The sequence below is a fragment of the Macrosteles quadrilineatus genome, unplaced genomic scaffold (assembly GCF_028750875.1).
Source record: "Macrosteles quadrilineatus isolate MER2022 unplaced genomic scaffold, UCM_ALF_1.0 Scaffold_10__1_contigs__length_6754688, whole genome shotgun sequence".
In the NCBI taxonomy this organism is placed as follows: Eukaryota; Metazoa; Arthropoda; class Insecta; order Hemiptera; family Cicadellidae; genus Macrosteles; species Macrosteles quadrilineatus.
The window spans coordinates 3216297-3357582 of record NW_026542603.1 but is presented as its reverse complement, the minus strand read 5'-3'; the positions used below and the strand labels follow the sequence as shown (position 1 = coordinate 3357582).

The 141286-nt window shown below is 35.3% G+C and overlaps 6 protein-coding genes across 9 annotated transcripts; 3 read left to right on the top strand and 3 right to left on the bottom strand.

The window, feature by feature from the left end:
* Positions 1-2683: 2683 nt before the first annotated feature.
* Positions 2684-16915, top strand: LOC129004628 (WD repeat-containing protein 74-like). The gene is made up of 7 exons (XM_054433175.1): positions 2684-2912; positions 5949-6189; positions 8623-8818; positions 9758-9859; positions 10392-10492; positions 13843-14044; positions 14549-16915. The coding sequence occupies exons 1-7, from the start codon at positions 2861-2863 to the stop codon at positions 14939-14941; spliced, it is 1287 nt and encodes a 428-aa protein (XP_054289150.1). The 5' UTR covers positions 2684-2860; the 3' UTR covers positions 14942-16915.
* Positions 16916-21205: 4290 nt separating this feature from the next.
* LOC129004632 (folate receptor beta-like) lies at positions 21206-32893 on the top strand. The gene is made up of 5 exons (XM_054433179.1): positions 21206-21259; positions 25958-26115; positions 28373-28564; positions 29377-29595; positions 32367-32893. The coding sequence occupies exons 2-5, from the start codon at positions 25966-25968 to the stop codon at positions 32553-32555; spliced, it is 750 nt and encodes a 249-aa protein (XP_054289154.1). The 5' UTR covers positions 21206-21259; positions 25958-25965; the 3' UTR covers positions 32556-32893.
* Positions 32894-53823: 20930 nt separating this feature from the next.
* On the bottom strand, positions 53824-70258 carry LOC129004626 (transmembrane protein 201-like). Its single transcript, XM_054433173.1, has 7 exons — positions 70001-70258; positions 66952-67069; positions 63364-63569; positions 62431-62560; positions 60235-60558; positions 56629-56741; positions 53824-55075 (listed from the first exon to the last, which is right to left on the bottom strand). The coding sequence occupies exons 1-7, from the start codon at positions 70138-70140 to the stop codon at positions 54361-54363; spliced, it is 1746 nt and encodes a 581-aa protein (XP_054289148.1). The 5' UTR covers positions 70141-70258; the 3' UTR covers positions 53824-54360.
* A 4380-nt stretch (positions 70259-74638) lies between these two features.
* On the top strand, positions 74639-116354 carry LOC129004617 (endoplasmic reticulum-Golgi intermediate compartment protein 3-like). Its single transcript, XM_054433150.1, has 11 exons — positions 74639-74846; positions 76101-76262; positions 81006-81125; positions 81560-81582; positions 83736-83806; positions 85077-85242; positions 87029-87086; positions 87365-87493; positions 105297-105403; positions 109660-109754; positions 113946-116354. The coding sequence occupies exons 1-11, from the start codon at positions 74738-74740 to the stop codon at positions 114076-114078; spliced, it is 1173 nt and encodes a 390-aa protein (XP_054289125.1). The 5' UTR covers positions 74639-74737; the 3' UTR covers positions 114079-116354.
* Positions 87511-98607, bottom strand: LOC129004618 (reactive oxygen species modulator 1-like). 3 transcript variants are annotated; one of them, XM_054433151.1, is made up of 3 exons: positions 98501-98607; positions 90712-90868; positions 87511-87755 (listed from the first exon to the last, which is right to left on the bottom strand). In XM_054433151.1, the coding sequence occupies exons 2-3, from the start codon at positions 90840-90842 to the stop codon at positions 87647-87649; spliced, it is 240 nt and encodes a 79-aa protein (XP_054289126.1). In that variant the 5' UTR covers positions 90843-90868; positions 98501-98607; the 3' UTR covers positions 87511-87646. The 3 variants fall into 3 exon arrangements, with proteins under 3 accessions (XP_054289126.1, XP_054289127.1, XP_054289128.1); XM_054433152.1 differs by having other exon boundaries at positions 90712-90864; positions 98501-98600; XM_054433153.1 differs by lacking the exon at positions 98501-98607 and adding an exon at positions 98341-98422.
* Positions 116355-116653: 299 nt separating the features above from the next.
* Positions 116654-139936, bottom strand: LOC129004616 (transcription termination factor 3, mitochondrial-like). Of its 2 annotated transcripts, none has more exons than XM_054433147.1 (5): positions 139133-139936; positions 135080-135262; positions 127484-127607; positions 119386-119476; positions 116654-117332 (listed from the first exon to the last, which is right to left on the bottom strand). In XM_054433147.1, exons 1-5 carry the CDS (start codon positions 139639-139641, stop codon positions 117055-117057), a joined length of 1185 nt encoding a protein of 394 aa, XP_054289122.1. In that variant the 5' UTR covers positions 139642-139936; the 3' UTR covers positions 116654-117054. The 2 variants fall into 2 exon arrangements, with proteins under 2 accessions (XP_054289122.1, XP_054289123.1); XM_054433148.1 differs by having other exon boundaries at positions 116803-117332; positions 139746-139932.
* Between the last annotated feature and the right edge of the window lie 1350 nt (positions 139937-141286).

Here is a 141286-nt window from a genome sequence, read left to right as displayed (position 1 = left end):
TGTTTTTCCGCCAAAGATGCTGTATTAATAAAAAACACAACAAAAAAAAGTAGGGACGCCATTCAAGATTCTTGTCATTCGCCCTTTGGGTCTGATGATGATTGGAGTGTCCAATTGAAATTGATCACCACTTACCATCTTTTTTGTATATTTACCAGTATACGCGTATAAACCAATACTCCTTCCCTTAGTCAGTACCTAACTAGACTACAAGATCAGATCGCGCCATTCATCATACACTCATCTCCATTCATATTTGGCTTAAAATACCTACAAACCTACCTACAACAGTACGGTACCTTTATTTAGTCAGTCGCCATTTCTATTAAAAGAATAGTATGTATAATAAAAAAAACATGTTTAACGTCTTATTTTTTTTCCTACAGTCACCCGACAAAGTTGGCTTCCTTGTACTGTTTATTGTACAGAAAGCTGCTAATTGCTGCATATTTATACTTTGCCGTACGGTTTATACTTTGCCGCACATCAGGATTCCAACGAAACAACACAAAACAGCGTGGTTCCATTATGCACGTAATCCGTGTACGCTTGGAAATAGGTTGGCAACACTTAAAGGTAATTATACAGGGTGAGGCAGTGAAACGGCATGATTCCTATACCAGCTGACAAGGAATTGGGGGCTATCAGAGTACGGGGGAAATGGCCACAGCCGTCTAGAAAAGTGGAAATTTCAGTAGCCATGAAGCGTTGGACGAGTGCACAACACACGTTTGCTGGAAAGGCATATTTATAAAAACGTGTATAATGGTTTGTGCTCAGCGCGCTTTTTGTTGTAAGTTCAGTCTATCGCAGCGGGCTCCCGTGCCATCAAGGAAAGCTACCCTCCTTTGGGTGAATAACTTTGGAGCCACTGCTAGCACAATAAAGCGCTATAAAACGATTGCAGACTTTATGGAAACGCTAAAAACCGTCATGGGGTCATTTCAATTCATAATTCAAAAATGTGTGCAAAACCTAATACGCCATTTTACTGACACTGTATTAAACAATATTTTTATTTTTAAGGTGAAACATTAATTTCCACTCATGTACTTAGGATTTATGTTATAACAACTATCTTTTTCTTCTAAATAAATTATTCATGATTTTTTTAAATCGTGCCGTTCCACTGCCTCACTCTGTACTATGAACAGCTGATTGACTATTATAACTACGATTTAACCTGTCATTTCGTGTTTATCGTTTCGGTATTTCTGAACTTTCTGGACTTTTCTTTTAAACGTTTTTAAAACCTTCCTACAATCTTAATAAACAAGAAAATACCTTTTAAGCATTTTTTAAAGCGCGGAAACCACTTCAAATTACAAAAACATACGGAACTATATTCTCAAAACGCGGAGCACATTTATTCTTGCCGAGGAAAAATAGCGGAGTGATATAGACCGCGGGTACTACTTTCTCTAGGGCACCAATTTGTGTTGCCAGCTGAACCTAAAAACGTGTTGCATAGTGTTTGAAAGACTAATTATTTATATGCTTTATAGTGACTGTAGGAAAAATATAATGTGTAACACGAGTGAAAAAGGCCTTTGCTGCACTCGAGATCATTCCACACTCGCCTGCGGCTCGTGCGTAAACATTGCTCTCGTGTGCAGCAAAAGTGCCACCATAGATAAAACATACTCCCTTAGTAGATTTCCCATCCTTATGGAACAGCTGAAGCCAATTTTATTGTTAGTTTTGTCCGGTTTTCTGTAGAGGTCGTGTTTTGTTTACAATTTGTTTCCCGTTATTACAGCCATTTAAAACCTCGTTTAACCAAATAATACGATCTAATCATAAACAATAACTTGTCCTTTAGTTTTATAACCAAAACAGTAAAGCACAAATCAAGAAATTAACCCTAAAATAATAGAAACAAAATTTCGTTGACACTAGCGCCCAGTGTCACCGTACATGAACTAGACACGAAAAACGTGCTTCAAAATTTACAATGGGATGAGAAGTCTACTTGTGTTGGTTAGTCTATGGTGCCACTTTCACCACTAGTTACACAAATAACTATTTCCGTAGAGTTGTCATGCCTATTGTTATTACATTTGCTTATTAATTGTTCAACAGTTTGTAAATTAGTAAAAAACAAACGGTATCAGCATTCTGACACATACTTTCTCCCATAAGTTTGTCAACAACCTTTATCATGTGTAAGCGGTGAGAGTAAATATACGGAAATGGGATTTGTACAATTTTGTTCAGAATTTAAAGGACTACATACTAAATTTTTATCAAAATCGTTCGGGCTATTTTTCTGAAAATCTGATTTTTCCGTACCAAATTTCATCGAAATCGGACCACAGGTGTAGTCCCTATAGCTCTGTACACATCCAGACACACACACAGACATCACTTCGGAAACCACTTTTTTGGGTCCAGGGGGACCCAAAACGAATGTATCCACTCAAACTCGAAAATTTTTACGAAAACAATACTTTCTCCATATACTATGGTATAGGGGGAGGAGAAAGTAACAAAGTTGTCATGCCTGTGCTAACTCACGGCCGCCCTAGGAGGATTAAACATTACGGCCGCCTTTAACTTTAACTCCAGTTCCAGTCCAGTACATTTGTATTTCTAGCTCACTCCAAGTTTACGTTCTCTCTCATACAATCACTTCCACTTCCACCTCTCTTCTCACATGTTACACTAATTCCAAAGATTGTTTTGGTTTTTGGTTAGGTCATTAGGTTTAGGTTAGGTGACTTGTTTGTTAGGTTATGTGTAAAAGTATGCAGTATTAGAACTATAACTAGGTTAGCTTTTGCTTGATTATTTCACTTTTGACTAAGATTCCAATTGTTTGTGATGCCATAGTAGGTAGCCTATCTTTTGAACTTAAATCATGGAAGATTATCACAACGTGTTTATTGGTGGAGTTTCTGGTGTTTTTAAAGGTAAGTTACAGTATTTCAACTTGGCATTTAGCAGGTAGCCTATTTGTTTACTTTAGGAGCTTCTAACGAATTTTGAAAAAAATGTTTTTCTCATTAGGCCTATTTTAAACACTACTTTTGAAACTTTTGGGGCAAACGCCTATTTCACCCTAAAAATGAAGAAAAGTGCTAAAAATGTTTTATTTTACTCTTTAGGCTATGTGTTTTTACTATTATTTGGGACATTACGGTAAATCATTCAGTGAACTTTGTGGATCCAAATACCGGTGCCCACACGAACACCATAGAAAGACAGTGGAAGGAAGTCCGCCATTCCACCCCACGGTTTGGCATAAAAAAGGACATTTTGAAGGATACTTAGCGGAGTACCTATTTATATCAAAATACAAATATAGCGATCAAATCCAGCCAGTTCTTTTTGGTTGCTGTTAGGTTGTACCCGCCAATGCAGTAAAGTTGTCTTTCCCGTCTGTAGGGTAAGATAGGTATATAACTTAAGTTAAAGTTATTAGGCCTATATCGTTTGTGGACCGGTACACTGACTGACTGAGTGTACCGTACAGTCAGTACCGTACATGTACAGTCGTCAGTGTACCGGTCCGCTTACAATGATAGGCTATAATCACTTTTGTTTATACCGGCCAAAAGTATAAATTCTCAATATTACTTGTGTCAGTGTATGTATATAATGTGAACTTCAACGATAACCAATGCTATTAACTGTAATTTAACAAGACAGAAAATTTGACAATGGGGCTGAGGGCCCCGAAACTATAGTCATTATAAAAAGACAGACTTGGATTGAGGACGTAAACAAGGTATTTAGCCTAACCTATTATTATTATTACCCTGTGAAGTAGTTTTTTTTCCGTTCCTTTCCGGTTTCTGTGAGCTTGTTGTCATCGTCAGATTTCAGTAGACCTTCCTCCTCCATTGGGGTCAGGTCGTCTGCGTTCCACGAATACTGAGTAGGCCTATCTAAGGTCCACCTCCCCAGTGACCCGATTAGAGAGGTAAGGGGTGCATACGACTGGGTTCCCCCTGGTTCCCAGAAGGCTCCGTTAAGACACTGAATATTCGGCCCCCAGTGCCACAAGACTCTCGGCACGGATCGAATTACACCTTAGTCTAGGGCCCCCCTCACTTGGTTCTGTAGGTGGACCAACACCCAGGGGCAGAAGGTAGCTCTCCGCAGCTAACAAGTGAGAGTTGGGGTTTAGGTGTGGCTAATCTGCCGAACCAACCCCGCATGCAAGGTTTGGCCGGAACGGCGCGAAAGTTTCTCCCACTCACTAAACCCCCATACCCCTCCCTAAAGTTAAAGTTAGGTTGGATTATATTAAGTTTTATGGTAGGTCCTAAGTGATAAGTTAGAAAGGTAAAAGCACATTAATTGTCTGTCTTGAAAAAAAATTAATAAAAAAAACACAATTTTTAGCACTTTTTGCGATTTTTAAACACGATAAAATCAGCCTTTTTCAGGGTGAAATAGGCGTTGCCCCAAAAGTGCCAAATGTAAAACGTGTTCAAAATAGGCCAAATAATGAGAAAAAAAAACAGTTTTTTAAAAATTCGTTAGAAGCCCTTTTAAAGTATACAAATACCGTAACTTAGGTTAGGATTATTCTAAGTTGATTTTATTTGAGTTAGTTATGATTGCTCTACACTTAATAGTTGTAAATATGCCAAATATGTTCACAAACACTTGTAAGTTAGTTATAGATGTTATTGGCAATTAGTTGTTTTGCCTTTGATCATTGAGACTCGGCTAGTTTCAGTGGCCGTTGCTGGCGCGCTCGGTGCTCGCCTTTGCCCTAGCATGTCAACAGCTAACTAGTGTAAAAATTGGATGATGCATACAACTTTCCATAGCGGAATATTGTTTTATTCGTCGTGCTATTGCCCCACAAAGTTGACTATGTGGAACTTAATACTACTCCTGCCATCACTTATTTAGTTTAATAAATACTACATTGATGTCTGTTTTATGACATTGCGTGTTTTAAGGACGAAATATATGTTTAAATTTATTTTCCAGGGTCCAGGGGGGGGGGGGGCTTTAGCCCTGTAGCCTCTTCCCCTTGGAACCGCCGGTTTATAGTTGGGCAGTCAATACATTTTATGATATTTATTTGGATAGGCTATAGCATACAGAAACATTAGGTTACCCAAAACATTAAAAGTTAAAAATAAACCCCCGTTCCCTTGGTTAGATCATGCTGGTTCGCGAACTCATTCGAATTAATGTAGGTTTACAGGTTTATACCAAATTTCATCAAAATCGGATAATTTTTGCTCGAGTTAAACGGACACATAACTTACGTTATACATAAGTTATATGAATTTAAAGGGATGGCGGTTTTGGACTCTGGGGACCTCAAAACAAAATAAGTAAATCGGTCCCGGGTCCAGTTCTTACCATGAGACCTACGGTATAATAGCTAATTCCCTATTCGCTAAAAAAAAAAGTTCTGAGTGACCATAGGCATAGGCCTACTGTAAGTTTTCAAAGTTATGAAATGGATTGACCCTCTTAAAAACAAGGGTTCTTCATAGAATAAGTTAAAGTCTCCATCAAGATTCCGTCTCAGTCATACTAGTTTTTTTAGCTTAAATCTAAGACCTGCCTTGTAAGGTAGGCTACCGTAACTAAGTTATACTTCATACCGTAGTTCATACCCTATAGTTCCTAGAAGTTCTATACATCATCTATTAATTTACCCAGTAGGTCCATTCTAGCCGGCTCCCATACATATGGGACAACATACAATTCATCTTTCAATAGTATTTGAAATTAATCTTTGAGTGAAAATTCACACTCTCCTAAGTGTCAATCTAATTATTTGTCTGTTTTAATAACATAAACTTAACGGGACTTTGCCAGCAGGTCACGGAAAAATCACTGATTTAGGGATTCTTTTTATAGGCTAGAAAAAAAAAAATGTTATCAAATATTTGTCCTGTGCTTCCTTTACAAAGCACAGGTCCAGCAGGTAGAGTAGAAATAGACTGTAACTAAATGTGTTGTGATTGCAGGCCTCAAAGCATCTCATAACAAAGGTGTTCATAACGTAAAAAATCTTCAAAAGCTTAAAGAGATCACACAAAGAAATGAAGTAACCTTTTTAAACTGGGCTGATAAACTTGAAAATGAAATACTCATAGGGTATAGCAACCAGTTGGTCAAAATATTTGATTTAACATCAAATGCCTTCATACTGAATGAACACAAAACCATTGGAGAGGGACCAATTCGAGGGATCTTCAAGGTAAACAGGTAAGCTGATTTTAGCGAATTTCCCTATAGGGAAGTAGCTATTACCGTAGGTGGCACGGTAAGACCTAGACCCGGGACCGATTTACTTTTTCATTTTGATGTCCCCGGAGGCCAAAAACACCATTCGTTCAAATTTTTATATATGTATATATATATATATATATATACTAGCTGACCCGGCGAATTTCGTATCGCCTAAGTTATAGGTTTCCCCTAAGACAGACCGATGGAAAGAAAGTACCGTTACGTTTAATTTTCAAGATGATCTCGTTCGCATCGCTCAATCACGTCCTGGTTGAAGTTCGTTCGCTACGCTCACTCCCCTTTGGGTTGGAGCTCGTTCGCTACGCTCACTCACCTTTAGGTTGGAGCTCGTTCGCTGCGCTCACTTGCCTTCAGGTTAGCTCGTTCGCTACGCTCACTCGCCTCCAGGTTGAAGTTCGTTCGCTACGCTCACTCACCTTAAGGCTGGAGCTCGTTCGCTGTGGTCACTTGCCTTCAGGTTAGCTCGTTCGCTACGCTCACTCGCCTCCAGGTTGAAGTTCGTCCGCTACGCTCACTCACTTTTTGGTTGCAAATTAGCTGTTGTCATAAATGTAAAAGAAATAATAGTGCTGCACCCTGTTGGTAATCCTTGTACCTTTAATGCTATTGAACATCATAGAACAGAACCAACTTGTTTAATTGAAACAGCTGTTAAGATTCATTAATTCCATTTCTCATAAGGTTAACATGGGAAACTCCAGAGCCACTGGGGCGGAGCCCTTTTAAGAATTTCGAAACGGGAAATAGTTTACGTCCGATTCGCATACCTACAGAATTTACACACCAAATTTCATAACGATCGGTGAAGTCGTTCCGGAGGAGTTTGCAGACAAACACTGTGACACGAGAATTTTATATATTAGATATAGACTTATATATATATATATATACGTCCGTGAACGCGATAACTTGAGTAATTTTTGTCCAATTTTGATGAAATTTGGTTTAAAGGGGTAAAGCGGGATAAACTTGAATGAGTTCGCGAACCAGCATGATGGGACCATGGGAACGGGGCTTTACGGAGGGTTTTATGGGGTAAAAATTGGTTTTTCTCACTTTTGACCCTCAAAACACAAAATTTCCCAATTTCTCTTTAGACCTTTTTAAAGAGCTTAAAAAAACAAATAATTTAGTATATAAAAGTATTATTGGTAACGGAGAAAATTAAAAAAATTGTAAATTTAAAATTCCCATGTTATTCTTAAGGAGAATAGGCTATTGTCAAATGTTGTAGTTTGCTTGTTTATGGATATATTTTGTATTTTGATCAAATTTATTTATTTTGTACTAAGCTATCAATATTTTACAAAAAAAACACACTTTATTAGTTTCCTTGTATCAGCAAACCTAGGTACTCGTTAAACCTAATGTTATTAAAATATATTTAATTAAAAATCAATTAAGACAAATGGAAATTCGCTTAGTCGGCAGGTTTGCTGCGGCGGGGGTATTTTTCAAACTTTCATTAATAACTTTTGGATCGGATGACTTACCAGTAGGTCAAGTCCGTGATGTACAGTATCACGGCTGACGTACTGGTACGTCAGCCTTGAAATTAGAAAATTAGATTTTTACATACATATTTTATATTATTTTCAGCTATAAAATACTATTAAAACAACATAAAAAATAGTCTAATATTTTTTTCAGGCAGGTATATGCACCTATTTTTTTAGAAATATATAAAACAGTGTAAACATATCCTAAATACATAATTATATATAGGCTATACATATAAACAGTGCTCGATTTGTAAAAAATTAGGTGCCGGAACTGTAACCTATTTAATGTGATTTTTACCTATTTATGCCAATATTTTTATCTTTCCAAAAGAGAGGTGCCGGTACACCGTTCCGCCGTGCTCCCCCTCAAATTGAGCACTGCATATAAATTTTATTATCATTTCCAGCTATAAAATACTATAAAACATTATAAAAAATAGTGAAATTTATTTTTCTTTATTTTTTATGTTTCAGTGATATTGTAAATAAGTAACAAATGGGTTGACAATTAAAAAACACTTGAATGCTTTGTATTGCCATGGGAATAACACTTAACTTCCTAGATCTTTAATTGATGTATTTTGTAGATTTTTAATATAGGCTGTAGAACCTACTTAACACATACCTATTAATTCCTAGCCTAGTTGTTGAAATCAATTTGTCCAACCAATCTTAGCAATATTTACGGTTGGTCAGTAATCATCAGAATTTGATTTTAATTACAAATTCCTGCATAATATTATACATTTTACAATTTTTCTTTAATCGTATGGCTAGGTATATGAATAGCTTTGTCTCATTTTGTACTCGTTGTATACATCCAGTGAAATAAATAGCCTACAGCAGTTATAAATAGAACATGTTTGAAATTTAGATTTTTTTCTAGTTCGCTGGTAACTGCAGTCGAGTCAGGAATAGTGAAGGTTTGGGGTGAAACAGACTCACTTGTGGAAACTGGAGGGCCCATCAGTCGTATGAGACATAGTCCCAATGAAGACAATGTTTTTGCCACAGGCGGTAAAGAGAATGACCTCAAGCTCTGGGATGTTGAAACTGGCAAAAACACTTTTACAGCAAAAAACGTAAGTATACCTATAGGCATAATTTTATGGTTTAGGCGTAAGTAAGAGCAATTGGCTGTAACTCTGCTTGAATAAATAAATACATTTTCATTACAAAACATGGACCTCACATAACGTGGAAACTTCACTAACAACCCTCTCATAAAAAACCCTATTAGGTATGTGTATTACAACTACGGTATCATTAAAATCTATTTCAAAAGTTATTAACTGAACCTACTTATTTTATCATATAATAACTAGAGGACCCATGCTGCTCCGCAGCGTTAAAAAAAATATCATATCCGAGAAATAATCAAATTTATGTTTTTTGATTGAGTAATACAGTATCTTAAACTTAACTGATTCAAACAATAAATAGCTCAAATTTACTGATTATTTTGAGTCTAAAACATATTAAAAAAACATAAACAATACTGGAGCAATTGATTTTCAATCATAGAAAAACCTTATTCAAAATAATTTATATGTTAATTGTTCACCTTGCGTTTCCTTGAAACTCGTCCGATTTGAATAAATAATAGCTTAAATGAAAGCTGATATTTAACTGAAGGTTCTTAGACCAAAATAAATAGGATTATATAATTATAACTGGTGAAATATATCTTAAATTGAAGTAAGAATTTGAAAATAAATCTAATTTATATTTTTGGTCGAGTAATATAGTAGACAAATACCGTATATGACGATGCTTAATTTAACTCACATAAGAAATACATGAGGAACAAATTTTGTTTACGGATAAGCCGAATGGGACTGTAGATAAATATATTCCAATGCTTGTTGTGGAATCTGAGCATGCATACCTTCAATTTGAGACCTCAATCATGAAAATCGGCCGGGTAGAAAAGCCAAACGAACTCGGAAAAGAAAAACAAAATTTTTGATAGGTAGGCCTATATAAGATATACAAAGTTCATGATACTTGTTATTTTGAAGGTGCGTCACGACTGGTTGGAACTTCGAGTGCCAGTGTGGGTCATGGATTTAGCGTTCGTGCCAGAATCCAAGCAAGTTGCTGTAGCCACTAGATACGGTCATGTAAGTCATTAATATTTTCTATCTGAGAAGTACAGTATTTGTTTGTATCTTCTTTTTTTTCTAGTAAGCCTTTTTTGCAAAAGGAAATTTTCCATTAAAGCCTACCTGGATGGAAAAGAGTTCAATATGGATTAAGAAACATAAAACTTATACACAAAAAATCTGAATACTTTTTGCACAACAAATATTTTTATATACCCCATAATGTAAAGTTTTGTACTTTTGTGCTATTTTGTACTCTTTCCCATTCAGGTAAGCCTGCTATCCACAACAAAAACCCTAAAAATGAAATTGAACTAATTTTTGCTGTAGGACTATAGGTAAGTACTGCCAAACGGTCATAATGATCTAGCCCAGATGGATTTGTGTCTTTTTATTTCAAAATTTACAACCAGGTATTTTTATTTATAATTTGGTTAAATCCCTTCAACTTTATTTATTGTGTGTTGGTTTCGATCTTCAGCTATGCTATGTCTATATTAAATTTTACGATTATGTTTAACACAATGAGTGACATTGTTTTGATTGTCAGGTGCGACTGTATGACCCCTCCACTCCTACTCGCCGACCTGTTTGTCAAGTTGAGGAGAAAGACGTCAGTTTCACCTGTATAGCTCCTGCACCCCGGCCCAAGTAAGAATAGACAATATCACAATCATTTTTATCATTTTCATTATCATTTATTAGATGGAGACACCACCTAGGTAATCTTGATAGGTATAATGAATCCCAAGGGACCAAAGAAAAAATTGGTTGCATGGAGGATTTTATTAGATTTGTTACATTGAGGACTTTTGAGGTTGGTTGTGAGTTGAAAATATGGCTATATCGAGGTTCACAGAACAACTCGGTTTTGTTCAACCTGTTTAAATCGTATAAGTCAAATCAAATCAGTTTTATTTCCACAATATATACAAAATTTAAAATAAAAAAAAAAAATAAAAAAAACAAGTTACTGCATGTCAAAGTCAATTGACAATATTTATTTGATTTTTAAATATAGAACATTCAGTGAATCCTGCCAATAATTCATAGATATGAATATCACAGTCTATAAACTAAAATCCTATGTAAACCTATATATAATAAAATGGATTTTCTAACAAGGTAACCTTGATATTTTGAGTGTTTTGTTGGTAGCCACAATATTTACGTGCGGCATTGCAAATTACGTGAACTGCAGTGATTGCAATACAGGATTTTTTTGCCAGCGTTAATTTCTGGGAAACATATACTATAGTTATGTCAAAAATGCAGAATTTTTAATTTTGATGTAATAAAGTATTATGCTATTATCAATCTATATTATTAAAAGAATTTGTTTGATTTTGTGTGCAACAAATCGACCCCTAAATATTTATTTTTATAGGCATATTGGGTGTCAATTTAAAGCTCTTATCCTCTAGATGTGCCTTTGCGGGTTTGGATGATATATAGTGAAAGCCCTTCGTCCTACAGGCTTTAAAAATTCAGAGTTTGTGCTGAATTCTGTTGTCAATCATCTGAACTGTTTCAATTTTACATTTCTTTTCATTAAAACAGATGGCCATAGTAAAATTTTGTTTACATTAACACGAAAATGGGGTTATTTGTAGTTGGTGATGTTTCAGTGAATTCAAGTAAAATATTGTAATGCTATTTGTATAAAATGTAAAGAAGATAATGACCTACGTTGGATTTTGTGTTGTGATAGGATTATGTTGCGACACACTTTTCTCGCACTGGAAAAAAATATTAAAAGTGCAGTCGCACAGGTTTGCCGGGGATAGCTCAGCCTACAATGGCTGGGTAAAGTTCCAGGGTCTGCTACTAGGAAAACCACTAGGCCAAAAGCCGGGTCTAACTGGTATAGGACTGGCTCATATACGGGCACTGTGAACAAGTCAAAAACAAGTCACCAAAACAAACGTGCAATAATCAACACCAGGCCTACACCGATTCTCCACTCTCCTAGGGGGTCGTTGCTGACTATGCAACTCGGGCTTCGTCCTAACTATCCAATAGTCAAGCCCAGAGTGCCTTAAACGATGTGAGTTACACAACGACTTGTCAGTAAAAACCACAACGCGGGTTTATCACCAGGCAGGATCCACTCGGCCACTATAATCCAATACACAACTCTAATGCCCAATCTAACAATCAAACAGTTCACTCAGTAATAATACCATATAATAATACAAGTATACTATAGGCAGAGTGACTAAACCTCTAGTAGCTGGTCTCAATAAATACCAAGCCAAACAAGCAAAACTAAATGACAATTGCACTACTATTAAAATATTGAGCTACTTAGTAGCAGTGAAATATAAAATACTTTCCAAACACTAGATAAATATATCTGATAGCCGATACTACGCTATCCAAGCTACTAAGATAACATGTTGGATTAACAAACAAGCTGTTCGGGTTGAATTAAAATCGTTAAATGATTAACCAATAAAAACCCTACTGCTACTACTACTGCTGCTACTATCAATGCTATATTAGTTAGCTGGGCTTCTGTTAATAGGCTAATAAAATTAGCTATCAGCCTACTGGCCGCGTTCTTCCAACTACGCACCCCAACTTGTGTAGCCTAGGTTTGTTGGGCCTCAGAGGTATTAGTAAAGGAACTAACTCTTGGTACAACACAAGATAATATATACCACAGTCAATAAAATATATTATTTGCACTTGAGCGCCTGCCCAGAACCGTCAGGAATATAGGCTACTGTAGCATTATTCCTAACACCTGTAAATCCTAGCTACTGTAACAGGATTAAACCAGCAAGGCTATAACTCTAACTCTTGCAATAAAATCAGAGATTAATATTATCAAAATATCAAATATCAACTCTTAAACCAAAATGTAAGGAACGTCGTCCACTCACCACTAGCGGGTCTCTACCCAACTCAAACTCCACTGTTCACCAGTATCACCACACTGTATATGGTTACCACCAAACACCAATTTCAACTGTCCACTCACACTCCACGACGTCTCCACCAGACACAAGCTTACTGCTCCAAATCCACGACTCGAATGTCCATCCTAGGCTATCCTGTAGTTCCAGGATACCCAAGCTTATCCGAACTGATAAGCCCGGTCAAAGGGCGCTTGCTAGCTTCGCCGCCGCCGCCTCAACATCTCAACCTCAACAATCGCGCAGCCAAATAACAAAATTTACCCCCCTAGGAAAAATAACTTGTTACATTGTGCTTTGCCAGTCTTCCTACAACTTACTCCGTGTCATGATAACGCTATTGTGTTGTTTCGTGTATGTAAATGTCTTAACTGTGTGTTTCTTAAAAACGTTTCTGATTACTGTGTGTGTGTGTGCCTGTCTGTATGCATGGATGTGTACAGAGGTGCACACCAAACCTCTAGTTCGATTTTGATGAAATTTGTGTTGTAGGTTAATCTATTATATCTCCAGGCGGTTTTTTTTCATTTTTTTGAAATTTTGATTTTTTATTGTGATTTCCCTATAAAAAACCATAAAATAACGGAAAAATTGAATTTTGATAAAAGTTTAGTATGTTATAGCCCTTTAAATTGATGAAAAAAATTATATAACTCCCATTGCTGTATAAATTATGGTTCTAAAAGTTATTGTAATTAATGTTATTTTCCCATAAAAACTATACAAAAAACTGAAAATCGGATTTTTGAAAAAAGTGTGTCTTGATTGAAATTAGCATGTTATGGTTCTTATAATTCTAAACAAAATAGTGCAATGACATAACAATTGTTGTTCAAAAGTTATTGCAACTTTTGTTATTTTCCCTATAAAATATCATAGTTACTCCCACTGCTTATCCATGATACAGTTGGTTGAAAATCTCAGATTGCTAATACTGTTTATTACTGATACTGTATACTAATTGTGTATACTTTAGCCCCTTGAGTTATCAGGTAAGCTTGTTTAACAATGCTTCTCTAAAAGTATGATAACTAGATGATAACTAGTATGATAGCTTATCTAGATTTATCTACATTGCAGCCATGTAGTAGTCGGGTGTGCGGCCGGCAACATGTACCTGGTGGATCTGAGGGGTAAGGGGGTTCTGCTCAACAAGTTCAGAGGCTTCATGGGAGGAGTGCGTGCCGTCGCTTGTCCCACTGTTGAACCTTACGTACTCAGCGTTAGTCTGGACAGGCACTTCAGAATACATCATCTCAACACAAAGAAACTGCTTTTTAAGGTACAGTTTTACAGCTCATTTCATTACTGTGTATTCGGGTGGAAAAATTGTGGTTTTACCCTTTTATCTAGCTTTGCAACAGTGTTGACAACAGGATATAAAAATATTAGCTTTTTGCTGCTGAGTACAAATATGTACACCATGGCGTAATTTACATAATTATTGTCTTGTCTAACAGAGGATCAAAGTGTTGTCAAGTTCGGTTTAAGAAATATTTGTATATGACTGTTTCAGTTCAACAATTTTTATCCATTGATGGACACAATCTTAAATTTAGTTCACTTACCATATATTAAACTGTGGTAAAGTGGTGTAACTATGAAAATAGTCAAATAAAAATTGTAACACATGTTTAGACCTCATTAAATTAAAGAAATCAGACAACATAACCCCAACTCTCATTGAAAAATGTTCATGCAGTCTTCTATAGTTTGCTTCAAAAGGCCAAAATGCTTGAAATAGATAGTTTAATCAATGGAGTCATTAATACCCTAAACCTTTCAGGAATACATGCAGTCAAGGTTGTCAGCTCTTCTGATCAAGTCTAGTTTTACAATGGAAGACATCAAAGAAGAAGCTCCAGAGATAAAAGAAGAAGATGCGGAAGCTTTTGAGGCAGACGAAGAATATGAACAGATGTTCAATGAGATGGAAGTTATAACGGACAAAGTGGAACCAGTTATAAAGAAAACAAAGAAAGGAAAAAAGAAAGTTAAAGAAAATAATGCAATTGATAGTATAATAGAAGGTGAAATAAAAGAAAAATTGACCTCTCTTCATAAAGACGAAATTTTAGAACAAGAAAATCCAACTAGTAAAAGATCGAAATCAGGAAAAGTAAAATCAAAAAAATTGAAAAGGTTAAAAGAAGAAGATGATGTTATTGTTTTAGAATAGTATATAGTTATAATAAATATTTTAACGATGGATTACAACTAATTTTTTACTAGAAGTTTAATCTTCAAGTTTCTAACAACTTTGGCCCACCATTTGCTTACCAAATTACTTTATCGTCTGGCCACATGACTATCTTTTTAAATTGAATTGATTTATATGGGAACCCACTTTGTCAACAAGTAATTTCCTCTTAAACTGTGCTGGTCATCATGTAAAATTTAATAAATAACTAGAATCTACTTGCTTGTAAAGTAGTACCATAGATAAATCATACTCCCTTAGTAGATTTGTCATCCTTATGGAACAGCTGAAGCCAGTTTTATTGTTAGTTCTGTACGTCCAACTGTAGAGGTTATGTTTTGTTTACAATTTGTTTCTTGTTATTTCAGTAATTTAAAACCTCATTTAACCAAATAAAACGATTTAAACCATAAACAATAACTGGTCTCCTAGTTATATGACCAAATAGTAAAGCACAAATCATGAAAATAATCCTAAAATAATAGAAACAAAATGTTGTCTACCCCAGCGATCGGTGTGGGCGTACATCAAAAAACAAGCTTCAATATTTACAATGAGATGAGGAGTCTTGTGTTGCTTAGTCTATGGTAGTACGCTGTAGGGTGAAGTATGAGGTGATTATTTTATTTCCTCAACTTTGTTGAGTCCAAATGAACAACTGGAGGTTTTTATTCCTCTGATTTTTAATTGACACAATGCAGTATGCAAATGAAGCACGGCCAACTTTAACTCCAGGCCACGGCCTTCGAAGTGGCAATGTCGCAAGTAGTGTTGTTACAGCTGTTTTGTTTGGAGGCAGTTGATGGAATTTGTGTGTTTTTTAAGAAGACGAAAGCTTGATGACTGGGCCATGAAAATATTGCCTCCATTCTAAATGTACAAAAATAGATTTTCAATTTATATTGTTTTGGTTTTCAATTCTATATGTTTATTTCTAATCTTTTAATATATTTAAGTTCATAAATTTAAATGAATAATACAAAAATGAATGAGCTGGTGTCACCTGTCTGTCATGTTCGATCGTAAAGTCAGTAGCTTTTTGATGGTTCAAAACCGGACACAAGCTGTTCCTGATCATTGGGCTTTAAATAAATGATCCTGACTAATGAAATCGAATCGCTGATCTTAGTCAGTAACAAAGCTACACAGGTCATCACACACCATTCTACACTCATCCTTCACTCATATTTGGGTTAAAATATGCACCTAGGTGGCGTCCCCATCTCAATGATTGATTGATTGATTGATTGATGTTATTAATTATGAGACGTCTGGCGTTCAACAAGACTACCTGCGACGTTGCCAAATCTACCAGGCCGCGGCCTGGAGTTAAAGGTGGCCGTGAGTGAAGAGTGCTCCTTATGTATATGTAAATTAAGCAAGAAATAAGAAATATGAGGGATGAAAAATAAGTATTTTGTTGCATCAATGTACAATAGTACCTATTGTTGTAAATAAGATGTAATACCAACGGCTGCACTTTACTTAAGGTCCTACACTCATTCGAAGGAAAATATCGATTGGTTAGTTACGTTAGGTTAACCTTACCTAACTAACCAAACGATATATCGAATTAATCTATATATCGATCGATATTTTCATTGGAATGAGTGTAGGGCCTACTAAGTAGTAAAGTAAAGTGCAGCCATACCAACAATTATTATTGTTTGTAAACAACAAATAATGTAAATATTTCAGTGACAGATTTAAAAAATCATTCTTAAAACAGCTGATTTTTATGTAGCTAATGGTAGGCCTCGTTGATGAAGGGGCCCTCAATTGTTGTTTCCAAAATTTAATCCTTCACAACATTACCTGACATGATAACTCTATCTATACTATAGTACCAAATAATTGTACTGACTCAAATAACTGTAGCCCTATCAGGACAACATCCTAGGTTAGGGATCCATAACACTGTAAACCTCCCTTGTTCAATAATATTACATTACTACAAACACAATGTTTTTGAACAGTTTCTTACACCTGTGGCAAAAGTAAGTTTTAATTTTAGTGAATTTCCCATATAGGGAATAAGAAAAAGCCATTACTGTAGGTCTAATCGTAAGACCTGGACCCTGGACCGATTTACTTTTTTTGTGTCGAGGCTCCGGAGGCCAAAACACCATTTGTTCAAGTTAATTTTTGTATGTGTCCGTTAGCATGATAACTCAAGCAAAAATGATCTGATTTTTGTGAAATTTGGTATAAAATTTAAACCTACGTTTATTCTAACGAGTTCGCAAACCAGCATGATCGGACTATGGGAACCGGGGTTTATGGGGGTAAAAATGGGATTTTCTCATTTTTGATCCTCAATTCATAGTTTAAAATTTTTTCCAAACCATTGGTTAAGGAAAAAGTTTAGAACTCCCATGTTATTTTAATAAAGAATAAGTACACTTTTTGTTTGCTTGTTTATGAACGTATTTTTATTAAATTTGGAACATTTATTTGTTTTATACTAAGCTATTAAAATTTAACAAAAAAAAATCACTATTGCCTTCCCTGTAGCAGCAAACACGTTGAATGATTTTTTTAATTGGGAATAAATATGACATTTTTAAGTAGATAGACATTTTAGAGAAAATCCAATCAGACAAATGGAAATTTGCTTAGTCTGCAAGTTAGCTGTGGCAGAGGTAATTTTTTAGTTTTTCAAATCAAATCATCTTTATTTCCAGCAGAAACTCGGTATACCAGTGTTTTACAGTAATTTGTTTTAGGAACAGTTCACATACAGCACCTCAATACCAATGATAAATCCTGCTTAAACTGGGCTCTCTCAAGTCAACTAAAGCTGTTTCATAAAAAATAAATCTAAGACATTTAAACAAAATAAGTTTTGAAGAAGAAGGAAGTGTGAGCTTGCTGCTGCAAAAGCAATTGCTGATAAAAACAATATTCTATATAAATTCAAATTTATTTTAAAAATATAGCTGACTGTAAACCCCTTCTATTTAGTCATGACTTAATTGTTTATAGAGCTCGGTATGTGTTTTGCTGATTTTGAAAAATTTATGTCAGAACTATCTCAAGGCAACAAACAAGACTGAATTTGAAGGCCAGCCCTTCGGTCCTACTCTTCCTCATCTTTGAAAATGATCTTCCATCATTTAGTCCAGTCAATGAATGATCCAAAAGGGGGTGTAGAGTGTGTGAGCAGGTAACTAAATGATTCCTTCAGAGACTTGTTCAGGGGCTTAGGGTGTTAACATACTTAAAGTCCTGACTCCTAGGTGGTGAGCCAGGGGCGAAGGGGGGGTAAAGGTACGCATTTTGGGTTTTTTTTTATTTTATCTCGAAAACTATCAACTTTTTGTATACTATACTAAATTATAAAATTGAAGAAGATAAAATTTTCTACAAGAAAAGTATATACCTACCTAATGTGTTTATTTTGGTTAAACAGATTTACGAGTTATTACCTATTTAATTAATATCTTATTAAAATACTCCTTCCATAAGAAATACATGTAAATTATTATGCGAAATGGGGCGAATCCTATCCGCCCAAAGGAAATATAACCGATAGTCTGGAAATCTTGACAAAATATCCAGTAATTTGACACTTTAATCATAAAATTTTGTCAAAAATTAAGGCAAGGGCGAGGTAATAAAAATGTCCTGTTTTGGTGTTTTTTATTAAGAATTATAAAAAAACCTCAAACCATCCCGTTTTTAATTTTTAGTCCAGTCAAGGAATGAGGTGTAGAGTGTGTGAGCAGGTAACTAAGCGATTCCTTCAGAAACTTGTTCAGGGGGCCTAGGGTGTTAACATACCAAAAGTCCTGACTCCTAGGTGGTGAGCCAGAGGGTGGTGGGGGAAAAGGGGGGGGGGGGTTAAAGGTACGCATTTTGGGGTTTTCGATTGAAAACTATTCACTTTTTGATAGTTTTACATCAAAACAGTTTTATTTAGTTTACAGTTTTCTTTTTGAGAATTATTGTGATATCTGGATACACAAAAGCGATTTTTTTTATTCTGGTCGAATAAACGTTATTGAGTAAACAAAAAACATCCATAGAAGGAAGATAAATCTATAAAAGAGTAAGTTTTATCATAGATAAACATGGTTATATCTAAAACGGTATGGGAATTGGGACTATTTGAGTGTAAACTTTTTGGGATATCAACGCTATGAGACTCATCAACTCATCCAAAATAGGTGCACTAAGTTCCAAAAGAGGGTGAGGGAGTTTCTATTGGCTAACCCACTTTACTCAATCCATGAGTTTTTTGAACTTCCTGACAACTTGTAAGTATGTTTTACGAGTTCTGCAAGTGTGTTTTTATTTTATTTTCCATGCATGGAGTGTTGCAGGAACAAACAAATCATATAATTGTTGCAATTTGAAGTACTCTTAGGTACTTAGTATTAGTTTATTTGACTTTTTCCATACATGTGTCAATGTCATGTTCACGGAAATAAAGTATTAATTTCATTCATCCCCACTACTAAGTCAAGTCAATATCATTGATTTAAGTAGACTAGTGCTCTTGTTGCTCGAATTCGAGCAATTAATTGCAAAGTATTACAATTTCAAAGCGAATAACAGTCATAATTTCAAGGGCCCATTTCATAATAAACTACAAGTTACAAGTTACAACTTGTAACTTTTGCATTGGGCGATCAGCTGATTTACTAATAATATTAGTTTGTACTTTATTATGAAATGGGCCCCAGATGACAACTTAAGGAAAATGAAATGAATCACTCCACTCACTCCAGTTATCAGAACTGAAAACGAACTCACTCTAAAAACGAAGGCTCATGTGTTTATTATGAACAGCAGAACAGCTGTAATTAATACAACATTTTCGTCTTATTAATTAAACAAAATCTTTTCTTCATAAGAAATACATTGGAATTTTGATGACCTGTGGGGCGAAGCCTTTTATTACAGGAATTGGTGAAAGGGGGCGTCTACACAAAAAATACTTTATTTTTACACATAGTTTGTAAAAATCCGTCCATTATCGGAGGAGTAGTTTTTCGTAGAAATCGCCTTCACGCATTATATATAAGGTTGTAGGCCAAGCAACAACACTAAGGTAAAACCATTGTAAAACCAACATAAAAAAATAAAATAACACTTATAACAATAAGGTAAAACACATTGATTTTTAACACGTAGATATATAATCATTGGCTCGGCCTATATGGGAAAAATGTTGAACTGCGAGCTCAATGGTCAATGTCTCAAATTTGCCTATGTGGCAAACTAAATCTTCTAATTTAAAAACATAACATGTGACGCAAGGCAAGACTGCAAGAGAAGAAACAAGATACTCAACACAACAATAACAATACAATAACAAATCAAAATAAACAAATAACAAACAACAGTTTCTTATTTTCAACGGAGATAGTTTTAGTTTTTTTTAATTTGAGTTAATGAAGTAGGCACATGATCACATTACTTTCTTCGTGGCTTTTGGCTAACATTTCCAATAAATTATTGCCTAGCTAGGCCCGAGATTACAGTTTCAAGAAGCAGTGCCGGGCTGTGTTGTTATTAGGCATAGCCTAGGTTCTTCACTGGGTAAGTCGATGTATGAAACAATAATTATAACGTGAAATTTCATTGAAATTATGTTACAACTACCATTTTTTGGTATTATAACCAGCCTATAACCAGACCTAGCCTACAGTATGTTTACAATACTTAGGGCCTTCTTCCCTAATCTACCCTCGGGTAAACTTCTGTATCTGTTGTCAAAAACAACTGAATGAAAAATTATTCGATATATCGATTATTTTATTTGATATTAATGTGGTTAGGTTAACCTAACCTATAACCAAACAATATCAAATGAAACAATTGATACCCTATATCGATCAATATTTTCATTCTGTCTTTTTTGACAACATATACTGTAGTCTACCCCTACCCTCTATCATAGGTCTATATAGACCCAGTACAATTTTTCAAAAACTTAAAACTCCAAGAGATAATTAGGCCTATATATTACATTATTTTGGGCCTGTGCTTGCTGGATTTTTGAAACGAACAAATGAAGAAAAAGAGGTAACATATTCCTGTCACAGAAAACTAAGCGAATTTCTGTTTGTCTCATTGGATTTGCACTAACTTAAAACATCTAAGATTTATTCATGTCAACAAGTTTATTTATTTTCAACATTCAGTGTAAAGTTACCAGCAAAATTTTAACCAGATGTATGGAACTTAGGCCTATGTCAAGGGAAACAGGTAGCTTAAGCCTACTGTAAACAGAGGTGTCACATGATTTGGGCGCACAACCAGAACACCATCCTATTGGGAGGTCTGCAGGTAAGTTAACTGATGGAAAACCTCCATAACACTAATAAATAACTTGTAAGTAACTTAAAACCACTTTAGAAAGTAGAAGAAATGTATTTTTATTTGGATTTTTACTGTGTTGGTCGGCTAAAAAATGTGAACTATATTTTGTGTTGGTAGGCTCCCCCAGTGTGACGCCTATGGCTGTAAAGTAATGCATCATAATAGGGAAGTTCATAGGTAGTGGCAGCTTCTGCCAATTGAGAGTGGTGGAGTGTTTACCCAAGCACCCAACACTAAGCCAGCAATCCACGAGCTGCAACTTATATCATTGTATTTAACTAGGTTTCACGTTAGTTTACGTCCTACATTTACTATTATACATTATACAGGGTGAGTTTTAAATGAGTTCCCCCCCTACTTTTTTCTATATTTCTCCTGACCATGTCAGATCATTGTAAAGTAGTAAGTACTTTATTTTGACTGGGTATAGGTACATTTTTGACCGCCATCTCGGATACAAAGTTTTTTTTTCAAATGTAAAGGTAGTGCTGTGACCCATCGTTTAAAACTAAATTTTTACGCTGAATAGGATGCTGCAATCCGTTTAAGAAAATCTTGATCGGTTCTAAAGTTATGAGAACTTTTTATAACTTTATTTTTAGCCCAATAACATTGTGCATTTACAAACAAAGACCATAATCTCAAAATAGTGCTAGATAAAGATAAGTAGGCCTATACACCACCATTCATTGTAGACCTATTTTCACTTGGTTAGATGGATTTATTTTTTCCGGCCGCCATCTTGGATCCGCTATTTTAATATGTGATAAATTATTTTAAATATGAAAGTGATGTGGTGACCCATAATTTTGAACTCCTTTTTTATGATGAACTCAATGCCGCAATCCGTTTTTTATTTTCATATTTGGTTTTTGAAATATTGACATTAAAAAAAAAATGATTGTAATATTTCATCTAGAAAGCTTGATAACGAAAAACGGATTGTGGCATTGAGTTCAACATAAAAAAGTAGTTCAAAATAATGGGTCACAACACCACCTTCATATTTAAAATAATTTATCGCATTTCAAAATGGTGGATCGAAGATGGCAGCTAAAACAAATACATCCTTCATAACCAAGTGAAAATTGGTCGACAATGAATGGTGGTGTACACAGTATACTTATCTTTATCTAGCACTATTTTGAGATTATGGTCTTCGTTTGTAAATGTCTTATTGGGACGGGTGGCGTCGTCCTGTAATCCAGCTACTAGGAGGTCACGAATTGTGGATAATTATAGGAAAGCACTGTGCTGGATGCGATGCTCCCTGGTGTGGATTAACGTCCGCACTAGTGAGTACTATGACTATCCGCAGTGCTATCCTAATAATTAGACCAATTCGTTAATTACGAGGAAAAAATGTGGTTCGGATTCCACAATAAACTGTAGGTCCCTTAGTTGCCATTAGCTGTATGGGCTATTAATTAACAGCTGTGTCTAAGAAACATGTCGGCCTTAGTCACTAACAAGACTACAAGATCGCGCCACTCATCCTACACTCATCCTTCACTCATATTTGGGTTAAAATACGCACATAGTGGCGTCCCCATCTTAAATAATTGATAATTGATGATTTTGAGATTATGGTCTTAGTTTGTAAATGCACAAAATGTTAAAATGGGCTATAAATAATGTTATAAAAAGGTCTCATAACTTTAGAACGGATCAAGATTTTTTTTAACAAATTGCAGCATCGTATTCAGCGTAAAAATCTAGTTTGAAACAATGGGTCACAACCCTACCTATACATTTGAAAAAAAATTTTGTATCCAATATAGCGGATCTAAGATGGCGGCCAAAAATTTATACTCAGTCAAAATGAAGTACTTACTACTCTACAATGATCTGACGTAGTCTGGAGTTGATATCTTAAGAAACGTAGAAAAATTTAGGGGGGGGGGGAACTCATTTAAAACTCACCCTGTATATTAACTACCAGCTGATTATAAAATGAATCTGTTCTAAACTAAACCTAACTTTAACCAAACTGCAGTATGCGAGTAAATGTAGGACTTAAACTAAAGTTCAGTCTTTATTTAAATAAACAGATAGGTTTAACTAAACTGATTATTTTGTTAGTTTAACCATCAAATGAACTTAAAAATCGTATAAAGCCTAGGGCATTTTTATAGGTTAATAATCCTATACTCTAATATGAGAAATGTTTGCTTGTATGTATGTATGCTTGCTTGCACAAAGATCTCGAAAACGGCTCCGACGATTTTCTTCAAATGTTGTAAATAGTTTATTTCTGGCCTAAAAACGAATTTACTGGAGTTAGAACTGCCAACAAAAATCTAATTACGTAGAAAGATGAAACTGAAAATCACATTTTTTTAACATTAGTCTTATGGGTTGCTAGGTAACCATGTTGGCTGAATTAAATAACAAGGAAAAAGTAAACAAAAGACTTGAAGTTGTAGCATGTGTTCATAATAAGCCAACTACCCTCAGTATATTAGCAAATTACAAATACAGTACAAAAGGAAAAACATCCCTTGTTAATATTTAGCAAAGATTATACACTGAAGATTACTCGATACATTGTAGTCAAGGGTAGCAGCGCGAAGTCTGGGATCTGTTGATGACGATTAGATTAAGGTATCTGCAATCCTAAAATGCTATGGGAAGGGAAGGAAACAGGTCCGCGACGTAGGAAGTGGTGAAGGAAGGAGTAAAGGCAATCATAAAATGCTATGGGAATAGAGAGAAACAGGTCCGTGACGTAGAAAGTGATGAAGGAAGTAGTAAAGGCGAGCAGTCCGGAGTATGGGGATTGTTTATGACGATAAGATTAGGGTATCTGCAATCCTAAAATGCTATGGGAAGGGAGGGAAACAGGTCCGCGACGTAGGAAGTGGTGAAGGAAGTAGTCAAGGCGAGTAGTCCGGAGTGTGGGAACTGTTTATGACGATTAGATTAAGGCATCTGCAATCCTAAAATGCTATGGGAAGGAAGGAAAACAGGTCCGCGACAGAGGAAGTGGCGAAGGAAGCAGTCAAGGCGAGCTTTCCGGAGTGTAAGAACTGTTTATGACGATTAGATTAAGGGTATGGGCAATCCTAAAATACTATGGAAAGGGAGGGAAACAGGTCCGTGACGTAGGAAGTGGTGAAGGAAGTAGTCAAGGTGAGCTGTCCGGAGTGTGGGAACTGTTTATGACGATTAGATAAGGGTATGGGCAATCCTAAAATGCCCTGGGAAGGGAGGGAAACAGGTCCGTGACGTAGGAAGTGGTGAAGGAAGTAGTCAATACGAGTAGTCCGGAGTGTGGGAACTGTTTATGATGATTAGATTAAGGTATCTGCAATCCTAAAAAGCTATGGGAAGGGAGAAAAACAGGTCCGCGACGTAAGAAATGGTAAAGGAAGTAGTCAAGACGAGCTGTCCTGAGTGTGGGAACTTTTTATGACGATTACATTAAGGTATTTGCAATCCAAAATAACTAATATAATGGTTTTAAATACCTTCAGTCACCAGTTCAAAATAGTCGGCTATTGCGACCTAGGTTTCGGCACGAAGTTGTACCATCATCAGGCGGGCAAGTTTTGAGTGAAGGTGACTGAAGGTATTTAAAACCATTATATTAGTTATTATAACTAGTTCAGGGGCAATCCCACATCTTATGATGTCGAAATTAGAAAATAAAAAAAAATTAATCCAAAAATGCTATGGGAAGGGAGGGAAACAGGTCTGCGACGTAGGAAGTGGTGAAGGAAGTAGTCAAGGCGAGTAGTCCGGAGTGTAGGAACTGTTTATGACGATTAGATTAAGGTATCTGCAATCTTTAAATGCAATGGGAAGGGAGGGAAACAGGTTTGCAACACAGGAAGTGGTGAAGGAAGTAGTAAAGGCGAGTAGTATGGAGCGTGGGAACTGTTTATGACGATTAGATTAAGGTGTCTGCAATTCTGAAATGCTATGGGAATGGAGGGAAACAGGTCAATGACGTAGGAAATGGTGTAGGACGTAGTAAAGGCGAGCCGTGTGGAGTTTGGGAATGGATTTATGTATCTCCAATACTAAGACTGCTTTCAGAGTGAACTAATGATTTTCTCCGAGCAAAGCTCGGTCCCCAGGTACTATGTTATTAAAGTTATTAAAATAATCTTTACAAGTTATTTTGAATTAATTAACCAACCAAATCAGCCCAAAGGTGCCCTATATTATTACGACTAAGCAAAAATGGAACGTTGATAGGCGTTAGTTATCTCTTAAACTAATTATGATCGAAAATGGATTGAAACAATGTACGCCTAGCCTAGATATTATTATTAAAAAAATACATTGAACAATGTGAATTATAGTCGGGACCACGTAAGTTTGCAGTTGAGGGAGGAGCCTATTTACCATAGGCCTATGGTTTTGAATGAACCATTGAGAACCGTGCGGTGTTGCCAAATCTGTTAAATACCAGCTGATTTTAATATATTGCTTAGTATATTTTAATTAGTGTTGTCAACGGGCGATGTGGCAACGTCGCACTAGCCTTGTCTTGTGATTGGCTGTCACCAACTGCAAACTTACGTGGTCCCGACAATAAACAACTCTTTAACCCTAGAACTGGCAATCGATCATTTTAACTTATGGCCGATTGGGGACCTCTGTGACAAATGAATCTGGAATCAAACTCAATCAGTAGAACACATTATTTGGTTTCAGATGCAAACATGTGGGCAGTGTCAGCACAAATAGCACTGACTCTTATGGCTTGTTGTATGGCCAAAAAACTTGGCGATCCTGAGGAACTGCTCAACTGGTGCTTAGACGGGAAAAATCACAAAGAAAAACCTGGACCAGAGGGAGAACTATTTTCTCAGGTCTTCATTTTAAAGTTACAACAAAACCTAAAAGCTCACTAAGTATTAAAGTTAGCATTAGCCCAATAATTAATTTATACTCTGGGAACACATATGTTGCTTTACTTAGGGCCTTTTCACATGAGGCCACTGGATTGCCACAGCTTTAACATTATTTTAAATAGGAGCCTTCACACCCAGCCACTGCAGTTGCCAGCCAGCAGTGTCTCTTCGCGCAACTGCTAGTCGGCAACCGCAGTGGCGGCAACTCGTCACGGGGCATTGAATTAAATGGGAGCTTTCACAAGTGGCTGCCACCGTGGGTGCGCGCACAGCTACTATTTTGGTTCAGTTTACGTGCACAGACAATGCTCTATGGTAGTTCTTGAGTGTTTTCGTGTTGAATTGTTTGTTTGTGAAAATGAGTGATCGGAAGAAAAATAAAGAGGACATTGCTGAAAAAGAAGAAGACAAAGAAAGAAGAATAGAATAAGAGACTAAACAAAATAATAGAAGACAAAGTGAATACTGGAGATCTAATTTGCGAAATTGAAAAGTACCCGGCAATTTTGGATAGTACGCCTGTGTCTTCGCTTTCTTTTCCTTATTATCAACGTGAGAAGAAGGAGATGTTCATTGTTCGACAGCGTTTTCGCAACTACCATTGTACAGTGGCTGTAGTGGAGTGGCTTGTCAGTTGCCTGTACCATCCACTGCAGTTGCCCGGGCGCACACTGGTGGCCGCCACCAGTGGCCTCGTGTGAAAGGGCCCGTATGCCTCTTAGGGTAAAAAAACAGAGAAAAATAATGTTATCAATCCACCGTAAAAATAGTTTCGGCTGGTACTGGAAAAAACACCCACCACCGAATATAGAAACAAAACTGAACTGTCTTTACTTAATACAATAAGGGTTCTGAAACGTCCCTTTTTCACCTGTCCTACTAAAGCCATTGTTATGATTGGTGTGTCATTTTAAAGCTTATGATCTAGTGGAGGGATAAACAGCAATTAAAAAGGTTGTTTCCTTGAGAGCTTCGCCCCCCTAGCCTTTGATGTAAGTTACCTATTTCAATAATGCACTGCCAAAGTTTGAGTATTACCGACCAACTTTCTTTATTACGGTTTAAAATGTTGGTTGTAATTTAACAGCTAACCTTCAGTTTATTTTTTAACCACAGTCAGATTGTTAATCAGATATGAAACAGTTTATGAAAATGAATTATAAATAGACCTTGGCTACTTTTATTGAATTTATTTTAGGCTGATTGAAGCAGGTAAAGTACAATTAATGGTTTGGATGCACAATCTAAATTATTCTAAATTCTAAATTTATTTAAAACTAGCAGAGTACCCGTCCTTCGTACGGGGTTGTCATATAAGTATCAAATGCTTATAGCAGTTATGAGTGAGGACATGGTTTAAGAAATTTCGGTTCTTTTTGTAGTTCGTTCGCTACGCTCACTCACCTTTAGGTTGGAGCTCGTTCGCTGCGCTCACTTTCCTTCAGGTTAGCTCGTTCGCTACGCTCACTTGCCTTCAGGTTAGCTCGTTCGCTACGCTCACTCGCCTCCAGGTTGAAGTTCGTTCGCTACGCTCACTCACCTTTTGCTGTTGTCATAAATGTAAAAGAAATAATAGTGCTAGTGCTGCACCCTGTTGGTAATCCTTGTAACTTTAATGCTATTCAACATCACAGAACAGAACCAACTTGTTTAATTGAAACAGCTGTTAAGATTCAATAATTTCATTTCTCATAAGGTTAACATGGGAAACTCCAGAGCCACTGGGGCGGAGCCCGAAAGGATTTTTGGGATAAAAATATGCCTATATGTTAATCGGGAATGTGAGCTATCATCATGCCAAATTTCAGCCCGATCCGACCAGTAGTTTTCGCGTTTACTTTTCCCATATACACACACAGACACCACCTCTTTTTTATAATAGTATAGATAACCTAGAGCCTATTGTAAATTATTATAGTCCTAAACAAATATTAATATTTTATTTTTATACATTGATAGGGCTTACCTGTACAGTGGGTGCCTTCTCAATAGGAATACATTTATATTATCAATTATCAAATATATAAAAAATATTGAATTATTTCTAGGCCACTGACTGACCACTGATAAGCCTGCTCTTCATATCAAAAACAAAATCAAACCTATCTGACCTACAGCCCTTTGCAAATACTTAATATTTTACTAATATTTTTTAGCTCTAGATCAATTGTTTCCTGTGTTGTTATTATGACCAAGCATTCTTTTCCCTGACCAGTGTACACCGTGGAAGAACAGATCTTGCTGCACCTACAATACTACAAAAAATATTCATGAGTCAAGGATGTACAACTTCAACTACAACCATTGCAATCAGATCAGGAACATGTCAGAGAATTGTAAGAGGCATTTCACACAAGATCATTGCTTCTATGAGTGCTCACCCAACATCGGCCCGTGGGTCGTCAAGGTATGCAACTTGATTTGATAAACAACTGATTGTAACCAAAATTGCAGGCTATATATAGGTAGTGGTTTATTTAACTTAGCCTATATTTTGCCCCAGTCCAAAACTAGTTTTGATACACTACAATATTATATTGGTTTTGACACTGATTGCGCCATGATTTGTCACTGTCAAGAATACAAAATTTCAACCAAAGTCGGTTGCTCAGACGTCGTCAAGAAGGTTCTGTACACCAAAACACACGAACACACACATCGTACATGAATTACTAGTTGAAGTAAGATGGAAATAGGCCTGTATTATTTCATTTTACCATCACAGGATCCGGCTCAAGAATGAACGATTAGGTAGCCTTTTGTAGACAAGGACTTGTCCTCCGGGGGTCATTAGTGGAAGACAAACACGTCCGTCGAACCTGGGATGTCTGAATTATTTGATAGAATATTAGGTCTATCATTGACTTTCTTTTTCAATAGGCCTAAAACATCGCTTTCCTATTTTGGGGGCCTTGTAAATTTATGTAAAAATTCCTCATGGGTCAAGTGTAAAATCTTTGCCGCAAACTTCTATTATCTCTAAATTATTTTTAATAATATCAGTGATGATGTAAATCTATAATGTTCTGTGCTTAACTTGATTTATGGGGATTGATTCTGATGCTGTGTTTATGTTATTTAACTCTTTTAGCAAAGGACCTTTTGATTTGCCGTATGTAAAATTCAATCATTACACTTTAGTTTTAGTTTAGGCCTTTAGACAATGTTTTTAATAGCTAATGCTTTAATTTATATATTGATGCTCTCTTTTGTGTGCAGGTAAATATGAAAATGAGAAAAGAGCGCTACTACCAGGTGCCTTTATGTGCCAGTGACTGTGAAACGTGGTTCTTAGCCTGTCAGGACGACTTCACCTGCACCGACAACTGGATAAGAAACTTCATCTGGGTTAAAGGAGAGGGGAATAGTTGTCTACGTCAGGCAGAATGTCGCACTTTCCGCCAAATATTTGGTACCCCAAATAACTTCTGTCAGAAGGTAAATGAAATTCAAATCCTTTATTTCTCACCAGACTAAGTTAAGGTCATTAGCTCTTTCTTACACTCAACTTGTATACATCTAAATAAATATACCAGTAATATTATAAAAATAAATATAATAACATAAAATATTATTAATTTACAAAAACAAAAGTCAAATAACAAAAATGACTCACACATTCAGTCAAGCACCAAAACAGTTCAAGGACGCCCTCTTTGTTGAGTGCCGCTACAATCCGAAGACGACCTTCAAGCATTTTTATGGAGGGAGGTAGATAGTTCCAAACATGGTAGGCAGTTACGACAAAGGCTCTGTCATATGCTCTACTCCTATGATTGAAGTATGCACAATGTATCAAATGCAATGCGTGAGCTTCACAAACCACATTTATTTACCAAGGTAAAGCCACTTAAAAATACTTTGGCAAACTTTTTGTAAAATCAAAAATGCTAACAATTTAATTTGTATCGACCTCGAAAAATTCAATCATATTTTTGATTTAATATAATAAGGTGTAATCTGCTCAAAGCATCTTGAATCATAAGCAATAATTCTGTGAGCCTTGCAGCATAAAACCAAGATTTACAGTCATGTAATTGATCACAGAGTTGAAGTAAGTAAAGTGGAGAAGGGGAAGTCTAGTGATTTAACAAGACGAAGGTACCGAGATATTCAAAGTGCTTTTACACAATCTATAGCCTATCTATAAAAGAGGAACTATGTATGTATATATATATATATATATATATATATATATATATATATATATGTACCTTATGGACTCAGAAACCGCCTGACAGATTGTAATGAAACTTGCAGACATTATTAAGCATTATTCAAGGATGGTTTGTGTGAAGTTTGGTGCAGATCCGTCAAAAGGGCTCCGCCCCAGAGGGTTTTAAGTGGGCCAATGTCAGACTTTTTGAACTACAATGTTTACGAATAAATATAACTAGCTGTTACCCGGCAACTATTTTGTAGGTTTGAATAATCACAACATGCTGTATCACACCAAAATCATGAAATTATTTGATCCAGTCATGATTTGACATAGAGCCACAATGTTTTGTACAGAGTGCAGCACAGAAAACTATTTTACTTTTGAATAAGTACAAATATATTAAACCCAAATCACAGCACACCTGTGCACTCAACAACGTTTAAATTTTCCAATGTTAAATATGTAAACATAAAAACCTTTATCAAAGTATTATAAACAATAAAAGGGATGACAATGCCTTAATATTTTTATCTTTTGTTCTACACCCATACAATCTAACATAAATTATTAAGTGAATAATAATCTTGTGTGCTACTGCTATCTCAGGTATTCAAATGCCTCTCAATTTGTCATTAACCCCCCACATTACTGTCATTAAAAGAAAGAACTCCAATAATACTAATGCGAAACTTAAATCCACCAAATCTGTGCAACGTTACCAGACTGACAATTAATTAAAAAAATACACCAAAATTGATTGAAATAAAAATTATCAGTGGTAAGTTTAAAAGAAAAATAGTCTTAATCCCAAGAATACTGATGATTTCATCCAAATTACCCTCTGAATTTAAGCAACTAAAATTTCCTTTGTGTCTTGCTTTTGCAATCACCATTATAAGGCACTAGGGCAATCCCTGACTATCGTCGGTTTACATTTAGAAAATGCATGCTTTTCACACGGACAGCTGTATATTGTGTGCTCACGTGGTGGTAGGTACGCCTAAAAATTTATATATTTATACATCTAATGAAAAATCAAAAAACATTTTATATCCACTGGCAATTAAGTAAAATATTCTATTTTTATTTTTGGTATACACTTTTATTATTCATCTTAAAGAGCAAATTAACATTTAGTGCTAGTATGTTATAATCATGCATAATCACTGTCCGATATCTGTACATAGACACACTGTCAAACAACTAAAAGTAGAACTTATAGAAAAAATCATCTTACTAATATTATAAATGTGAAAGTTTGTGTGTTTGTTTGTTTGTTTGAAGTTCAATCACGCATTAACTGCTGGGTGGATTGGGTTGAAATTTGGCATGATGATAGCTCACATTCCCGATTAACATATATGCATATTCTTATCTCAAAAATCCTTTCGGGCTCCGTTTCAACTAAAAAAGTTGATTCTATGATATGCAAAAGCATTAAAAAGTTATAAGATTTACCAACAGGGTGCAGCACTATTATTTTTTTTGCATTTATGAACAGCTAATTTGAACTAGGCAACAACAAAAGTGCAGTGAGAACTGTCAAAGTAGGATTGTTTACAGTTATGTTTATGTTTTTAATTTCATGAATAATTTGTGATGTTTTGCGAATTTTTAATAATTAATTTTTCTTTATTGTTTAGGTGAAGTGGTAGAACATTATGACTATGGTAGATGTGTAATACTATAGTATACTGTAAATTTAAAGAAACAAATTTGATCAAACTGTGTCCTCCCCCATTGTCAAACGCAAAGCTTTAGTACAACTTAAGCATTTTATACTTATATTATATGTCAACCCCGTACGAAGGACGGGTACTCTGCTAGTACTTTATAAATCTTATTAAGATAATTAACTATACTAAACTTTTCTTAGTATGCCTGTTTGGTGTTTTTGTCATGTAAATTGTGTGTGGGGAAGGGCTTTTTCCTAAAACCCCAGAAAGATACTGGTTTGCCTGCCTGGTAACATTCCTATGATACTCTTGAAATACACACTGGCTTATAAAATTATTTGGTAAAATCCAGTTGTTGATGGTTTGTCAAGGTTTGGGACGACTCGTGGAAGGTTGTTCCTGACTCTGAAGCGTGTATGAGGCTGTGGTTCGATGGCAGTGATGGCAACCCCAATGACAACATCGCCAGAGACAAAGTACGACAGATGATGGCTCACAGTGCAGCCAGCCTCTACAACTCACATGCTCTTTTAAGTTTAGTTCTGCTGGTTGTCAGTTAGTGCCATGACAAACTACTTGAAGCTTTATTGTAAGATCTAAAAGAACTTATTTTATCTTACTAAACTTATTTTTTAAACAGGAGAATTAGGCCTAGATCAAGTCAAAAAAATATCCTAACTGTCGGCAGCTTCGATAATATGCTCTTTTAACTCTAATCTGTGAAAATAATGTTAAAAATATATTTTTTTGCAACGAGTAACTTATTACCATCATGACTACTAAGTAGATGGTAATCTTATTTATAGAAAAAAATTACTTAATTAATTAGTGCTGATATCTTTATACATGACATAGTTTTTTAATTTCATTGTGTGCATTAAATGATTGCAAATTAAAATTATAGTTAATTTTGTTCGGACTTATTAGTGCTAACTTCCCAGATCTGATGATTTAATTACAACATTTTCAAAACTATATTTGTACAATGTACGTATTAAAAGTTAATCACATCTGCTTAAATAATATTACTCACAGATTATTCACAAATTAGTTATAGATTTAAGCGTATCTTAACCCTCCATCGGTAACACCATGGAGTTTTCCTCCGGGCGCTTTTGTTTTTATAGAAAAATATTTGATATTGCCTGTCGGCAGCCTTAGGAGTAACGGTACCTCACGTGCATCTTTCTAGAAACCGATTGATCATATTAGCGAATTTCGCTATGGAAATAGCTATTACCGTAGGTGGCACAATAAGACCTAGGCCCGAGACCGATTTACTTTTTTTATTTTGATGTCCCCAGAGGCCAAAAAAACCATTTGTTTGCAATTATTATTTATATGTATACATATAGATTTATATACGTCCGTGAATGCGATAACTTAAGTAATTTTTGTCCGATTTTGATGAAATTTGGTTTAAAGGTGTATGGTGGGATAAACTTAAATGAGTTCGCGAACCAGCCTGATCAGACCATGGGAACAGGGTTCTACGGAGGGATTTATGGGGTAAAATTGGTTTTTCTCATTTTTGACCCTCAAAACAAACAAACAAATAAATTTACACAACAGATAAATTTAATGTTTATTGAATAACTGAAAACCCCTACTACATTGGTTATTTTATAACTTTGTAACATCAAGAAGTTTAACAACTCTAACTGAAATTTGGTTTGAAGGTGTAAGGCGGGATAAACTTGAATGATGAACTTGAACGAATGAACAATAAAGAATATTGTATTGTATTGAATGAGTTCGTGAACAACATGATCGGACCATGGGAACGGGGTTTTACAGTGGTATTTATGGGGTAATAATGGGTTTTTCTCATTTGTGACCTCAAAACAAACACATTCCCAATTTTTCTCTAGACGTTTTTAAAGAGTTTAAATAAAACAAATAATTCAGTATATCAGTGTTTTTGTATGGTTATTGGTTACAGAGAAAATTCAAAAACTTGTAATTTTAAAATGTCTATGTTATTCTTATGGAGAATATTGTAAAATGTCGTAGTTTGCTTGTTTATGTATATATTTTGATCAAACTTGGTTAATTTATTTATTTTATACTAAGCTATTAATATAAAAAAAATACACTTTATTAGTTTCCTTGTAGCAGCAAACCTAGGTATTCTAAATAGATTTAATTGAAAATCCATTCAGACAAATAGAAATTAGCTTAGAGTCGACAGGTTTGCTGCAGCAGGGGTATTTTGATCTTACACCTCCCCCGCAAAACCCCATTAACCCATTGGGGAAGGAATTAATGCGATACCTGCAGCACCCTCTGGCGGCAATTAATTTTACCGAATTTGTAGACTTTTACTCTAACTGCTATATAAAGAAAACCTTAGGTAATAAATTAATAATTCTTTCACCATTTTTTTCACAGTAAAATTGTCTACAGAAAAGTGGTAATTGGATAGTCAAAGTTCTAAACTAAAAATTTATATATAAAGATTATAAAAATAAAAATTTAAAAAACAATATTTTGAAAGTAAACTTGATATACAAATTCCAAGATTAATCCAGACACCAAATAACACTACTTTTATAAAGTTCAATCGATTCCCTACGTAGAAAAACCAAAAGTTGTGTACTTTTATAAGTAATAACATTTTTTTTTTTATTGTTTGTTTACCTTACCGCAGCTGATTTTTGGTGATGTGGTTTCCATGGCAACACAAAATTGTTTGTTATTCACTAAAATAAATCAGTAAATACGCAAATCAAGAAGCAAGATATTTATAAACATTATAATAGTAAGAAGAAACAAAAAGGGCGAAAAATAATAATAACTAAATAACAAATGGCGGTGACACGAGCGGCACTCGTAAGTCGGCCGCCGGGCCTGCAGCGGCCGTACGAGTAACGCTCGTAAGTTGGCGCCAATGGGTTAACCAGTGGAAGCCCAAAGTATCATGTAGTATGGAGCCCCGCTCCGTGAGTCACCAATGGTGTTGTTGTTTTTATTTGCTACCTATATATTTTTATAAATAAGAGTTTTTGTTGATTTCATAATTTCATGTACAATTTTATTGATTAATTATTGATTAGTTTAATACGTTTTTGTATTGATATATGTATTAAAATAATTGTTGTCTAATTTTTCAACACCCGAAAAAAAAGAAAAAAAATTCGGACACCGATTGTGTTGTTTTTTGTTTACTATATATTTCATAAATATGTAAAGTAAGTGTTTTTTTTTAATTTCATGTACAAGTTTATTGATTAAACATGGTGTTAATAAGTTTTTATATTAATTTATGTAACATTGTTTGTCTAAAATGTTTTAACACCCAGGAAAAAAACTCGGTTGTGTCACTGATAGTGTTATAAAATTAAAGGCACCGATGAAGCTAAGCACTCAACTCTTGATTAACTGTAATCACATTAACCACCTTGAGGCTTAACTGTGATACCAGCGGTGTTGCAAAAATATTCACATTGGGGTCGGAGAAGTAGCAGATGCACAGCGATCTTCAAGCTATCAATGCAGTAGTTCTGTAGGCATTGCGCTAATATTGAAACATAGTAGTGTGTTCATAAAGTCTCCTAGACTGGCTCAGAATGTCGAGTTTTCCATGCCTCATTCGATGGTAGTGACACCAAACTGTTCACAAACAAGGCTATTGGTTATAGCACGTGCCTAACCTGCCACCTGCAGCTTTTTCAATTCAAGATAAGTAGGATAGTGTGCGAAATATAAAACAAGGTTCTACAGTAAATTAAATGTTTTTCAAATATAACCTTTGTGAGCTATAGTATCAGGCCTGTGTTGAATATATCTTTCAGCCTGAACTCTTATCTTACTTCCAAACAGGAACGTTGCGCACCAGGTTATAAATTGTTTAAAGAAAGGATGACAATTTAATGGCCTACGCAAACGCAAAAGTTATAGTCAGACCAGCCTAAGGAGGCTTGCCTGGTATGGGCGAGCTAGATCATGGTGAAAAATACATTAGAACCTCGATAACAAGACTCTAATAAACCAAATAAGACTTGGTCTTTGGACTTGGATTGGACTTTGGGGATTAAATAAGACTTGTTATCAAGGTTGACTTCTTATTGAGGTCTGCAATAACATGTGATTGGGGGTAAAATAAATTCAAGGGGATTTGACAATTACACTTGTTAACAAAGGTCTTCTTATAGAAATTCCACTGTAACACACTTTTATAAATATTAACATTGCCTCCGAATCCAGCTACCTGAGGCCCTTATCGTGACTAAAGACGATCTAACATGGTAGCGTTTTCATTCGATCTGTGAAGTGCCTTCTTAGGCCTGTCTTACTACACACATGTTACTTAAGTTGCCATAAATAATCAATAGTTGAGTGTAATTTGAAACCCACAAACTGATGTAGAAATGCATACTCATTGAATGTACATTGTATCAAACAGGGCAATGTAGAAGGTGATGTGATACATAACTATAGTAAAAAATGTGACATTTAGTAAGTTGTACAATATTGCTGTTCAGAATTGAGCATTACCTTAGGGTATACCTTTTCACAGTTGAAACTTTCATGTAATTATGGATATTTCATTTGAGTAGTGTAATTGAATTTCCAGCAAAAGTATTTGACTCATACGATATAGTATATTTTTTTTAACATTTTGTAACACTGAGGGAAGTTCATTGCATTTACTGATGGTTAAAATCCACTGATTTTTCTAGATGTACTATCAAATCTATTAAATTAATGTAGCCTAAATTTATGTTGAAAACTATTGTTATAACAAAACCCCTAGTCGTCTAAAAATTGTTATAAGTAGTATTATTAATTTATTTTTTAATAAACTGTATTTTATGAGTGAAAATGAAAATAAACTCTTGTTATTATTTTTACCCCTTTTAGCGAATTTCCCATATAGGCAATAAGCTATTACCGTAGTACTCATGATAAGACCTGGACCCGGGACCAATTTACTTTCTCATTTGAGGTCCCTAGAGGCCAAAAGCAATAAACCAATCAAATTCATATATATATATATATATATATATAGGTACTAGAAGAGTACCCGTCCTTCGTACGGGGTTGGCATATCAGTATATAATGCTTATTGCAGTTATACTCAAGCTTTGCGTTTGCAATGGGGGAGGACACATTTTGATAAAATTTGTTTCTTTAAATTTACGGTATATTTTAGTATTACACATCTACCATTGCCATAATGTTCTACCATTCCATCTGAAAAAATTGGTTTTTCTCATTTTTGATCCTAAAAACATAAAATTTAACAATTTCTTTCCAAACCATTTTGTAGAGCTTAATAAAAAAAAATAATTTAGTATATTGAAGCGTTTTATGCGCCTAATGGTTACAGAAAAAATTCCAAAAAATGTTTAATTTGAAATTTCCATGTTATTTTTTTATGGAGAATAAAGTAAATGGTTTTTTTGCTTTTTTATGAGTATATTTTGATCACATTTGGAAAATGTATTTATTTCATACTAAACTAAGTTATTAATACTTTACAAATAAAATATTGTTTACCCTCCCTGTTGCAGCAATCCTAGAGTACTCGTTAAACTAATGCTATTTAAATAGGGAATAAATGTGAGTCGGTCAGATTGGCACCACGACAGATTGGCACCATGGTGTTTTAGCACCTAGCGTCACATTGGAACCTCGTTGAAATGAAGCCCTGAAATATCACCTCCCGTCAGCTTGGCACCACGACAGATTGGCACCACCCCTTTCTAGAGGTTCCAATCTGTCGTGTACTGTTACGACTGATTGGCACCTCTGCGGCCGCCGTCAGCTTGGCACCACGACAGATTGGCACCACTCATTTCTCGAGGTTCCAATCTGTCGTGTACTGTTACGACTGATTGGCACCTCTGCGGCCGCCGTCAGCTTGTCACCACGACAGATTGGCACCACCATTTTCTAAAAATACAAGGTGTACAGTGCAGTTTTCTGCTTGCAATATTGAGTAGAGCTGGCATATTAATCTAATCCTTTTCGTAATGCTACATCTGTTCCTCGTGAATGAGATTAACTACTTGCAGTATTCAAGTAGAGACGGTAAATATACAATAAATTATTTTGTAAAAAAAATACAACCTACTTCAAACGCTCTAAAAAGAATCAAATAATTTCAATAAAGTAAACTTTTGTATTAGTCAAGCTGACGTATTTTAAGTTGGCGCGGCTCTATGATGATTTTTGATACAAAATGTATAGAGGATGTCCACGTTACAGGTGACTATCTATAACTGAAGGTGTTAATCTACATGTCTTTTTCATAGTTATGCATTGGGTGTTATTTTATTACTTTAACCAAAGATAGGCAGATAACATCATATATTTTTTTATAAATAAGATAATAAGTGTTAATCTGATAGGGTTATTAACGAGTATCTTTAAAAACATTATACTGTAACGCATTTAAATGTTTCTAACTTGTAAAAGTAACGTTTTAATATTAAACTAGCTTCTTTTCCCTATCATAGGCTAAAAGAAATAGTTATTTGTGCAACTACTGAGCAAAGTGAGCAATTGCCTCACTCGAGAGAATACTTACTCACAATGGTTTCTCGAGTGAGGCAATTACACTTTGCACTCGAGCTGCACATTATATTTTTCCTACAGTTACCATAAAACAAATAAATTGGTAAAGAAACGTAACATATTTACACAGAAGTGAACTTTTAATGTGACATTTAATGTGAACAGTACTAGTACAACAGCTGATCAGCTGATTTACAGCCAGTGCTGCCAACTATTTCGCGCGCATACGACCTTGTCTGCATCTTTCTCAAATCAGTAAGAGAACATGTACATTGTTAGGTAACTGTAGAAAAAATAAATTTATTATTTTCTTATCCATATAGAACATATTTGTGTGTGTTATTTTCATAATGTATTCATTCTGAAAGAAACATAACATAGAAGAAAATACTTCCTTTGATATATAAATAAAACATTTCAGTATTTTTTTTATGTTATCCAGCTACAATTTATTGATTTTCAAAATACACTCTTAATCTTTTATTTTATTCATATTTGCAGTTAGAGCCGACTTGACATACGTGAGCTTGACTAAAACAAATGTTTACTTTATTGAAATTATTTCATTCTTTTTAGAGCGTTTGAAGTCGGTTGTATTTTTTTTACAAAAATAAATTATTTCATGATTTTTAGTGGCTGTATAAATTACTTAAGGTTTTTTGATAAGCAAAACAGTTTGAAACAATCTAAAGTGCCACAGAACAATCATTATTTTAAAACTGCTTGAGTACCTGTTCTGGTTACATAATCAATGGTTATAAAAATTAACATTTTTAGATTTTCCTAAAAAAAAGAGCTGTCCATTACATCAGGCCTAATAAAAAACTAAATGTCTTTCCTAGAGACTTTGAAATGCCAGACATCATCGTTTCCTGCAATCGGTGTACTTCAACATTATAAAAAGAAATACAGTACCGTCTCAAATCTTTTGGAACAATATGAAAGTTATTCCTCAGCCACCAGCCCTAAAAATCCCTCTAAAGTATAAAATTGGTTGTTATCACGTAAGTTATAGTAACTTTGGAAAATATGTATATGAAAAATTGGTTCAGCTAAAAGTGGTGTAAGGGGTAGGTGGTTTTGTTTACTCAAGATGTAGTCAAAATTGCAATTAAGCTTCCTCTGAGACTTTCCCAAGCAGGCATAATAGTATTGACATGATATAGTACATGGGTGGAGAATATTAATTAACATTACACATCTGCAAATGCATGTTTATTAATTAAAATATTTTACACTTTTAAGACGATTGATGATTATGCACTCTCACACTTCTTAGGTCGTGTAGGGAATAATTGCTTTCAATTTATATTTGGACCTCTTTTACGAATGATTTGGATTTAACAATACACCTTTACCAGGGGAAACCCGTCGAAATCGACGGTTACTCTTGAGGTTTTATGTAACTTTAGCTAACTGTGATGATAGAGTGAAAATCATAGTTAAATTATGGGAGGATAAGCATTAATAATGAATATGAGATTGTGTAACTACCTTCAAAAACATGGTTGGCTTTAGGTTGCCCAAAAGGTTTTTTAGAAGTCTTATAATTGTTTCTTGTCCATAAGTTTTGTTCATGTCAAAGCCACTCTTACTATATGGGAAAAGGATTTCATATAATTGGTCTGTCATCTTTCGGAAAGAGTCTATATTACTAATAACTCATATTATTAGATTAACTAATATGTGAATCACCATCTTTGGTCATAAAATGCAGGATTTCATCAGCGTATTAAATCAGTTTTTTGTATTTGATAAAAATATCTGATTCTCCAGAAGGCATAAACATTCCTTACTTCGATCCAAGCAATTTTAATTCCTTCTCCTGCCACATCGACCAAAGATGATCTTTTTATGACCAAAGATGGTGATTCACTTATGCAATCCAAATACGGTCTGAATGATTTTCCTAAAGCAGATGTAACCAGTTATTAGTAATATAGACTCTTTCCGATAGATGACAGACCAATTATATGAAATCCTTTTCCCATATAGTAAAAGTGGCTTTAACATAAACAAAACTTATGAACAAGAAACAATTATAAGACTCCTAAAAAACCTTTCGGGTAACCTAAAGCCAACCAAGTTTTTGAAGGTAGTTACACAATCTCATATTCATTATTAATGCTTATCCTCCCTTAATTTAACTATGGTTTTCACTCTATCATCGTAGTTAGGTAAAGTTACATAAAACCTCAAGAGTAACCGTCGATTTCGACGGGTTTCCCCTAGTCTATATATTAATAGGCAAGCATGTTTCTTTAAAACCTTTTTTCTCAGCTCGTGTGCATAGTTGGGAAAATCTACGTGTACTGTTTGAATTATATTTTCCTGTAGATGTGCAGAATCCCTTTAAAAGTTAAAATAGGCTCAAATACAAGCACAAAAAATGCAAAAATGTAATAAGGTAATAAATTGAAATAACAACAAAAAATAAGTACAGCTGAGGTATTTTAAACTTTATGTACAAGGAAAGTTCACTTTAGAGAGGAAATACGACCGTAAAGGGCAATTTATGAAATAATGGATAGTTTTGCGTAAGGTTTCTTGTCATGACGAACTTTTTAAGTATATGGTTTATGGGGGTGTGACTTGTAGTTTTCTCAAAAGTTCATGGGTACTTTGGGCTTTATATATGGACTAGCTGAACCCGGCAGACGTTGTCTTGCCTTTGACTATTTATAATCCCGCGGGCTTTGCCCCGTTTTAACTTCTTAATTTTCAAGATGATCTCGTTCGCATGGGGCTCAATGGGAACGCGCCAAGGCGCCACCACGTCAACCCGCCATCAAGTCAACCCGCCATCAAAAAGAAGAAGAAGTTTGAGGTGGCGGGTTGACGTGGTGGCTCGTTGTCGGGGTGGCACGTTGACTCTAGCGTGCACGACAACCCGCCACCTTGGAAAAATGTGTGGTGGCGGGTTGTCGTGGTGGCACGTTGTCCTGGTGGTGCTTAGACATGTTCATACACGTCAACCAGCCACCTCTTTAGTGTGGTGGCGGGTTGACGTGGTGGCTGGTTGACGTCTACGTGCGAGGTGGCGGGTTGACGACACCGAACATTGAGCGTACACGACAACCCGCCACCTCATAAAATAGTGATGGCGGGTTGACGTGGTGGCACGTTGTCGCTTACATGCGAGGTGGCGGGTTGACGAGAGTTAACATGGGGCGTACACGACAACCCGCCATCTTTGTTGGCAAAAGCCGCTGTTGTCTGTGTATTATAAAATGCATCACTTTTTGCAGTTTACCTGGACTTGTGTTATCTAGTTTACTGTTAAGTTAACTAGACATTAGTTATTGTAAATTCATTAGTTTTCGACTCGTTTTCCTAAAAAGATCTGCCATAGAAATAAAGTACACGCGCATCCACGCAATACAATTTTTCCTTTTAATCAACGGTTATTGTTTTAAAAAAAAAACTTTTGTAAGATAAACTCACTACAAATTAACGACTTAGGGTCATTCTAGAATTAAAATAACAATATTTCTTATGTTTTCGCATATTTTTATTAAAGACAAAATCATGAAACTTTAATAATTTTGAAAACTAAGTTATTAGTTTCATATGATTTTTTGTAGGTGTATACCTGGTATAATACCCATACTTATTTTCTTTTTCAGCATTATGAAAATGAGTTACAAAATAAGTTACCTAACAACTTCATCAATTAATTGTAATTCACGTGTGTATGGCCTAAACAAAAATTATGAAACTGTATTGTTCGGTTATAATTTCTCTTAAAACCGTATTGTGGTGAAAATAATAATACATTCAACCAAAAACATAAAACAAAATATACATCGTTGATACAGAGTACAACAGACTAAAATGTACCTTGTGTGGACTAGCGCGCACCTGTTTTTCTATTTAGAAGAATTTGAGAAAGGATACAGAACTAGACTCGACCCAACCGGTAACGTACTTTGACCTCTTGAGTCAATGAGTCAAGGGTATTGCCCAGAGAAGTTCATACTAGATAGATACGGTATATTCCAAAAATCTCATTAGGAGGTATCTTAAACCAAGATTTCTATTGAATTTATCATGCTCTGCTTGAAATTCCATTTCATGCTTCAGGAAATACCGTACCGTTAAGACAAAAAAAAACACATGATTAGAAAGAACATACTTAAATTAACTTAATGTCCAAATATGAAATGATTGCAATTGCAATTAGCGGTTTTTGAGTTCTGCCTCCCAGAAAGCAAGATTGAGTTGAATACGTCACCGCCCCTAGCTGCCACACGATCTCCGCCGAGTAGATACTGAGTAAATACTGCGCGCTGTAGCGGTTATGTTAGGTTGGGTTTCCTCGTTTCATTATGAATCTAACAATACAACATGAGTGACGATACCTGAGATACAGCCTGGGGTGACAGGTGATGCGCGTGCTCCGGCCATTGGTCAACGACCTGACCTTGGCCTACTTGGAGGGGATTTGGCGATGGTATGACTCATCTGGTTGGTATCATTCCATCCATAACGAAACTAAGAAAGTTCTACAAACATATGTATGATAACCCAACCTAACATAACCGCCGCAGCACGCTGTATAAGGGTGGCCTCCGGATAATATCAAAGTAGCATTAATACCGTACTTTTACTCTTGGCACAATGGGTTCGGGGCATTCCACTAATGTACTGTTGAAAATTGTATGAAATAATTGATTCATATTTAAAAGTATCTTTACTAACTAAACTAAATCTGTGTACAGCTTGTAAACAAATCAAATATAAACAATAACAATAATCACATAAAAATGACATCTATCTATCCATCTATCATCTACTAAATCTATCTATACTATTATAAAGAAGAGGTGGTGTTTGTGTGTTTGTATGAGATAAACTATAAGCTACTGACTGAACCGATTGGACTCAAATTGGACAAAAATCAAGCTACCGCTCCGAGGATTAGAACTATCCCCCCCCCTTCGATATTGAACTAGACTAGTATCTGCTCCACGGGCTTTCAAAATTCTGAGGTGAGGGATTTTTAACTTATTTAATACGCAAGCAGGTTTTTCTGTGACATTTACTCCTCCGAAACTACTAAACCGATTGGCATGTTTTTGGTGTCATTTGGAAAGAGCGTAACGTGAAGTTGTGCAGGAAACTTTATTTTTAGGGAAATAATTAGGGTGACGCCCTTGGGCCCTTTACAGGTTCATATTTCCCCATAAGATTCATGGGAAACAGACATTGTTATGTAACTCCAGCTGTTGTCAAAAATTAAAAATGAGAAGAAGAACATATGTCAATTGTAAACATTATTTAATTTACACAACTATGTGGTAGGTTTATTTATGCAATTGATTATTGAAATGAAGAAAAATTCTATAACCATAAGTTATAAAAATTATGTTATTGACTAGGGGCCTGTAGGGCCTATAGCCCCTAATTTAGACACAATTGTCCAAATGTAGGCAACTCCCCATTTCGCGGTAGTAAGTCAGAAATATATCTATGAATTAGTCCATGATTTTTAAAACAGTAAGGCCCATTTCCCGGAATCTCTTTTTGTGTAACGGAAAGCGACGCAAAAGCCATTGCACTGTTTGTTGTATTACCTTAAGCTTTTGATGAAGTTAGAGTCATGTAAAAACATTTCTTTTATTTCGTCAATACAGAGAACATACACAACTTATAGGATGACAGTCTAGTCCTAAAAAGGTCAGCAACTTATGCATTAACAGGCAATGAGTGTGAAGTGCCAACTTTAATTCCAAAAGAAACACGTCAGCCTTTGACATCCAGTTTTGCTCAAAGTACCCTTTTAACTGTGGTTGTGGTATGTTAATGAGTCCATTGAGGCAACATTCGTTGAAATGCCCATTTGTGACCTCCTATCTGCGAAGTGAAATGCGCCACAATGCATGCAAGTACTTTAAGAGGACCTAGATTGTGAGAAACAACACTCAACTCATTTTCCAGCGTTCTTCTAAAGACAGGTTGTAAAACAGCTTCTGGATTTCTTTCACAGTTAAGCCCTACATGACGTTCTCTTTTGCATTTCTTAAGTCTGTTGAATTCCTGGACACTCTTCCACGTCTTGCAGGTCTTCCCCTATCCTGTCTAGTTACTTCACCCATAAAAACGGAAAACAAAAAAATTAAACACAATTCATTTTGAAACATTATTTACCAATTTTTTTTTTTTTTTACAGCATCATTTATTTCTGGTTCAATGTAGACATTATACACAGAAGTGTTAACAAAATTAATAAGAAATTAACTATAATAACATCGTGGGTTCGCCCAAACCTGAGTCACCCTGTAACATAATTAATTTAGAGAATAATTTAATCTTCTTTAGGCTTCATACCTCCAATAGATCTTAAGGGAGCCTTCGACGTAGCCTCCTGTTCTCAGTTGCTTCACCAAGATGAAAAGTTAATGCACCAGGAACATCGTTTAAAGATTTTAGAAATTTTGAGGTGGTTTTTTTTCAATAAAGGCCGAGATAGACTTCACTCCTAGTTCTTCATGTATATGCCTGTTTCTAACAAACCAGGGAGCATTCACCGCTATTCTTAGAATTTTGTTTTGAATCACTTGAATTTTGAAGAGTTTGTTTTTTGATATAGCTAATCCCCAGATAGGAGATGCATATGTAATCAAGGGCCGAATTATTGATTTATAGATTAGAACTGTACAAGCTGGTTTCAGAGTAGATTTCCTATTGATTAAAGGGAAAAGCTTTGCAAGGCGTGCATAACCTTGGGACAGTTTTTGATTAACGTGGTAGTTCCAATTAAGTTTTTTGTCCAGCCATACTCCAAGATATTTTATGGCCTGGTCATCAGGGTTTACCAACATTGACTTTCAGAATAAATGTAAACATTGCAAATAAATAAGTAACAGCTGATAGAATGCAGACGTTTTTCAGTCCCCGTGCATTTCTTATGGTGGATATTTAACGTTTTATCTCGTTTTCTGGTAACTTTAGGGGAATTCTGCTATTTTTCCCGAGTCCCTGGGGTCAAGACCTTTAATTTAAGACTCCTCCCACTTTTCTGCGACTTCAGACGTCCACAATTTTCTGGTAAAAATTTGGTCTTACAGAATTATATATATATAGATATATTTTAATGTAAACAGTAGGGTAATTACAATGTAGGGCATACATTTTTGTAAAAATTTGATTGCTATTTGTTTAAAAATTCAATCTACTTAACAAGTGTTTGGATTAGGCAGTATGGACTTTTGGTACATCTTCCCGTTGCGAATCACGGTCATAGCAGCTAGTTCCGTTTATTCACTAATTGTAAATAAATTATAACCTAAAGATATAATTAACAGTTGGTAGGAAGATGATTACACTAAACAGATCACCATTGATCACCAATTGTTTTCAGATAACGTATTATCTCGTCACATTATGGTATTTGGTAAGTGACGTTTTAGTACAATTTTAAAGAAACGTGTCCAATATCATTCAAAACAGTGATTTGGAATCACCTAAAAATCTTTCAAAAAGTATAATTCGACGACTAAATAAAATAAATTAATACAAGAAATAGAATAGTTTTATCAACAGCAGAATATTAGTTTGGTTCTCTTTTGTGATTACTAGGCTACGTGAAATGAAAACAGTATTTAGGTTGGAAATTAAAGGACAATCGCGATCTCGCAACTACGGGAAAGTGAACTGACCTGAGGGACCCGACACCTCAATAGGAATGGCCTGTTGATGTGAAAGAATAATCTAAGAAATGCCAGATTAAGTCCATTCGTAGAAACGTGCGAGGGGATTAACGGGACACCCTCCTGTATTCTGTTCTCTAGTATTTCCTTTAAAGTTCCCAGTACTGACTGTTATGGGTTTGTTTATATTAAACAATCAGCCAAATACTTTGCACCAGGTGTCCACGTCTACTTTTTACAACATGCATTTCGTTTGCCTTTCCCAGTAATAATTCGTGGTTCGTTCCTGATTTTTTTTAATAATAAGGCATATTGTGCTATTGTTCTAAATACATACGAGAGATATTCAAAAAGGCGAAAAGAAAGAAAAAAGTTTTGAGGTAATAACAAGCCTATATTTTAATCAGGAAAGTGTTATCATCATGCCAAGTTTCAGCCTAATCCCGATGTGCCCAATGAATTGTTATTGAGTGATTGAACCCCAAACAAACACACAAACATTCATTTGTAATATTAGTAAAGTAGCACTGTACTTCAACGTATGAATCAGGCCGTAACTTAGCGTTGATCAGTTATCAAACGGAGGCAAATGGTACCAAAAGTCATTATCTTGCGAAAAAAAACATTTTTTTCAAACAAAAATCAGGTTTACAAAAATAAAGGACTTTGGCTTTGACTTTTTTCAGGTTATAATCATAAGTCAAATTTGTATCTAATCGTATAATGAAACTGCTTGATGCATAATTAAGGTTCAAATGAATCAGTAATATTATTTTAACCTATGGAGATACGATATACTGCACATTGTGAAAATTGTTTAGTCGAGGATACATTTACACATAAACATCATCATTATTTAAATATTTAATTGGCCAACACAATAATGTTGTGATTATTGTTCTGAAACTGCTACACACCCGATCATCAAGTTTAAGGTGTCGTTGGATAGGTCGTGACATGTAAATTTGCCATAAAACAAAACACGTTTGAAATTCCATCAGGGCTCTGCCCCAGTGGCCTTCAGCCAATTGAAAGCGTCAATATACTTGATTCAATTTATTTCATATCACGGACGATTACTTAATATCAAACATTAGAAATGACAAAATAAATGTAAAAATAAACGGTATCGGCATTCTGAAACATACTTTCTCCCATAAGCTTGTTAACATCCTATATCATGGGAAAGCGGTGATAGTATATAGTTCAACATCACAAAAGCTGAAATAACTTTTGGACCATAATTGTTACAGCAATGGGGTGTTGTACTATTTTTTTAAAACATCATTTGTTTATGTTTATAATCCATACCGGGTCTCTTCTAGTATTCGTAATCTAATCACAGAATACCGATAATTTCACCCGAATTACCTTTTGAATTCAAGTTAATACAATTTTCTTTGCGTCTTGCTTTCGCAATCACCATTATAAAATGGCACAAGACTATCCCTGACTATCGCCGGTTTAAATGTATAAAATGCATGCTTTTCACACGTATGTTGCGTGCGCACGTGGTGGTAGGTGCGCATAAAAACTTATATATATATATATATATTTATACGCCTAATGAAAAAAATTGTTTATTCACTGGCAATTAAGTAAAATAACTATTCTATTTTTGTTTTTGGTGTATGTTTTATATCATCTCATATTAATACGCGAGGACTGTGTTTTGTGAACACTACTCCTCCCTTTTAGCTGTGGACAAATTTCAACGTTTAAGGTGTTGGTGTTAAAGGATTCGGACCAATTCGTAGTTTTGCATTAAGGTTTTAGAATTTAAAAGTTCCTACCCTTAAGGGCGTGAGACCCTTTCAAATGTCGGGTTTTCACCATGTTAATAATTGTATTACCTATCAATCTTTCTTCCGAAAATAAACTAAAATGTCCAGGAACGCTATTTAAGAGTTATATAACATTAACTTTCTCTAAATTACCTGAATCAAAGTACAATATATTTAATGCTACAGAATATAAATCCAACCGATTTATTTATTGATAAATCCAACCACGAGGTGGTGGGTTGTCTAGGTGGCACGTTGTCGCCTATTAGCGAGATGGCGCTAATACGCTATTCCGCTATTCGGTATTCGGTATTCGGTTGACGGCACCGAACACTAAGCGTACACGTCAACCCGCCACCTCGTAAAAGAGTGGTGGCGGGTTGACGGGGTGGCACGTTGTCGCCTACGTACGAGGTGGCGGGTTGCCAACATCGAACATGGAGCTTCACGACAACCCGCCACCTCTGATAAAAACTGGTGTTGGCGGGTTGTCGTGGTGGCATGTTGTCGTGGTGGCTCATTGACTTGAGTGTGTACGACAACCCGCCACCTCGGAAAATTGTGTGGTGGTGGGTTGTCGTGGTGGCCTGTTGTCGAGGTGGCGGGATGACCTGTACGTACACGTCAACCCACCACCTCGGTTTTTTTGTGGTGGCGGGTTGACGCCTCTGACCAAAACACCGAGGTGGCGGTTTGACGTGGTGGCGCATTGACAGCGACCCGGCTCAATCACGTCCTGGTAGAAGTTCGTTCGCTACGCTCACTCACCTTTAGGTTGGAGCTCGTTTGCTGCGCTCACTTGCCTTCAGGTTAGCTCGTTCGCTACGCTAACTCGCCTCCAGGTTGAAGTTCGTTCGCTACGCTCACTCACCTTTTGGTTGCAAATTAGCTGTTGTCATAAATGTAAAAGAAATAATAGTGCTGCACCCTGTTGGTAATCCTTGTAACTTTAATGCTATTGAACATCATAGAACAGAACCAACTTGTTTAATTGAAACAGCTGTTAAGATTCATTAATTCCATTTCTCATGGGAAACTCCAGAGCCACTGGGGCGGAGCCGATTGGACGGATCACGAAATTGATGGTGTATAAACCTATTCCATGACATTCTACACGTATGTACCAAGTTTCGTGGCAATCGGTTCAGCGGTTTCTGAGTTTATCACTGCCAAACAAACAAACAAATATATATACAAACATCCTCTTTTATACTTATAGATGAAGCAACTGTTTCTTGAAGAACTGTCTGTAGCTTCATATAAATGGTTTAAACTAACAGCTGTAGGATTATTATTATTATTATTATTATTTATTGCCTTCTCTGCACAAATATAAACAAAACAAATAATGGCCCTTTAAGAGTGAGTTTAGAATTTGCTTTTAAACACCGGCAACGCAGTTTATTTGGTCATTACGCTTTTGATACCAGATAGCACGTTTATAGAATGTTTTTTTAACTAATTAAGCTTTGTACTTTGAATCAGATGTCCATGTGGCATTAGTGAATAAGGATTCTTTCATTTCGTGCTTCGTGGAATATACAAAATATCACAGTCAGGGCCCACAGTAAAATATGTAACAATTGCTACTAAAGATTTTTGCGTAAGACGAACGTACTATTTGTGGTAATCAACAGCTTGAGCGAACAACTACTGTTAGTAAGAAAAATGCTGCTACCTGGTTGCTACTTACTACTGCACTGAAAGAAACTTCACTTTTCACGTTAATTTTCGCGGTTTTAATAGCTTTATTCTTATTGTTATTATACTTTTCCGATGAGCTCGGTTATCTACGGAGGCTTGATCAATTGGGGCTCAAATAATCGTGAGTCTGCATATGCTGTATTGGGGAAACCTAACCTCATGTTCAAATGTTAGAAAAGTCATTATAACATGTACCATACCATATTTACTCATATTAACTCAGTGTGTTACTTACGAAAAAAAAATATTTCCATATTAAAGTTAATTAAAATCATTGAAACCCCTTTATTGACAGTACAGTACACTAATACGAGTCCCGTATATCAATTCACTACTGACAAAATGTGTGCGGCACATTTAATCTAAATCTGGCCTATCTATACCGTAGCTATTATTTCCCTCGCGGTTCAATAACCTGGCTTTAAAGTCAGGGCGTCCTCCCCCCATGACAGGTAGACGGGCAATCCTAATCCCTTGTTTACAAACAATAACAGTGTCTTTGTGAAGGGCGACCACCAGGGACTGCTGGCATCCTCACGCTATTCAAATTACGGGGATTTCTATATTTGAGTCTGCAAGTTATGTGGCATTTCCAACTGTCAATTTGGTCTTCAACATCAACGTTGACATTGACAAACGAGCGGACGTACAGAGAATTTGAGGAAGCCGGAAAACTCCACGCTGGGAGGGTTTCGAATATTTTTTCAAGCACCTTTTATAAGATGATCCTTTTTTGAAATAGGACAAGGCCATAAATAAAAACTAGCGTCAGTGCTGTGACCCTTGAGACATTTAGGGGTCGTTTGTTATTAATGACAGTTCAGTTAACTACACCACACCACCTGTTTCTCAATCCTAATATTTGTAAAGTAGGCCTACTGTTAGTTAGGACCAAGCCTTGCTCAGTAGTATTTTGATTTCGAGTAGTTTTTGTTGTTACTGTTGATCAAGATTCCCTAAATAAAGCGTAGGCCTACTAGGAAAACACATGCGAATTGTTAATGTTAACACGAAAAACAATTAATATAAAACGTATTTTATTGTTTCTTATGTTTACAGAAACTTTGAGCGAACTGTACATTACAAACTAGATGACCCGGCGAACTTTGTACCCCATAAAAGTAAAAAAAACCAAATCAACCGGCCACCTTTATAAGCCTTTTCAAAACAATCACAGACAACATAAAACAGCTGAAAATGACTTTCAATTACATTACCTGTCAAATGTTTAATCAGCTGTTTCGAAAATATTTAAATTAATGTATGCATATGGTCAAAATCCATCATATTTTTCTTCATACGCATAACATACATATGTGGGGCTTAGCCCTAGATTTAAATACTGAACTGAAGATACATGTGTTCGGGTTAAAGACGAATCCAACAAATCATAAATCATTAAAAAAATCCAGCCGGTCTCGAGTTACAAACTGCTTAACTAACACGACATCATGGCATGTAGCCTATATCTAGATGCATACTAAGAAAGTGTTTAAAAAACATAAAAAAACACAAAATAATAAAGATTTTGTATGCAAAGCATAATTATGAGTTGAGTAAATTGATTAAATAGTTAATAAAAACTTATTTTGAAAATAAAACAAATTAAATTTTTCTTGGCCGGGACGGGTCTCGAACCCGGTACCATGGACATGTGAGCCTCACGGCTTACCTCTGAGCTAACTGTGCTTGTTGATTGAGAGTGTTTTCAAGTGGTGAAAGAGTAGCCGACAGGTGCAATGGTCACAATTAATACTTTAAATATTTTTGATGCTACAGTATAATATGATTCTGTTAATCTGTTTAGGCCTCAAGTAGTTGAATTGTTTTGCTGGTAGTTGGAGAGGATACTAGTATTTGAATATAGATTATTTAATTACCATTAGATTAGTAGGCTACTGTTATTATTGATTGTTATATAATTAATTAATCTTTTCTCTATAACTATTAAAAACTTGCTTAAATAAGTTAAAGAATATTAAAAAAAAAAATTAATTATAATAATTATTATATGTCAAGCAGGTGTTCCCCACTGTATCTAGTATCACAACATCATCTGACTACATTCATTATTGATCCAAATTTTTACAATATTTGTCTTATATTCTGCTGCCATAACATTTATGTACTTTTAAATAAATCAATTTGTTAAAACTCGTTTTAGAATGTTTTATACTTAAACCCAACGAATGCCCAACGATTCTTTCCTTTGTAGGGCCAACGAATACCAGTTTCCGTTGGGCCAACGTTGGCAAATCGTTTAAAATTTCTGCCAACCATTTCCCAACCGTGCCGACCATTTCCCAACGTTGGGCCAACGATGTGTGCTACTTGGGATGAGGCAGAAAATCCATCATTGCGACCACTTTCAATTTCCATAGCTTTATATATTTTAATCCACGTAAATTTCACGCCTTAATAACCCCATTTCAGAAGATTTGCATATTCAGTGTAACCATACCTCAATTATATATATATAACTAGCTGTAACCCGCGGGCTTTGCCCCGATTAACTTCTTAATTTTCAATATTATCTCGTTCGCATGGCTCAATCACGTCCTGGTTAAAGTTTGTTCGCTACGCTCACTCACCTTTAGGTTGGAGCTCGTTCGCTGCGCTCACTTGCCTTAAGGTTAGCTCGTTCGCTACGCTAACTCGCCTCCAGGTTAAAGTTCATTCGCTACGCTCACTCACCTTTTGGTTGCAAATTAGCGGTTGTCAAAAATGTAAAAGAAATAATAGTGCTGCACCCTGTTGGTAATCCTTGTAACTTTAATGCTGTTGAACATCATAGAACAGAACCAACTTGTTTAGTTGAAACAGCTGTTAAGATTCAATAATTCCATTTCTCATAAGGTTAACATGGGAAACTCCAGAGCCACTGGGGCGGAGCCCGAAAGGATTTTTGAAATAAGAATATGCCTATATGTTAATCGGGAATGTGAGCTATCATCATGCCAAATTTCAGCCCAATCCGACCAGTATTTTTCGCGTTCACTTGTCACAAACATACATCCATACATCCATACATCTAAACTTTCTCATTTATAATATTAGTAGGATTGACGTATTCTAGTTATACATTATTACCTGATTTTAGAGGTTTGGTCCAAGAAGGAAGTACCGGTAATTATTTTATAGGGCAAGCCTACTTGCGTGCAACCGCATCTTGTTTACAAAAAGGTAAATTAAGAAATAAATTACAGCATCTCAAATATATCATAATTTATCACTCTATAATGCATAAAAATATCATTTCATTGAAATAATATTAGTTAACTGAATGATAAATTGTCATATCTTTGACAAGGTGTAACTTCTGAGAGAAAAAACCTTTTTTAACCAGGTTAACGCACACCCCCTTCCGAAAAATGACTGCAAGGTTTCTTTCAATTGTGCCAAATACTTTAGTAGGTATCAGACGTTTTCCGAATTATAAACTTGAGTTTAATGGCATAATATTATAGCCTTGAGGAACTGTAACTTTGATTAGATGGACCATTTACGAAGCGGTTTGTGCTGTTAAAGTTAATGTTATTATCAATGTGTATGCATTAATGACATGCATCAAGTATTGACACATTTCTGTTTTCAAACGTCAGACTAGTAAGTAAAACGAAAAGGTGGGCCTATTGAGGGCAGCGGTGCCAATCTGTCGTATACTGTTACGACTGATTGGCACCTCTGCGGCCGCCGTCAGCTTGTCACCACGACAGATTGGCACCACTCATTTCTCGAGGTTCCAATCTGTCGTGTACTGTTACGACTGATTGGCACCTCTGCGGCAGCCGTCAGCTTGGCACCACGACAGATTGGAACCACCCTTTTCTCCAGGTTCCAATCTGTCGTGTACTGTTACGACTGATTGGCAACTCTAGGAGCGGTGCCAATCTGTCGCGGTGCCAATCTGACGCGGTGCCAATTAGACGCGTATCCATAAATGTGATATATTTAAGGAGAAATTTTAGTGTAAATCCAATTAGGCAAATGGAAATTCGCTTAGTAAATTTACGTTTGGATGGATTTTGTTGTCAGTTGTCACAAGCGCGAGAGAGAGAGAGAGCAAAACCACTTGAAAAATAATCGTGCAACAGCAAGTGAAAGAAGTTTATTTACATTTACACCAAAAGAATGTCATTTTTTACAATAAATATTGTGTATATTAGTAAAGAGATGTACATACAGAAAATATAAGACATAAAAAAAAACACTGTTATTCTTAACAACTTACTTGTTTAAAATCTATACAAATTATTATTATTTATACCCCATTCAATGAGATTCTATGATACAACATTTATGTTTAAAGTTTTTTATACAACTTTCTTAAATATTTTACCTAAGAAAAAAATAAAACATTCAAACAAATGTCACCAAATCAAAATCATAAATTAAACAATAATAAAACTTAACAAAATACATTGCTAACTTAACTGTCTGTGTCCTTACATTTTATAAAAATATTATAATTTCTTCACAAATACAGTAAAGGGCAGTGAAAAGTCACTAAATTACAAAGTTTTCCTTAGACTATATACAATAGTTGTAAGTGTTCTTGTATTAATAGTCAAAGGTAATACTAACACTTAACAATTTTTTGTTACACAACTGGACAATAGTCCAATAACATGTTTTACAAATTACATTTTCAAAACTAATGGTAATTGTACATGTACATTCTCAAACGTCACTAACTACTAGATTCACGTAACTTTAAAATACTCTTCTCCAAACACTTTCCATAAAATAACTATGTGACTCGTGATTAAAAACACGCATAATAAGGGAAAAAGGGAATTAATCCCCGCCTGAAACCAACTAGGTTGTATTGATCTTTGCGATGTCAATGTCGATGATGATAAATTCAATGAGGGCTCGTAAAACGGCATGTTGGCGTAAGAATAGACTTTGTCAAAAGGTGGAGGTGTGAAGTGCATAACCGCATAGGGAGGGAACTGTGAAAATGGACTGAACTGGTAAGGAACGGGGGAATGGAACTGTGAGCGATACATTGACATTGCACCAGCTCCACATTGAGACACACTCTCTAAGTTTTCATTAATAGAAGCCTGTTCGTCATCAAAGTCTTTCTGGTGAGACAAAGAGACAAACCCTGAGCTCTGACTGGAGCATCGAGTCACCGGAATTTGGAATTCAAAAGATTTGTCCAACTGTAGTTTCGGAGGTGTCAAATTGACAGGTTTCGGTCTAAACATCTCATTCTGTTTGGCAGTGTAGTTCTTCATCTGAAAAGGTTTCGACTGGCTTCTAGTAACTCGACGAGGACTGACGTTCAATTTTCCAAAGCCAAGATCCTCCGGTGTGGACTCTTTGGTGGGCAACGGTTCAACACGAGAAGTAGGCTGTGAAACAGCAGATGGAACCTTCGTGGGGAGTGGTTCACTTAGTTTAGGATTCCTGAAAATATAAGTTAAAATGGTGTACATTGATTGGAAAATTAACAATACATAGTAAAGTGATTTACGGAATGAATTATCTTTTAAAAAGTCATCACAAATACAAAATGTTTATGATGTTCTATTTTAAATTGTATTCTGTTAAAAATGTACATTATGCAATGATGATAAAATAATTAACAGTAAGTTTTGAGAACGAATCATTACACACATACTCCTGGAAGCAAATATGATTGGAAATATGGTTTGATTGATAACTCAATTGATCAACTAACTGGTTTTACTCTGTTGATATCCTCAATTTAAAAAATAACACTTCAATGACAAAGATATCTACTCGATCCTTGTACAGTCGGAGTTCTGCTACTTTGAACCCCGCTATCCTGAAAATCTGACTTTTCCAAACTAAAGTTCGTAAATTTATTATTTTATTATTTTTTAAACATTCGTATGAAGCTAACTATGTCACCGCAAATGACGTACAAGCTAGGGATGTCACCACAAATGTCATCCACTGCAAATTTTGAGAAAACTCGCAATGTCATCTAGAACTTTGAAGGAGCAAGAACTTTGCCAAAGCTGATACATTATTAGGGTAGTTAGCGATATCAATGTTCTGAGTGAAGATTCTAGCGATTGAAAGTTGACATAACCAGCAATATATCCAAGAACGGTGGCTTTAATGTCAGCAAAATTTAAGATGTTTCCGCGAGAGGCTGAAGAATCAGGCAATCATACTACAAAAGTCAAAGTAGGTAGTAAAATATAATAGTGAAAGTTGGCGTCCTTTTATGTCTCCATGACAATAGAGAAGCTGAATTTGCATCAAATAAACAAATATTATCATTAATTGATTCGAGCTTTAGAAACATTAAAATGTTGTGAATTTGGCAACATTGTAATTATCTTCTGCATACACTGAAATATTTTCATTATCTCTAGTGATAGCGGCAATAACACAAACATCTTTCGCAATCTCAGCTAACAGCCGTAAACCGTGGTCAAGACTATTTCACCGTAGACATTATCAAAGAATTTCCGGCTAATCTACACAGGGTTTGGTCCCAGATAGTTTGGAACAGCACTGTGAAATAACATAATGTATAATAATTGCTGAAGTCAAGCAATTAATGGCTTTTGTATCTAAATTGTATGAATTTGTAAATTAGTATTTTTTGGAAATAAATAAAAAAATAAAATTAGCATGACTCTTGACTGTAGTGTCAAGAAGTTAATGAGATCATAGCAATAGGCCTAGATAAAACAGGTCTGATATTTCTATAAACAATCCAAAATCTCAGCTTAGGCTTCAAAGATTCAGATCAAAGTAATCTTTTTTATTTCCTTTCTCACTCCCAAACAAAAACTGAGAATCACTATGTAGTCCCACATTTTTCATTTTACCTTTAACGGATAAACTCATATGTTACCAAATCAAGCTAAATATCAACTTTTATTTCTACTTTTTCACTAAAAACACTTTCGTGTGAAACGACAAGTATCTAGCATTTATTAGTATAGCACTTATAATCAAACTATACAATATACACTTACTTTGGCTTGTCAACCTTTTCATTAAGTTTTTGAAACTGAGCTGGTTTTTTGGGAGTAGCTTCAGGTCTGCTTTCAATGAGCGATGTGATCAAGAAAACTATGCTGGCTAGTGTCTGAAATAAAAATTTAACGTTATCGTTGGTGACATAATATCTACAGTAGACGAACCCAAAATGTAATAAAACCAAAACCTCATACAAGAGTTGTTGGAATATTAGTTTAGGACAACACGGTAGCATCAAAACATGAACTCTAGCAATCAATGCCAAATTGCTTGGATCTGTTACTAACTACACTTAGAAAAGTTTGTAGTAGAGTCTTTATTGACTTTGGGTCCGTCTTGGAGGGGTTGGCTCCAGTAGTTGAAGTTTTTCTAGTTATGAATTTCACTAAATATCTCTAGTGCCATGATAATATTTTACTTTATATCACATCACAATTTCCCTGCTATGACAGGTGATTAAGTCTTCAAAACTTGCTTTTTGAGTCAATGGTAAGTTAATTATGTCAACCTCCAGTCAACCTTAAACTATTTTTAATTTTTTTTTTAATCTGTTCATTTTTAGCGTTGATTCCAAAAATGATAATATTTTTTGCAGAAAAGCACCGCTATCGCGAAAAAAAAAAAAATCTTTGTTGTTGGTACTCAAACTTTGCGAAATTTCATGACGAATTCATTGGTGTATTTTTCATTACGATACAACATCTAATAAAGACCGCCAACTGTTTATAACGCTGAAAACGGAAAAACACTATTTTGTCCAAAAGTCATGTTGTGAGTACTCAAATTGTGCGGAATTTCATGATGAATTCAACAGTGTATTTTCCATTACGATCCAATAACCATCCAAGATTGATGTTGTAAAGAAAATGAAGTGCAATTTTTTTTATATAAACTTGGCTTAACTTAAAGAATTAACTGTAATAATTTATAAATAAAAATACTTTTTAAAAATGCTACGTTTTTAAACGTAAGATTTAAAAAGAAAAACGTGGGGCGCATGCTAATTTACAATTAACTTGACCTATTGAACTATTATGATCTATTGCATGCGCCCCACGTTTTTCCTTTTAAATCTAACTAGTATTTATTCTCTCAACATATTTATAAATTACTAGTGGCTTGTAGGGACATAAGTCCCTAAAAAGTTTAAATGTAAAACAACTTTTTGCAATACCGGTATTTAAACAAACTCAGAATAACATTATCTATGTGTCAGAATAGGCATCCCTACACCATATCTTTTGTGTAAAAACCAGTTTGTTGTTCTTCTTTGTTTGCTTTTGTTGATGTCATTTTCAATAAATAATTTGAATCACTCCAGTGGTTTAACATGAAAAGGCAGCAAACATATCATTGTTTGTGAATAAATACTGGTTTACTAAGGTAGCTTTGGTCTTGCAGTTAATGAGGATAAATAAAAGCTTCCCTGTTTGGAATTTTAAAAATTCATTGGAGGTTCGCCTTCAGATGAATTGAAGACGCCTGCAATTTCATCTGCAGTAGGCTTATTATACCTACGACGATCCATATTTATCCTGTCTACAAAACTAAGTTCTAATTCACTGTCACCTTGTACATCCATTTCTTCCGAAGCTCTTTTGTAAATTTGTGCAAATGGATTTTCTAATAGAATTTCAGCTAGTTTTGACAATATTTCAGGTTTTAAGTCACTATTTTCTCGACGCCTTTGACGACAACATGTTGGTTGATGTGTCAATAATGTACAATTGGCCATACACGGGGTCTTCATCATGTTGAGGCAGCAAATCTGAGATTGAACGATAAATCTGTCCTTGAATTTTGAAACAGTATGGTCCTTTTCCTGGAATATCTTTCTTACTGGCTGAAAAATAAGCAAAAGCCATCGTACTGTTGCATTGTCGAATGAATTTATACAGTTGTGGGCTCTCTTCAAACAAACTTTTAAGTTCTACATTAGTTTTTGACTGAGGAAGGTTAGGTTAATAAGTCCGTTGTGGCAACATGTCATAAAATGATTATTCGTTAGTTCTTCTCTAAAATGAAGAGCACTACATTGAATGCACTCTTGGTCCAATAATCCTGCATCATGGATCTTACATTTCTCTCGTCTACCATGGGTCTCCTAAAAAGGGGTTATAACATATCTTGATTAAGTTCGTCATTATCTACTCTTGCTCTCCTACGCGCACTGTCATTCCCATGAACAGTTCCCCGCCTTTGTGGTATTCCCCTGGCGTTCATATTAATTACAGTACTTATAATGAAAAGAATATATATCCAGCAGCCTACATACCAAAACATCTTGAATCTCTGGTGATTTTATAAAAGTATGATGGAATATGATTACTCTACGTTGTATATTCACTGCACTAAAAAAATTTACTTACAAAGGAATGCAAATACACCATTTTAGAACCAATAACATTTATAGGTTATTTTAGTTGTATATATTTACACAACCTTGACCTTAAAAATGTGTAGAAATATAAAGAAAACAACATCATTTAAAATAAACTTGAACATATGATTTAAAAATAAAAACAAAACAGAAGTTAGATTTAATTTCGACTCTTTGATTATTTATACAGAATATTTATTCTATGTCGTTTATTCCTTTAACACGACAATAACGTAAAAGCATGAAAAAATTAAACTTGAGTATATGATTTAAATATAAACAAAGAATGCAGACGTTTTTCCGACTAATCTTCAATATTTCAGTTTTATTATAGTTTATACATTTCATAGTTGACTGGCTAAAAGTAAACCAAATGCGTGTATTGATCACTAAAAAAAATAAGAAAAATGAATAGTTTTCCCTCAAAATTCACGTCAAGACCTTTAAAATAAGACCCCTCCCATCCTTCTACGGCCATCCAGTCACTCACAATTTCTTTACAAAAATTTGACTTACGGAATTATATATATAGATTTTATACTTTTTAGTGCGTTTAAAAACGTACCATTTTTAAAAAGTATTTTTATTTACAAATTATTTTCAAATGTTTAGTCTTTAATGTGTAAATATGTTAAATCTATTTTATATGGACTGTTACATTACCAAAACCTTATTATCAGATGTTTTATCTTTAAATTGAAATGCTTGTTTTATATTTTTAGAATATCTCGGGAGCAGAACCTGTACCTCTTAACCTCTGCTCTTCTAACTGTCAAATTTAAGTATTTACAGCTGACTTAAATTAATTGATATATTTACATTCTTTCAAAATTGGAACATAGAATATTTGGAAGCACATGGGGCGTAGCCCAAGGGAAATATGAAAATTAAATTATATAATATTGCATTGTCATCCATTTGTGAGCTATGTTTCAAGTTTCAAGTCTCTAGCTCATTGGGAAGTTAGTATTAAATTGATTGCAAAATTTGTACCGGACAAGAAAGCGAGCGAATAAAAACGTTTTAAAAAGTGAGTTTCGGCTGAAGCTGAAATGATACAAATTTATTACTGTTCTTTTGACTGTTTCAGAACCATCACTTCGTTTAAACTTAAGTTATTTAAAAGCACATTTCATGTTATCCCTACAAAAGTTATAGCTACACAATTAAAAATTACACAAAAACTTTCTATTATTTTTATAGAAACCATTTACTAACTAACCTGCACAACAGAAACAAGGTGGTCGATTTTCAAAGGTGAGTATGGCAACATGAGAAGAATAATCCACAGGAACAAGTTAACCACAGAATTAGCATCCCTCATAAAAACACAGTCTAAAACCTGGACCCCTACTCCCAGCATGGGTAGTAGGTAAGGTGGAACAGCTGTATGGAGATGTTTGATCAGCTGACTTGTGTAATCAGCTGTTGGGTAAGTGTTGACCAGCTGATCCAGCCAGCTGTGAGGTAACGTTGACAATAATAAACACACAGCCAAAGTAGCAATGGCTACCGAGTGCAGGGGATGGCGATGTTTAGCATTTATCTGTAACAAACAATAACTGTCAGCAATTTGGATAGTAAGACACACTTACTGAGACAACTTAAGGTTCTTTGTCACCCCAGGTACACCCCAGGTGTCCATAATAATAGTTTTATTTTCTTATTAATTTTTGTTTTGGTAATGGTATTAATGTTGGCCCATTTATTACGCAATTGCAGGGTTTTATTAAAACGTATCTTAGAAACTTAAAAACACTCTAAAGTATACTGCTTTATATATAATTTTGTTTTGAAAATTATGGGCTTCAATGTAATATATAAAACATTACAAAAAAAAAAGGTCAACAATTTTCGTGGGGTTAACATTTCTCAAAAATTATAAAATAAACGAAGAAAAATTATGTTTGTGATCAATAATTTTTACAATTTTAGGTCTAAAAAAATATTTTAAAATCGCCACTTTGTTCTAAATTTTATGAGAATTGCAAAAATATATTAATATAAGGAAGTAGGTTATGCAAATAAATAAGTTATGGGTGAAAAACAGATTTCGTACATTTAACGTTAGCTAAGAATGCATAGCCTAACCATAGCTAGGAATCTGGACGATAATTTACATCAATATCACTACCTACTTCTTCAGGATCATCAACCAGCCCTTCGAAATCACTTAAATCTTCTTGTAATGCACCATGTATATCACTACTATTTATTTTTAACACTAAAACAATGATAAACGTAATAAAACACATAAGTCACCAATGTGAGGTTAACCAAGTTGTTTACAAATACGCACGTCATCTGTCTGCTACAATATGATCGGAACTAAAATGAAAAGCGTCTAGAAACAGACATCAGGAGAAAGCTTAGAATCTGCCGAAAACAACGATACCAATCTCGATCCAGTTCAATCTAATTCAGTCAGCCCCAGAACCTTCGCCGTAAACTATGTTTGTGAGTCGCAAAAGCAACGCATAACACCACAGCGGGTGTGTTGTGCGTCGCTTTTGCGACGCTTAACACTCGGAGGGTTAAAGCTCATAATCTAGTGGAGGGAAGATTGGTAATTATAAAGGTATTGGTAATACCTTTAGAGATTCACCCCTTAGTATTTAATTTGTTTCAAAAGTTTGCTTACAAGGATCCAGTGCTAATGGCCAACTTTCTTTTAACGGGTTTTAATGTGGATTATAAATTAACAGCTGATTCTTTAGTTTAATGTTTAACCACAGTAACACTATAAACTAGATACAAAACGGTTTATGAAAATACATTTTAAATAGACAACTTTGATTGATGATTTGAACTTGGTTAAAGTAGGTAAATAAACTCTACATGTTATAGATTACGATAAAAAATTTAATTTATTGTAAATTCATAGTTTTATTCACCTAATTAACTGCCAAACAAACTTAATCTGTGAGGTAAAAGGATAATGCATTATTTGTTTCAGCTCCGAAACAAGTTTTGAACCCTATTAAAATGTGAAATTGTGCGCGGGTCCCCCTGTATCCTCTTTAATTAAGGGCTTCTGTTTAAGAGCACTGTAGCTAAATTTTCTTATAGACTAAGCTTACTACACAACAACGTTTATCATTACTTTTGAGACAGAAACAACCTAGGTGCGTAATTTAGTTGAATATTATTAATGCACATTGAGTGCAGAGTAGAATGAGACGATCCGTCTTGCTGTATTTAGACTAATATTAGCTGTTTCTTTAGCCAGGGTCATTTAGTAAAAGCCAAATATTCAAGAATAGCTGCACCGAAGAGCGAACTGGCAATCTCATAATAATGCAATACATTTTGGTTACATCAAATTTAACTATGAGAGAACTATCTGTATGATGAGAACATCAAAATAATCCAATACTTTTGAAACTCTGTGTTCAGGACCATGAAAGATGAAAGATACCTGAGGCTGGTCCAATGGTTTGAATGGCTGCTGTAGATTACTCATATAGAGTTCTTGTTTCTTCATCAGAGTTTTGTCTAAAACTCCCTGGCATCGGGTACAAAGCCTATAAACCCTCTCTAACTGGTCACTGTAAACATGTTTAGGCTTTTCTACAATTTGCATTATAGTGCAGTTATAAATCTTACTTGTTAAATGGTTTAAAAAATTCAAATATATCTAAAAAAAAAAATACTAATACTCTTCAAACTGATGTGGCACATGAATAAACTGGACGGATAATAGATTAGCAATGGTGGAATTTGTAATAAAATAATGAGTCCGCGCTAAAGCAAACTTAGTTGGGTGTTAACAACCAACAAACAAACTTCCCTCACTAAAGTGGGTTGGTTTAAATAACCAGCTGCAGTGAGGTTGGGTTTGGTATATGCTCAGGATTTTTCCAACATTAGAGTTCAAATTTGCGACCACATAGGTTAAATGTTCACGGTTTGTATTTGGGGGGATTTTAGCCAGTATGGGAAAATATTACTGAAAATTTGTGTGAAATATAAAGAAAAAATGTTTCATATAGGCCTACAAAGGTAACAAACCATGCACACTAATGTCTGCAGTAATTGGCCACGGGATGTCATAATCCACCTTCAAATATAAAATATTCACCTCATTATTTTATTATTACATTTGAGAAAGTTTTCAATGAGACGATTAACGTTTTAACTTTTACTAAATACTGTGAAAGCATAGTTCAACCTAGTTTAGGCATACTAGTTGGTGAAACGTAACAAATTTATTAATATAGGCTAACAGAAGTGGGAAGGATTTATTTATTAGGCCTCGCGCTTATAGAATAGGCTAAGACTGGTTATGGATACATACATCAAAACTGTGTTAAAATGTTATAACTATTTTAACTCAAGAAAGAAACATTACCTGTACAAAGTAATTTCCTCGTCATAATTTGCTTGGTTTATGGGGACAAACTGTGCAAGTTGTCTAACCTTTAACTCAAGGTTTAAGTTGCAAAATCTACACAAACTATTAACATTAGGAATCTTCTGAGTTGATTTTGTGCACCATAATCCAGAATTAAACTTCTCGTTGAACTGTTCAGTCAAAACTCTATTATAGCTACCATCCTGAAAATCATGAAACACTCACAAGTTATTCATTATATAAAAGAGTAGGCCTATCGAGCTAAATCATCATAACTTAAACTCAATTTAAGTCAAGCATTCCTTATTTAAAACAGACAAAAAATATGCAATTGTTTACAGAAATCGCCAACAGAGGGTTCCATAGAACCTACTACCAACATTAGTGATTGGTGGGGTTAAAATACGGAACTTCAAGACAGAAGAAATCTATATACCTAATTTAACAACAAGTGTTCAATTTTTAAGTAGCCTAATTAAATGGATCAAAGTTGTAATTTAGGCTATTTGATTTTTTAAACACCTAATAGATAGACATATAGACTTTCAGATAACTTGGGATACACAACTTACATTCCTATCTAGTATTTAAGGTTAGGTTTTTTACTCTTGTATACAGTAAGCACAAGCAGTCTGGACTCGCGGTTCCGTCTCTACTAGCCGTCCTGTGTACATTTCACCCACCCCCTCCACCACGCCTAGCCATGAAGGCAGCTGAACAACCCCAAAGCCGTGTGGGTAAGATGATTTTGGAAATGAGCAATAAACACCCCCCCCCCCTACACCCCGGGCCCTAGCGAGGCCACACGCCCAGACTAAATGTGACTACTGTACATTGGTTACTCTATCCTACTATAATATTACTAGCTGTACCCGCGGGCCTTGCCCCGTTTAACTTCTTAATTTTCAAGATGAGCTCGTTCGCATGGCTCAATCACGTCCTGGTTGAAGTTCGTTCGCTACGCTCACTCACCTTTATGTTGGAGCTCGTTCGCTGCGCTCACTTGCCTTCAGGTAAGCTCGTTCGCTACGCTAACTCGCCTTCAGGTTGAAGTTCGTTCGCTACGCTCACTCACCTTTTGGTTGCAAATTAGCTGTTGTCATAAATTAAAAAAAAAATAATAGTGCTGCACCCTGTTGGTAATCCTTGTAACTTTAATGCTATTGAACATCATAGAACAGAACCATCTTGTTTGATTGAAACAGCTGATAAGATTCATTAATTCCTTTTAAATATGAAAATTCATAAGGTTAACATGGGAAAATCCAGAGCCACTGGGGCGGAGTCCGGGAGTCCGATCAGAATAAAAAGTAAAAACAACTTAGTTTTCCTATTTAATGCCTAAAGAATCGGTGTACCAAATTTCAGCCTCCTAGGTAAATGGGAAGTGGGGGAATTAGTGATGAGTGTGTCAGTGAGGGCTTTGCCTTTTATAAGTATAGAAGATAAATGAGAAAGTTTGGATGTATGTTTGTGACAAGTGAACGCGAAAAATACTGGTCGGATTGGGCTGAAATTTGGCATGATGATAGCTCACATTCCCGATTAACATATAGGCATATTTCTAGTGGTTAACCATGGCTCATTAGCGTCTCGGACATCAGTGAGGGAGGAATGAGTTTAATTTCTGGCATATCCACAAAAACTTTCTTTTCTCGTGTTGACCTCTTGTGAAATGCCACTGGCAAAGGAAAAAATACCCCCGCCGCAGCAAACCTGCAGACTAAGCAAATCAAATTTCCATTTGATTTTCTCTATCTTAGGCTAACTTAATGACATTAGGTTTGATTAGTGTCTAGGTTTGCTGCTACAGGGAGGGTAATAACGTGTTTAGATAAATATCAATAAGTTTCCTTATCTTGGTATGAAATGATTTTTTTTATCATGCTCTGTTCAACGAACAACAATTTGGTTTCAGGGCTGGACGCTCTACTAAGGGGGCCATCGATGGCATGGTCCGCACAGTCTTCAATTGTTTTTAGAGTCGAGAGGCTGCTTGTCCACTTTTATTGACTTAAGCAAGGCCTTTGATTGTGTTGACCATGACATCCTCCTCCAAAAGCTGGAATATTATGGTATGCGTGGTGGGGACCTCAGCCTTTTCAGAACATACCTTGCTGACCGAAGACAGGCAGTCCTATCCTCTAACTGTGGAGTACCTTAGGGCTCAGTTTTGGGCCCTCTCCTGTTTCTCATTGCCATCAATGACCTACCCTTCAGCCTCAACTGTGATGCATATTTGTATGCAGACGATACCACCATTCTAAGTAAGGGTGTAGATGTAACGCAGCTTGCAGCTGCAGTGGAAGGTAGCCCAAGTTTGACCTCTGAATGGTTTTCAGCAAATAAATTCCTTGTCAACGAAGACAAGACACAGTCTATGCTATTTAGCTTGCGGCCTACACCTCAAATGGGAGGAAGCTAGCAAAAACAATTCAAATGTGATGTTTCATGGAGTAATTGTTGATCCCCAACTGACTTGGAACTGCCAGGTACAACATATACAAAACTAAAGTAGGCTTACTTTTTTATTCAAAAAAAATCAAGGAACCTTCTGCCTCTAAATCATCTCAAAAATGTTTATTTTGCACTTGTCCAGTCAATTCTAAGCTAAGGGATAATTCTTTGGGAAATAGCTCCCACATCAATGATGTTCTTGTTGCCCAAAAAGAGATTATTAGAATTAACTTATATTCAACAAAGATCAAAATGAACATTGTAAACCATTATTTGTTAACTTTAACGCTTTGACTGTGATAAACCTTTAAATTTATAATGTATTGTTATATAGTTTTAAGTTGCATGAAACCTTTGCTCTAAAGGGTGATTTTCATTGCTTTGACACTAGGAAAAGAGAAAAACATTGACATTCCTTTTACAAGACTTGAAAAGAAGCCATATTATTATGGGTAAAAAGTTGTGGAACAAACTATCGCCAAGAATAATTCAACTCCCTTACAACAGTTTTAAGAATGCAATTTATGAATGGCTTGTCAGAAACCCCCTGTATAAGATTGATGATTTTTTGCTTTACAACCAATGACATAACCACATATGATTATCTAATTCCAGCCTTGAATGTCTTTTTCAGCCTGTCTATGCTTATTTGCTTTTGTACCATTATTTATTTGCATGATGTGTAACTTTAGACGTGTGTATATATACACAATTATTTATTATTTTTTTAGGCTCTTCAAAATTGTTTAGAGAGAAATTGAAAAATTTCATGTTTTGAGCCGTCAAAAATAAGAAAAAAAATTTTACCTCCACATAACTTATAACCACATTCCCATGGTCAGATTATGCTGGTTCACAAACTCATTTAAGTTTGTCCCACCCTCATCTTATAGCCAAATTTCATCAAAAACGGACAAAAATTAGGCACTCAAGTTATCGTGTTTAGGGATGTATTACATAGGCCTATTATTGATTTGCATATCACAATTTTGCAGGTACTTAATTCTTGAGCATCTACTTCCTTCTTAGCTTAGAACTTGACAAACACCATAGTTTAAACACTGTTGTCCATCGGCTATATTTAGGTTATTTTAATATAGTATTAAAATGGGCCTATAACAAACTTACCGAACAAAATCCATTATATTGATCACAATGTGGACAATACCAAGAGTTAGCACTGTTGTAGGGGACACTGGTGTATGAGTTGCAAAACCAGCAATTAACTTTGATAGGAAACCTTGTCCTGAAAAGAAATAGAGTTGTAAATTGTAAACAGAGATATGAATAAAAATTGGGCGAAACTCTTATATCTTACTCCATTGGATTAGGCCTAGGCTATAAAACAATAAAAGTAGGCTATCAATTCAATTTAAAACCTAACTTTTACCAACGTAAACCAAAACGAAAACTTTCTCCCAAAACCCAAAGTCGGATAGGATCAAAGTTTAAAAACTGTAAAATATATTGTTGTGGGCCTAACATAACCCTAAGGGGGCCTAACATATGCCCACATTCCAGATTCTCTTAAGTTATAAGCCTAAAGTGTAAGGCCTTGCTTAGTGGGTAAAAAAGGAAAGATTAATTACATATTTAATTTTGAGATTAGGTTTCCTTAAGGGGATTCACCACTGAAAAAATACTTTTTTTGAAATACCTACGCAATAAAAATGTCTTAACTATTTTTCCTAGTGTGTAAGCCTAAGCTAGAACCAAAAAATAAAAAATGTGAAACGGCCAAAAAGTTGTCACATACAGGCTACAGCGAATAAAAACTGTTTTTTTCACGTTTTAAGTTACCATGTTTCACTGCTCACGGTCTAATTTTGAAAATAATTATGTAATCTAAATATTTAGGTAGATTTATCATGGTAGCATTAGGGAGTGGTTTATAAAAATCGTAGAGTAAACATTAGACTTTTTTTAAATAATGCATAGGCCTATATACTTATAAAATTATATTTTTAACCTTCCGAGTGTCTCTAGTTTTGGCCTTAATGTCTGCCTATTTTTTGCGCATTTGCAAGGTTTTATTAAAACTGATCTGAGAAGCTTAAAAACAATGTTAATTATACTGTTCTATATACCATTTTGTTTGGAAAATCATGGGCTTCAATATTATACATAAAACATAAGGAAAATTTGTTTCAAAAAAATTTTTTAGGTAAAAAAAATATATTTTGGGAAAAAAAAAAAAGTTTGCGCTCAATGAAATTGTATAAATTATAGGCCTATAAATATTTGAAAATAGCCACTTTGTTCTAAATTTAAGAGGATTACAAATATATAATAATGTAAGGAAGTAGATTTGCAAATAAATAAGTTATGGGCAAAAAACAGATTTCAGTACCGTACATAGCGTTTAGCTAAGAATGCATAGCCTAACCATAGCTAGGAATCTGGCTGATAATTTACATCAATATCACTACCTACTTCTTCAGGATCATCAACCAGCCCTTCAAAATCACTTAAATCTTCTTATAATGCACCACATATATCACTACTTTTGATTTTTAACACTAAAACAATGATAAACGTTGGACAATATCACAAAACATAATTTAACAAGTTTTAAACGAACCTGAACACAGTGCAAACTTTTTCCTGACTTATTCTTATCCCTGTCCTCTCATTGGTCAATTTTAATGTTAGTGGAGAGGGAAAGACGCCACTTGGTCAGTTCCACTTGTATCGTCGTACCGGCAACTCCCGTGTTTCACGGTCACAAACTATCAAACCGCAATTACCGCAAAAATATATAATTTTACCATTCAAATACAGTAATACTTCGTAAAAGTTGTTTTTTAGTTCTTTTATAAACTTTTTAGACAGTGATTTTATTTGATTTTACCTTTCACTTGAACACGTGCTCGAGATCGTGCACAGACTTCGAAAAAGCGTGGTTTCTTTTAGTTTTTACGTACAATCTGGTTTGGTTTACAAGTGCAAGTTTATTTTGATATTTTGGAGAAAAGTGTATATGTGTCATCTTGTGCCATTTTTGACTGTACCATCGTCATCGCCCCCCCCCCCCCCAGAACGTCACTTCAGTTCCCAAAGAAGGCGCCTTCTCCCCCCTACTGAGTCGACTCTCCTCGCTGATCCCTGGACCACGTTGCTGAGAGGCCCTGTACCAGCAGCCACAACCTCCCAAGGACCAAAAGTGCAGTAGTATTATCAGGTACTGTGCTCCAATCAGAATATTACTTGCACTAATTCATTTATTAAGCAAAAGTTATTGTGAACTTTTACGGTGTTGTTTCTTGACAAACTTATTGACATTTGTAAATTCTGAGAAAAACCGGCGCATTGCTGTAACCGAGTATTTCGTTGCAGTTAACATTTGCTTTCTAGTTGTCCGAGAATTTACTCAATAATTATAATTAACGAGCGACTAAACTCACGTTCGGAAGTATATTACGGGCACATTAATCAAACGTAATAAAACACATCAGTCATCGGTGCGAGGTTAACCAAGCTGTTCACAAATACGCACGTCAGCTGTCTGCTACAATTATGATCGGCTCGAGAAAAAAAAGCGCTTAGAGACAGACCTCCGGAGAAAGCTTAGAATCTGACAAATAAAACGATACCTAACTCGATCCAGTTCAATCCGATTTTGTCATAGAGCCTTCGCCGTAAACAGTGTTTGTGAGTCGAAGCATTGACACAAAACAATACACAACGTGTGTTATGTGTCGAAGCTTCGACAAATAACACTCGGAGGGCTAAGCAACATAACTTATTTACCTCAATTCTAACTGAATATTTAGTAAAAGATTAACTTAATATGTGGTGAATATATGAACTCTCTATATCAATTGGTTCTCAAGATAGGCTATAGGCCTAAGTTATCGGTTTTTGTCAGAAAATTTGTTGAAATTCAAACTTTCGGAAAACCACGTTTGAAAGTAGCCTAATAATAATGTGAAATTTCGGACATTGACGTGTATGCCAAAAATGTTATTTTATTCATACTTATGGTTAAGATATTAGGTCTTAGGGTACTAGCCTATACTTATTCTTGTTCAGTAACTTAGGTTCCAAACGACATAGGCCTAATCAGACCATAATCATAAGAGACCTTTTTTGACAATTTTATGATTCTTCACTAGTATTTTCAATGGTGAATCCCCTTAAATGGATTTATTAAAAAGAGTGTAGAATTCAGTCTTACCTTATTTTGTAGTAAACTTTTCCTATTAACAGCATTACAACGGAAAAGACAGCAAGTGCCGGTAAAATAAAATTAGAATTTTCAGATGCAACGCTGATGAATTCTTTGTAATAAGTTGAAAGTACTTGGGTCTCAATCATTTTTGTGTGTTTTTAAAAATCCAGTCACCTATAAGATAAGAACTAAAACTTAAAAATGATTTAACAAAAATATTTGTTGTTAATACAATGATCAACACTAGCCTAGCGGCAACATAACCTCCGAATCGCCGCGAGCCGCAAGAAGAAGACCGCAACGTCCGCAACTGCAAAGTGCAAAGTGCAAACTGCAACCAACTGACCAACCAGACCAGTGTTGAACCAGACAGAACAGAACAAGAAGAACAATAATACAAAACAACGGCAGCCGCAGCGGGCAGCGCAGGAGGAGCAACACTCAACAGGAGGAGCTCAGCCATAGCCAAGGCCCCCCTAGTTTAAAAAGACCCCACTAGAATAAAAAGTGGAAAATAATTTATGAATAAAAAACTTTTTTTAAAACAAAACGTTTTTAAACGCACTAAAAACAAATTGAGAACCTCCTCCTTTTGTTGGTAGTGGGGAAGTCGGTTAAAAAGTAGAAAATAATTTATAAATATGTGGAGAGTATAAATACTTGTAAAATTTAAAACGAAAAACGTGGGGTGCATGCAATAGATAATTTACAATTACCTTCACCTATTGAACTAATGTATTATTATCCATTGCATGCACCCCACGTTTTTCCTTTTAAATTTTACAAGTATTTAAACTCTCCATATATTTATAAATTATTTTATACTTTTAAGTGCGTTTAAAAACGTTTCGTTTTAAAAAAGTTTTTTATTCATAAATTATTTTCCACTTTTTAGTTTTAAATGTGTGTGTCTGTGTATGTTAAGTCCATTTCAAGCATCTATATCCGATTAAGACAGAGGCATGTGGGAAATCTAAGGTTTATTTGATTTTCTTTTCATATAATTATATATTAGATTGAATTTATGGCCTACCTACTAACTATAAAATTATCAATATATTAAATTTATTGTTTACTTTATAGAATACTAAATAAATAACAATTGAAACTATTAACAAACACCTTTATATCTGCAATTAGATTGTTTATCGTTATTTTGAAATGTTTGTTTATATATATATATATATATATATATATATATATATATATATATATATACTAGCTGTACCCGCGGGCTTTGCCCCGTTTAACTTCACATGTGAGCTCGTTCGCATGGCTCAATCACGTCCTGGTTGAAGTTCGTTCGCTCCGCTCACTCACCTTTACGGTTGGAGCTCGTTCGCTGCGCTCACTTGCCTTCAGGTTAGCTCGTTCGCTACGCTACCTCGCCTCCGGGTTGAAGTTCGTTCGCTACGCTCACTCACCTTCCAGTTTCAAATTAGCTGTTGTCATAGATAAAAACATACTCCCTTAGCTGTTGTCAAATATAAAAAAAAATAATAATAGTGCTGCACTCTGTTGGTAATCCTTGTAACTTTAATGCTATTGAACATCATAGAACAGAACCAACTTGTTTAATTGAAACAGCTGTTATGATTCATTAATTCCATTTAAATATGGGTACTCATTAGGTTTACATGGGAAACTCCAGAGCCACTGGGGCGGAGCCCGAGAGTCCGATTAGAATAAAAACCACTTAGTTCTCCTATTTAATGCCTAAAGAATCAGTGTACCAAATTTCAGCCTCCTAGGTAAGTGGGAAGTGGGAGAATTAGTGATGAGTGAGTGAGTCAGTCAGTCAGTCAGTGAGGGCTTTGCCTTTTATATATATATTTGTATATATATATATATATATACCTCTTAACCTCTGCTCTTTGAACTGTCAAATTTAAGTATTCACAGCTGACTTAAATTAATTGATATACAGTATTTACATTCTTTTAAAATGTAAACAAGGAAAATTTGGAAGCCGATGGGGCGTAGCCCAAGGGAAATATTACAATTAAATTGTATAATATTGAATTGTCATTCATTTGTGAGCTATGTTTCAAATTTCAAGTCTCTAGCTCATCGGGAACTTTGTTTAAAATTTACATCAAAATTGGTAGGAAAGCGAGCTAATGAAATCAAGCCCATGAGGCGTAGCCCAAGAGAAATATGAAAATTAAATGATATAGTATTGCATTGTCATCCATTTGTGAGCTATGTTTCAAATTTCAAGTCCCTAGCTCATTGGGAAGTATCAAAATTTGCAAGAAAGCGAGTTAATAAAAACAAGCCCATGGGGCGTAGCCCAAGGGAAATATGAAAATTAAATGATATAATATTGCATTGTCTTCCATTTGTGAGCTATATTTCAAGTTTCAAGTCTCTAGCTCATCGGGAAGTTAGTATAAAATTGATTGCAAAATTTGTACCGGACAAGAAAGCGAGCTAATAAAAATGTTTTAAAAAACAGGCCATGCTGCAGCACGGGCAGCGCAACACTACGTCACAGTGGTGGATTTACCATTAAAATCTTACAAACAACCAGCTTGTTTATTTACCTAAAACATATGGAAATGGTGATGGCAATGAATTTATCAATGAAATCCATCCATGATTGCAGTCCACGGGAGATATTTTTAACACGACTTTGCCGCAATCGCAAGTGTCGATGATGATGTCCCCGTAATTGCTGCTTCGCGGGAGATGTTTACGATTTTGCCACGGTCGCGAGTGTTGATGATGATGTCCCCGTGATTGCGGACCGCGGGAGATGTTCACGATTTTACTGCGGTTGCGGGTGACGGTGATGATGTCCTCAAGGTCACAGCTCACAGGATATATCCACGATTTTGCCACGGTCACGAATGTCGAGAATGATGTTCCTTTGTTGCAACCCGCGGGGGATGTTTACGAATTTGCCGCGGTCCCGGATACCTATGATGGCTTTGACTTGGTTTAGGAGAGATGTCCACGATTTCATCCACTATCATGGGTGTCGATGATGATGTCCTCTTGATGCATAGGAGATATTCACGGACACTATTACTTCCGCGATTGCAAGGAATTTCCACCACAGGCTCAAGTAATTTGGCCTAGGGCCGCAAGTACCCTAAATCCGGCACTGATCACTGAATACCTTGTCTCTTGTTTGTCAATGTCTCAGTACCGAAGACGTGTGATTATTAAAATTCATTGTTAAGCCCATAAGCTGTAGATGATTATTGTAAGAACAAATTACTTACGTCAATGGCTCAATACTGAATGGTGAATTTCAGTCAAGTCAAAACAGGTTTCGACACGTTGTGTCATCATCAGCTGAGTACTTTTACTTATGAAGTGTTGTATTCCACCAGATGTCTTCATCATAGTTCAATAAATTAACACATAAAACACGTAATTGACACCACACGTAAACATTTAAAACACGTATAGAGACGTTGCAAGCGTGTTTGGACGAACATACAGTCACGCCGCGGGTCGGGGACAGACTGAAAAATATATTCGTGTGATTATATATGACTTATAAAAAAAAAAATGGAAAAAACGGATTAAGAACAATCACACAAACATGGTTAACCTGTGTATCCTCCATTAATTTTATTATATAACATTTAAGCACTGAAATCCAATTTATAACTGAAACCATAAAATATAAGTTTATATTGAAAAAATCGCATATAGCATAAGCACCGTATGAAAATATTGGAGGAAAGATCCACTTTATTAGATATGGGGAGTGGGCTGGTCTAGTGGTTAGAGCGTGGGACTTCAGTTCCTTAAGCAGTGGCGGTCCCAGGATTTCATTTTGGGGGGAGAAGTCCCGGGCTCAAATCAGTCAAATCCCACCAAATCACCAATGGATTTTATCTAAAAGTGATATGCCGCACCCCTAGGTCTAGCTTGGGGGTCTCGTGTCTAGCGTCTTAGGAAAAAACCTCATTAGATATAGTACGTGATCAATGAACGCAGTTTTACTCGTTGTCTAATGTACTGTCAATCAACAAATTAAATTGGTCTGTATGTTTTACAAAAAGCAGATTGTCAAAGTGTCAAACCGGGTTCACTGTGTATCGCCCGGTGGGGCACACGGGAGGGACTAAGGCTAACATATCTTGTAGTGTCAGCGTTCGCCGCTAGAACTGCTAAGTTGAAAAAATTTAATTTTTTTTAAATTTTAGTTATAAAATTAACTTTTTAACTATAAAATATTGTTTTAAAATTATTAAATTAATTTTTAATTTTTAGAATTAAACTGTCATAACATAACCTAACCAACCAGACTTGCTGATAATAACAAAAACGATATAAGATACAAATCTAATTAATGATTACAGTACTTTTAATTTTTAATTAATTATAAAACTAATTTTAAAATTTAGTATTATAAAATTAAACTGTTATAACCTAACCTAACCAACCAAACTTGCTGATATGAAAAATTTGTTGACAAAAAGTTTGTGTTGCCAGCGGGATTCGAACCCGGGACCTCTTGAACATCAATCCGAAACGCTACCAACTACGCCACGAACGCCGCTGAAATCAAACCGTTTCGTTACGGTAATCGTGTTGCCTCAAGAGAAGACATTAGCCACTAGAGAAATGACGTCACTACACCTTAGCCTTAGTCCCTCCCGTGTGCCCATTCCGTGTACCGCCTGCTTCAATAATTTTTGTTTACGTGTATGTTATTAGGTTAAAATTTTAAATCAATTATTTATTTAAAGGCTAATTTAAGTTTTATAGTGGAAAAATATAATGAATTTTCTAAAAAAGTTCCAGCCTAGTATAGAAACACTCAAACAGTTAGATGCATATTCAAAGCCCATTGAGGATTTTAGGGTTAAAACTGTTTCTGGAGGGACAGGTAAGAATTTCATTCTGATAGTCTATTATTTGTATGAGTAATATGCCTCTAGGGAAGAAAAGATCAGTTAAAACACAAACTTGGCCATCCCAACTGAGTATATTGCAGGGGGCTTTTTGTAATTCAGTCTTCTAAAAATAAACTTGTAGTCAACACTCCAACTCCAGGTTAAAATCCAGGATACCCTAGTGACCCATGCACTAATATACTTTCTTATAATGTCCCCACCCCTATGTAACGATTAGACTTCCTAGGCTATTTTTAAATGTCATTATTGGTGATAAAGAAATATTGGTATTCAAGAGATTACTGCAATAATTTTCCATTAAAATTAGTTTAGGGAACCAAGTTTTCACAACGTTTCAGGATCTAGAATCTAATTTCATCCTCCGGTGAGAAAGTACCTAAAGCATACAGCGATTACATTTCAAACAAACCCGGCCAAAGCTGTGAAATAATAACTCAGAGAATCAAATACAATTTGCAATAAAATTGGGGTTGACTTCCGTGTCTGTTGTCAAAAACGACCGAATGAAAATATCGATCAATATATCGATTATTCCAAGATCAATTATTATTTACAAAAAGAGTCAACAAAAATTAATCCTCACAAAAAGAGTGTGGGGGAAAACCGACACTCACTCCAAGTATAAATCACACTGTGTAGGTATTTGGTCATCCCCAGTTGACGGTTGTGTTTACAGAAAATTGTTTAGAAGTACAAAATGAGCTAAAGTGGCTTTAAAGGAGTTGAAGAAAGCCTTGGACGTTTGCACAACAAGACAAGAGGATAGTGTTCATTGATATCCATCGAGATACCATTTAAGTGATGGAAGCTTTGCTAGCTGATCGACAAGTTCTAGACTACCAGGATTTACTGCTGTGCTTGGCAGCCTTATCTTATAGCCATGCAGTTAGGCCAATCTCTCATTCAGTCAAACCCCAATACGGATGAAATATATCTCTAACTGTACTCATTGCCTCAAACGAGACGATGGCAGTGGTTGAAGTAAAGCTCGCAGTACTGTTGGCAGATTTGACCAAAATTGGTTTGCCGCCACAGCATCTTGTTGAAGGCTTTAATTAGGCCTATGTTAATCTATGGACAGCCCTCGTAGATCAATTGCAAATATAAGTTGCAAGATATACCGTAATTTGTTTCCAACTTTAAATGTTTTTTTTATAAATAGGTACTCCTTTTATGATTCCCCTACTTTTTTCATATAGGTTTTATCTATCATGGTCTTGTTTCAGCCTCGATTCTTTGTTGGCTGGTGATTGCAATATTGCTGAGTAAGCGTGTCTATGAATTTGCATTCAACACAGAAACAGTGGAGATGATAGTAGTTGATACTTCTAGTGGAAGCAAACTGCAGATTAACATAGATATTGTGGTACCAGCTGTGTCGTGTGATTGTAAGTATATAAACTAGCTGTGTACCCGTTCTACGGACGGGGAACTTGTAGTCAGTTGAAACCTTCTTAGAACAGCAATTGGTTTGCATATTTAGTGTACGAATTGTTCCAGATATGCAGGCAAAACTATTATAGGATACACATAAACCTTCGCATATACAATACCTGACAGTTTCAAGCCAGAACAAATGCTTAGCAATTAAATGTCACCCGGATATAAATCTTGTTAGGCCTAGTATATTTTATATCCAATGATTAATCAAACAAAAAACCGCTTTATAGATTTATGATGCATAGCTCTAAAGTAAAATTAAAAGCTACTTCCCACTCTGGATAAAGTAGTTAAAATACTACCTCACAACTGCACACTTCATTCAGGTTGACATTTTCATGAACAATTAATTGTGCTGTTGTCTTTTCTGCGATACACTGAGAAATAAGCACTCTGATGCGTTAACAACAGACATACATACAAGACAGAACTTAATTTTACTATGCTTTAACCAAAGTTATAGCATAGTAAAATGCTATAACTATAGTTGATAATCCAAACTTCGGTAATCCGAAAGTCCGCTTAATCCGAAACCAAAAAACATTTTTTTTAAATTAAATTTTTTTTTTAATTTTCTTAAAATTTTTTTTATCAAACTTTTACACAGTTAGCTGTACTTCTTCAAAGTATTCTGTAGCGGCCGGGCGAGATAGACTTTTTTTATAGAGTTTTTTAGTAAATATTTCGCCATTTTTTTTATTAACATTTTTCATTTTTGTCCTGGGTTCCAATCCCGCCAAATCACAAATGGATTTTATTTCGGACTAACGGGACTCTACTGTACAGGTAAAAGGTACTGTATTTGCAATCTTTGTTAGTGTCATGAAATGTTATCATATCGTATTTACTTATCGTGCAGTGATAATGCCGTCAGAAATAACTATTTATTTTTTAATACCAAGATATGTCGAAATGACTGCATACTATATGAAATGAAGTACTAAAAACTATTTAAATTGGTAATTTACAGTAAACCGGACAAGATCTATTGATAGGCTACGTAATCAACGTAAAGCGTAAATAATTTATAATGGTTTGCTCAAAAATGTTTTACTCAAATGTGTTAAAATTTTCATAGCATGGAATAACATTTTGGAATCCAGACAGGAAACGGAATACAGGAAGATATAAATTAATTTTAATATGACTGTAAGAAATAAGATGCAACAACAACAATAACTAAGTTGTAAATAGTGATGTGTTGCTACCTAAAAGTGTGCTACTATGTGTAATTAGGTAGGGCTACGCACCAATAGGAGTTGGCCCATAAGCCTGTTTGCGGTATGGTCTAATGATGGCATCGCAATAGCGGTGAGTTGAAACTGAAAGTGACATATTGGAAAAGTGAGTTTAGCAGAAAAACACCGTAACAATCACAACAAAATCGTAAAGGTCTTCTGGGATCGCAGCAACACCCGCGATCACCCACTGCAGTTGTGATTATTTACTTGATACAACAGCCATCAAAACACCGTTAATGAGTGGAATCCTCGATTGTAGGCTATTGGTGACGATTATCCCTTCACGGACGGGTGACGAATATAACCGCCTAAGTCTTTGGCGATAAAGGACTTGTGGCGGATATATCCGTTGCTATTCTACTCATCCGCGGACGAGAGCGGATATATCCGCATAGTTGAAAACGAGTAAAAAATTATTTTGACTGTATGAAGTGTTCCATTGTGTTTATTTTATGTATACTTGTATAACAAAACACAAACAAGAAAATTTTTATTTTTTCCTCTAATTTTTTCCCGTTCTATGTCACGATTTCGCCTGTCCGGGAAGGGTTAAAAATGTAACTTTCCCAGTTCTATAAAATACTGATTTACAGTATTTTTACCGGTTATCAAAACTCAAGTAGAATTTGATAGACATAGAATCTCCAGGTTCATGACCTGGACGATAATTATTTTAATTTTACAGTTACACATTGTTGTACTTCCGATCAATTAAATCCATTATTTTAGTCAAAAGGTCACTTGAGATATCTCACTTGATTCAATGAATGGTTTTTGATTTGCTTGGACAAAATGTGATTGGAAATATTGCAGTAGGCCTATTTGTAAACAACATTCAATGTAAAGAAGTAACGGAACCTTTACTCCATATAATCAACACCTCACTCAACGAAAATCAAATACCTAAAAACTTAAAAATCTCAAAGATTCACCCAAAATTTAAAAAAGGAGACAAAGAAAATCCTGGAAATTATAGGCCCATATCTAACCTACCAACAATATCCAAACTATTAGAAAGAGAAATATACGACCAAATCATTAATCACCTAGAAACAAACAACCTACTCACAAACTGTCAACATGGCTTCCGGAAGAAACGAGGAACAAATACCGCAATTGCAGAACTCTGTGAAGACATAACAAGTATCTGGGAAGACAGAAAAAATGCATCGGGACTTTTCTTAGACCTTCAAAAAGCGTGTGACTCATTGGACTGGGATATACTTCTACAAAAGCTAAAAAAATTACATATTGAAGGAGAAGCATTGGCACTAATAAAAAACTATCTTGACCATAGGTACCAATATGTTGAAACCGATCAGCAAGTGAACAACATAATAATAGCATCCAAATCACCACTTAAACAAAATACAAAAGGCATTCCTCAAGGCTCCATACTTGGCCCACTTTTCTTCCTGATATACATAAATGATGTACCGGAAAAATTATCAAAAGAATTCAAATGTATTTTATTTGCAGACGATACCACCATAATAATACCTACAGATAGAAATAAAAATAACCAACAACTCATAACCACAGCAGTAGAACAAGCAACAACAATATACAATAACCTAAATCTAAAACTTAATACCAGTAAAACTACACACATCAATTTCAAACCAAGCAACAACCTAGAAGATCAAAGCGACTGGACCAACATCAGTATCACAACGCAAGACACCACTAAATTCCTGGGAATAATTGTTGATAAAAATTTATCCTGGCAGCAGCACATCGAACATCTGTGTAAAAAACTGGCCTCTGCACACTATGGCATCAAACGAATTCGCACCATAACCGACGAAGAAACCTCCAGAATGGCCTACTTCTGGCTTTTTGCTTCTCACCTGAGTTACGGAATTGCAACATGGGGATCATCATCTGCAAACAATATGGACAAGCTACTTATCCTACAAAAGAAAGTACTACGGACGATATGCAGGACACACTATCTGGAACATTGTAGACCCCTATTCATCCAGCTCAAAATTCCCACCGTTTTCTCACAATACATCCTAGAAACCATAATCCTAGCAAAAAAATCCAATCCAACACTCCGGTCACATTATCACAATCACAACACCAGACACAAAAACAATATAAACCTGCCACAACACAGACTAAAAAAATTCAGCAACACCCCAATATACACAGGATCTAAATACATAAATCTTCTGCCAGAAAAAATTAAAAATATTTCAAATCATACCACATTTGTAAAGACACTAAAAAACTACCTTATAAACAAACCATATTACTCAACAAAGGAATACATACAAGAACACACTTATACACACACTGGGCTAGCTGAAAGGCTGCCAAGAAGATGAAGAAGGAGAAATTTTGACGACTCCCCGATCTGAGGATTGTGGCGAAGAAAAAAAAGAAAAAAAAAACATATTAGTGACAGCTAGAAGTGAGAATCTTAATCCAGACAGCTGTTCATTATTTCATAAAAAATGACATGTAGTAAACATTGGGATAAAACTATATTTAAGAAATATATTTGATGTAATTTCCAAAGTAATAAGGCCATATTTTACTCGTAATAGCCAAAGACACTCTCACCAATCCAGTGAATACAGAAAAATGATTTGAACCTGGATCGGTTTTCTAGTTTTCTCAGAGTAGGCCATGTGAATTGACATTTGGTGTTACAGACAGACAGACGGACAGACAGACAGACGGACAGAAATTTAAATAAAACTCATTTCGTCTTTCTTAGGCTATGAAACGTAAAAATAACCTAAAACTACATTATTCTACGCAATGTACAGACAAAACTGTAATTTTATTCATATAGGTTGTAATCAAATGGTAATTTTGTATGCATAAAATAAATACATAATAGGTTACGTACTTTTGTCCGTCTTCAGTCATAAAACGGTAGATTGGGTATTACTATTTTCAGTTAAAAGACCCATTTTCAAATCCAAAATATCAAGTTTTATGAAATCTGACAGATGTCTTCATAAGCAAATAAATACACATTGATACTTAAAGTTCATATTTAAAACATAAAAAGACATTTTAATACACGGTAGGATTAAAACACAGGACAAATGGATACAGGTTGCACGGTGGACATTACAGAACTAAGTTTTATGTTATTTTAGATTGTTGCAGACATTTCCCACCATGATTAAGCAAAGACAAAGTTTTCAAACTTCAAGTTAGTTTTTTTACCAATCGTGATGGGAAATGTCACAATAATCTTAATTGTGACAAAAAATTCCTTTTGCTCTCTCCATCATGCTGAGCGGAGTACTGTATGGATCAGCTTTACTATGAAAGCTAGTAAAAACTATGAAACATGGGATGAGTAATGGGTATGACAGTGATTAAAATGGAAAATTAAAATTACCCTGCAGCAATAATCTTGGTAAAGTTTATCTATCGCTTTAATAATAGTAATTTGTAATTTATAAGATTATATTTGTTTTACAGACCTTGCCCTTGATGCAATGGACTCTTCTGGCGAACAGCATTTACATATTGAACATAGTATATTCAAACGACGTTTAGATCTTGCTGGAAACCCCATTGAAGATCCCAAGAAGGAAGAGAGTAAGATATAACAAATAAAAATTATAATTACCGTGTTTACAATGTATAAGACAAATTCGTTAACAAGATAAATATATTGTTCATCATTTTATCATTGTTTACTGTAACAAAATTGTTTTTCTTCAAAGTTTTTTGGTCTTAAGGCATTTGTAATGTTACCAATCTGACTATAAAAAGTGATTGGGAAAATAGTTATACCTGGAAACCAAATATTAATTTTGGATCTTTTTTTATTGAAAAGATTGCCTATCAGTCTAATTGCTACCAATCAGCCAAACAGTTGCCTGTTAATCAGAAGATGCTTGATAATAGAAGGCTGTGAAATTTTGTAACTTGTTTTCATAAAGACAAATGTTTTTGTAAAGATAATATATATAGGTATACGGTTGACTTTTTTCAGTTTAAGTTTTTAACAATACTGGTTTTTGTTTCAGAACTTGGGACGCATAAATCACAGGTAGGGCCTAATTTAATTTAAGTTTCTTTTATTTTAAACTCCATCTTACAAACCTTTTCCTTTTTGGTATTGCCTTGCAACAGGGTCAATATGCAAAAGAGACAATGTTGGTTCACTGAAAATGCCTTAAAATGGATGCACTCCTACCAGGGGTGCCCAGAGGGGGGTACTGTGGTGTGTTTTCGCCACAGGAATTTTGGGGGGGGGGATGTTGTTTTGCTAGCTGTCATAATGAATGTGTAATTTTGTATAAGAAGCCCGAAAAAGTGTTTCAACACACATTAACACCAACAACATTTTGCCATTTGTAATTAAGATTGCTTCTAAGAATGGTAAAAACACACCTTGTCAGACAATCCTTAACATGTATGGTAGTGTCGAATTTTACTTGCTACATAATATGTTTTGGCGGTTCTTTAACTCCACCATCGTCAGGCTTACAAAAATATCCACTTCTCCGTGTTGTCAGAATAACTGAATCAGGATCAGGTTATGACGGACCGACGTGGTCTCTGGAAAGAATTTGGTGATAGTTGAAAATTATTTAATAGTAACAAAGTAAAATCTGGTATGGAAATATGAATCAGGAGTTGAGAAAGTGTTAATTTAAACATTGCACACATAAAAACCTACTATATAATTGCATATTTTAAGACAATTACAGAGATGTGGTTTTTTCCAGATAGCCAGAAGATGGAAACTATATTAAAATATGATAAATTTCTTGATATTGGATGTAGTGACTGAGAATAGTGTTGAAAATATAATGGGATTCATAATTAATTGAGTGATTTCATTCAAAATTTGTGTACTGTCCCTAGTTTTATGTATTTATATATTTCAAACTCTTCCAAAGTATTTATTAAATTTCCTTTTCTGCAGTAATGTAGAATGTCGAGACCATCATTTATAACCAGCATATAAATTGGTTATTATTGTCAATAATTTTGAATTAAAAACTCAATTATGAATCTCATTATATTTTCAACACTACCGATTAGTCCAATGACAGCTTTTGATAACACAGACGACAATCCAGAGACCACGTCGGTCCGTCATAACCTGATTCAGGTTACTTCCAGTCCTGCCCGCGGTAATGTACACCGGGAATTGATAGGCATATCTGTTATTGTTTCGTGTTTTGTGTTTAATGTTTGTAACATATTCTGACGACACCTCCAGAAGTGGATCCTTTTACACACAGACAGACACCACCTCTTCTTTATAATAGTAATAGATAACAAATTAAAAATATCGTGGTTTAAGTCCAAAATAAAGTTGAGAACTTGAAAAGAATAAGACGTTATAAAATAATTATTGAATCACCTGAGTTTCGGTCCCCAAGGTACCTTATTCAAATCCCGCCAATCACCAATGGACTTTATCTAAGAGATAATGTCATAATCCTTTCTAGACCTGGCCTGAATTGATATGGAAAACAATTCTGGGCTAGAACTTAGAGGAATAAAACAAGTACCTATGCAATGTGAGACAAAATACGTAACACTGCAGTCCCGGACTACCAAGACCAAAGGTGGTGAGTCGGTGGCTCAGTCGGTAGCGTCGCGGACTTCGGGCCCAAGGCAGCGATGTCGTGGGTTCGGATCCTAGTCACTGCCGATAACATTTTATCAGTACAGTTCACCTTTGTACTGTAACGGCTCACTCCTTGCTTTGCTGTAAACGATCCACGCACGGGCGCTTAGTCTATGTGCAAATGCAAGGTTAAAAGAGGCCGCAAAAAAAAAAAGAGAAAAAAAGACAGCTGTTGCACAAATTTATATGGAGTATCTGCACAATGTTTAAGTTTACATGTTTGTTATTACTAACTGTAATTGTTGTGTTGTGTAACTGTTGTTGTAATTGTTGGGTACCTAATTTTCCTAGAAGTTGGCAGTGAACATACCAAGTAAGTAAGTCACTAGGTAAATATCTTGGTGTTTAGGGCCAAAGGTATTGATTTTTAGTTGAATTTTACAAACCCTATTTATGTTTATCAAAAGATGTTGTAAAGAGTCTTAATGATTTTACCACACTAGGGTGCTCAAATTGAAATTCCTTATGCAACAACATCTCACAAAAGTGCGTTCTCAGCTTTGTTGGAATTCAATTAACAAGAATTTTGTTTTAAAAGTTGTAATTTAAATTTTCAGAATGATACCGCAATTGCTTTGCCCAAGTGTGGAAGCTGTTATGGTGCTGAAAATCCAGAAAGAAATATTACGTAAGTCAGTTTTGTAGTTTAACTTGACGTTTAGACAACTTTTTCTATTATTTTCTATACAGTATTAATATAAACTATATGAAATTAGTTTTTTGAACATTGAATTTAGAGGAGCAAATGCAATATGTGTTAAAAGTCTTCGTCATAAAACTTAACTATAGTATTAAAAAAAAAATATTATTACTCATCCCGTGTCACTAATAATGGATCAGACGAGTAGGGGATTTATGTGTATTACTGTAAATATGCTTATGACTTTAATTAACAGGTAATCCAAAGTCTCGCCTATGTTTTGGTTAGTGTTAAGACCGGCACACACACAAACAGACTCATGAGAATGGACCCCTGCAGGCGGACAGATTTTCTTTGCAACGCACACGGTCGCAGGAGCCCGCAAACAGGTGGACTATCCCTTCCCTCCTCCACTACTTTGGGTGCTGTGAAATAGTATGTAACAACTTAGTGTGGCGCAGCCGTGATTTCTATAAATGCATTCCATGGCTATGGGAGGATGGTGATTCCATTGATAATGATTTAGATTTGGTGCTGTTGTGCTCAATAGGTAATAGGAAACATTAGGTATATCCCATTTATAAAAAAAATGAATGGGTAATATCATCACCTTATGCAAGATTTGGAGAGAATGAGGAAAAGTTTAGAATATATTTTTGATTATGCAAGGAAGAGTTTTAAGAGAAGTATTGTGACAGGTTTTACTCGATCACAGCAGCATTTGAGGTGATTTCCCGTGATTTCGGCAACATTCAAGATTAGCTTCAGTAATCATGGCAACATCCATGATCCCATTGTCAAGGTTACATCCGTAATGATTTTTCGTGATCTGAAACTCATCTGCGATGATTACCCAAGGTTGTAGTAATGGAGGCAATATCTGCAATATTGTGGTCATGTTCATCAATTCCGATTTATTTTTCATGAAACAAGGACACAAAAACAAACGGTGATTATTGAGGGTGATTTTATAAAATTTGTACGGCACAAAATATTGGTGCTGTAACAAATAAAGTACAACATAAATATGTGTTGAATGACCAACAATGGATGATAATTTTTTTTGTCACAAGCGAGGGGCCCCATGCGGCACACTGTTTGTATGAGCCTATGGCCGGACTATATTTCCAGTTTTATTATCAATCATTAAACAACACTGTCATGAAACCGTGAACTTTAGTAAAATGTATTTATTCCTAGCATGATTTTGCATCAGAAACAGTACAGTAGATAAATTATTCTCCTTGATGTTTTTCAGTTGCTGTAACACGTGCGAAGATGTGAAGAAAGCGTATGAACTGAAGAGATGGTCTCTAGTAGAGATTGATAAAGTAGAGCAATGTAGGTCTACTCAAGATGCAGAGAAGGTAGCTCGGGCTCTCAAGGAAGGCTGTCAAATATATGGGTATCTGGAGGTTAATCGGGTAAGTTGATGTATTTATTTCAACACTTTATATAAACTTTATATTCAACACCATATCTGGTTACCACGGGCTGAGTTTCTGGTCAGATACTACCAATCTATTATAGAAACTATGATTATAGGCCTGCCTAACAATAATGTGTCATCGATGAATTCAGATTTAAGTTAACATAAACTCATATCTAAATAAAGATGGAGGTAAAAATTTAATCGTAATAAATTGGCTTTGATGATTATTAGGCTTTAAGTTTTTTGTTTAAACAATTAATGTACCATAGCTTTCTAAACTGCCCGTAAATAATCAACCAATTGTTTAGAGGTTAGTAAAATGTAACAAACAGACAAACCGTGAGAGGGCTTGAGTCGTAGTTTAGGACATAAAACTAGCAGTGACTGGATCAACCTCCTGGTAAAACAGAGAAACCGAGGCTGGATATTACGGGTTCTACTGTAAATCAATTTACAATTTATTAATTAAGTTAGATTATTTGTATGGTACACAGAAGCACAAGCAGACCAAACAGCCAGTAGCTGTGGTTGCGGTCGTGTGACCGATAACTAAGAAGTTGGTAGCAAAACTAGTTGCCTTTGTGTTGTAAGTTCTATAAGAGCCAAATGCCTGGTGATATTACAAGAAGTTGGCTATCAGACGTTGCTCAACTTGACTGACTTGTGTAATACAGGCCTAAATCATCACTTACTCTGGTGGTCTAGCTGGGCTTTTAATCGAACAAATGTACCTTGGATATGACATTTACAACAGCATCAAATAGAAAAATCAGATAATCCCACGATAACCAGTGTAAAACTCTTCACTTTCTTTAATCCTCTATGACGGAATCAGAAATACTTTACTGTCATTATGCATAACAGTTATGCAATAGGCATGGCCAATAAACATAGCATCCGGATCTTTAAACTAAGCAAAAATTTAGGTTTATATACCAGTGCTACTTTCAAACGATACTTTGTTACTAAAAAAAATTGTTTGACAGTTCCACAGTTTTTTAAAACCTTAATTTTTGTTTGAATATGTATTGTATATTTACTTTTAGACTCACCACTTGATGATGAAAATCTGTTTTCTGATATTCCTCTGTCAATATAAGTGTTTAAAATTGTAGAAAAAGGAGGATAGCAGCTAGCTTACCTTGAAAGTGTGGGTAGGCCATAGAACAAGTAGAAAAACACTATGCACACAATATTTCGTCCCCTAAGGGACTTTGTCAAGTGTAGAGAGAGTTACAAAATAGGGGACTTTGTCAAGTGTAGAGAGAGTTACAAAATGGGCATTTTGTAACTCTCTCTACACTTGACAAAGTCCCTTAGGGGACGAAATATTGTGTTTTTCTACTTGTTCTATGGCCTACCCACACTTTCAAGGTAAGCTAGCTGCTATCCTCCTTTTTCTACAATTTAAAATCCTGGCCTAGAGCCTTTCCTTAAACAAATATAAGTGTTTAGATAATGTAGTACTGTAGCAGTATGATTACAATCTCTCGTAAACTGTCTTATCCAATAATTATTGAAGTTCTGAACAAAGTTGTCATTAACATTGGTTATGGTTTCTACTGCAAGTTGACATGAGACAAAACCAGGTTTTGGACTGGATTAGTGTTCATCTTATCAAATGGACTTATCATTTGACCAGTTCTATAACTGCATATTTACCAATTACGCAGCAACTTTTTACAATTGTAATTAATTATAATGCGAGTAGGATCACAACATACAGTACTTGTATGAACATATATAAGACTTCCAATAAAACAGACTCATTGTTGCAGGTGGGAGGAAGTTTTCATGTGGCTCCAGGACAAAGTTTTTCAGTGAATCACGTACATGGTGAGTAAATGAGAGAAAATACGAGTTTTGGTGTTACTAATCACATTTTTAAAACCTCTTAAGTTATAGGATAACCTGTCATGATTTAGGTTCCTAAAGTTATTGAAGTCTATAGTATTACCATAATTCATTGACATAACTTAATTTCTAGCAATTTAAAATGAAAGATTAAGCTCATCAAAAGTATTTAAAATGAACACTTAAGTTCATCAAAAAGTTAATTACTTTCAAGCTATTAATCTTTAAAGTTCCGCTAAGTCAACTTTGTCGTCTTACAGTGCACGATGTCCAACCGTTTTCATCGTCTGCATTCAACACATCACACATCATTCGTCATTTATCCTTCGGCAAAACCAAACTGGCCGGAGTCAACCCGCTGGACAACTCGCGGTCGATAGCAACCGAAGGTAATGAATCAGACTAGTGATTTACAAAAGAAATTTAATTAGAAATTATATACTAGTTTAAGTCTATACATAGTCTAATGAAACTATACAATTTATTATTGGGTTTGTGAATAATTAGTAAACAAAGTATGATACAATGAAGCAGTCGTCAGTTCAGCAGCGGATCCCTGTCCCAATGGCCATAAAGGTACCGAAAGTTCCTCCTCCTTGGAGCATCACCTTGCCTACGCTGTTGACTAGTTCTCTGCCTCTCAACCCGTACCTGTCACAACAAACAAATATATGTGTTACGTATGAGTGTATTTATTTAAAAATTGAATATTAAAAGTGATTATTCATAGGTAAATTACGAAGGACCACCGCTAATTACATTGCGGAAAATAATAAGAAACTTGAAAACATGTACCTTTACAAACTCCAGTGCAGACGTAGGGGGAAGTGGGAAAGATGGCGTATTTGAACTTCAGATTAGTGTCGGCGCTGTGACGAACCCTTGGTAGTTGGATGTTGGATGAGACGATTTTCGCTCTTCTTTCTGCTTGAAGGCTTGATGTTCGCACGTAACGCTAAGTCTTTTATTGTTCGTGGCCACTTTAATTACATGGAAGTCGCGACACCGCACAGGACACTTTGATTACCGTACTTGATGGTGCATGATTCGTGAGTTAATAAAACGCAAATAAAAATACTACTTGTCACTAAAACAACAAAAATAACTTCAGAATAAGATTGGGCAATATTAATTGCAATAAAAATGAAAACTGAAACAACTTGATGAAATAATGTAAATGGAAATGAGATTAAAAGAGGTGGCCGGTACTAGACCATATTAATAGGGCCGTGGACAGAGAGAGAATGACCAGGATACCTGTCTGAGGCGAACGACAAGCGATAAGGACAATGACATGAATAGAGCGATAAGATTGTTGTCTGAAGATAAAACGGACTTGGGTTCTGTGGCTTTGGCGTTTGGCATTACCATTTGTATTTAAAATAAAATAAATATTCTTTTTTTGAATTAATATAAAGTTAATTGTTCCTTTTTCCTTCTAAATACTAAACAATATGAGATCTTTGTATATGTTCCTAATGTCAAGACATAATGTAAACCTATAATAGTAGAATCTTTTTGACGGCTGACAGCTTTTTGGCGGGTCAATGCAATGATTTTCTCACACGATTCTCAAAATTTCATAATCATATAATCTATAAACTGATTCTGTCTTCAGGTTGGAAGGAGCATAAAACACAAACTGGGCATTAAGAATTGAAATAGCTGAAAACAATACATTCTTAGACTAATCAAATAAGAAAAGGACAGTAGAAACGATTGGAAAACCAAACTCTAGCTGTACAGTTTTGAAGTCCACAGACATATCAGTTTGTGTGTTAACACAATATGTGAATTAAACTTTTTTTGTTTTATTTTGCCTTCGACAAGTCTAAACATGTTTATAGCCTATTTGAATTCTCAGCATTGCATGGATTGTTTGCTAATAAAATTTAAGGATTCTTCCCACCTGAAGGCGGAATTAGATTCAAGATCATGAAACCTTGTGTTTTGGTCATTGATGGAAATGTATGCCTTATTTTATTTAATAAACTTGGTCGCCGAGGGGTTACAAGGCTGGTTCGATTCTAAGCCAGATCGTTACAAGGCCCAGATGTAATTTCACGTTTGTCATTGGGCTACCAACTAATGATGCTGGTCTTGTGATAGAGCACGGTTACTGGATACAAATCCTGCCAATCACCAATTGATTTTATCTAAGTGATAATAGTATGACCCCCTCTAGAAGTGATAGCCTGAAGTGATGTGAAAAACAATACCTAGAGGGGAAAAAACCTACAAATACAAGGCAACACAAAATCAGTACCGTATTGCTGCAGTCCCGGCCTACCGAGACAGCTGTAGGACAGACCTGTATGGAATATCTGCACATTTTTTAGGTTTACATATTTGTTTGGTCGATTCACACACACATCAGTCCAGTCACAGTTCAGTCGCATCCCCAATTTCTCAGTCAACTACCTGTTAGTTGGTTTCACTCAGTCTACAGTCACTACAGTAATGTTACAGTACATAATCTTTGTATTAAAACACAATATTCTATCAATTTTTCATCGTCCATGTTGATGATTGTCAGAAACAGTACTTAAAATATAAATACAATTAATTACAGTATTTAATAAAAACATATTTTTTTAAATGTCAAAAGCATAGGATCACATGGCTGTAAGCATCTGTCATGCGTCAAAACAATCTCAACATATCAGTGGGAATGGATCTGAAATTGACAGACGGACACCGACAGAGCGACTTGGTTTGGAACTATGCCGAAAGAGTGTAGATAGTGCAAAAGAAAATCCATCTAAGAATAAATTTTTTGACTGTGACTTATCTGAACTGTGAAGTGCCAGAACTGATGTACGTAAATAGACCTTTACGATGGTAGAGGGCTGGCAAGTGCAGCTGGCCACATTTGTTGTTGTTATCTTGTATTAAAGGAGATTATGATTACACTCACAAAGGAATATAATAACTAAATTATGTCTTTCAACACTAATTCAACATATTTACACTTGTAGCCTACAGTTAACCTATCAAACTAGTATTGGAAGACGCATTTTACTTATATTTCTATTACAGTGCCAACACACACAATGCTAATCAAGAAGTTATTTATTATGCTAAGTCTATATTAATGCCTTTGTATCAACTGATTTAGAGCTACAGTTTTTATTTCTATTCTTCCCCTTCATCATGTCCTCTAGACTATAAATTTACGTATTATCTACTCACAGTTTGCCGCAATAGAAACAGAGACAAGCAGAACAAAAGTTTTAAAATGATGTTAATTCAATTAATTTAAGTGAGCGTTAAACCATTTTTGCGCTGTTATTTTCAGGAAAATCTAGTTTCTTGTGATATAAAAATTAATCCCAAGGACATGTAAATAATGAATTACTTCAAGAATCTAGATTCACTCGATATTGTTAGTAGCCTAACAAAAGTTTCTTTAGAAATCAAGGATTTGAATTGACCTGTTGCTATTTTGACCGTAACAATTCATGGCTTAACTTATTCCTGATGTTTAATTGACAAAATTCAAAGCTCACTGAGGTTTTAAGGTTTTTGGCTCATCAAGTACTCTGAAATACACTTTGTAAGCAACAAAAACGATACTGTATAAGCAAAAGAATAATAAAACTCATACCTGAGTGCGCTAAAACCACCAAACAGCGCTCCTGAGGCCATGCCCACACAGAAGCCTATTGTAAACCCCATCTTCATTCTATCAAAACAGGAGGGACCTGAAGTTTGGAAAGATCCTGATGGTACTGGCATGTTGAGTTATTGCTGATCTTGACTATCTGAAACGAGTAATGGTGATGGGTATGTTGTTTACTATTGGTTTTTGGTTAGGCTAATCTATTTGACCAATTAGGAAAAAGATTTGTAATCAAATGAAACGATCAACCAATTAACTAGCCTACTGTATTCATTGTCCTACAATGTTATAACCATAATAAAAGTCCAAATCATAAAATCCACCCAAAATAAAAAACACCCCCACCACAGCCAACCTGCAGACTTATCGAATTTACATTTGCCTGATTGGATCCACACTAAAATTTATCCTTAAAAATATCAAATTTATTCCCTATTTAAATCAAATTGGTTTAACGAGTACTAAGGTTTGCTGCAACAGGGAGGGTAAAAAAGTGTTGTTGTTGTAAAATGTTAATAGTTTAGTAAGAAATGGATGTATTTTCTATATTTGATCGAAATATGTTCATGTAAACAAGCAAACTTATAAACAGTTGACTTATTCTCTATAAGAATAACATTGGAATTTTGAATTTAAATTTTTTTTAATTTTCTCCGTAACCATTAAAGGCGCATAATAACAGTTCAATATACTAAATTATTTTTTATTTTTTTTAAGCTCTACAAAATGGTTCGTGGAAAGAAATTGTGAAATTTTGTGTTTTTAGGGTAAAAAAGGGAAAAACCTGTTTTTACCCCATAAAACTGCCATAAACCCCCGTTCCCATAGTCCAATCATGCTGGTTCGCGAACTCGTCCAAATAAATGTAGGTTTACACGTTTGTACCAAATTTCATCAAAATCGGATAATCTTTGCTCAAGTTATCGCGTTAACGGACACACACACACACATATTATATACCGTATATACTAGAGAACCCGTGCGGCTCAATGAGCCGAATAGTATGAAACATAATCCCGAGGAAAACGTTATGCACTTGTAGTTACATCTTAGAGTTGTTTAAACACTTGTTAGAAACTAATTTTGAATATCTGTATTTGCGTCGTCAAGGTTAACCTACATTATTTCTGCTCTAGTTTTAACTCATAACTAACTTCCAATGAATGCTAAACGATCTGCTTAAATTCGAGTTAACATGATGCTACAAAGTTTTTCCAGCAGTGTGAATTGAAGAAAACTGTTGTCTTACTGATAACCTGTGTTAAATAATTTAAGTTGGGTCATTTTATTTCTTTGATTTGAGACATCCTTCAAATAAAACAAATTTTCTACGTAGAAAATCCTGAAAAGTGGAGTGATACAGTATCAACAGCTATAATCAGCTTTGAATAGGCTAAGGCAGCAACACCATTGAAAGTTGGTTAACGTATTTTAACGTGTTGTCTGTCAGTCACAGTATATGCCTCACATCAGAACGTTCTCACGTTGTTCAGTGGAGTTTCTCTTAATAGGTACCTGTCCAAAAGTTTTGAAAATATGGATTCATTTGTCGAAATACGTTGGATAACTCTTGTAGCTATAAGATTTGGATAGCAATTTTCATTTTCTCTTTTTGAACAGCATATATATATTTGCCTCTCCTGAATCATTAAAATAAACTTGACCGTAACTACTCGATCGTTGAATACATAAATAATAATTCCTTCACTTATGTTTGGTCTAATATTGTCACTATAACTTTCAAAAGCAAAGAGTTTTTGAAACTTTTTATTTTTAACTTGAAATGTCTGGATTGTGTTGGTGAATTCAGTCAAAAAACTTTGTATAAGTTTGTCCAAGGAACTGGCAACATAACCTTGAAGTAAACAATCCGTTTGCGTTTTTCCCAATTGAATTAGAGCAAGTAATACAAAAGTTAACAATAAAAACATAAGGTCCGCCAAGATTTGGTATAATCTTAATACTTGAACTTATCATAGTCAAGGCATTATTATAGTTTCTACTAAATGTTTGAAATATCCCGATCTGTCAGTGTCAGGAGTAAACATTTCTTGCATGCATTCATTTTGATCTGACATTAGGCAAGTTTACTTTACCACCATGACAACACTATGTGCTTCGTATATTTTATTACTTTCAAAGTAAGTTGCATAGCAGAGATGGCAAATATTATTCATCTCACCAAGTGAATGTGTATCTGGATGGGTATCTGTTAGACCAGGCCTCTCTTCTATTCTCCTCATACGCATAAGATATCTTATTATTATTGTCTCATCCTCCCGTTTTCAACATTTCTTCTTTGAACTTGAGGCATTTTCTGTTCTTCCCACAAAACTGATTAACTCTTTAACTTGGTCTTAACCTACTGAATATTACAAACCTTAATATTTACTCCCAAAAAGCTAATGAGTTTCTTTTTATAAACAGCTGTTTTTTTGTTTTTAAATTTGTTCTAAGTTTCTTATGGGAAAAACCCGACCTTTGAGAGGGTGTCACGCCCGTAATAGTAGGAATTTTAAAATTCTAAAACCTTATTGCAAAACTACATATTGAGACGAATCTTTTGACACCTTTAACATTGAAATTGGTCCACAAATAAGGGAGGAGTTGCGTTAACAAAAAAAACGGCTTCACGTATTATATATATAGATATAGATACAAGTATATATATGCATTTGAACGGCCTCTAGGGACCTCAAAACGAAAAAGTAAATCTGTCCCGGGTCCAGGTCTTACCATGAGTACTACGGTAATAGGCTAGCTTATTCCCTATGTGGGAAATTCGCTAAAAGTTAGTCGAGTGTAAAATTTTAACTTTTAAGCTGATAAGTCTACTGGAACTATTTGAAGTCGATGTTATATTATGTTTTAATACACTTCCTAAATGTACAACATTTTGATGAAATTTTGTACAAAACGTGTAAACCTATAATTTTTTTTCGAACGGGTTCGCAAACCAGCATGATCGGACTATGGGAAGAGGGTTTTATGGGGTAAAAATAAGTTTTTCCCATTTTTGACTCTAAAAACATAAAATTTCACAATTCCTTTCCAGACCATTTTGCAGTACTTAATAAAAGAAATAATGTTATATATTGAAGTGTTGTTGTATGCCCAACAGTTACAAGTGATGATTAAAAAAACTAAAAAAAAATAAAATTCACATGTTATTTTTATGGAGAATAAATCAACTGTTGTAGTTTGTTTGTTTGGATATTTGATCAAATTTGACAATTTTGTTTATTTCATACTAAGCTATCAACATTTCAATAAAAACACCCCTCCATACCTTCCCTGTAGCAGCAAACCTAAATACACATTAAAATTAATGTTATTTAAAAAGGAAATAAATCTGACAATTTTCAGGGAATATTTTAGTAGAAATCCAGCCAGATAAATGGAAATTCGCTTAGTCTGCAAGTTTGCTGCGAGGAGGGTATTTTTTAAATGGTGACTTTCACATAAAAACTCGTAAAATAACAGAAAAATCGGATTTTCTCGAAAATGGCCTGATCAATTTTTAATTTAGTATATGGTGAACAAATTCATATATATATATATATATATATATATATATATATATATATCAATCATCAGTATATATCGTTCAAATTCATATATATATATATGTGTCCGATAGCACGATAACTCGAGCAAAAATGATCCGATTTTGATGAAATTTGGTATAAACGTGTTTAAACCTACATTTATTCGAACGAGTTCGCGAACCAGCATGATCGGACTATGGGAACGGGGGTTTACGGGGGGTTTTATGGGGTAAAAATAGGTTTTTCCCATTTTTTCCCAAAAACATAAAATTTTGCAATTTCTTTCCAAACTATTTTGTAGTTCTTAAAAAAACAAATAATTTAGTATAGTGAAGCGTTATTATGCACCTAATGTAAATTTAAAATTGCCATGTTATTCTTATGGAGAACAAAAACTGTTGTAGTTTGCTTGTTATGAACATATTTTGATAAAATGTGGAAAATATTTTTATTTGTTACTAACTATTAACATTTTACAAAAAAAAAAAAAAAAAACAGTTTTATCCTCCCTGATGCAGCAAACCTAAGTACTTGTTAAACTAATTCTATTTAAATAGGAAATAAATGTTATATTTTTAAGTAGACATTTTAGTGTAAATCCAATCAGGCAAATGGAAATTTGCTTAGTCTGCAGGTTTGCTGTGGCGGGGGCATATTATTTTCAGAATTTCTTTAAGTTAAGTAGGCTACATGTTATTTTAGAGAATTCACATGTTAAAATAGGCCTAACATTATGTACCTATATCTAATAATAAAGGTAGGCCTTAACAATGAGGAAATAAAAAATACCACCGCCGCAGCAAACCTGCAGACTAAGCGAATTTCCATTTGGCAGATTGGATTTACACTGAAATGTCTATTTAAAAATATAACATTTATTCCCGATTTAAATAGAACTAGTGTACACGTTGCTCGAATTCGAGCAATTGCAAAGTATTAGGCTACAGGAGTTATTTCAAAACGAATAACAGTTATTTTTACAATGAGTTTGAAAGAGGCAACTCAAAGATTACCGGTGTGTAACTCAGACCATGTGTATCTTCGTTATTGGTTAAACCTAAAGCATTCCGGCCGGTTTTCTTATTCTCAAAATGCCTCACTGTACAGGCAACATAGGTCATTGATTGAGGGCCAATTGAGAACGAAAAATCGTTTTGGAGTTTTAGGGCGCATTTGTAACCTAATAGTTGAGATTGTCCAGGGTCAGGTGCTGACTGTGATCAGTTAAGCCTATGACTTTACAACAACACGAAACAGAGCAAACAGAGGCAGTTCCAACTACTGGTAGGGGTTGGATATATTATATTTGTTTCTTTATTCTATTACGTCTGTAGCTGCGGTCGTTATCACGATTACGCCTCCTAACTATGTTTCGTTGTCGTCGGAGGCATTAAAAAAAAACAACAAATAAACAAATTATAGGTACACAAAATAACGATAAATGCACAATTTTAGGTTACAATCATGCTAACACGATCCGTCATAGCGACACAAAACAACGATAAATACACAAATTTAAGATACAACCATGATCCGTCTTGGGGGTTATGTTTACAAAAACTCAAATAGTAAATAAATGTACTCAATGCGTTTCATTGAATTGAAAAATAAATAGAAGCAATTAAATTATACAGCTGATCAAACTGTACAGCTGTAAACAATTATGTCCTACATAAGGATAACATGGGAACTTTCAAAGCCACTGGGGCAGAGCCCAAGGGACTTTTTCAAATATGTAAGGCCAGTTTGCAAATCTACGCGACACGCTCTTTCCAATGAGACGTCAATGGATAAAATCGGTTAAGAAATGGCGGCGGAGTTCAACCGACAAAGTTTCATGTAGCGTATTAATTATATAGATTAGTTTAACAAGTACTTAGGTTTGCTGCATCAGGGAGGATAAAACTGTTTTTTTTTTTTTTTGTAAAATGTTAATAGCTAGTAAGAAATAAAAACATTTTCCAAATTTGATCAAAATATGTTCATAAACAAGCAAACTACAACAGTTTACTTATTCTCCATAAGAATAACATGGGAATTTTAAATTAACAATTTTTTGGAATTTTCTCCGTAACCATTAGGCGCATAATAACGCTTCAATACGGTATACTAAATTATTCGTTTTTTTAAGCTCTACAAAATGGGTTTGAAAGAAATTGCTAAATTTTATGTTTTTTGGGTCAAAAATGGGAAAAACCTATTTTTACCCCATAAAACCACCCGTAAACCCTCTGTTCCCATGGTCCGATCATGCTGGATCGCGAACTCGTTTGAATAAACGTAGGTTTACACGTTTGTACCAAATTTCATCAAAATCGGATCATTTTTGCTCGAGTTATCGTGCTGACGGACACATAAGTTATATATATATATACAGTAGAGTCCCGCAAACTCGGCGTAATGTGGACTGGAAGGGTGTGTTTGTGAAATGCCGGGTTATCGGGAACTAGGATTAAAAAGTAATAACAATAACATTTTAACTGCCTCTATTATTTATATTTATGTTACAAGTTAGTATTAAGTCATCAGATATAGTAAAACATATCCTTGGTACGAGCTGCGAATGATTTGACTTGAGCTGGCTTGAGTCCATGTTTAACTAGAACTCAAAAATCACTAATTTTCTGAGCCAGGCGATGGCCGAGTTATCCAGACTGCCGGGTTATCGAGTGCCGAGTTTGCGGGACTCGACTGTATATATATATGAATTTGAACGGATGGTGTTTTTGGCCTCTAGGGACCTCAAAACGAAAAAAAAATCGGTCCCGCGTCCAGGTCTTACCATGAGTAGGTACTACGGTAATAGCTTATTCCCTATATGGGAAATTCGCTAAAATGTATGCTATTCAACAACAACTACCGGTAAATGAATTGTTACCGATTTAGTTACCGTTCGGTTTTTGGCTAGGCTGTTTGGTTATCGATTGAATCAATACTTTTATGTTTGATAATAAAATAGAGTCAAATAGGTTATCAAAATGTAACTTAGGGGCTATGCCGAATTTTTAACTAGGCCTAACTTAAGTTCCTAATCTCTTAACTGACAAAGTAAATACAAATTCAAATTTACTCACTACTTTAACATTATAATCAAGCAGCTGGGTGACAAAACAATTATTTTTCGAAATTTATTTTAAAATAATTAGGCTTAAGTTTATTTTTGTGCATAGGTAAGTGATCTCCATTAGGCCAAGGTCCTGTATTAAAAATTTAAACTCTCTAGGCAGAACCAGTCAACTTATAGATTTACTTTTTAACTTAAATAAATACTTTAAAACTATTCTTTAAATTGGCGACCATACAAAGTAGGTATTTTAAGCCAAGTATGAATGGAGATGAGTGTAGGATGAGTGGCGTGATCTTAGGAGTTAGTGACTAAGGTCGACATATTCCTTAGACACAGCTGTTAATTAATAGCCCATACAGCTAATGGCGACTAAGGGACCTACTTACAGTTTATAGTAGAGTAACCACATTTTTGCCTTTGGTATACAAGTTGGTCTAATTACTTATCAGGATAGTAATTACATAATAATTACATTAAGCTGACCAACTGTAACTTACTGTTAAGTCCAAAGTAACTTAGCCAAGCCTAAAACATAGGTTATCCTACAGACTACCTAGGCAACAGATTGGGGGTACAGTCTCTTAACTGGGCTATGCTAACTTAGTAATGTATCGATTTAAACTATCGATTCGATTAGTATACCTTCATGTGATTTTTTCATTATCAGCAAGTTTGGTTAATTAGGTTAGGTTATGACAGTTTCATTAGGGTATATAATAGATAAGATTAAAAAATATTGATTGTTAATCAATATAGGCATTGACTATATAACACTACGTAGTGTTATATAGTCAATGATATAGGCCTACTGGCAGATAATTAGCCTAACTTAGTTAACTTTAGGGCCTATGGTGTGAAGGTGTAGATATGAATGCTTGACAATATTTATTAAGAAATTTTAAATGATTTGTAGGCCTAGGTCCACTAAACTGAATTTAGCTTTATTTTTCTAATTGGGGTGCTTTAAATGCTCGTCCATAGTTTTCTAAAATAACTTACCCGGAAGCTTTCAAATGTTTGTTTGGGTAGTTCATGTTTAACACTATCACCAATTAATTAGCTCTCAATGTTATCACTGATTATGTTAATTTACGGAAAACATAGATTGTTAAAACAAATAAGAAAACATAAAATTCGATATGCGATCTTTGTTACTTACCTAAAACAAAAATGCATAACCTCAAAGGGCAAAATTGATTTTTCGATTGCGTGCTGTTTTGCTGTTTAACAATGAAAATGACGTAACGTAATCAACAGTAGCACACTCGACGTTCTGTACCCACTAGCACCTTAGCTTCCACAAGTAAGCACAGAAGGGTATTTACTCAGGGGAGGTATAGAAGAGGCTACGATGACAGCTGTGGGCTTCTTATTAGCTGAGGGAACGCCATTACCGTAACAATACGATCTGAAGCCATCGGCCTCGGTGGTCTAGTGATTAGCGTGCCGGGCTGATATGCTGAAGGTCCCGGGTTTGAATCCCGTTGGTAGAATTAACTTTTTGTCCAAGATTTTTTCATTATCAGCAAGTTTGGTTGGTTTGGTTCGGTTATTACAGTTTAATTTTATTATTAAGTCATTATAAAATTTTAATAATTAAACAGTTTCAAGTTTTATTTAATAAACAGAATTTTTTTTATTACTAAACTTTTGTTATATTATTTCATTATCAGCAAGTTTGGTTAGTTCGGTTAGGTTATGATAGTTTAATTTTATAATTAAAAAATAATAAAATTGAATTTGAGGCATTTATAATTTTATTTGATGAACGGAACTATTTTTGCGATTAGTAAACCTTCATTGCCAAAGTGCTCTCTACTACAGCGCTGTTCGTGGAGGAATTTTGAACTAATGCCTCAATCGTACCTCCCCTAAGTCAGACCCGCACAGAAGGCCTTCGAACAGTTCCTGGGATAACAGCTATTTGTGTAATAGCTTCACTGTATATCTTTATTGGACCTGTTTAGATAGTTGTTTTTTTCAACAGTTACAGTTGCGAACTGTGCATTGTGATTTTGTAAAGGTGTTTATTCTTTACTGTTTGTTTACTTTTGACTTGAGCTGCTTGAAAAGGTGTTTTATGATTGAAAATTAATGTTTTGTGAGTGGGCTGAAGCTGATTTGTTATTAGGTATTGACAATTAGCCTAAATGTTTTGCGTGCATGAATTATTTATGAAGTTTACTTAACCTATATTTTTCGGATTCCTCAAGAGAGAGTGATTGTTAGGTTAGGTTAGGTGTTTGTGTGTGAATTTGTTAGATTGCAGTTTTGGTAGTGGTAGGTCTGTAGCCTCTAAGGTAAACTTAGGCATACTCTTATAAATAGATAAGTTATTGATTTAACTTTTTCAAAGGCAATAACTTAGACCTAAATTCCACTGAAAGGCCCAACTAACTTAATCAAAATAAACCTAGACCTAAGTTACCACTACCAAAACTCCAATCTAACAAATGCACACACAAACGCAACTCAACCTAACATTAACACTCACTCTTTCTTGAGGAATCCAAAAAAGATAGGTTAAGTGAACATTTAAAACTTCATAATCATAAAACACCTTATCAAGCAGCTCAAGTCAAAAATAAACAAACAGTAAAGAATAAACGCCTTAAAATCAGAATGCACAGTTCGCAAGAGTATTATACATCGATGTTCGCAACTGCAACTGTTGAAACAACTATTTAAACAGGTCAAATAAAGATATACAGTGAAGCTATTACACAAATAGCTGTTATCCCAGGAACTGTTTCAGGGCCTTCTGTGCTTGTGGAAGCTGAGTTATAATCCAGTAAATTTGTATTTAAATTCACTCATAGCGAGAAAGTTTTGGGGTAGTTTTGATTTTTTCCATTTCTTATGTATTTTGGGGCGCTGAATCCGAATCTGTGGTTTGCCAACAAAAATTCTTGACGCAACATTGACAAAAATGAGAAAAAATGGAAAAAATGATATTTTTTGTAATATTTAGCTTATAACTCAGAAACTATCAACTTTTTGTTATTAGTCTGTATTATAAAAATTAAAGTACACAAAATTTTCTACAAAATGTACCCCTAATGTGGTAATCTCCGATGAACCGTTTAGGCTCCAGACCTATTTGAAAATTGGAACATTTTGTGTTAGTTTTTAAATTTATCCAATTATTCTGTCAATGACACATATTCATTGTATATGTCCAGGCAAAGGTCTTATATAAATCCAAAGTGTTAAAATTGATTAATTTTGTGTTAACTGAACCGTTGACTTTTTATTTAGTGTACAGAAAAGTTACACGAACTGTTGCCGTTTAAATTATCCTCGCTCAGAGGGTTGTAATGAGGCAGGTTCTGGCAAACGTTTCGATGCATTATTTGTGAGCATTCTAGCTTGTTCATCTGCACAAAAAAGGTTAAAAGTAAAAAAAAAATACACATAATAATAAGTGATACCAAAATAATAACTATCAAAATTAAAATAACAGCAATCCGTTAATCATGTAATATCGTATGCACCTGATGACGTGATATTTAGATATACGTAAATAATAAAATGTTATGTAGGCGTATACTGTTGCCAAGCATTTACATTGTGTGTAGATTTAATAAGTTAATAAATAAAGAGATGTGCGTTTGGTACTTACTATACTTACTTTCTTACTTACTTAGACTCTAGCATCACAGCCCATTGTACGTCCTCAATCGTATTGACACCCATTATAAAATTTTCTGTGTAAAATTTCAAGACCGATGCATGGCTTAGAGTGATTGGCACTATTACCATAGGCCAATACTAATTTTTTTCACCCGAATGTAAATGTAAACTCTAAGCGAGTTATGTCCACACAGCTGCTTGAGTTGGGGGCAGTGAGGCAACGTTGGATTTAGTTTTCTAGCCAAAATTTGTATTGACTATCTTAAGTCAATTAACCCTTACCACTCTCATGTAGGCCTATGCCCTACGCCCTAGGACCTACAATCTATCAAATCTACACACAATGTAAATGCTTGGCAACAGTATATGCCTACATAACATTTTATTATTTACGTATATCTTAATATCACGTCATCAGGTGCATAAGATATTACATGATTGATTGATTGGTGTTATTTTAATTTTGATAGTTTTGATTTTGGCATCACTTATTATTATATGTGTAATTTTTTTTATACTTTTAACCTTTTTTTAATTGTCCAGATGAACAAGCTAGAATGCTCACAAATAATGCATCGAAACGTTTGCCAGAACCTGCCTCATTACAACCCTCTGAGCGAGGATAATTTAAACGGCAACAGTTTGTGTATCTTTTCTGTACACTAAATAAAAAGTCAACGGTTCAATAACACAAAATTAATCAATTTTAACACTTTGGATTTATATAAGACCTTTGCCTGGGCATATACAATGAATATGTGTCATTGACAGAATAATTGGAGAAATTTAAAAACTAACACAAAATGTTCCAATTTTCAAATAGCTTTGGAGCCTAAACAGTTCATCGGAGATTACCACATTAGGGGTACATCTTGTAGCAAATTTTGTGTACTTAAATTTTTATAATATAGATTAATAACAAAAAGTTGATAGTTTGTGAGTTATAAGCTAAATATTACAAAAAATATAATTTTTTCCATATTTTTCTCATTTTTGTCAATGTTGCGTCAAGAATTTTTGTTGGCAAACCGCAGATTCGGATTCAGCGCCCCAAAATACATAAGAAATGGAAAAAATCAAAACTACCCCAAAACTTTCCTGGTAAAAACACAAATTAACTGAATTATTACTCGTGGGTACAGAACGTCGAGTACAATAGCACCAGCCAGGCTCATGCAGCCAGCCATTGCCAGATCCAGATGACATAAAATAAACAAAAATCAAGACAAGACAGACGACTATAAAAAAGAAAACAGCACAACAAAATTATACAGTACTAGCTGTACCCTCGGGCTTCGCCCCGTTTAACTTCATAAGTGAGCTTGTTCGCATGGCTCAATCACGTCCTGGTTGAAGTTGGTTCGCTACGCTCACTCACCTTTGTGTTGGAGCTCGTTCGCTGCGCTCACTTGCCTTCAGGTTAGCTCGTTCGCTACGCTCACTCACCTTTTGGTTGCAAATTAGCTGTTGTCATAAATTAAAAATAAAATAAAATAAGCTGCACCCTGTTGGTAATCCTTGTAACTTTAATGCTATTGGACATCATAGGACAGAACCAACTTGTTTAATTGAAACAGCTGTTAAGATTCATTAATTCCATTTAAATATGAGTACTCATAAGGTTAACATGGGAAACTCCAGAGCCACTGGGGCGGAGCCCGAGAGTCCGATCAAAATAAAAACAACTTAGTTTTCCTATGCCTAAAGAATCAGTGTACTAAATTTCAGCCTCCTAGGTAAATGGGAAGTGGGAGAATTAGTGATGAGTGAGTGAGTGAGTCAGTGAGGGCTTTGCCTTTTATCTATATATTAATAGGCAAGCATGTTTCTTTAAAACCTTTTTTCTCAGCTCGCGTGTATCGTAGGAAAAATCTACGCATACCGTTAGAAAGCTATTTTCCTGTAGGTGTGCAGAATCCCTTTATAAATTAAAATAGGCTCAAAAATAAGCACAAAAAATGAATTTGAAATTTAAAAAAATTAACATGGGTATTATGGGTTGCTATGGTGATGACGAAATAACAACACAATATAAACAGAAAATCAAAACAAATGGAAGACATTCCAATCACATGTTTTATTTACAGTGTGGGGTGAAAATAGAGAAGGTTGTACAAAACATACTTTTGGTCGATTTTTCGACCACGGGGCGTGCTCTCGTATATATATAAAAGCAAAGACTAAGCTCAAACCTGTGAAAATGAAAATAATTCCCTGTAGTGTAGGAGTATAGTCACCAGTCACGGCCGCCGAGTCAAAGGTGATCGTGAGTGTAGGAGTACTTCCTTCCACCATGGTAGTACTTGTACTTGATCAAAACCACGGCCACCTTTAACTCCAGGCACGGCCACCTTTAACTCCGGCAACGTTGCAAGTGGTGTTGTCTAGCGCTAAACGTCCCATAAGATAACATGGCAGACAGGTGACACCAGCTCATTAATCCGAGTACTATTAATTTAAATTTATGAACATAAATTTACTACAAAATTGAAAATAAAATATATAGAATTTAAAACCAAAATAATGTTTAAATTGAAAATCTATTTTTGTACATTAAATTAAAGTCAATATTTTCATAGCCCAGTAAATAAGCTTTCGTATTCCTAAAAAAATACATAAACTACCATCAGCCGCCTCTAAAATAATAAAACAGTTGTTACAACCCTATTTGCGATGTTGCCACTGCGAAGGCCGCGGCCTGGAGTTATTTTCATAGCCCAGTAAATAAGCTTTCGTATTCCTAAAAAAATACATAAACTACCATCAGCCGCCTCTAAAATAATAAAACAGTTGTTACAACCCTATTTGCGATGTTGCCACTGCGAAGGCCGCGGCCTGGAGTTAAAGGTGGCCGTGCTCCAGGCCGCGACCTTCGAAGTGCTAACGAAGTGGCAACGTCACAAGTGGTGTTGTAACAGCTGTTTTGTTTGGAAGCAGCTAATAGTATTTTTCCTACAGTTAGCTAATAATGTACATGTTCTCTCATTGAGAAAGCAAAGTGGCCAATTCGCTAATCAGTGAGACAATGTTAACATTGTCTCACTCTAATTACTTTGTCTCACTCCAGATTTGCAACGTGAAGGCACGAAATTGGCCAATTAGTTCATCAGTGAGACAATGTTAACAAACATCCAGGTCACTCCAGATTTGCAACGGGAAGGCACGTTTCTTTACCAATTTATTTGTTTTATGGTAACTGTAGGAAAAATATAATGTGCAACTCGATGGCAAAGTGCTCACTGCAAGTTGCTCAATAGTTGCACACATAACTATTTATTTACGAAAGATTGGTTATTGGACTATGACAATATTGACTCCGCTTAAAATGGACAGATATAGATTTTTAATTCGTATTGTTTTGGTTTTCAATTCTGTATGTTTTATTTTCAATATTTTAATAAATTGATGTTCATAAAATTTAAATTTAAATCAATAAAGTGCGAGTTGATGACCTGATGTCACCTGTCTGTTATGTTATCTTATGTGACGTCTGTTAATAAACAACACCACTTGTGACGTTGCCAATTCTACCAGGCCGCGGCCTGTAGTTAAAGGTGGCCGTGGCCAACGTCGCAAGTAGGGTTGTAACAGCTGTTTTGTTTGGAAGCAGCTAATGTTATTTGTTTATTTACAAAAGCTTGGCTACTGGGCTATGAAAATATTTACTCCACTTTAAATATACAAAAATAGATTTTCAATTTAAATATTGTTCTGGTTTTCATTTCTGTTTTATTTCCAATCTTTTAAACATTTATGTTCATAAATTTAAATGAATAATACGCGAATTGATTAGCGTCACCCGTCTGCCATGTTACCCATCTTATGGGACATCTGACGCTAGACACCACCTGCAACGTTGCCAATTCTACCAGGCCGCGGCCTGGAGTTAATGGTGGCCACGATCAAAACATAGATAAAACCATAAACGTACTATCATAGATAAAACATACTCCCTTAGACTCACCAACACAAAGGTATCGTATGGGAGTATGTTTAATCTATGATACTACCAAAATTACATAAATCAATGTTTACTAAGCCCATTGGTTGCTCCATCGTACAATTCAAAGCTAATGCTTTAACGACGAGCTTCATTTTAAGTTGCTGGGTCCGGTATTGTGGTACTGTATTTAATTTTACAGTTTAATAAAGTCAACCCAAAGTGGCTAACGGTATTTGTGATTAGGCCTACTACTGTAAGACCTGTATATTTTTGAAATGTAATTTAGTAGGCTATAAAAAATGTTTCCAAATAAATAAAATGATTATGAACTTGTTTACAAGTTTAACGATAAAGATATTAATTTAACTATGTTTTTTAGGTGCTGTCATGTACCAGTACTACATCAAGATTGTCCCGACGAAAAGGTTTCATAAAGATGGCATGGTTTTGTATTCCAATCAATTTTCTGTGACAAAACATTCTAAGGTAACCAAAAAGTGAAATTAAAAATGAAAGCCTATCACTGAGCTAGGAATAAAACTGGAGGTAGATTACTGGCATTGAAACTCTGCTAGAAAATAAAGACGATGTAAAATTTTCCATGTTGCTGCCAACAAAGAAAATCAACCAATTCATTTGCTCATGGGTTTGTTACAATCATTTACAGTACTGTACAATGTAAATGTGCTTTACCTTTGGTACAAATGTCAGCCAATGGCTCAAAATTTTCTCATTCAGTTCAGTGCTACCTGTAGTTGTATTTCTAGCCCAATGAAGTTAACACACAAAAGAATAACCCATTGCCTGGACACGATAGGAGCCGGAGCGTCAATACCGCTTTGCAATTAGGCCCCATATGTTAATGTTACCGTGGAAATTTGAAGAGGGGTGACACGATCGACCTGAGCATCGATGGCACCGTTAAAGAGTCCTTGGACGCTAGTGGCCGTCTTATATAATTTTAATCAGCTGCTAAAGAGTTATTATCGTCAAATTTTTTTTCAAATATCAACGTGGTTATAATTTAAATATGTAGTACTATACTTATTATATTTTTATTATTATTATATTTGTTGTCATGAGAGCCGAAGCCCCCTGACTGCATACCCGGTACCTATCCTTCAGGACATACCCGGGCCCCATGATGTAGGCCGAAGCTTACGCATCAACCTTTAGCACATCATGGGCGGATGACTTAAGGTCATCAGGCTCGCCGGCTGCCGAAGCAGACCCTTCGGAAAGAGGGTTGCCCCTCAATCCTAACCAGGGATTCCGGCTGCTTGTTTAAGCGTCACTCCACCTGGGTTCCACTAGGTCGAAACCTAGAGGTCCATAGTAGAGCGCCCCGACGCATTTAGTGCAAGCAGCACTCGGGACCTATCTAATCCCTGACAGGCAGAACCCGCCATCGATAGCCAGGAGGAAGGGGACCATCAGCACGCTGACGGGGGGAACCCCAACCTCCCATTTACACCGCTGCCCGATCGAGGCCTTACCCATTGCTGGGAAACCAGAGATAACCAGAGCGATAGATCCCCAGATACCCCTGGCGGGCTCGGACCCAGCACCCGATCTACTTCGTTTGCCCGTCAGACCCAACATCACTGCCAGGCCATCAGGGTTTCCCAAAAGGAGGCAGGTATAGAAGTGGGACCCACCCGGATGAACCTATCCACCAGAGGTGGCGACACCCTTGACTCAATTGAGGTTCCGGGAAGAACCCCCCACACTCAAGATAACCATACCGTCCGTGCTCAGAGACAGGGATAGGTTTGCATAAGTACCTACAAACCGTTGCCCTCACACTGCGGAAAGTTACGTTGCCCTTGAGTGTCCCCGTGAGCTGCGGGTACTTGCCCGTTTTCACCTCCAGGAAAGGTTACTTCCAAAGTCGAGGATTTGCCCACTGAATGCTGGTCGCACACAACAAGCAGGCCGAAGCCCAAAGAACCACAGACACAGGTAGGTTAGAGATTATGATGTACTTCCATCTCTCCTAGAGCTAAACACCCCTCCATCCTGGATAAAGGAATGTCACTGGGACCCGATGCCCAGTCGTCCATGTCTGTGGCCAACTTGAAAATGCCGATACCAACACGGAGCATTTACCTCCCCTCTGGGGGCTAGGTATTTCACCTCCCAGGACGAGGCTACTTCCAAAGTCGAGGATATGCCTCACAAAATGCCAGTCGTACACGACAGGTAGGACTCAGTCACAACCACAAGCTACAGGCAGGTGAAAGATCTATGAACTTAATCAACACTAGCAGAGCTGAACACCCCCACCACCCTGAATGGAGGGAATGTCACTGGGTACTCTCACTTTGGGTAAACCCAAAGAGGCTGGCTTGTCCAGTCGTCCATAGCTTGTGGTCTACCTGAAGTGCCGGTTCCAACACCGGGCAATTACCTCCCCTCTGGGAGAGCTAGGGTCCGCGTGGTCGCCCAGGCCACGAACCCACGCAAGCGTGAGCCCCCTGCGGTTATACTCCCTGCGGTAGTACTATACTGTGAGATTAGAAATGTTCTTTGTGGTTTTGAATAATTGTTCTCCAATGGAGTCCATGGAAGCTAACGATCATCTTGGATTTGCCCGCCATAAGAGCAATGTTAATTTCGTTTATTTCAAACTAGCCGCTGAAGAGTTATTTACCATCTCAAAATATTTGTTCAAACACCAGAGTGGTTGTAATTTCAATATCTAGTATACTGTGAGATTAGACATTTTCTTCGTAGTTCTATGACTGTTTTATAGTCTGGGCGGCGACCCATTATAATTTACGATAACCTAGAAATTTGGATGGACAAAGGTTTTTTTGACTGATTCTGCAGTCTCTTTTGAGAATGCTACCCATATGTGTATTAGAAGTGGTACTGGGTCTCTGCAAGTTACATGTAATTGATAGTTTAATTTGGCATCCCTGCATTCTATATTGCTACGTTTGAGAGAGGGAAGAGACTCCAACGTGACCCTGAGCCTGAGCAGTGAGCAGAAGACTGACCGTACCGCCGCGCCCGCCAGTGACTCACGCAGACAGAACTAGCATTAATGCAAGGAGGAAAAGGAGCGTTCGTAGTTGTGTATCAGATAGGAAATATTAGGATAAACACAAAATCATATTACCAAATTTATACTTTATTTAGGAAATGTTCAGCATGATAATTGCAAAGATGCTGAGCCTTTCAGGGGATGGTCTGTTTTGGTGCTGAAGGGGGAGGGGCTGAGAGGTGTTGGAAGGCACTAACAATTATGCATTGAATTGTAACTATCATGACTCAATAACTCATTTATTTAGCTAGATTAACATTACAAATGCATTAGCCAAGTAAAATTTACTAAAAATAACTATTTACTAACTTTTAAAATAATTTAAATTCATTAGGACTGTCCGTCAGCGAGAAAGGCGCGGACACTGTAGTAGCCTTTACCCACGAGAAATGACCTCAAGTGCCTTTTGAAGCATCCCGGATCTGATGTGGACTTGATTTGAAGTGTTTACTAAACAATCTGTGTAATACGTCATTGGCATTAAAAATGTCTTCTTAGTTATTAATAAATAACTTAAATTTATAAAATCATGCTAATAAAAATAACTGGAAATATATTTTTTGTGTAAAATTTGACGCTCCTAATTTTATGACTAGACACTAAGATCTCTAAAACTACGGTAACGGTTTTCAAGTATTTATAGAAAAACCAGTTTTGGCCGCCATTTTTCCAATTTGGCGGAGTTTGCCCAAGGATGCCAAAGTGACACCCGACATATTCGTAATCAGTGCAAAAAACTGAGTCAGAATCAGTCAAAAAACCTTTGTCCACCCAAATGTCCAGGTCCCACTAGCTGAAGCCCAGACTACGAGTTAAATAGAACGTCTAGGCTCCAAGGACTCTTAAACCCTGCCCGATTACTTTTTGTACGACGCTCAGATGAGCCATGCTTCACAGTTTTTCAGTCTAGTTCAAGATGTCAGAGGAGAAAGAGCCACACTTGAGCCTCCAGTTAAACTAAAGAAAGAAGTCATTATTGCTTTGAAAAAGTTCAGTGGTACTCAAATTGAAAGTTTGATACGTGAAGTTCAGTGTCATTAATCATTGTGGAATGATAAAGACAACGGCTTCAAGAACACTCGTTGACAAGGTGCACGAAGTTGCAACAGTGTTTGACATGTTAGGGTAAATAAATAAAATTATTTCTATCAAAATTAGGTATTTTTAGGAACAGTTTTTCAAGCAAAAAGTACAAGCCGCTCATACAGCCGCTTGTATCGTGACCACCCTCAACGCTTGTATCGTGCCCGAGGCCTATTACGCATTAGCTCATCCAGGTGTTTTTAAAAAACTCCAGGCCCAGATTCGTTTTAAACTTTGAAACATTCATTTTGAGTGGAAAACAGGAAAGAAGACTTATCTTGGCAGATAATCACAAATATTTCAGTTAATAAATACATTTTGCCTCATTTATCCATCGGTCTGTGTACATAGAGTTAAGTGCATCGTGAGTTTAGTGTAATTATGTTCAAAGAGAAGCCTGCTCTCCTTCTCAAACCTTTTTATATCCTCAGATTTTGTAATAAATGAATAACTCTTCGCTATGTGTATTGCCCACAATAATTTACTCATTTACATTTTAAAATTAACGTATTCCATCTGTGTGTGTTGTAACAGTTATATAAAATAAGTTAAGTCAAATGAATTGATTTGTAATCTCATATTATAGCTCTACTACTTTACCTTTATGCAGGTCGTGTCTCCAGGCAGTGGTGATTCAGGAATGCCTGGAATATTTTTTAGCTACGAACTTTCAGCCCTCATGGTGAAAATATCTGACAAAGTTATGTGAGTACCTAACTACTTTATAATGGCAATGAACCATTCATTCATGCAACAGTCGTCTTCATCATAAACCTCTTAAAATAGTTTGAGCACTAGAATAATAAAAAAAAACGTCTTTTTAAAGTGGTTTTCAGTAACAATACTGTTTTTAAAAACTATTCAAGTCAATACAAAAGAAACATACACATTTAATCATACCAAAAATGTTAAATAAAGGTAAGAATATTACTCAAATAAAACAAGCTGACATTTTCAAACATGTCTGAAATGAGCTTGAACTTTATAAGATATGTTAAGTTTTTAACAGCCTCAAAATAGCCAAAAGACACTTTTCTAGTCAATGCTGTTAACTTACTTACTATATAAAAGTTAATTAAAAGTGAATTATAATAATTATTTTTATTATCTATACTTATAAAAGGCAGAGCCCTCACTGACTCACTCACTCACTCATCACTAATTCTCCCACTTCCCATTTACCTAGGAGGCTGAAATTTGGTACACTGATTCTTTAGACATTAAATAGGAAAACTTTGTCGTTTTTATTCTGATCGGACTCTCGGGCTCCGCCCCAGTGGCTCTGGAGTTTCCCATGTTAACCTATGATTTTTCATATTTAAAAAGAATTAATGAATCTTAACATTAGCTGTTTCAATTAAACAAGTTGGTTCTATTCTATGATGTTCAATAGCATTAAAGTCACAAGGATTACCAACAGGGTGCAGCACTATTATTTTTTTAATTTATGACAACAGCTAATTTGCAACCAAAAGGTGAGTGAGCGTAGCGAACGAACTTCAATAAGGACTTGATTGAGCCATGCAAATACTTATGAAGTTAAACCCGCGGGTACAGCTAGTATACTTATATACTACTAGTGTACCTGTTAAATTGTACATAAATATAGCTACCATACCAAGGACTATCATAGGACTATTCACACTTTGATACTGACCGTGGGCTTTGCCCCTTTGGCTTTAAAAGTTCTGAGGTGAAAACTACAATTGAACAAATTCAATTGTAAATTTAATGGTACAGTATCACAAATGCTGTTTATATGGTCCTTGAACCTAAGCTCTGAAATGACACTTTCCCACAAGCAAAACACATCGTCCACGTAACCTAACCTAACCATAACTTACGCTTAACCTCAGCTGTTGTAATGGCTTTTTATTCAAAGTAATCCATGTAGATGTTACTTAAAATAGGACTTAGTACACCTCCCATTGCCATGCCAGACTTTTGGGCGTAAAAAAGGTTCATAAATAAAGCCTTAAGGAAAATATCCAGCTCTGATATAAGTTTACCACCTAAAGATAACAAACCTTTGGCCACAGTATGCAATCCGTATATTAAAAACCTTTCGGAGAAAATACGGCGCGTGAATGCTAAGCAAGGTATCAGGACAGACTTTCCTCAAAAAACACGATAAGAAGACCTGTATCTAAACTAAAGTGAAACCTCCTAACTGTGGTAACGACAATAAAAACAAAGTGTACAAGGTCCCGTGCTCGTGTAACCGTAGCTATGTAGGTCAAACATCAAGACCGGCTCTTGACCGGTTCATGAACATATGAAAAAAGTTGATACACGTATAACCTACAACAACTCAAAAATATCTTAACACGTTCATGACACCGGGCATTGTATTAAGTGGGAAGAAAGCTGTGTATTATACAAGGAGCCTAATTGGAAGAAAATGAATATTATTGAGGCTTTGTTTATTTCTTCGGATAAAAATTCGTTAGCCAACGCATCCATTGACATCAGCCCTGTTTACAATACGCTAATAGAAAAAGATATTAAAGGATGCATTGAGAAATCAAAACAAAAGAAGATAATGCCATCAGCTGATCGAGATAACAGATATTCCCCTCCCCCTCCTCCACCAACAGGGTCGTCAGTCGTCGTTAGGCGCTCACGTTTACGTGAGAAAATAACCTTGAAAACGCTGCACGTTGATATTGGTGCTGCGAAACGTCGGAGTTGAGAACTTGAGTCTGTGATTTTATATTTAGTTTTACTAGATAACACGTTGCTCAAAATCGAGCAAAACTGAAACTTGTTTAAAAAAACAAACAGCAATAACTTAATCAAAGCGTCACTCTAAAATAATTTATATGACTGATTATAGAAATATAAAAATATTATGATGTAAAAAATATAAAAGAAATCTACAATATTTAAATTTACATTCACTCTCATACTGCTTTGATTATCTCTTATGTATAGTAGGCGTGTGCACTCTATGAGCATGTAGATGTCAACCACACACACACACACACACTGTAAAGTGAGCTTTTGACCAAACGTAACGTAGCTCAATTCCTCTCTTGACGCAGGCGTGTTTAAATTAGGGACCCCAACCCAAGTCTCCGGTTGGGAATAATAAGAGGGTAAGCAAGTGGATCTAACGATAGATCTAGAATGGATACGCGTTTAACATTGTTAGTGTTGGACAAAACTATACGATTCATTTGGCCAGGGGGTGCTTTTTTCAGCTTTAAAAATTGCTGCGTTATCTACACAGGTAGCACCATTGTAGCGAGGGAAGACACTTCTTCTGTCTACATAAGAATCTCACTTGACCCCTTTGGAGCTCTCGTCCCTACATAATCAAATTTATTCTTAAACTCTTCATTATGAACCAGACTTAGTTAACAGATTGAAACAAAATATAAATTCCAGCTTTGCTCTGGAAGTTATTTTAAATCCTGCAGTCTGTGGTTAACCTTAAAAACTATTTCAAACTACGTCCATATGTTATTTGTAAACAAAGGGAAATGAGTTTGATCAAATGTCAACAGATAGCGCCCTTCCAAACTTTAGCCCTTAAGTGTACTTAAGTCTCACTGGTGCCCTTTCTAAATATTCTGAGACGTATTTGCACATCTACGCGAAAATACCTTTGATTTGACACCTCAAACGTTAAATCCATCAAGCCGTTATCAAGTTATGACTGTGAAAAGAAAACTGCTTGCGTATTAATATATAGATTTTGATTTTTGTATTTTATATCTATGTGTATGTGCAACAAACTGTGATATGACAAGGACTATGTTCTCCTAATTTCAATAAGGCGAGTGTTGTCCAAAAATATTTATCATACTGAAGTATGACCTCACCTAAAATACCATGTCGTTTAGAAATAGAACTTGTTTCCTGTTATTTCAGTAGTTTAAAACCTCGTTTAGCCAAATAAAACGATCTAATCATAAATAATAACTCGTCCACTAGCTATACTGTATAACCAAACGGTGAGACACAAATAATGAGAAACTAACCCTAAAATAATAGAAACAAATTGTAAACAAAACAGGACATCTACAGAAAACCGGACAGAACTAACAATAAAATTAGCTGTCTTTAGTTCTAAATTATTTGTTTAAAAATTTATATAGTATAGCTGATATAGTTTCTTTAATATTTCATATTGATATTGATTTAATATTGATAAGGCACAACAATATTTCTAAAGTTAATAACAGCTGACTTAGTTTTCCTAAATGATTTGTTGTGAGTGAAGAAACTGAAGATGGAAGGATTTGTGATTTAATACCAAGAAGAGTGAAATTTAAAAAATGTTCATTTGAATTTAATAATTAGTATTTTTGCAACTTAAAAATTGAAATTGAAAATGTCAAAAAGAAAAAATATATGTAATTAAAGGAGATGAAGGTAAATCATGTATGTGAAAGTTTTATTCGAAGATTTGGTCAGTTTTTCTCATATCAGCCTACACAAGATTTAAAATTAATCAAAACCAAAATGGTGGTATCCACTACTTACCAGATTTAAAAGTCATAGCTTAACAACAGATAAAACATACTTTACTTTATGATAGTGCTCAAACTATTTCTAGAGGTTTATGACGAAGATGAGTGTTGCATGAATGAGAGACGTTAGCTTTGCTAGCTATTAGCTTCATGTTACATATAATTTAAAACATAACTTATAAAAGTGTGTCCCAATTAATTTAAAAATTATTTTATTTTATCGTCATTTAGGCTATGATTAGAAATTTTAATGTATTTCGTGATATTTATATTGGTTATCAAGTTCTACTGTTGTTTTATTTATTCAAATATCAAACGTGTTGCATATTATACAAATTTAATTTGTCATACAACCTATAACAAAAGGCCAACCAAATTTTAACCAACTTTTGTTGACTTTTGAACTGTTTTGTTTCAGCCCCTGGAGTCACTTTCTCAACGACTGCTGTAGTTGTATTGGAGGAGTCTTCATCGTCTTTATGCTGCTTGATTCATTTTTCTATAGATCTGTTGTTTTATGGAAAAAAATGGAAATAGGAAAAGCACATTGAAAACATTGAAACTCAAAGCGAAAAAAAAGACTACCGGTACTGATTTATTTAAGGGGAGTGGCAATCTGGAGCGTTACAGTACATTCTAGCTCGATAAAACATACACACTGTTGATAACCATATTTTTACTAGTTGTATATTTTATTCCTATGTTACTTTTATATTTGTGTGTATGTGTAGGCCAATTTAGATAGTTTTGTTCTTTGAAGCTAAATGTGTAAAAATACACATAAGGAGTTTTTTTTAATGCGTTCAGCATACCGAGCAGATTAATGTTCAGAGAAAGACCTTTTGTCTATCCATAAGCCCCTAGACACTAATTACCTCGGATAACTTAGCTGAACTTAATCGTTTTCAAAAAATCAGCCAGTTGGCTTTCCCCAAAATATAGTTTTGAAGTTAAACTATTTTCGTATTTTGTACTCAAATTAGGTTTAAAATGATCTAATATCTACAAATTAGGATACAAAAACATTTGTTTAGTACTTTTACAAAGATTAAGGACCCAAAGTAGGTTTGCTTTGAAAATATAACCACAGTATAGCTTTGCTTGGTGTATTTATCTCAAAATATCTTATAAAACATCCCCTATTCTACCAACTGGTATTATGTGCTCTAGTATACTGTGCCAAGTTGAGAAGTATTATCAATTCCCATAAAAAAAAACAGGTGATGTTTAACTATTTGTTACTTTCAGGATATCTAAAGGGTGAAAAAAACACATTTTCTCTGTAATTCTTTCAACTTGAATCTTTTCAATGTGTTTGAAACCATTCTTTGTTCCGAACTAATTGCATCTGAATATGTACTTCAGTTTATGAAGTCTAGTGTGGTTACAGTATTGTTACAATTAGGTACAGTAAACTCCTGATTATTTACGGGTGGATTACGCTGCAAATTAACTATGATCGTTAAAAAATAAAAAAATATAATGCAAGTTAACTCTACGTTATACGACGACCAGATCTTTAGCGTGAGCAGGCACATCTTTTTTTGGGTAGACTATAGAGTTGTCGTTGTTTACTTCACGGACCACCAATCACAAGTTAATTAATAAGTTACATTTTTTTGTGTGTTCTAATTTATCTTTTTACTGGGCCTATTTATTAGCTCTCCAATGTTTTTGGTTTGTAGATATGAGTGAAACAAAGATGAAAGGTTCCTTCACTGTATTTAAAAAGACGTATATTTAACTAAACCTTTATTAAAGCTTTACTACATATTTAAAGTCGATCTTAGTTATTTCCCAGGCATTTGAGGTCAGGTTGCATTATCCACGATCACTTACTCACTCATTATTGTGGATAATAAGGAATCTACTGTAGTTTGCTTCTAACGTCCAAATACAGTTTACTCCCTTTTAGATTTGTATGGCTTTTAGGGCGACCTGGGTAATCCTCGCCCAATTTCCTCGGACCTATAAGAGTCACTTAAGGTTTTTTGATTTTAGGTATTTTGATTTTCTTAACTTTTTCCTTAACTTCTATGATGGTGCAGCTTTTTTAACCCTTTGAGTGCCACCGCGTCTCGCTCCGAGACGCACCATTGTCGTAGCTTGAGTGCCGAGCGTCTCGTAGCGAGACGGTCAAGGTTGCGCGAGAAATGCCAGCGTCTCGTGCATTTCTCTTTAAGTTTAAGTTTAAAATTTAGGCCAAAAATGTTAATAAATAAGTATTTTATGACAATTTTCATAAACACTTGCATTTATGTGAAAAATGGTCGGCAATCCTAGAAGCAACACCACATGTAGGCCTGGCAAACCTCAAATACAATTGTTTCACCTGCTCGAGGCACTCAAAGGGTTAAAAACTTGGTTCCAAGGTGTCCAAAGAGAGGTGGTTTACCACAGTGGTAGCAGTCACATTATATCTACCCTTGTTTTACTGAAATAATAAAATTATCGCTTATAAGCCTTACAACTATCACTCATTATTATTTCCCTGGCAGTATGAAGACGTCTGAGCCAGAAAAAAATTATCTCTTTGTAATGATGTATTTGATATTGATTCTTAAAAACAAATGCTAGAACATGTTATAAAAGACAATGAAATTCTACATTTAAAAAATAGTTCTTTCTTCATTGTATTTGTGAATTAGCCTGTAGTAGTAAATACTCCAATAATTGTTGACTTTTTGTGACATTTCACTTTGGAGTCATAAAACCAGTGTAAAATCATAATATATTGTTTTCTCCATCACAATTGATCTTTGTACACGTCTGAGTTGATTTGATATGACTTATTGTGTTTTAAAATAAAAACATCTGAAATTATTATACATTGAAACTGTTTATTTATGATAAAAACTAGCATACCTGTTCCTGTTTTATACTTGTATGAAAAACGTATTTCTTTAGTTGTAAAATATAATCTATCTTTATTTAGGCCAATTTCATTTAAATTTCTCAGCTCTCATTGTTTAGATGACAGAGAAACTTTATTTTTATTTTTTCCAATTGAAATTTAATTGTGTATCAAATAGAAGATATTTGGACAAAAACAATCCTTTCTCCAAATGCAATGTATAGGGGGAGAAAGTAAAAAAAAAAGATATTTAATTTAATACATAGTTTACATTACTGTATTACAATACTTCATACATTGTCACCAATGCTAAGATTCCCAAGACTTTATTCTAAAGAGAGAAGTTATACAACATAACTGTTAAAGTTGGGCGATGGCTAAGTTTTGTGATGTATGATTGTATCAAAATTAAATTGACAAAACTGAATAAAGAAAGTATTGTTGGGATGAGTAGTTAATAAGAAGTTGATCTAAGGTTTCTTAAACCTTCTGTTTTTACGAAACATAGTTTATATTATATATCTTCAAATTTGTAAAGTATTTTTGAAAATACCGTTAACATCAACCATTCAAAGTACACCCAATCTTAATAATTTGAATTACTCGATTAAAATGTATTCATTCAACTAACGTTTTTGTTAAAAAAGAGACACTTAGATCAAAATTTGCCAAACTATCTTGATTTTAAGAAAGCATTAAACACATTAATACTTGTCTTGGCGACATTGCGACAAAAGTCCACATCATTGCCGTGCACCAGTGTTTCCAGGGATACGTAGTTCGGTAACTTAGGGTCGTACTGAGCCTTTCCGAGCTCTTTGAGAAAATCATGCCTTTGTTTCACTATGAATTCTCTGAAGAGCAAAACATGAGGCTGTTCAAGAATTTGTTCATGTGGAACGCCCATAAGGTTGTGTATAAGATCAAAGCGGTTCTTCAATGCTTGTGTATCTGAAACAAAACAAACCATAGTAGATTCGTCATATACTTTCACAAACACTTTTTGTCCAAATATTAATTAGTACTTAGAGTCCAATGGTCGAAAACTCTACCAAAAAAATGTAATGTACAGAGTTCTCTATTTCTACCCCACACTGTAAATAAATAAAACGTGTTATTGGAATTGCTTCCATTTATTTTGATTTTCTGTTTATATTTTGTTTATTTATCCAATCCATTCGTTGAACGGTTGCTCAAATGTTTTAAGGCGTAGCGAGGCACCTTGCAATGTTTGCTTGATCAGTGTGCGGCCTCCCATTGAAATACAAGGAGTGCTCATACCCAGCTAAACATTTTGTCTCGCAACACTTGCTTCAGGTGAAATTCTGCATCAGTGTGCGGCCTTAGTATAAACTCTCCCGGTATACACACGGCAAAAAGAAATATTTCATGGTCACTATGACCACTTTCTAAAGAGCAATTGTTTGGAATATGTTTCATGTTTATAGGAAGTTACTTTGTATCTAAGTACTTTTGTATCAAAGTACTTTTTAAAGAAGGCAATTTGTATTCTTTGTGGACAACTTAATTTTTTCAATGGAAACCCCCGCTTTTTGGATTCTACGTAAAATTTTAAGACATTTTTACTCTTGTCATATTTTTGATACTCCTAACCGTTTCGAAGATACAGCAATAATAAGCCACGTATAACCATGGATATTGTATTTTACTGTTTAAAACAACATATCAGTAACGCTTTCACGTGAATGAAGATAATTAGTTGATAGAAGAATAATAATCAGCTAATCAATTGTTTATTTTGTTTTTGAATAATTTAACATTTAGTATTTATCGATGGTTTTGTGGTTATAGCAAATAATTAATACTCTCCTTTTATATAGGTCAAAATGAATTTCGATGAAGAAGTTGACATACAGCTATAATAAGCCACGCATTTTACCAATCTTACCAATGAAGATTGGCTAACTGTTGAGGCTCTAGAAATCTCACACGTTAAATATGAGGATCATTGTAGGTAGCGGCTATAATATCCGCTTCTGCATCTCCATCAATTGCCAGACGAGGTATAGTTCGTTTGTTTTGAACAAATCCAACACGTCGAGCACGTTCAAGATGCCGACAATATGTGTGAACGGCGCCTTCTGTTTTGAAAATGCATTGTATACAACCATTGACTATACCTACAGGTATATATAGTCAATGATACAACCATAGACAAATAGAATAAATATAGACTGTCAAAGGAAGGTTTGGGCACCCACCGGTAGGAGTGCCGTGTAAATTTTTAATGAAGATCATTCCTAAATGATGTTTTGTTTATTTGTCTGATGAGTTTTAATTTTAATCTTATAATGGATTAAATACTTTAAAAATAAATAGGTTTAGTAAGTTACAATATAAGATTTATTAAGAGAATTACAAATATACTGGTTCAAATCTATGGGACTAACAATGAAACCAAACCAAATGCTGAATCATGCTTGAACCTCCCACACACTGGAGAAGCAACGAAACAGAATGCTTCAAGCAAATTGTTGTGCAACATTTTGCTTCAGGGTAAATGCTGGACCAGTGTGCGCCCAGTCTAAGTGTGTTAATTTTTACAAATTGTACTCACTAAAAGGAACGACAAAATTATATAAACCGCGGTCTGACCTTCGCCGTTTAGCTGTAATAACGTAATTTGCGGTTTTTTTAAATAACGACTTTTTACTATGAATTTGACGCTAAAAACCAATCTTGCGTATAAATGACAAAATCATAGCGTTGATTTAGGCTAAATGTTTTCTTCCTTTTAGTGAGTAGAATAATTGGTAAAATTTAACACTCTTAGTAGAAACTCACCCTGTATAAATGTATTTCCTATTGAGAAGACTTAACCACTGCACACATGAGTCTGCTCTTCCTATCATCTAGGTTAGTTGTGACCCGCGTACTCTAACATTAACTGACATAAAAGACACTAATAGGATGAGAAGTATACTTGTACTGTTTGAAAAAATGCTATTCCTCATAACAGCATAAAAAAGTAATAAATACTTACGGATATCAAAGACTTTGGGGCATCTGAGAAGTAGCGTCTTAGTCTCTACTTCGCTGAAACCCATTTCTTCTTTAACTGCAAAATGGGAAACCTGAAAAAGTAGGTAAGATATTACTACTCATATCAATTCACACAGGGACTTGTTGTTCACCATGTTAAAACAGGATATAGAGCAGCAGCAATAGAGCCCTGTAATATTTCAGTCTACCCTCGATCATATGTCTAATATTCTATTCTATATTGTCTTGTTAAAAGCATATGGTTTATGTTTTTGTTATGATGTTTGTTTTAGTGTTGAGATGGCAATAAGATAAAAATGTTCTTTCTTTTACTAGTCCATAAAACCACAAAGCCGTTTTATAATTAAGAGCTAAAGCCCTGTTCACATGGGGTGAATTTACAAGCTACACACCGGCTATTTTACATGTAGCTTGTAAAATAGCTCAGTGTGAACAAAGTGCTCGCTTAAAAGCTATTTTCAAAAACATTCTGGAAAAAGTTGACTCTGCGGCTACTTGGCTATCCAGCGGCTAGCTGGAGGAAAGTGCTATATCTGAAAGCTACAATAGTGTCCTAAACAATAATGGGTTTATATCCATAGTTAACTCTCCTACTAGAATTACTCACTTTACAAAAACATTAATAGACCACATTTTTGTAAGAAATAGATATATGCAACAGTTTTCCAGTGGAGTATTCGATTTAGGTATCACTGACCATTGTGTTCTAGGTCTTAAATTTAGATATTTGTCCAATACAAAAACTGTTAACACATGTGATGATAACATAAACCTTAAGAAACAAATACTTGATTTTGATCTTGTAAAAACTAAGCTTAAGAATACTAACTGGGAAGATATTTATTCTGAATTAGATGTAAACAATTGTTTTAGTATTTTTTATGAAAAATTAATGAACGTTGTTAATACTAGTAAAAAAACTGTTCATGTTGATTCTAAACTGAGGAAAGCAAAGTTATCGAGTCCTTGGATTACAAACAACATTTTTAATCGAATAAAAAGGAGAAGAAAGCTTTATATACTTTCCAAAAAAAGACCATATGACACTGCTTTCAACACCTATTTCAAAAGATTTACAGACAATTTAAAAGTTGACATTGACACAGCAAAAAACTTATATTATTCAAATAAACTTCAAGAATGTAATGGTAATATTGCCCAACAATGGAAAATTATTAATAACTTGACTGGAAATGTAAAAGATAAGAACATTGATAGGATTGAGCTAAACGATGGGACACTGATAACAGAGCCTGGCCTTATCGCCCAGGAAATAAACAACCACCTTGTCTCAATACAGGCTGGACAACCAATCACTTTCCCTGCAGCAATTCTACCTCCTATGTACATCTGTCCACAAACGTTTTTTATAGCACCAACTACAGTGCAGGAAATAAAGTCAGTTGTTAGTAATTTAAAGAACAAAAAATCTACTGGCTTTGATGGCATCAGTGTTAGTTTACTTAAACATATAATTGACGAAATATCTCTTGTTTTAGAATACATATTTAATATGAGTTTCAACAAAGGTATTTTTCCAGAGACACTCAAATTAAGTTTAGTTGTACCCATTTTGAAAAAAAATAATTCTTTTAATTTAGAAAATCTCAGACCCATTAGCTTACTTTCAGTTTTTTCTAAAATACTCGAGAAGCTCATGATGATTAGAATTGAAAATTTTTTAAATAAAACACATTTTTTTAGTAATAAGCAGTTTGGTTTTATTAAAGGCAGGTCAACAGAAAGTGCTTTATTGGCAGTAACCGATCACATCTTCCAAGGATTAAACTCAAAACTGAAAACAACAGGTCTATTTATTGATTTTAAAAAAGCTTTTGACATGGTAAATCACAACATTCTTTTAAATAAATTGCAAAACGTAGGAATAAGAGGTACAACTTTTGAGTGGTTTAAGAGTTTCATCACAAATAGGAGGCAACAAGTAAAAATAAACAATGACTACAGTAATCCTCTCATTGTACAAACGGGTGTGCCCCAAGGGTCAACGACCTCAGGTATTTTATTTTTAGTGTTCATCAACGATTTATTAAATCTACCTTTTAACGGAAATATCTTTGCTTTTGCTGATGACATTGCTCTTTTTTACACACAAAACGATTTGATTGTTGATGGAAAATTTAATAAACGATGATCTTTTACTTTTAAGAAATTGGTGTTTGATCAATAGAATGCAGGTAAATGTAAACAAAACCAAATTTGTTAATTTCCACTCAACCGGTTTTGAATTGCCATCTCCTTTAATTTTTCACTCCTCAAATTGCAGTCCACAACTATGTAATTGCCAGCCGTTAGAAAAAGTAAAATCTATAAAATATTTAGGAGTTCTACTCGATGAAAAAGTCACCTTCGAACCTCATATATTAAATCTACATGCTAAAATACGAACACAAATAAGAAAATTTTATTTTTTAAGAAATTTTTGTAACGAATCACTTTTGAGAACATTATACTTTGCACTAATCAACTCAAGATTGCAATATGCCTTGCCATGCTGGGGAGGAACTTATAAAACCTTGATAAATAGATTAAGAACAACACAAAACTTTTTTATGCGGATAATTTTGAAACAACCTAAAAGAACAAGTTCATTTCCACTCTACCAACAGTTAAAAATTTTGCCCAAACAGCACCTTTTTGTTTTCAAAGTTCTTAGACTGTTTTTTGTTCGAAGTGGAAACAGAGTTAAGTCATACCAAATATTACACACACATACATAACAAGAAGCATTACCAATAATACTCTGAAACTACCCAAAGTAAATAAAGCTATTTTTCGTCACTCTTTTCAATATCTAGGTCCAAAATACTATAATTATCTACCACTTCAAATAAAGAATAGTTTAAATTTAAAGCATTTTAGCAAAGCAACGATAATTTGGCTTTCTTCTCAGCAGGACATAAATTATATCAATAATATCCTGTTGTAATAACTTTCATTGTTTATTAAAACAGTTCTTTGTTTTGTCCATCAGATGCACAGTTCAGGCGGAATTCAATGTTTTATAACAGATGCTAGACCATAAATTACAACGTCATGTTAGCCGATAAGTTAGTATAAGCAAACTGGTTACACTACTGGATCAAGTAGCCAGTTCTATTTCTCTACATCTCATGTATTGTTATATTGTGGTTTTTTGTGGGAAATAAACTTCATTATTCATTATTCATTATTCATTATTCATCACTTTACACCTACTCGCCAGCTTTTGAGCAATCTAGCGTGTAAGTAGCCAGTATGAACACAGTTGCTTGTGCTTGTGCGCAGTGTTGGGAAGTAGCGCGCTACAAGTAGCGACGCTACAGTAGCGCGCTACTTTTTTTGTAGCGTTAGCTGTAGCTACACTACTTTTAAGATTTTGTAGCTTTAGCTGTAGCTAGCTACATTTTTAAAGTAGTTGTAGCGGAATTTTAGCTACTTTTCTCGCTACATTAACATTTGTTTGAGATAGTGATTTTTATCATAACCTCAACCTTACGTGAAACAACCTCTTTCAGACTGAGATTTTCAAAAAAATTAGGCCTACTTTCTTGGCTTCAAACAGCTGGTTGCAGCCGTTTCATTCCCTATTACAACGTTGTGTGGACATAGAGGCCATTAAATGAGTGTTATCCACATTTTTGGCTCTCATTTCCTTAATTTACTACTCTATGATTACTGTCAGATAAAATAAAATCGCTAGATGCAGACGACGTTTAAACGGTACCGGTGACAAGAGAAGCTATTGAATTGAATGCTTGCAAGTGATTGACAGGACAGGGGAATTAGTAATCAATTTAGTTTCTTTATTATATCGATAATGCTTCAACTTGGGGTTTAATGGAAACCAACACACCTTGAAATAATGAGAAAGCTGGTCTATCAACCTTTGCTTCAGCTGTTGATTGTGGTTTATCATCACAAGCCCTTCCTTGGTTAGATTACGAAGATTTTTCAAAGGTTTACTAAATTAGCAAAGAGGAAATTACCTGATGAGATTTAAGATATGCCTAGACTACATGATAATTTTAATGAAAAAATCTCCATATAACATGAAACTTACATTGAAAAAATAGCATAGTTTGCTCCTGCTAACAGCTCTTGTATAGGACTGAGGCTATGGTTTAAGACGAATTCCAAACCAAGTTCAATTATTATGAATATATCTGTTTAGTCCTTGCAAGAACAAGCCTACTATAGCCAACTTGTTACATAGCCAAGTAGGCCTACATGTTATTTTTACTTTACAAATTTCATCATGTTTAAATTAAAAGCCGATTTCAGGATAAGTTGCTGAATACTGTTTTCTCTACCAACTAGGTTGAAGCACAATTTGCCCTATGCATAATGACAATAAAAGACGATTTCTTGACATTGAAAAGTGTTATTCGTAGAATAAGTAATTTATCACTTTAAAAGTTATAGCAATGTTGTTTTTAACATTAAAAGTAAAGAAAGGCAATAAACTCCAATTTCAGTAGGCTAGGCTCTGTAACACAAAAAGTATTTTTAAATAATCTTTTTGCAGTTTTATTGGTCTTAATTGTTGATATAAAACATCTATAAATGAATCTATATTAAATTAATAAAATTAGCTTTTAAAATATAGTTTGGTTGTATGTCCTTTGAACTAATGAAAATTACATTTTAAGATGCTTAAAAATAATGCAATATTTAAAAATAATTACTAAATATGATGGGAAACCCAACTATTTGGTTCTGTTGTTGTAATGTTAGGTTTATAATGCCAACAAATTAAATACAATCTAGAAATAATTTGTTTTCCAAGTAATGTTAGATACAATACTGACATTTTTTTAAATGTTTGTTTAATAAAAATGTAGTTGCAATTAATTTTACATTTACCTAATGTGCGTGGAATAAAAATTAACGTCTTTGGAAAAGTAGCTAAAATTGTAGCTGTAGCTACATTTCATTGTAGTTGTAGTTGTAGCTAGCTACTTTTTCGGAACTGTAGCTGTAGCTGTAGCTAAGCTACTTTTTTGGAAATGTAGCAGTAGTTGTAGCTAGCTACATTTTAAAAGTAGCTTCCCCAACACTGCTTGTGCGCATGTTATTCGAATATATGTCGGAGGAGTAGGTGCTACAGGGAGTTAAGTTGTAGCAAAAGTGTTTAAATTTAATTGATTAGACGGCAAGATGAGAAATGGAAAAGGAGGAAAGTGTGGGTGAGACAGTGGGTTTGAAGACGTACGGATTATGGTGCATCAAAAACATTACTTTTGATGTTCTGTTATTTTTCTCCAATCATCAGCTGTTTAAAAAATGTATCCCTCAACGGATTATTGACATAGTTTTCAACTTTGATGTTACACAAGGCTGGGTACTTTTGGTACCTTCATGTTTAGGAACAGAGATACATTTCCCACAGTCCATTTCAGTATAAATGTACGCAAACACCAACACAAAACCAACACGACCAGCAAGATTTCACAAATAAAACACACCCATGTGGTCTGGAAGCCAGCTACTGAGCGAGTGGAAAAAGCATCGTGTGAACGAATACAAGCACACTCGCTGGCTTCTTGTGTAGCTTTTAAACTTGTCCCGTGTGAACGGGGCTGAAGTTTTAGTTTTTGAGATGGTTTAAGGGTACGATCACGGTATATAGTCGGTATATAAGTCGGCTTTAGTCACTAACAAGACTACAAGATCGCGCCACTCATCCTACACTCATTTCCATTCATACTTGGCTTAAAATACCTACTTTGTATAGTCGCCATTTCATTGAAAAAGTATTTTTTTTTAAGTATAGCCGGGACCCCAAGATATGCCCGTGATCTTCGAAGACATTCAGGGTATAGTTGGAAAAGTATGATATGCGTGGGTGACACTACATTACAGGGAGAAGATCACGGTATCGCCGAGACGGCAAGATATGAGAGTGTTTACACAATCGCAGAAGGCGGTCGTTCGTGAATAATAAAATTTCCATAAAAATAATATTTTTAGTAGCCTAACTAAAATTATGCTAACTTTTTACGGGCCGGAAAAAATCTATTTGCGGCGGGCAGGCCACTTGTTGGCGACCCCTGAGTTATTGCTAGAGATAATTTTTAAGTTAAACCTAGGAACATGCATTTTTATAGTGCTTCAATCCAATAACATCAAATACATTTTGAATTTTTTTTATTGATGATACTATCAATAGGCTATGTAAAGCTGAGTGGTTTGAGTGCTTGCCTAGCAATCAGCAGGTCGCTGGTCCAATCCTAAGAAAAGTCTGAATCTTTTTTATTTGTTTGAAACTGGACCAAGCTGGCCTTGATCATTGGGATTTTAATAAGTCCTGGCTAATGAACCAGCTGAACTTTGTAAGTAACAAAACTATCATCCCTATAGCATCTCCCGTTCCTCATCAGTAACTGGCGAGAACCTCTTGTGCGAAGGAGTAGGGGGCGTGACGTCACTCTACTCTTGAGGGAACACCATTACCGTAACGTGACGCTGAGATTCCATCGGTGTTCGTGTCGTGGTTGATAGCGTCTCAGACTGGTAATCGAAGGGTCTCCGGATCGAATCTCGCCGGCAACACTAACTTTTTGTCCAAGATTATGCTTATTTTTTTTACTTTTAACTTTATTTTTTTAAGAACTAGGTATTTTTTTTTATTAGTAAACCTTCAGTCGATTTTTATTTTATATTTTATTATTAGCAAGTTTGGTTAGTTCAGTTAGGTTATGACAGTAAAATTTTTTAATAAAAAAAAATTAAAATTTATTTTATACAGTAACTAGCTGACCCGGCGAACTTCGTATCGCCTAAGTTATAGGTTTCTCCTAAGACAGACCGACCCGGCAGACGTTGTCTTGCCTTTGACTATTTATAATTTAAGTACCGTTACGTTTAATTTTCAAGATGATCTCGTTCGCATCGCTCAATCACGACCTGGTTGAAGTTCGTTTGCTACGCTCACTCACCTTTGGGTTGGAGCTCGTTCGCTACGCTCACTCACCTTTAGGTTGGAGCTCATTCGCTGCGCTCACTTGCCTTCAGGTTAGCTCGTTCGCTACGCTAACTCGCCTCCAGGTTGAAGTTCGTTCGCTACGCTCACTCACCTTTGGGTTGGAGCTCGTTCGCTACGCTCACTCACCTTTAGGTTGGAGCTCGTTCGCTGCGCTCACTTGCCTTCAGGTTAGCTCGTTCGCTACGCTAACTCGCCTCCAGGTTGAAGTTCGTTCGCTACGCTCACTCACCTTTTGGTTGCAAATTAGCTGTTGTCATAAATGTAAAAGAAATAATAGTGCTGCACCCTGTTGGTAATCCTTGTAACTTTAATGCTATTGAACATCATAGAACAGAACCAACTTGTTTAATTGAAACAGCTGTTAAGATTCATTAATTCCATTTCTCATAAGGTTAACATGGGAAACTCCAGAGCCACTGGGGCGAGCCCTTTTAAGAATTTCGAAACGGGAAATAGTTTACGTCCGATTCGCAAACCTACAGAATTTACACACCAAATTTCATAACGATCGGTGAAGTCGTTCCGGAGGAGTTTGCAGACACACACTGTGACACGAGAATTTTATATATTAGATTAAAAATTATAAGTAAACCTTCATTTGATTTTTATCTTAACTTATACCTTTTTTATATTATCAGCAGGTTTGGTTGGTAAGGTTAGGTTATGACAGTTAAATTTTATAATAAAAAAATTAAGTTAAAATTAATTTCATAGTTAAAAATTTATGTTAAAAAATTTAATATTTAAAAATTATTTTATAATTAAAAAGTTAATTTTTCTAACTAAAAAATTATAAAATAAATTTAAAGATTTTCTTAAATTGGCATGAGGGGCTCTCCCACAATCCCCACTCCTTCGCACAAGAGGTTCTCACCAGTTACTGATGAGGAACGGGAGATGGTAGTCTATCATCCCATCCATTTAAACGTAAATCCTGTAATAGTCATCTTCGCCTTATAGTACACACATTGGTGTATCAGTGTCGTATTAACCCCAATCGTATATGGGCATCGGTGGAAGAACAGAAGTTTGAAGCATATTAGGATTTAGCGTCTAGAGTAATATAAAGATCATAATTATGACTGATACTTACAGTTATCTTTCCTAAGCTGTAAGTTATGATGGTCGGTCTCTTTATTGTAAGTGCTCTGACTTCATCACCAGACAAGACAAAAGTCCTTTGGAAGAAACCAAGTCGTTTGTCAATATCAACAGTACTGCAACAAGAACTGGTGTAATAAGTGTTATCCATTGTTAATGTTCACTTTTAATTATTTTAATGAAATGAAATGAAAAAGGGCTTTATTTAACAAAATAAAAGGTTTACAATAATTCAATAACAAATAAAAAGCCTAACTATACAATTACAAAATTTAAAGTTGGCCTAGCACATCAACAATGGTCTTTTGGACTGTCTGTTGGTTGCAATACAATAGATATTAACAGAACAGGCATATTTTCATATTTTATAACAAATAATGGTTTTGCAAGAAAAATAAGTTAAATTTAGTTAATTTACAATCAAAATAACTTGAACTAGAACAGCTATAAAACAGAAGAAAAAAATACCTTATTTGCTCTGGTATGGATGCCTATTGACAGCTAAAAATAATAAAATTAATCTTCATTTAAATTGCATCTCAAAAATTAAATTCTTGAACTAAATCCCACGTACATAGAACCATGCTTCCCTAAAAAATTTCCCGAAATAACTCAAACTTTAATAGTTTAATATTTTCTTATGAAATGGCGACCATACAATGTAGGTATTTTAAGCCAAGTATGAATAGAGATGAGTGGCGCGATCTTGTAGTCTTGTTAGTGACTAAGGCTGACATTCCTTAGACACAGCTGTTAATTAATAGCCCAAACAGCTAATGGCAAATAAGTGACCTACAGTTTATAGTGGAATCCGAACCACATTTCCTTGGTATATACGAATTGCTCTAATTATCAGGATAGTACTGCGGATAGTCTTAATACTCACTAGTGCGGACGTTAATCCACACCAGGGAGTATCGCATCCACAGTGCATGCCTATAAATATCCACAATCCGTGACCTCCTAGTAGCTGGATTACAGGACGACGCCACCCATCCCAGTCTTAATAATTAATAATTAATGAATTCTTCTTGATCGAGAAAATATTTTCCTAGCCATCTGAACCTAACCCTTTTTAAGATCGGACACTCAGCAACAAAATGAAATACAGTTGTTCATCTTTATTTAGATTGCATAGAGAAGAAGTATGATTTCCATTTCTCCATGGCTTGTAGTTCAAATCGATCAGCTGAGCTTTTGAGGTTTTGTTGATCCATGACACAAGCCCTAGGTCTGCGTTATCAGTTAACAATGTCCTGCCGCCGCGGTCAAGTTCAAGGAGCAGATACTGGTCATTTTACTGCGCTGTCAAAGCTTGTCCCTCGCTCCAGCTACACCAGCGCTGTCTCTCTCGTTCAACCACCGTCGTCAGCTGCGCAAGCATACGCTCCCCCTCCACATCAAACAAATCTAATTAATCTCCACACTGAGTTTTTTGCTTAGGGACTTCCAAATCGGTGAACAAGCAACGTTTTTTGAAATAATTTCTCCTAGTAGAAACCTGGGTAAACGATCAGGACCCATTGAAATATAGTTTTCTGAATGTAATTACTGTTGACTTAAAGTGAAAAGGTGAAAAATTTCAAAATTTGTTTCAATATATAACAAGTAGTTTTCTGCATTTGCAGGCAATCTTAACAACTCTTTAATAAACATTTTTTGAACTGCCTCCACTTGTTTGCTTTCATAACAGCCTCATACTTAAGCACTATAACACAGGATTGACCTAATAACAGTATTAAAACAAGTAGGCCTAACCTTTGCACTCAATGAAGCTGTCCTTGATTTTTCTTTAAAATTTACCTCCCAGGACAAAGACGTACTGAACAAAACACCTAGGTATTAGTATTCATTAACAATTTCAACTGGTTTCCCCTTATACGACCATCTGCAATTTTGACTCAATTTGCCTCCTTTTCTGAACACAATAGTTTTTTATTTTGTTTAATTAACTTTTAAGTTCCAACAATCACAATAATTTTCCAAATTCGAAATCATTAGTTGAAGAAAGGTTGCCGTAGGAGCTAAAAACACAATACCATAAGCTATAGAGTAATGAAAAGAAACCATCAAAAGGATAGCAATAGGACAGCACGAAAAACTCAGCTGTGTAATACACTGTTGACTTTTGTTTGACTTTAGCTGCTATGGGGAACATACTAATCTTTTTCTCCCCGCAATGGATCCCTCCCCCTACATATTCTGGCATGTCATTGACAAATAACTAAATGCAGGAGGTGATAAAATACATCCCTGTCTCGAACCCATATTAGTATAAAAAGATGCAGTTGTACACCAAACACTCGATTCTGTTCCAGAATTCATATTTTTGAGCACTGCCAACACTTTACTTGAAACTCCAATACAAGATAATTTTAAAATAAGGACATTTCTATCAATAGTATCAAACGCAGACGAGAAATCTACAAAAAAGGGAAAAGTCTTGCCCCTTCTAGGATTGAGTTTGAACTAATTATTGAATAGAGATTAAAAAGTTATAAGGTTTCCCAACAGGGTGCAGCACTATTATTATTTTGTTTTTGCATATTATATGACAACAGCTAATTTGAACTAAGCAGCAACAAAACGCTGTGATACAAAATGAGAACTGTCAAGGTAGGATTGTTTATAGTTAGGTTTGAGATTTTAATTTAATGAATAATTTGTGATATTGTGCGAATGTTTGATAATTTATTTTTTTATATTGTTAAGGTGCAGTAGTAGAACATTAGGAGAATAGTAGATGTGTTACACTATATCATACCGTAAATTTATGAACCAAATTTTATCAAACTGTGTCCTCCCCCATTGCAAACGCAAAGCTTGAGTAAGCTGCAATAAGCATTTTATAATTATATGCCAACCCCGTACGAAGGACGGGTGCTCCGCTAGCATAGAATTATAGAACCAACTTGTAAAGTTGAAACAGCTGACTAAATTCTTTAATTCCCTTTAAATATGAATACTCATAAGGTTAACATGGGGAACTATAGAGCCACTGGGGCGGAGCCCGAAAGGATTTTTGAGATAAGAATATGCCTTAATGTTAATCGGGAATGTGAGCTATCATCATGCCAAATTTCAGCCCAATCCGTCCAGTAGTTTATGCCTGATTGAGCAACACACACACAAACTCACAAACTTTCAAATTTATAATATTAGTAAGATTGTGGAGTAGACCAGCTTGAAATTCAGTTAAAATGTTGTTATTGGAAATCCATTTTGTTAACCGTGTTGTTAATTAAACTGGAAAATATTTTGCTTATACAATTGATAAAGGAAAGCCCCCTGTAATTTTCAACCCGTTTCACATTTCCCTTATTCTGTAACGGGAACACTGTGGACTTTTTGAAACTGTGTGCCACATTACTTTTGGCAAACATTTTGTTGTATAAATCTAATAACTTTAAAAGAAAAATTTTTGGGGAATTCTTAAAAAACTCATACACGGCACCCTGTCTATACCTGGAGCCACAGAGCATAGAATAAATATAGAGGCGGCACTTGCCGTCTGGAGTGAAGCAGGCTTCTCGTACCAAGATGGCGGCCGGCCCGGTCTGCATTTACATTTAAACCATTATATTGTTACATGGAAACCACCAATCAATATTTACTTTTGAAATTACACCAACTATATTACTCTCACCTCCGAACTTTGAAAGCTCGCGGGGCAGAGTTCTAGGTCAATATCAAAGGGGGGGATAGTTCTATACGTAACCTCGGAGCGGTAGCTTCATCTAATTCATAAAGTATCATAGAATAACACAGTGGTAATGACGTCGTGTTTTCAAAGTTCCGAGCCCGACTCTCTTACCAAGATGGCGGAAATCGGCTTCTTTACTGGTATAGCTGTAGGTATAGGAGTGGCGACTCTATATTTATTCTATACTCTGTGACCTGGAGCCTTATTACACTTTACCCTAGGGAGCATAATTTCAAGTTCATGTAGTGTAAAGCTAGCGTCGAGATCGTAATCAACAATCAGGGGAAGTGCAAAGCTGACACTAGTAGACGACCGCGGTGGGTTGAGCAAGTTCTGGAAGTGGTTGACCCACGTGACCGATGCAATATCTCCTGCAATACTATCGCTATCCTTTCTTTTAAAAGTCCCCATTGCTTTCCAAACATTGTCAATCGTCCAACACACAATTGTCCAGACATTGAATAGTCATTGAATAGTCATTTATTCAGTCTTTAAACAATACATTATTGTAATTGACATCGTCATTATTATTGTAAAAGATATAAGATACGATACTTATAATTATTAAAATTTGACATGAAAATACCAAAATATAGGCTGCCCTTATAGAACATTTAACAGGTTTAAAATAATTTTAAAAAAATAAAAAATAGGCAAACTTAACAAACTTAAATTATGAATAATAGTGGGTCTTTCTTAAAAAGGCTAATGGTTATCACAGGTGTACAATGAACATAGAGGGACAAAATTACTATTAATTATAACATTGTCAAACAATTGTCAATCAATAGCGCAAAGTGTGTTTTTTTCTTATCCCTACACAATTTTTTAAACAGTCGTTGGCATTCTAAAGATTTAGCTTTTAATTATTTTAAATGATAGTAGATATTGAGGATCTACATTGTACAGTTTCAGTGATGAAGAAATACCCATTATTTGTTACAATATTCATAAGATCCTTTGACTATTAATTACGGTTACATGCAAATTATTTAAAAAGTAATAATGTTAGGGTAAGCTATGGATTATTAATTTTAAATTTACTAAGAATATAATAATCTGTGCTCATTATTACTACTACAGAAACAAAAAATTTAAAGGAAACAAATCTACTCTTCTACTTGTAGATCCTGATTACTTCACCAACTTGATAATACGGATACATACAGGTTTACACAATTGATATATTTCATAAATTTTGAGAATCTTAATGAGTTTTTGTAGTTCTTACAAAGAAGTACGGTACCTAAGGGAGTATGTTTTATCTATGACGGTACATAGCTTTTTGAAAATATTTTTGTTTCTGGGGACCCTACAACAAAAAATACAAAGATCTCAGACCTGGAATACATCATGAAGATTATAGTATAATAACCACTTCCCTATTCAAAAATTTTAAAAATTTATTGATAGGCTATGGATTTGTATTATCTTTTTACAAATGAGATAGAAACCTTTGACATCAAAGTATTAATTTTGGTCATATAAAGTAATACATTTTCTAAACACATTTTACTTAAGACTTAGGCCTATTGAGTTTTTAAATAAATAAATAAATAAATAAAAAGGCCTTTATTTACAAGCGAGTTTCATATACATGATTTTCAAACTTACTCAAGTCAAACTAAAACTAAACTAACCTAATATATACATAAATTTAATATACAAAAAAAACTACAAAGAAAAAAACATTTACAATTTGCATTTGTTTTTCTGCATTGCGGCCCTGAATGAGCCATACGATTTGGAGCTCTTTATGTCCTGAGGGAGGCCATTATACAACTGCGGGCCAAAATAAGAAAATGACTTTCTTCCAACCTCACGCCTCACTTTAGGAAAGTGAAGCCTGCGGTCGGAACGAGTACCACGCAGGCAGATCTCCCCCCTGTACTTAAGCCTCTCGCTGAGGTACTGAGGCTCTCCCAGCGTGAGCACTTTGTGGACCAGGCAGCAGGTCAGCCTCCTGCATATTTCATCCATTGGGATGAGCTTTGCAGCATCTCGGAAGGAGGACACGTGGTCAAAGCGGTTAAGGCCAAAAATGAACCTTATTGCAGAATTTTGAATTCTTTGAACTCTTGCCATATTCTCCTTAGAGATGCTGTTTCCATATGCAGGAAAGCAATATGTAAAGGCTGGGAGGACCAAGGACCGCATGAGTTGCATTTTGGCATATTCTGGCAGTAGAGTTTTAAATCTGCTAAGACCTCTCAGTCTACCCACTGCGCGTTGAACTGCAGATGTGACATGGTCAGAAAAAGAGAGGTCTTTGTCAAGTACAACACCAAGTGTGTTGACAGTGTCGCAAACAGACAATCTCATGCCATCAAGGGTGACTTCTATAGCAGATTTACTCAATTCCTGCATCATAATGTTTGGTCCAGTATGCATGACTACACACTTGTCAACATTCAATCCAAGGCCATTCATGACAGACCATTGAAAAATGCTGTGCAAATCAGCATTGATGAGCCGGATTGCTTCTGATGTCTTGTCTGGCTTGTATGACAAGTGTAGTTGGCAGTCATCAGCATACAAGTGTGCTGTACAATATTCTACACTTCTGGACAAGTCAGACGTGTACAAATTGAACAGCACAGGTCCTAAACAACTACCTTGAGGAACACCACGCAATTTGCAAAGCGGATCTGATGTCTCACTCCCAATTTTGGTAACCTGCAGTCGGGACTCCAAATAGGACCGAAACCAACAAACAACTTTTTCACTACAGCCATAGCACTTCATTTTGGCCAATAACAATTCATGATCAATAGAGTCAAATGCTTGGGAATAATCTAGAATAGCTAATGTGCTGTATAGGCCTTTATCTTTGGCATCGAATAGATCCGCAAACATATTAGTCAGTGCAGTACAAGTACTGTGGTTTTTTCTAAACCCTGACTGTAGCTTAGGCAATATATCAAAGTCATCTAGAAATGAAGCAATTTGTTTAGTTACTATCTTTTCCATTATTTTTGACATTGCAGGTAACACGGAGATAGGTCTTAAATGCTGGACGGTTTTTGGCGCAGCAACCTTAGGCAATGGTTTCACATGGGCAATCTTCCAACTTGTAGGGAAAACACCTGAGGCCAGACTCATGTTTATCAAATGTGTTATTGCTCCAATTGCATATGGGCTAACAGATCTTATCATTTGTATCGATATACTATCAACACCTACAGCTTTTGATTTTATTGAGTTCATTGCCTCTTTAACATCATTTTCTGAAATCATTTTAAATTCAAACTTATCGTTATCTCCATGTTTTTTATATTGATGAAGTTTATTTAGCAATTCAATGTCTATATCATTACAAGATCCCATATTGACAAAATATTCATTTATCTTATTAATGTCTAAATCTGGGGGGAGCCTACTATTTCTCTTACTACTTACAATCTCACAATTTTTTTAAACAATTCCAGAACTCTGCAGGGTTTTCACATGAGGCAAGCTTGTTAGAAAAGAATAATTTCTTAGCCTCTTGGATCATGAAATTCAAACTATTTCTTATGGTTTTATACTCATACCAGTCTGAAGAATCTCTGGTCCTCCAATATTTGTTACGGTGTTTATTTTTAACAATTGACAATTCTTTAATTGTTTCATTTATCCAGGGAGCTTTTTTCCGTGTTACCTTCTTACAAACAATAGGAGCAACCTCATCAAACACTTTCTTTATATGATCAGTAATAAATTGCTCTATCTCATCAGGAGACTCTAGCTTGTACACACAATTCCAGTTAGTATCAGCAATTATGTTTAGTAAGTGTTTTAATAAGTTTCAAGTAAAAAGAAGAGGTATTTAGGTGTTAACAACTCAGTTAGGCCTACTTTTAGTAAAAAGTAAAAGAGTCAAGTCGAGTTAAAAAACTCACAAACCTGAAGCTGAGCCATGATGGATTCCTCGTAACGATTCTTGAAATCATTTCAGTGGTAAACTTTTTGGCTTCCAAGTAATTGATACGGATTTGTAAATCTTCCAAGTCTTCTCGAAAAATGAGCGGATTTTTCGTAATAAATCTTCCAAATTCTTCAGTAGGAACTCCGACATCATGTAAAAATCTGAAAGTAATAATAATACTACACAGTTTGAAAGTGGCTGAACTTGTGGATTAGCCTAGAACTGTTTTATTAAAAATATTCTCTAGGCTATATCAAGTCACGTTCACACGAAGCCTGTTTGGCAGGAAGGTTACCTGGCTCAGGTAACATTGAGGTAGGTAGCCTGCCTACCTACTGGCCTCGTATAAACACGGCTTTACTGAAAATGTTAATACTTATTGACAGCTATTACTATCTCCCATATTGTGTTGCTGGTTTACTTTGCTTTCAATGGAAAGGTGGATGTTCAATGGTAACAAGACCAGGGTTTGGACTGTTCCATTGAGGGCCTACAAAAAATGAAATAAAAATGCCAATGGAGTGAATAGACACAAAATAATAAGTAATATATTGTATCAGGCTATGCTTTCAATATTTAAGTAACTAATATTGAAGAGCCTAACTTATGCAAAGAGAGAATAAAAACTTACCCAACCCAACCTTTTGATTAATACCGGTAGCAATAGTAAGTGCATCCATTTTCAATATTATATCATTTGTTGCCGAATCAAATACAATAATTACCTACCGGTACTTACAGTCTAATCTTACTATCTTACTAATATTATAAATCTGAAAGTTTGTGAGTTTGTGTGTATGTTTGTGTGTATGTTTGTGTGTGTGTTTGTGTGTGTGTTTGTTGCTCAATCACGCATAAACTACTGGACGGATTGGGCTGAAATTTGGCATGATGATAGCTTACATTCCCGATTAACATTAAAGCATATTCTTATCTCAAAAACCGTTTCGGGCTCCGCCCCAGTGGCTCTGTAGTTCCCCATGTTAATCTTATGATTTTTCATATTTAAAAGGAATTAATGAATCTTAACAGCTGTTTCAATTAAAAAAGTTGGTTCTGTTCTATGATGTGCAATAGCATAAAAGTTACAAGGATTACCAACAGGGTGCAGCACTATTATTTTTTTTTAATTTATGACAACAGTTAATTTCCAACCAAAAGGTGAGTGAGCGTAGCGAACGAACTTCAACCTGGAGACGAGTTAGCGTAGCGAACGAGCTAACCTGAAGGCAAGTGAGCGCAGCGAACGAGCTCCAACCTAAAGGTGAGTGAGCGTAGCGAACGAACTTCAACCAGGACGTGAATGAGCCATGCGAATACTTATGAAGTTAAACGGGGCAAAGCCCGCGGGTACAGCTAGTAATATTATAAATGTGAAAGTTTGTGTGTTTGTTTGTTTGAAGTTCAATCACGCATTAACTACTGGACAGATTGGGCTGAAATTTGGCATGATGATAGCTCACATTCCCGATTAAGATATAGGCATATTCTTATCTCAAAAATCCTTTCGGGCTCCGCCCCAGTGGCTCTATAGTTCCCCATATTAACCTTATGAGTATTCATATTTAAAGGGAACTAGCTGTAACCCGCGGGCTTTGCCCCGTTTAAATTCTTAATTTTCAAGATGATCTCGTTCGCATGGCTCAATCACGGGTTGAAGTTCGTTCGCTACGCTCACTCACCTTTAGGTTGGAACTCGTTTGCTACGCTCACTCACCTTTAGGTTGGAGCTCGTTCGCTGCGCTCACTTGCCTTCAGGTTAGCTCGTTCGCTACGCTCACTTGCCTTCAGGTTAGCTCATTCACTACGCTGATCCGCCTCCAGGTTGGAGCTCGTTCGCTACGCTCACTCACCTTTACGTTGGAGCTTGTTCGCTGCGCTCACTTGCCTTCAGGTTAACTCGTTCGCTACGCTAACTTCCCTCCAGGTTGAAGTTCGTTCGCTACGCTCACTCACCTTTTGGTTAAAAAATAAATAATAGTGCTGCACCCTGTTGGTAATCCTTGTAACTTTAATGCTATTGAACATCATAGAACAGAACCAACTTTTTAATTGAAACAGCTGTTAAGATTCATTAATTCCTTTTAAATATGAAACATCATAAGGATAACATGGAAAACTCCAGAGCCACTGGGGCGGAGCCCGAAAGCCCGATCAGAATAAAAACTACTTAGTTGTCCTATTTAATGCCCAAATAATCGGTGTACCGAATTTCAGCCTCGTAGGTAAATGGGAAGTGGGAGAATTAGTGATGAGTGAGTGAGTGAGTGAGTGAGTGAGTGAGTGAGTGAGTCAGTCAGTCAGTCAGTGAGGGCTTTGCCTTTTATATATATAGACTAGCTGTAGCCGCGGGCTTTGCCCCGTTTAACTTCACAAGTAAACTCGTTTGCGTGGCTCAATCACGTCCTGGTTGAAGTTCGTTCGCTACGCTCACTCACCTTTAGGTTGGAGCTCGTTCGCTCCGCTCACTTGCCTTCAGGTTAGCTCGTTCGCTACGCTAACTCGCTTCCAGGTTGAAGTTCGTTCGCTACGCTCACTCACCTTTTGATTGCAAATTGGCTGTATTCATAAATTAAAAAAAATATTAGTGCTGCACCCTGTTGGTAATCATTGTAACTTTAATGCTATTGAACATCATAGAACAGAACCAACTTGTTTAATTGAAACAGTTGTTAGATTCATTAGTTCCTTTTAAATATGAAAAATCATAAGGTTAACATGGGAAACTCCAGAGCCACTGGGGCGGAGCCCGAGAGTCCGATCAGAATAAAAACTACTTAGTTTTCCTATTTAATGTCCAAAGAATCGGTGTACCGAATTTCAGCCTCGTAGGTAAATGGGAAGTGGGAGAATTAGTGATGAGTGAGTGAGTGAGTGAGTGAGTGAGTGAGTGAGTGAGTGAGTGAGTGAGTGAGTGAGTGAGTCAGTCAGTCAGTAGTGGTGGGAATCACCGAATGAAAATAACCGAATCAATCGGTTATTGATGCTGAATAGACTAATTCGGTTATTTTATCCTGGTTCGGTTAAATTAGTCTTACCACCGTGTGATTCGGTGATTTAGTTATTTAGTTGATTTAGTTTGTCACATTATCAGGTAACTAAAATTTATTCGGTGATTCGTTTGACTAAAAATTGCCGATTGACGCTAAAAGAGTAAATGCCATTCAGTGTCCCATAGGATAAAAATTAGTTGTGCTTTGTGACAGTGAATAATGACTAAAATTGAAAATTGATTCGGTGATTCATTCAACTAAAAATAACCGATTGACGCAAAAAATAACTGGTTGATTATTCGGTCATGGAACCCAATCGGTTATCCCATCACTATCAGTCAGTGAGGGCTTTGCCTTTTATATATTTAGATTAAAGAATTTAGTCAGCTGTTTCAACTAATAAAGTTGGTTCTATGATATGGGAAAGCATTAAAAAGTTATAAGATTAACCAACAGGGTGCAGCATTATATTTTTGGCATTTATGAAAACAGCTAATTTGAACTAAGCAGCGACAAAAAACTGAGATTCGCAATTAGAACTGTCAAAGTAGGATTGTTTACAGTTATGTTTATGTTTTTAATTTCATGAATAATTTGTCATATTTTGCAAATTGTTGATAATTTATTTTTCTCTATTGTTTAGGTGAAGTAGTAGAACATTATGGCTATGGTAGATGTGTAATACTATAGAATACTGTAAATTTAAAAAAGCAAATTTTATCAAAACTTTCTGTGTCCTCCCTTATTGCAAACGCAAAGCTTGAGTATAACTACTTATGTGAAGCTGCCATAAGCATTTTATACTTATATTCCAGCCCCGTACGAAGGACGGGTACTCTGCTAGTCTTAAATATTTCTCACAAATAACTTGGGATTGATGTAACCGATGAAGTTGTAAGGCCTGCCAAAATTCATCATGCTCATCGATGTTCAATACTATCAAGTGATAAGTTAGGCCTACCTTAAGCTTAGTAAGTAAATAAGTATTTAATTAGGCCTATATAAATGATTACATAAGCCTTACATAATCATTCCTACCTTAAATACGGTTTTACTTGTTTTTCAAAGTTTAACTTCAAAATGTATTCAGCAACTTCTGGTTTCTTTTCCAATACATTGAGTTTAACTCCCAGAAGAACAAACTGTTGCAATGTAAACGAATCATTGACATATGCAGCAAGATTAAACGATGGTGATGCAAAAGGTCCTATGTCTGAGACGTCTTCCTTACAAGCATCCAAAGCATCGGTTTCTGTATCTTTTATCACAGCAACATCGCTTGTTGTAATAGTATCAAGATTGATATTTTTGCTTGGACTAGATTTGTCTTTAATAAGGGGGATAGGAGATTCACTAATAATAGAGGGTGCCACTTCATTGTGATATAATATTCTAGTCTGAGTTTGTAAATAGCGCTGAATTAATCTGTTTGGGGGAGTTTCAGGGGAAGGATTTTGGCAATTTTTCCAAATATTAGAGACTATTGCTGCTTGAGTATTTGGTTTTATTCTAAAGCTCAAAATAAATTTGGCTAGATTGGGTGTCATCTTAAACAAAAATATTAATCTATATGGACATGAAATTTGATTTTATTGATTACTAACTCTTAAAATTTACACTAGATCAGTTGATTATCAATTCATCAAGTTACCGATTGGAGTTGAATAGCAACAGTATTCCTTTTACAGTTTTACCTTGCGATAAAAGGTTAAAGTCTCATATCTAACTGAACCCAACGCACATCATGAAACAATATTATGTCTCACTCACATATCAAATAATGAAATCGAAAAAAAAAAATTTAAATTAAGCAAATTTGTTTGTTTATTTGATAACTTAACCTAATAACCTAATGTTAGGTTATGTCCCGCTGGCGCTGCCCGCTGTACCAGAGACCGAGAGACCAGACAGACCACCAGAGACCAAGAAACAGCTGAGTCCATTTCAGCCAAAGCCAAAGAGCTAAATCAATTTCAGCTGTTTCTAGAAATGGACTAAGACCACAGAAAACATACCATTTTTTTATAGTATGTTTTCTTTGCTAAGACTTAGTGTTCTTCTTGTTCTTTTCTTACGACCACTGCTTACGACTTTTAGTTGTAAAATGGGGGGAAAAAGTGGCCTTAATCAGAATTTTCAACAATCAATTTTTAAGCTGGGTTTTCCTAGGCGCGGAAGCGGAGAGCGGAGAGCGGAAAACAGATTAACACGGTGTTCCGCTCCGCTTCTAGGAAAACAGTAACATTAATATACCATAACATTAATTAGTACTGTACTTGTTAAACTAATTCTATTTAAATAGGAAATATATGTTATATTTTTTGTAAGTAGACATTTTAGTGTAAATCCAATCAGGCAAATGGAAATTCGTTTAGTCTGCAGGTTTGCTGTGGTGGGGGTATTTTTATAGCTTGTTTTTGAGGTATGGAGACATAAGATGGATGGAGCATCAGTCCTCTAGTGGGGCCTTGATCAGTGTCAACGACACGAACATCAAACAATATGCATCCATAGTCCATCTGAGTCTCCCATGGCCATACGCCTCTACAAGCTAAATCAGCTTTTATCACAGGTTAAGGAATCTGTGCTAAAAGATCTACTGTACCAAGAAATTGACTACCCTTACAAATTTGCATACCTGATATTTTCTTTTTAAATTGTTTGGAAATATCATGATTAAAAATTTATTTTATTTTATTAATTTGAGGAAAGTACCCATATTTTTTACCTAATTTTGAGAGCTGTTCCCACCATTCCACATCATCAAGGGTGCCTTGTCAAGAAGAGTCACCTGCATACCAAACATGAGATGTATTCGGCATTCTTTATTCTTTATAGTTCTTGTATTAATGGAAGTGTTTTGCCAGGGCGTATAATATCATTGATAGTGGATCTCCTATAGGGTAACTTCTTCTTCTCTATACAATCTTTGATTACTTCATTGGAAAATTAAACCTGAGCTACATTGATAAGTATTATAAATGACTCTTGCAGCTCTTGGCCAATGGACTCTTGCTTGCCATAAAGAATGAATTCGCACTAAAAATCATTACTTTGAGCAAATGGTCTCGGCTGGCGTGTCCTATAGGGCTTCTGCGTATTTGCGAGATTGTTGGTGCGTGTGCGTGTGAGAGTGTGAACGTGTTTTCTTTTGTCTTTTCTATTTATATTAATTATTATTTTGTAAAATTG

Bases quoted from the DNA above. Each gene is read 5' to 3' on its own strand.
- LOC129004628 (XM_054433175.1), top strand. From the start codon at position 2,861: ATGGAAGATTATCACAACGTGTTTATTGGTGGAGTTTCTGGTGTTTTT. The intron at 6,190-8,622 runs GTAAGCTGATTT...ATTTTTTTCTAG, and splicing joins GGGATCTTCAAGGTAAACAG to TTCGCTGGTAACTGCAGTCG. The intron at 9,860-10,391 runs GTAAGTCATTAA...TTTGATTGTCAG, and splicing joins TAGCCACTAGATACGGTCAT to GTGCGACTGTATGACCCCTC.
- LOC129004632 (XM_054433179.1), top strand. From the start codon at position 25,966: ATGTGGGCAGTGTCAGCACAAATAGCACTGACTCTTATGGCTTGTTGT. The intron at 28,565-29,376 runs GTATGCAACTTG...TTTTGTGTGCAG, and splicing joins TCGGCCCGTGGGTCGTCAAG to GTAAATATGAAAATGAGAAA. The intron at 29,596-32,366 runs GTAAATGAAATT...TGGTTTGTCAAG, and splicing joins CAAATAACTTCTGTCAGAAG to GTTTGGGACGACTCGTGGAA.
- LOC129004626 (XM_054433173.1), bottom strand. From the start codon at position 70,140: ATGATTGAGACCCAAGTACTTTCAACTTATTACAAAGAATTCATCAGC. The intron at 67,070-70,000 runs GTAAGACTGAAT...ATTTCTTTTCAG, and splicing joins AAAGTTTACTACAAAATAAG to GACAAGGTTTCCTATCAAAG. The intron at 60,559-62,430 runs GTATCTTTCATC...TGTTTGTTACAG, and splicing joins AACCATTGGACCAGCCTCAG to ATAAATGCTAAACATCGCCA.
- LOC129004617 (XM_054433150.1), top strand. From the start codon at position 74,738: ATGAATTTTCTAAAAAAGTTCCAGCCTAGTATAGAAACACTCAAACAG. The intron at 81,583-83,735 runs GTAGGGCCTAAT...TTAAATTTTCAG, and splicing joins TTGGGACGCATAAATCACAG to AATGATACCGCAATTGCTTT. The intron at 83,807-85,076 runs GTAAGTCAGTTT...GATGTTTTTCAG, and splicing joins AATCCAGAAAGAAATATTAC to TTGCTGTAACACGTGCGAAG.
- LOC129004618 (XM_054433151.1), bottom strand. From the start codon at position 90,842: ATGCCAGTACCATCAGGATCTTTCCAAACTTCAGGTCCCTCCTGTTTT. The intron at 87,756-90,711 runs GTATGAGTTTTA...TTGTTGTGACAG, and splicing joins GGTGGTTTTAGCGCACTCAG to GTACGGGTTGAGAGGCAGAG.
- LOC129004616 (XM_054433147.1), bottom strand. From the start codon at position 139,641: ATGACACCCAATCTAGCCAAATTTATTTTGAGCTTTAGAATAAAACCA. The intron at 135,263-139,132 runs GTAGGAATGATT...TATTACTTTCAG, and splicing joins CAAGTAAAACCGTATTTAAG to ATTTTTACATGATGTCGGAG. The intron at 127,608-135,079 runs GTTTGTGAGTTT...TTCTTGTTGCAG, and splicing joins CCATCATGGCTCAGCTTCAG to TACTGTTGATATTGACAAAC.